Genomic DNA, 144,179 nt, shown 5'->3' with positions numbered 1-144,179 from the left:
TTTCAGTGACATACTAGCTATAAGAAAACACCACTTATCCCTTTTACAAATATATATATATATATATATATATATATATATATATATATATGTATATATATATGTATTTATGGAGAGCAAAATGATGTGAAGTAGTTACTAGCAGAACATTAATAAATGAGTTAAGTAAAGAAAGAGAAAAACTGCCGAAGCCGGTTTGGCTCAGTGGTAGAGCGTCGGTCTGCGGACTGAAGGGTCCCAGGTTCGATTCCGGTCAGGGGCATGTGCATTGGTTGCGGGCACATCCCCGGTAGGGGGTGTGCAGGAGGCAACTGGTCGATGTTTCTCTCTCATCCATGTTTCTAGCTCTCTATCTCTCTCCCTTCCTCTCTGTAAAAAATCAATAAAATATATTAAAAAAAAAAAAGAAAGAGAAAAACTCTTCATGTTTCATACTTGTTTCTATAAAGGACTTTTATGATTGTTTATTCATTGAATTTTAAGTTCTAACCAAGTATAGATGATTAAGTTCCTGAATAAAAATATAGCAAAGGCAAGGGATGGGAAAAGCAAACAGCAAAAATTTGTTTTAACTACGAAATAATTAGTTCCATACATAGATGTTTGGCTTCAACAAATCACTCCCTCCTTGTCATATACACATACACACAGATATGCATGTACAAAGACATACAACTATACATGAGGAACAAAGGGAAAAATTGTAAAACAGACTCTACTTTCTAAAGTAATGTAATATAATAGTTTATATGATTAAAATACCTTATCAATAAAAAGAGAGGGAGTCCACTTCAACCAACCATCTACAAAATGACATGGTGTTTGTCTCTATTTAATAAATACAGTCAATACCAAGATCTGTGTTCTCCATTACAGAACTAGACACACACCTAATCCAGAAGCTGAGGAAGCAGAAAGAGGACTGAGAGGAAGAGAAAGCAGTGGCAGGCCTGGTTGCTGCCTCTTACCAGCACCAACAATAGTAGTGAGCTGCATAGCACCTGCATGGACCTTCTGAATGCATAATCATTATGGAAGTTGCTGCTTTTCCAGCCTCAAATTTTGCACAAAAAAAAAACAAAAACAAAAACAAAAAAACACCACCTACAAAAAACTCTCTTGTGTCCCACCCCAATTGAAAATATATAGTGAAGGGAATTCTGATAAATGAAGTTGAGTCTAGGCACATTGACATATCATAAAGCCATCATAGTTCACCCCCTGGCATCATATCAATTCCCCCATATATTCCTTTAAATCATATTTTAAAATTCCAACTAAAGACAAGAGAAAAGTCCTGCCGCCAACTAACATGATACAACTATCCCATGTACAACTGAAAAAGGCATGTAAAGTCCTTTCCCCATCTTTGAGCGATGTTCATTCAGCTACTGAACATGGCAAGGTGAGGGCTAGTATTCTCCTAATCATTCCGTTTCAAGAGGTCTCCAGCTCAAGGGTTTCTTCTCCCAGAGTCTGGCAATGGCATATGATATCGCTACATCTCTGTTTGCTTCCTCAGAGTGCTGGGGCAACACACCTACAGGGGTATTGCTGCTGTGAATTTCCTGTAATAAAAACTCCTCTGGTGTGTGCTCTGAGGATCACTTCCCCTTGTTTGCTCAACATCTTCAGCACTTTCATTCAAAATCCCTAAAATTGTCTATTTCCTGATTGTTCATTAAAAAGATCTTAAAGAATTATTCTCCTAGTTGCAGTATCTATACTTCTAGTAACTCAAAGACTTTACATTCCAAGTTCCTGATATTTTCCTTCTGAAAATTGAATTTTTTAATCACCCTGTAATATTACTATTCATAGAACCCCTTTTTCATTTACTGTGTGTGTGTGTGTGTGTGTGTGTGTGTGTGTGGTGTCGAACCTCATAAAAAATTAGGCCACTATTGGGGCAAAGGTTTGGATTTCTCTCAGAGGCTATTTATTTGGAAAGTAGGATTTTTAAAATTTATTTATTTTTGCACATTGACCCCTTCTAGCCCACACCCACTTGCACCCACCCCAGGGCTTTACCATACTATTGTTTGTGTCCATGGGTTACACATATATGTATATAAGTTCTTTGGTAAATCTCCCCCACTCACCCTTGCCTTCCCAATTCAAAATAAATTTTGAAAGCACTCATACAACTCAATACAAAAAAAAAACAACAACAACCTAAATACAAGTGGGTAAAGAAAATGAGTAAACACTTCTCCAAAGAGATATACAGACAGTTAATGGACATATAAAAACGTCACTAATTATCAGAGAAATCCAAATTTACACCACAATGAGATATCACCTCACACTTGTTGGAATGTCTATCATCAATAAATCAACAAACAACAACAAGTGCTGGTGAGTACATGGAGAAAAGGAAACCCTTGTGCACTGTTAGTGGCAATGAAGATTGGTACAGCCACTGTGAAAAACAGTATGGAGTTTCCTCAAAATATTTAAAAAATGGAACTGCCTTATTATCCAGTGATTCCACTTCTGTGTATATATTCAATAAATCCCGAAACACTAATTTAAAGAATATATGCACCCCTATGTACAATAGCTAAGCTATGGAAGCAACCTAAGTGCCCATCAATAGACAAGTGGGCAAAGAAGAGATGGTACATATATACAGTGGAATATTACTTAGTTACCCTATTTCCCCGAAAATAAGACAGTGTCTTATATTAATTTTTGCTCCCAAAGATGCGCTAGGTCTTATTTTCAGGGGATGTCTTATTTTTCCATGAAGAAGAAAACGGTACACATTTATTGTTAAATGCAAATAAAGGAAATTTATTACCTGTATACTGTACGGTAGTATGGTAGTTGTCAACACAAACCAGAAAAACTGTGAATCCTACAGTATCAAGAATTTACTCATTTATTCAATGACAATCATGTCATCATCTTCTGGAACATCATCATAACAATCCAATTCCTGAATTTCCTGGTGAATTTCTTGTGACTCTATTTCTTTCAGAATCAGTGGACCAAATCTCTCATGTTTAGCAATAACACTGTCTTTAAATGAGTACTTATTGCCAAGATAGCCTGCTCGCAGTGCATTTGCAATGCAACTGTCAGTGATTTTCTCCCATGAATTCTTCACCCAAGTCACAACTTCTTGCAGTTTAGGTTTCACAAAGTTTCCATGCTGATTTCTCTCCATTCTATTTTCAATGTAGTCATTAATTTCCATGCACAAATTGTCTTTGAATGGCTTGTTTATTGCAATATCAAGAGTCTGGAGATAGGCTGTCATTCGTGTGGGAATCATTATCTGATCTATTTTTCTTTCATGAAGAAATGTCTTCATGTCTTTAGCATGGTGAGTGCTGGCTGCATCCCAGACTAGCAGACCTCTTTGGCTTCCTCACATAACAAGCAGCAGCATTAAATCGACCCACTTCCTTATAACTGCTTGTGTGGCCCAGGCTTTTTCAGTTTCAAGAATAAAAATGCCCAAAACACATTCAATCTTTTCCTTCTTGCCTTTAGAAATGATTAAAGGTGGGATTTTAGTGTCATCCAGACAAATTGCCAAAATACAGGAAACACGTGCACTTTCGTAAGCAGTGGAAAGAATGTACACTAAGGAGGCACTCCGCTGTTCAATTGTTGTTTGAGATGATTGGCCCATAAACACTGCAGTGTCATCCATAGCAATCATGTTGGAAAGATTGTATTTAGAGAAGTCAGCATCATCAATAAAGGACTTGAATGCAAGTGCTAGCTTAATAAGTTGAGTATCTTCCAACCTAAACAATGTTGTAGATCTTCTTAAAGACAGTTCATTTCGCTGAAGGAAATTATCCAGCCAGTGTTGTGATGCTTTGAAGTCTTCAGAGGCTATGTCAAACTGTGGTGCCATTGCAAGGGCAAATTCTTGAATCTGAGCCCTATTCACAACCAAAGCCTTTGCTCTCCTGTCAACAACCCATTCACAGATCAGGTCTTCCAGCTCGGAAAATAATGGTTGCAGACCTGATTCACACTTGTGCTTTTTAGCATTTCCCTTGTCCACTTGTTCAATGAGGTTACCATACTCTGCTCACCATTTTCGGACCAATCGGATACTCACATCTCTTTGCAGAAAGCAGTAAGATTTTGGCCCTAAGAGTCTTCCATGATTCCTTTCTTGTACTCTACGAAGTAGCTTTTTCTTTTTGCGCTCATTTCTAGGGGTAAAAAAAAGTAATTGGGGTATCAAGGTGGGGGGAGGGGGAACACTTAAAATGACACACAGGGGATCAGAGAGGGGAATCAAAATGGCACAGGAGAATCAGAGGGGGGATTACCATTTTAGCAACCCCTTTTGATCCTTCTGTGTCATTTTAAGTGATCCCCCTCCCCGTATCCCTGTGCCACTGAACACTTTCACCAGACATCCTCCCTACCTTTTTATCAGACATTTACCACCTAGGGCCTGCCTGGGGACTGTCACTGGGCTTGCTGGGGCCTGGATCTGGGCTGGAGCAGGGTCTGCCACTGACTGAGAACCTTCAGTCATTATGAGGGCGGCCGCGAGCATCAGGTACTGTCACCAGAGACAGACCAGCACTCACCACCTTTGCTGCATCCCATCTGCTCTAATCCCCTTGTTCTTCTACACACATCTGCAAAAGTCTCCTCCTCTCTCCCGCCTTGCACTCACCACTCACTCTCTGACCTCCGCTCTGCCTCTACCCAGCAGTGATGTCAAGACTCCACATAACATCACTGGTTGGTAGACACCAGGCGGGGCAGCCCTAGCGACAAGTTTATGGTAAATTAATTTTCATTCTGAGACAGAGCCTGGGGGGGGGCTTATTTTCGGGGGGCTGCCTTATATTTCACTCAGAAGGAAACCTGTAAGTAGGTCTTATTTTCGGAGGATGTTTTATTTTCAGGAAAACATGGTATTAAATGAACTGACAACAAAATAAGACCCAAAGCATGGAATCATGGAATAGACTGACATACCTTGATGTGGGAATGGGGGGATGAGAAAGATAAGCCAAATAATTTATATACTTACTAGAGGCCTGGTGCAACAATTCATGTACAGTAAGGTCCCTCAGCCTGGCATGCAGGGATTGGGCTGAAACTGGCTCTTCTACATCCCCCAATGGTTCCCAGATTGCAAGAGGACAGTTCTCCGGTGACACATCCCTCCTCTCTGGTTTTGGTTGCATCACCGGAGAACCACACCTGCCAGTCACTCCAGCTCAGCAGCTTCTGCATTGAGTGTCTGCCCCAGGTGGTCAGTGTGCATCATAGCTAGCAGTAGGATGATCAGATGGTCACTTAGGCTTTTATATATACAGTGGTGCCTCACACAACGAACTTAATTCGTTCCAGGAGCAAGTTTGTTATGCGAAAAGTTCGTTATGTGAAACGCGTTTTCCCATAACAATACATGTTAAAAAAAATAATTCGTTCTATAGCATAAAATATGCTAAGATGACATAAAAAAGATAAATTTTTTGTTATTATTTTTATTTAGATACATCTAAAAACATAATTTTTTTAAAAAAAAACACATTTTTTAAATTTTAAGACAGACTAAGTAGAGTCTACCAAATCTTGCACATCTTCATCCATTTTCTGCTTTTTGGCCGATGGTTTCATGAAAAACCTGTCCAAAGTCGTTTGTTTTTCTCTTTTCTCCAACATCTGCCGGAAATAACGGACAAGAGTATCGGAGTAAAGATCGTTGATCCTGTTTGCTTCAGCTGAATCCGGATAGTGGGCATTGGTAAACTCCTGAACTGCTTTCCATTTGACCAGGATGTTCTTGATGTCAGCAGTTGGGATTGGTTGATTGTTTGATTGTTGCTCCTCGTTATCAGATGACGCTTCCCTTTGAGCATTGTCCTGTTTCATTTCAACAGAAATCACCTTCCTGCTTTTTTTAGAAGCCATGATATAAAAAAATATTGAGTTTAACTTAAAAGGACGACTGCCGTGATACGTGCGTGATTTAATTCGTAATGAAGAACGATTGCCGCGATACGTGCTTAAGTTAAGCGCAGTGACTAACGACTGCCTGCAGTGCCTGCGCGGAAGGATGCAATACATCAGCAGTGATCGTGGAAGCTCGGGCGAAGCAGTCGTGGAAGCTCGGGCAAAGCGGTCGTGGAAGCTCGGGCGACTTCGTTGTGTGAAACGAAGTTCGTTGTATGAATCATGAAATGAAGTTCGTTGTGTGCAGCGTTCGCTGTGCGAGGCGTTCTTTATGCGAGGCACCACTGTATAGACTAGTGGCCCAATGCACAGATTCATGCACATTGAAAGGAAATAAGTTAGAAGAAATACTTTAATATGCTATTTGCCCTTTCTCTATAATGTGTCAACTGAATTCAGGATCAAAACATGTGCGATTGGCATCAGTGAGAGCTTTGTATGTAGCTCACATGTGCAAATCAGCCTAGCCTTTTATATACACTGAATGACCAGATTATTATGTGTTCAGAAATTATAATAATCTGGGCACTCAGTGTATATTTGCTATCTGGTTCAGCAAGACTTTGTGTTCTAATTCAATAATATTTGTTCTTCGGTCATTTACTTCCACATATATGTTAGTACTATAGTAGCTCCCCAATATCTATAGTAATAAAAGCATAATATGTTAATTAGACCAGACAGCCAAATGACCTTCCAGACAACCTTCTGGAGGAAGCTGGAGCTATGAAGGCCGAGTCCCTTGCACGAATTTTGTGCCTTGGGCCTCTAAGATTTATAGTATATAGAATAAACTTGCTTAATTAGATCTGCTTTCTGCTTTAGCTAAATTTTTTTCAGCCCAGTGAAACACCCCCACTTCTCTTTAAGGTAATTGTCAGCAACTCACCAGTAAATATCGATGTGAAGTAGATTATTATTGTAGATAATGCAAGGAGAACAAAGGGTAAAATATTGAACTGCAGCAGTGTTAGATTATATTCTGTGCAGCAGAAAACCTGAAGTCATTTTCAAGGTCCACCATTTCTTACTTCTTTTCAGTTGAGTCAAGTTTCTAAACTTTCTAAATCTTCGTTTTCCAGCTAATGAAAAGAAAATAGATTCCACCAAGTCTCCTATATACCTCCTCCAGGACTTCTGTGAGAATCAAATGAGATGAGGCATGGGAAAATCCTTCATAGACATTTGGTGAAAGTGTAACATGTTTTCACCTGGGTACAAAGCAAGTCATGTACCTAGAATGAAAAAACTCCAAGGAGGCTAGTTGCTAGGGAGAGGAAGCTGGGCATTGCTATGTGACATCATTACCTGGTGCCCATAGCCTCTATTTCTGGGTCACATTTTGTGCCATGGGGTCTCAGCAGCATTGGCTGAGATTTGGTGGGATATTGCTCCAGGGTGGTGCCAGGGCCTTTGTCCCACTTGGGACACCAGGTCTGTGGTACTGTTTCTTTGTAAATGGCAAGTGAACATCACGGCAGCTCCTGAATTGAGTGTCTGACCCCTGGTGGTCAGTGCATGTCATAGCAACCAGTCAGATGGTTGGAGGGACACTTAGCATATTAGCCTTTCATATAGAGAGACTAGAGGCCTAGTGTATGAAATTTATGCACAGAAGGGAGTGTCCCTCAGCCCAGTCTGCACTCTCTCCAATATGGGACCCCTTGGGGGATGTTGGACTGCTGGTTTAGGACATTTTTCCCTCACAATCAAGGACTGCTGGCTCCTAACCTCTCACATGCCTGCCTGCCTGATTGCCCCTAACTGCCCTCCCTTGCTGGCCCAGTTACCCCCAACTGCCCTCCCCTGCCAGCCCAGTCACCCCTGCAGCCCCAGTCTCTCCCAACCTCCTTCCCCACCAGCCTGGTCATTCCTAACTGCTCTCCCTTGCCAGCCATCTTATGGTGGCCATCTTGTGATGACATGGTGGCAGCCATCTTGTGATGATGTGAGGGTGCAAGGGCCACCTAGGCTTTTATGAATATAGATATGCATAGCCCATTGACACAGATCATAGGGTGGTGAAGACATGCAGGGAGTGGATAGGGGCTAGGAGAAAGAAGATAAAAGAGGGAAAACTGGCATCATCTACAATACTATCAACAATAAAATATATATTAAAAAATAATAAATTGTATATACTGACAAGCTGGAAAAAAAAGAGTGAAATCAATCAGACCATTTGCCAGAGCATGGGTGGACCTAGAGGGTATTATGCTAAGTGAAATAAGTCAGTATGAGAAAAACAAATATCACATGACTTTGCTTATATGTAGAATATAATGAACAATATAAATGAACCAATCAAATAGAAATAGATTCATAGATACAGACGACAAACTTATGGCTGCCAAAAGTGAGGGGGTTAGGGGATGGGCAAAGAAAGTAAAGGGACTGAGAAATACAGATTTGTAGTTACAAAATAGTCATGGGGATGTAAAGTACAGCATAGGAAATATTGTGATATTGTGATATCTACTATATTGTAGTAGATATAACACACATAACTACTATGTCAGGTGGGTATTTGAAATATCAGGGAGACAGTATGGGGAGTATGTGACTATCTAACCACAATGAAACTAATTCTATATAATAAAAAGCTAATATGCAAATCAACTGAAATGCAGAACAACTAGTCACTATGATGCACACTTAACACCAGGGAGCAGATACTCAATGCAGGAGCTGCCCCATGGTGGTCAATGCACTTCCATAGAGAGAATGCCACTCAGCCAGAAGCCAGGCTTATGACTGTTGAGTGCAGTGGCAGTGACAGGAGCCTCTTCTGCATCTGTGGCAACTCTAAGGATGTCCAATCACTGGCTTAAAACATCAGTCAGTCAGACATCCCCTGAGGGCTCCTGGACTGCGAGAGGGCACAGGCTAGGCTGAGGGAACCCACCCCCTTCGTCCAAGTGCATGAATTTCATGCACCAGGCCTCTAGTACAAAATCATAGAAAATGTAAACTGTACTTTTAAAAATATAAATGAATTAATAAATGCCTTGACCAGATGATTCAGTGGGTTGGAGCATTGTCCTGTACACTAAAAGTTACAGGTTTGATTCCTGGTCAGGGCACATACCATGGTTTCAGTTTGGATCCCCAGTCAGGACACATGTGGGAGGCAACTAATGGATGTTTCTCTTCCTCTCTCTCCCTTCGTCTATCTCTAAATAAAAATTTAAAAAATCAATACAAACATACCCTTGGGTGAGAATTATAAGTAAATAAATAAATAAATAAAACACAGAAAAACATATGTTTTGTATGAAAAATTTTAAACCAAGTAAGTTGCAGTGTTAAACTCTGGTGAGAGATTTACCCAGAGATCAAAACTCTTACTGGTCTATTTTAAAGTCCTATTTTCCTGTTGCTTATTGATTCTCATTTCCTTCTTTTTCACGTGCAAAGTACAAACTCCTCTACTAATCTTCACATCTTTAATTGCTCTCTTTCAACACTGGACTCAGGCTAAAATCTATTAATTTTATTTTCCTCTATGACTTGGTGAGAGAGTGCACAGCTGGAAGTAAAATGAGGAATTATCATTATGACAAAAAACATTATAATAGTTGAGCCAAGAGATGAGAAGAATTCTAAGTAAGAACACTTACTCACCTGATTTTCAAATAGTCATATTTATCCTCAAGTGATTTTGTTCAAGAAACTTCCTCTTTGCTTAGTTTTACCAATATTTTGTACATTTTAATGAAGAAGCCACTATAGAATAATAATATTCCCCTTTATTAATAATTACCATTGTTATATCATATTATTAAGTATTAAGTATTATAAAAATAAGAATTTTATAATATAAAAGCATTTTTATGTCATTAACAATAGTGTTGAATGCCAAAACCGGTTTGGCTCAGTGGATAGAGTGTCGGCCTGTGGATTGAAGGGTACCAGGTTTGATTCTTATCAAGGGCATGTACCTTGGTTGTGGGCACATCCCTGGTGGGGGATGTGCAGGAGGCAGCTGATCGGTGTTTCTCTCTCATCGATGTTTCTAACAATCCCTCTCCCTTCCTCTCTGTAAAAAATCAATTATATATATATATATATATATATATATATACACAATATTGTTGAAAAATATAGTGGTACTATGCTAATTTCATGTAAATTAGACAATGTAAGTGCTATTATGATATCTATTTTATATATGAGTACAATTTAAGTAAATCTTAAATTACTGTGTAATGTTAACACCTCAAAGTTTACAAAATGTTATCACATGATCTCCTTGGCAAAATCCAGAGCTATATACACCTATTTTGAAGGCAAAGTTGCTGAGACTCAGGAAAGTTCAATAATCTTTTCAAAGTCAAACAGCTGAGACATGATAAGTTTGGGAAAGGAGCACATCTGTATTCTTTCTTCTCTACTCTGCTTCTTATAAAATAGTTTAAAATTATCAATCATGAATTCATGGCAATAGTAAAACTTTTGCCCTGGACAATTTGGCTCAGTGGATAGAGCGTCGGCCTGCAGACCAAAGGGTCCTGGATTCTATTCTAGTCAAGGGCATGCACCTTGGTTGCAGGCTCCTCCCTGGCCAGGGCCCTGGTTGGGGCTCATGCAGGAGTGCAAAAGGCAACCAATTGATGTGTTTCTCTCACATCAGTGTTTCTCTCTGTCTTTCCCTCTCTTTTCTGCTCTCCCTAAAAATCAATAAAAAAATATTCTTAAGTTAGGATTAACAACAACAACAACAACAACAAATAGTAAAACTTGTTTTCTTGTTACATCACACTATTAACTTTAAAATGTCCAGAATTCATTTATTACATTTAGTTCTCGTGTGTGTGAGAGAGAGACATTTGTTCTCTAGTAATGCATGATGACCAGTTTGGGAATTAAAACTATATTAAAAGAACAGTTTCTTTCTGATGTATCACAATTTTTTATAAATTTAAGTCATTGTTTGTTGTGTGCTATTAATAGAGCCCTAGGTAGGGAATTAGGAAATTCAGGTTTTATCAGTAACAAGTGAATCTGGATGAATTATTTACCTTCTCTAGGCTTCAACTTCATATCTACACAATCAAAGAGCATTCTAAGCTCTTTATGGCTCTCTCCAGCTCTAGGAATACTGATAAGTCAGTATATCTTTGCAGGACACTTCATCTGCTTTATTGTGTCTGTAGCAAGTACAGAGAAAACTCTATAGTTTTTATTCGACAGGGAAGCTTTAAAAAGTATATGGATGAATTACAACATATCACATAGAGGGGAGATGGATGTTGCTAATAATTCATTGAGCTGTTTCTATGTTTCAGACAATGTACTAAATGTTTTTATATGCATACCTTCTTGTTACACAGCCCAAAAGCATCCTAAGAACTTAATCAGTTTGCCTGGCAGTGTTGATTTGGCATTGCTCAACTTGCTCCTTTTATGGCTAATGTTTCTTATACTCTAATTTCACTTTGGCATCCTACCTTAGCCCTGTTTTTTTCCATGATATCAATTAGTTTCATCTTGTATTTTCCCAAATATTGAACACATTAAATCAAAATATAGCCAAGGGTCAGAAGTCAGAGTCAGTAATTATAGTAACTTTGAAATATTATATATATTCCCACCTTGCTGAGAGTTTTTATTAAGAAAGTGTGCTGGATTTTGTCAAATGCTTTTTCTGCATCAATTGATATGACCGATTTTTATCTCTCAACTAGAGGCTCAGTGTACAAAATTTGCAGTCTGGGAGCCTATTGCAGTCCAGGAGCCCTCTGGGGATGTCCAACTGATGGCTTTGGTGGAGAGTGAGCCTAAGCTGACAGTTGGACATTATTAGTACTGCCACTGAGTCCTGCTCCCGATGGGAGCACACTGACCTCCAGGGAGAAGCTCCTGCATTAACTGTCTGCCCTCTGGTGGTCAGTGCACATCATAGTGACTGGTGGTTCCTCCGTAGGGCTGAAACTGGCTCTCCAAAATCCCCCAAGGGATCACAGATTGCGAGAGGGCACAGGCCAGCCTAGGGACTCCACCGGTGCATGATCTGGGCTGGAGAGGGATGAGGGAGGTTGACCAGCCAGGGAGGGCTCCAGGGTGTGTTCTGCCTGTCTCACTCAGTCCCAATCAGCCAGAATCCAGTAGCAAGCTAACCTACTGGTCAGAGTATGTGCCCCCTAGTGGTCAGTGCACATCATAGCTAGCAGTTAAGTGATCTTAGCATATTATTAGTATATTATACTTAGCATAATAGGCTTTTTATTATATATGATTTTTTATGTGATGTATCATGTATATTGATTTGCAGATATTGTGCCACCCTTGCATCTCCAGGATAAATCTTATTTGGTCATGGTGTATGATCTTTCTTATATACTGCTGGATCCAATTTGCTAAAATTTTGTTGAGGATTTTGGCATCTATGTTCATGAGGGATATTGGTCTGTAAATCTATTTCTTTGTGTTGTCTATATCTGGTTTTGATATTAGGATAATGCTGACTTCATAGAATTGAGCTTGGAAGTATTCCTTCCTCTTGAATTTTTTTGGAATAATTTGAGAAAGATAGATTTTAGTTCTTTGAATGTTTGGTAAAACTCCCCAGTGAAGCCATCTGGCCCTGGGATTTTGTTTGATGGAAACTTTTTGATATACTGCTTCAATTTCTTCCATAGTTATCATCCTATTAATATTTTTAGATTCTTCCTGATTGAGTTTTGGAAGGCTGTATTTTTCTTAGGAATATGTCCATTTTCTCCAAGTTGTCTGGTTTGTTAGAATAGAGTTATTCATAGTATTTTTTTAACAATACTTTGTATTTCTGTTGGGTTTGTTGTTATTTCATCTCTTTCATTTCTGATTTTGTTCATGTTTGTCCTCTCTCTTTGTCTCTTGGTGATCCTGGCTAGAGGTTCATTAATCTTATTTATCCTTTCAAAGAACCAGCTCTTGGTTTCATTGATCTTTTGTATTGTGGGTTATTTATTTATTTATTTATTTATTATTTTTGGTGTGTGTGTGTGGGGGGGGGTGTTGTCTCTATGTCATTTATTTCTGCTCTGATATTTATTATCTCCTTCCTTCTGCTCACTCTGGGCTTTTGTTGTTGTTGTTGTTGTTGCTCTCTTTCTAATTCTTTGAGTTGTAGAGTTAGATGATTTACTACCATTTTTTCTTGTTTATTGAGGTAGGCCTGTAGAGCTATAAACTTCCCTCTCAGGACTGCTTTCATTGTGTCCCATAGATTTTGGATTGTTGTGGTTTTATTGTCATTAGTTTCCAGGATGTTTTTAATTTCTTCTTTGATCTCTTTGGTAACTCAATCATTGTTTAATACTTCAATAGCATTCTAAGTGCTTCCAAGTGTTTGAATTTTTTGGATTGTTTTTATTGTCATTTATTTCTAACATTATGTCATTGTGGTCTAAGAAGATGCTTGATATTATTTCGATTTTGATGTTCTTGAATTTGGGGAGACTTTGCTTGTGACCCAATATGTGCTCTATTTTTGAAAATGTCCCATGTGCAGTTGAGAAGAACATATATCCCCTGGCTTTGGGGTGAAATGTTCTGAAGATGTGGGAATGCAGACTGGTGCAACCACTGTGAAGAACAATATGAATTTCCTCAAAAAACTAAAAACGAAACTCCCATTTGATCTAGTGATCTCACTTCTAGGAATATATCCCAAGAAACTAGAAACACCAATCAGAAAGGATATATACACTCCTATGTTCATAGCAGCACAATTCACCATAACTAAGATTTGGAAACAGCCTAAGTTCCCATCAACAGATGAGTGGATTAAAAAAAAAAAAAAAACTATGGTACATCTAGACAATGGAATACTACACTGTGATTAAAATAAAAAAAGAAGAAGGAATTCTTACCATTTGCAGCAGCATGGATGGAACTAGAGAGCATTATGCTAAGCGAAATAAGCCAGTCAGAGAAAGAGAAATATCACATGATCTAACTCATTTATAGAATATAATGAACAACATAAACTGATGAACAAAAACAGATCCAGAGACAGAGAAGCATCAATCAGACCATCAAACTCAGAGGGGAGGTAGGGGAGGTTGTGAGTAAGGAGGAGAGATCAACCAAAGGACTTGTATGCATGTATACAAGCCTAACCAACAAACAAAGACAACAGGGGGTTGAGGGCATGAGTGGAGGGTTGGGGGTCAATGGGGAGATAAGGATACATATGTAATAGTTAATCAATAAAAAATTATATATAATATATTATATATATTAATTATATAGTACATGTATATATCACATATTACACATTTAAATGATAGATTTATTCAAAATCATCAAAATTTCAATTCTTTAAGAACTTTAAGCCATTAAAATTTAACCTAAAAGAAAAATAGTTAACTTTAAAAACTGCAAAGACACTACAATGTCAAAGTAATGCTAAGATCCACTCATACTGCAATATGCATTAAAGCCTACTGAGTTCTAATTCTTTTCCCTGAGTCAAATATTACTCTAATGTGTTGATACAAATTATATTTAAACTTGTTCTCTTTATTTAAAACATTATGTTTTATGTTAGCAGGGGACAGTTGTAAAATTGTTAACTATACATTAGACTCATACTTATTTCAGAGGCTACTAAGCAATACAAACAGTATCTGGATGGCTGAGAATTCACTTCAAGCACAGCATATTCCATAAGAATTCACCTTTAAAGTCTGTTTCATACTACATACAAAACACTGAAGATATAAACAACAGACTTGTTTAATTATCAAATGAGTCTTATATAATAATAAATATTTGGTAGGAATGGATTTCCTCCATGAATAAACTACACTGGCTTTCTCAACAAAATATTATCTTTATTCTGCATCTACTATGTTCCAGATATTCTTCTAAACAATGAGAATATCATAGACAATATCATGTCATCTTTTTCCTTGGAAATAACATAACAAGACAAAGTTTTCTTATATTATTTTATATATCAACAAATAAAATCTTCACCATTTATATCTACTCAAGAGTAATACAATATATCTAAAGTCAATTGAATATATTAACTCTTCTTTTTGTCTTTTTGTGTTTTTTTTCATCATATATGTGTGAAGCCTTTGGATGGTTGTCCTTAAATATTTCATGCTTGTACATTCAGAGGTAACATATACAAATGGTCCTAGAAAAGATAGGTTTTCTAAATATCATGTTCAAATTAAACTATAACTGTTCTTTTAAAAAATAATTCATTTGTTTTTTTTTTTGTGGCTGGAATTTCATAAAATCAAAATGCCTAAGACAAATGGGTTAATAAATATAGGTGTTTCCTCAGTGTAAATTAAGAATTCATACCACGCCTAGAGTCATCAACAGCAACAAGGCCTATAAAGCTAAACTAAGATTATAACCTGTTCTGAGCTCAATATAGCAGGAATTCTGGAAAAGTTGTACATATTTTCTTCTTCAAAGCTTAAGTGCTAGAAAGTAAAAGTAGAACCCATGACTAATTGAAATGTTGAAATTCCTGGTTCTTCCAGGGACTCAATCTTGTTACCAAACTCATAAACATGAGGTACTCTCTTGCAGAGACCAGAACAAAGGAAAGTCAATAAAATGCAGGGAATGGCTTAGTAGGCCTTTAAAAGGGGCTTCTTAAATGCACTTATTAATGGGGGAGACATAAGAAATCCTTAAGTATTAGAGACTTAGAAAACCATGAGTAATATGACTAGTCATTGACTTGCAAATAAGGCATATGGGCTCCAATTTGTGATCCCAGATTAATTCATATGTTGCATATTTCATTCACTTTCATGCATATCACCTAATAGGCAATAACATTAGTCAGTCTTTAATATCTGTTTTTATATTTGGATCAGTGTTTTCAATTTTAGCCACACTTTTCTACTTAAACCTAAAATAAATGTGACAACAATTCAGAAAATTTGAATAGACATTATTGTACTTAAAGAAAAACTTGCAATTTCAATTTAATAGCAATTCAAGATCCAGATATTAGTCAAAGTCCCAATAAGAAATAGCATTCACCCAGAAGGATCAGTGAAGACTTTCACAAGCCTTATAGAAGTGTGGGTAGAGATAAGAAAACAAATAAGGTATAGTAAGATGCTTGTAGACAAGTAATAATTGAAAGTCATTACCACCTCTTGGAGTCAACTTCCCAATGAATAGAGCATTTTGGTCATGTTCTATTTTTAGACTTGGATGCTGTATTAGTCTGCTAGGGCTGCCATAACAAAATTCCAAAGTCTTGGGAACTTAACACACATGTATGTTCTCACAGTTTTGGAAACTGTAAGTCCAAGATCAAGGCACCACAATGTTTGATTGAGGCCTCTCTTCCTGGCTTTTGGATGACTGCCTTCTCACGGCATCCTCACATGGCCTTTCCTCTGTGTCCTTGTGCAGTGGGAGAGAGCTCTCTAGTATCTCATTCCTCTTCATAAGAACACCAGTCCTGTCGGATTAAGGCCCTACCCTCTGACCTCTCTTAACCTTTATTACCTCCTTAGGCCTACTTTCAGAGTTACACTGGAATTAGGGCTTCAATATGTGAACTTCAGGAGGACACAATTCAATCTAAAACAGATGGTATTTACATGGATGTTTGCTTTGTATTTACTTGCTGTAATGTATTTCCTATATGTGTGTAATAATTTTCAGTGAAAATGTTTTTGAAGTTATTCCTGAGTTTCTTTTACTTGGATATTTTGAATTTTACAATTAGAAGTCTTTTTGGTAATTAGACAGGTAATTCCTTTCCAGGAAACTTTATTCTTAAAGTAATTTCCGTTGGTACCTAATCTCCAATTATAACGCTCACTGAATATAAAAAATCCAAATCATTTTGTTTCTACAATCTCTGTAGAAAAGATACCTTAGGTGCACCTATATTTATGAAAACAGTTTGTCCCCAGAACACATGTACAAAACCTCCTGTCTTTGAAAGGAAATACGACACAGAGAATATAAGTACATGATTTGATCTCAGAGAAGTATTATAGTATGAAAACATCATTAAATAATTAAAATAATATTGTGCCAAAAATATATAAAATTGATTCAAAGTGACTTTGGACTCAAGAACATCTCAGGGTAAGGGTGAAGGATAGTGATGTGAGAGCTATCTATCTACTCAGGGTTCCAGACAGAGAAGTAGAAGGAAAGCAAGTCTAGCATGGGAGGAAAATGCCCACTGAAAGGAAAAGTAATTTAAAATAGAGCCCTAATTGGATATGCAAAATTATTTCTTCAAAGAATGATCTAGTCTTAATATAGCATACTTGATTTCTATTCCTTGAAATTTTGAAAAGTTCCATTACACTTTGACATAATTTTTAAATATAATTTTATTCATTTGAAAGAGAAAGGGAGGAGAGCTAGAAACATCAATAATGAAAGAGAATCATTGATCGGCTGCCTCCTACATGCCCCCTTCTGGGGATCCAGAATGCAACCCTGCATGTGCCCTTGACCAGAATTAAACCTAGGACCCTTCAGTCTGCAAGCTGATGCTCTATCCACTGAGCCAAACCAGTTAGGGCAGCATAAATTTTCTTTTATATGCAAGAATATTGTAGATGTCACTTATCATGGGTAATGAGAAATATTTAAGTAATATTTTAGCAGATTTGAGTAATTCCACTTTTGCCAATTAAAAAAAAATCTACTTTAAAGGCAATGTGTTCTGAAGCTATATTAAGACCTTCTTCCTTTGTTGAACTCCTTTCATACCATAGTTTTCTCATGACCTAAAATGTTTCCACAAGGTTCTTTTTTTTTTTTAATTACTTTCCCTGGAGCCCCTGCCCTTCCTATTTAGCACATATAAAGGTCTATAGAGTTGAAGGTTTTAGCAATTTTTGCCTTAGCAGAAGTGATAAAGGAGTATGGGGAGAGCCAGAATGTGAGAGGAGCCAAAGAAAGTTACTTATTTATCAGTGGCTCCAGACTGCTTTAGATCCATGGAGGCCCAAGAGAAATTTTTTATTTTTATTTTTATTTTTTTATTTTGGTTTTTAAACACCACTGCTTATGTTCCATCACCATTTCTCAATTATTTTGCAAGCAAATAAAAAAAGATGGAGCCTTTGATATGGTTAATATTTCAGCATGGATTAAATCAACTACTTGCATTATTTCTTAACTATCTACAAACATCCCCAAATTTTTGGCAAAAATTTTAAACCTTGAGAATAATCTATAGACAGTGGCTGGAAAGGAATGAGGGACAACCATACAAAGCCAACTGTCCTACAAATGACACCATCAGAGCAGGTCCCTGTGCATATATAGGAATCACCTACACTTATACAGTAGGTCCTCTGGTTACATCGGAGATCCGTTCCTAAGTGCAATGTAACACAATTTCACCATAAGTTGGAACCCACCTATATAAGCACCTACGTCACTCACATGGAGCACATATACAGCAGTAATGAAGTGAAATAGTAAAAAAAAATTAAAAGTAAGATAATTCCTGACCTTTACTTGTGGTAAATAAATAATAATAAAAAAAAAACATAAAGTACATATGTACATCAAAATGACGGAAATATTTTTTTTTAAATAAGTAAATGGAAGATGGCAACATAACCATGAAACAATGTTGTCAAATTCTGATGTAACCCAAGGACTGCCTGTATAGCTAAGAGTTGTAATTCAATTTTGCTAAATGGTCTTAATAACTAGAGGCCAAAAATAAACTTTAATTATACAAGTAATTAATATGTGCTTACCTCAGACTTCCAGAATAAAAGACTACAGGGAAGTGATTCCTTCTTAACATAAGCTCTTAAATCAAATGTTCTTTAAATATAAGTAAATAGATTATATTACGACTAAATTCTTTTGTATGTTGAAAATTAGAATGAGACAGGAAGCAGAATACAAGGGAAATGGAATTGGACCAAGAATTAGTATTTGGTTTCTAATCTTCTATCTGCCAGTTACATGTCTCTGAATACATTTAACTCTTGTTCCTCAGGTTTTTCACCTGCAAAATGTAGATAGTAACTTAGACTTATCTATTTTTAAAATCAAACAGAATTCCTTGTAGTCATCTTAGAAGCTATTTTAAAAGCACCATTCAGTATATGGACCACAGGAGAGGATATGATGGCTTAGTCCAAACTTCAACAAAAGGGCAGAAAAACCAAAGGTTATCTGTTCATCTGTGCACAGAATCCCATGCCCTCCTGTATTCCACAGGATCTTGATCTGACAATGATTTCTTTTCTGCAAAATCTATAATCTCCATTTTAAAAAAAATAATCCAAGTCTTTATTCCAAGAAGTGGTTAGGTCAGAATATGATGGGATTCATCTTTAGGTAAACTCAAGGATGTTAGGTCTACAGTGGGAATATTTAAAATATATGAATATATTTCTTATTTTAAATCACACAAATAACATGTTCCTTAGTAAAAAATTGGAAATATCATATAAACAAAATTTAAAAAAATTAAAGCCTATTTTTTTAGAGATAGTAGTATAGCTTTAATATTTTCATTTTTATTTTTATTTTTTAAATTTCTTTATTAATTAAGGTGTTACATATGTGTCCTTATTCCTCCATTACCCACCCCCCCATCTTCCCTACTCATGACATCACCTCCCTGTTGTCTGTATCCATTGGTTAGACTTATATGCATGCATACAAGTTCTTTGGTTGACCTCTCCCCCTTACCCCCACCCTCTCCTACCTTCCTTTTGAGGTTTGACTGTCTGTCTGATTGATGTTTCTATGTCTCTGGACCTGCTTTTGTTCATCAGTTTATGTTGTTTATTATATTCCATAAATTAGTGAGATCATGTGCTAAATCCTAAAACATTCAGAATCAAACAAAAAAATCTCTCCAGGCATTGTCTTTGCTTAAGGCAGCTCCTTCATTCTGTCTTTTCCTTCTCTGCCAAACTTGTTTAAAAGTCTCTACACTTATTCTCTCTACTAATTATTCCTCAACCTATTACAGTGGTGTTTTGCTCCCAGCTCTATTGAAACCACTTTTGCTGAGACTCAACCACCTTCTATTGAAAGAATCTGTAATATTTTTAGAGTTCATCTCTCTTTCCATGCTAGACATGGAAAAGAGAGATCCCTGCCATGTTTGGCCCTCACTGCATCAGGCCCCCACAAAATATAATCATAACTTTTCTAACATTTAAGATGTGCTTAAGGGGAGATCCAGGAAATAATGAAGCAGTTAATATCAATACTAGGAAAGAATAAGAATAAATAATAATAGAATTGTTCAGGAAGTATTTATGTAAGAACAATTTAATGAGTAACTAGCAGCATGAGTTCATGTAGAAATATCATGGAATACAAACCAGGCAGAAAGTGTGAATACGAGCAGAATCAGCCAAAAGAACCAAAATTTGTCTATTTCAAATTATGCCAACAGACAGGTGAAAGTAGTGTTTTAAATTAAGTTAATCCTATAAGAATAAATATGAAAGTAACTTTTGGTTAATATAAAGACAGAAATTAATTTTAAAAACTTGCTATCCAGAAGATATCTTCAATCCAACCACAGCTCCTCCACAGATCTCCAAGTGGTGTATATTAATGACAATGGTATTACTTCAACTTACTCCATCTCCTAAGAAGCAATTGCACAAACCTTTCTAATAAGTGACTTTTTAAAGCAGCCGAAGCTGAACTGTTCCATGGGCTGTCTTTGCAAAAGCCTCCAGAATGAAAACTAGTATAGATGAAATCCTGACAAGCTCAGAGCAATGCAGAGGCTACAGGTAATTGCTTCAAATTTTACTTTTTTAAAGATAATTTCTTTATGTGCAGTGTCAAGTTAAACATTCTAAATGGACTAGAGGAAGTTTTATTCATTAGGAGTGGTCTCTAGCCTAATGGAGCTGAAATCAGCTATAACATCTCCCCTCTGTCAAAGACGTGTCTTTCACTGCTTAGGAAGGACACTCCTGTGCGGACTAGGAATCATGCAGCTCAGTTAGCAGGTGGGTGTGTGCTCTGGGCCAGTAGAAGCATTCTCAAGGTGGCCTGGTGCCAGATAAGCATCAGCCAAGTGGGTAGCCTGATATCATGACCTCTGTAAAAAGTCAAGGACAGCAAGCATGATTGTGTGGATGAACTATCTCAGAATAAAGAAGAAGCCACCCACACAAACTGAACCAAAATAAGAAATATGGTGGGAAATATTTGTATTATATTCTGAATACAATGGGAATTTAACTAAAATCAGGACAGCCTAATCTCATGTTTCCTCAGCCAGTTAAATCCAAACAAAACTTTGTAAATGCCACTCAGTTTTCTAGAATGTTTAATCTGAAAGTCTACTGAGTTCTTTATATATGTCCAAATACATACTATTTTCCATCTAGCTAAGTATCCATCTTTATCTTTCCAGATATGTAATTTCTCAGCATTCTTATATAAAACTTCTATATTTTAAAGTTAAATATCATACTTAAGAAATTGATAGTTTTTATGTATATCAGTTCCTCTGTGCAGAGCATGATGTATTACTAATTATTCAATGATTCTATATAATATGAGCCTACGTGGCATCATGCCTTCGTGCAACACCCTCACACGATGCTGTCACAAGATGGCCCCCATAGATGGCTGCTTGCACAGCAGAGGTGGGGCCTTGTGGCCGCTCTATGTGGTGAGGCCTAGGGATCCCACAGCTCTGTGCAGCATGGAGAAGAGGATCCCAGTGGAGGAGGTGGGTCACAGCAGGGGAGGGCAGTTGTGGTCGATCAGGCTGGCAGGAGAGGACTGTTGGGGGCAATTGGGCCATCAGGGGAGCAGTTAGGCGTCAATCAGGTCAGTAGTGGAGCGGTTAGGGGGCTATCAGGTTAGCAGGCAGGAGAGTGGTTAGGAGCCAGCGGTCCCAGATTGTGAGAGGGATGTTTGACTGCTGGTTTAGGGATGTCCTAAATTGGCAGTAAGACATTATCCAAGGGTCCCAGATTGGAGAGGGTGCAGTCTGAGTTGAGGGACACCTCCCTCTGTGCACGAATTTATTAATAAAATATTCAGATTTAAAACACACTTTACAACTCTCCTGTTAGAAATTTTATTTAAGCAGTTTTTTTTTTTCATCCTTTCCTATCATCATCAACATTTTTTTTTTTTAACTCCTCACCCAAGGATATATTTCATTGATTTTTAAAGAGAGGAAGAGAGAGACAGACATCAATTCATTGCCTCCCATACACGATTCACGGATTGGGAATCACACCCAATTTTTGTGTACTAGACAACACTCCCACCAACTAAGCCACTCAGACAGGGCTATCAGAATTTTTATTGATGAATATAGTAACCTTGCCTTTTTTTAAGAAAGAGAAATGAATTCAATATTAAGTTGATCCATCTTCAATTTACTACATCTGACTTCATCTCGAAATTAAGAATGGCTTTATACGTACTAATATTTTTTCTGTTTCCTCATAAATATTTAAATAATTTTAAAATATCTAGTGCGTAGTTAAAGCAAAATATAACTTAGAATAATATATTTAACTCTTAGATTTTTCTTGACCTATACAAATTTTACCACATCCACCAACTTATTGGATAATGTCCTTATGCTCAGAACTAAGTAAATATTCCTTCTCCATCTTTATAAATGAAGGTGATAAGTCAGAATCTTGTCTGGTTTATGGTCTATGAAGTTCATAACTTTGTGTGTGTGTTTTTTAAGTGCTTACATTTGTAAAAGGTAAAAAATCAGAAAGGTAAAGCATTTTTTTACACTTTGCATGCAATTGAAATAGATAACCTGAGACGTAAACTATCATTATAATACACAGCACTGTAAAACTTCGTTATAGTTAATGCGGCTACCAATATGCCTCCCGTCAAGAATGTTCAATGATACTGTTTTATTGTTATAGTCATCTCTTTCTCTCTATAAAACTACTTAAAGCAGAATATCAATTTTAGTAAAGTATATCGAGTAAGATTCCTTAGGATTTCTTAGAAATTTTATTTTTTTGATAACATTATATTTAGAATTATTGGGATAAATTTAAAAAGCTAACATTTCTTGAGCACTAATACAGACCAGGCACTGTTTGCTTTACAAGTATTACTAATAATTCACTGAATCCTCATTCACACTGAATTAGGTACTATTAGTTCCCATATTTTGCTGATGAGTAAACTAAAGTATAGGAAGTTAAACAACTTTTCCAAGTTCACACAACTATTAAACAGGGAATTGGAAAATCCTTATTTTAAGGGAAGATCCAGATGTCAACTAGCTTGGCCAAGCTCCACTGATGCCTCTTGAGAGAATGGAAAATAGACTCCAGGTCTGTGACCTCCACTTAACATATCCTCCCATAAAATCATGTTACATTTTATTTTTAAAAACAGTACAAGCATAGGCGTACTCACAGGGCAGAAGTCACTGGGCCTTCAAGTTTAGTGTCAGCAAAAACTGTCCAAAAAGGTGTTCCTGATAGCCTTGCTCTCCAAAAAGTTCCTGTGTTAAGTTCCCTGAATTCTTATACATTCTGCTAATTTTTATAGTGATCTAAGTATTATATAAAATTTTGATAACATAGACAAGCATAAAAATAAAACATAATTTTAAAATACCCATAATTATTATATTTAGAAATAACTATTGAATGCATTTTAGTGAATATACATCCAATTTTTTCTGCATATGCATTTTATATTTGTGTTTATGTTCTAGATATATATTTTTAAGATTTTTAAAGTGATTTTTAGAGACAGAAGAAGGAAGAGGGAGAAAGAGAAAAACATTACTGTGAGAGGGAAACATCAATTGCTGCCTCCCACAGGGCCCCCCCCCCCCATCAGGGATCAAACTGGCAACCCTTCAGTGCATTGAAGATAAACAACCAACTGAGCCACACCAGCCAAGTCTAGATATTTTGAATAACAGTATACACAGTTTCATATGCTGATTTTTGCTAATTTATATATCATGGTCATTATCCACATGAAATATCCTTCTAAAGTATTCTCAATGGATAAGTCCTATTCTAGATGTAATATTATTGTTGTTGTTGTTGTTGAAGAAGAACATTAAGGTTTTTCCAATGATGTGATATTATGCATAATATTCTTATATATAAATCTTTGCATATATTCATTATTATTATTTAAAACTAGAAGCCCAGTGCACAAAATGCATTCACAGGGGAGTGTGCCTCAGCCCAGCCTGTACCCTCTCTCATCTGGGACATCCCTTTCACAATCCAGGACTTCTGGCTCCCAACTGCTTGCTTGCCTGCCTTCCTGATTGCCCCTAACCACTTCTGCCTGCCAGCTGATCACCCCTTAATTACTCCCCTGCCAGCCTGATTGATGCCTAACTGCTCCTCTGCCAGCCTGTTTGTCCCTAACTGCCCTCCCCTGAAGGCCTGGGTCCCTCCCAACTACCCTTCCCTGCAGGCCTGGTCGCCCCCAACTTCCCTACTCTGCCAGCCTGGTCACACCTAACTGCCCTCCCCTGCAGGCTTGATCACCCCCAACTGCCTTCCCTTCCAACTGCCCTCCCCTGCTGTCCATCTTGTGTCCACATGGGGGCAGAATCTTTGACCACATGGGGGCAGCCATCTTGTGTTTTGGAGTGATGGTCAATCTACATATTACTCTTTTATTAGATAGGATAGAGGCCTGGTGCATGGGGGGAGGCCAGTGATTTGCCCTGAAGAATGTACCAGATCAGGGTGGGGGTTCCCTTAGGGTAGGGGTGTCGAACTCAATCAGAGAAGGGGCCAAAATCTAAAATCCAGCCTAAATCGCGGGCCGAATGGTTTACTGAACAGTCATAAACTGTCATTGTGATGGAAACGCAGCGGAGTGCAGTGATGACAGCGCGGTGCAGGCCACATTGCAAGGCCTGGCGAGATGGATTTGGCCCTCGGGCCTTGTGTTTGACACATGTGCCTTAGGGCATGAGGTGGCCTGAGTGAGGGGCCTGTGGTGGTTTGCAGGCCCCTGGCAACCCAAGCAGATGCCTGGTATCTGGGGTTTATTTATCTTCTACAATTGAAACTATAATCTAGAGAGGAGCCAAGTCTTCTGTTTGCTCCGTGGCAGCAGCCATTTCTGTTGGAATTTATGTATCTCCTATAATTGAAACTTTGTAGCCTTAAGTGGTGGTCTAGGCCTGCCAGGGTGTGTGGAAAGCTTGGCTTCTTCCATCGCCAGGGGCAATCCTATCCTCCTGCTCTTTCCAGCTCCTTGGCTGCTACCATTTCTGTTTGGATTTATGTATCTTCCATCACTGAAACTTTGTAGCCTTGAGTGGAGGCCTAGGCTGACAAGGGCAGGTGGAAAGCTTGGCTTCCTTCATTGTCAGGGAAACCCAAACCTCCCTCCTGCTCTCTGTGGCCATAGCCATCTTGGTTGGGTTTATTTGCATATTTGCTCTTGATTGGCTTATGGGTGTGGTTTGTGGGTGTAGCAGAGTGGTGGTTAATTTGCATATTACTCTTTTATTAGATAGGATAAATTCCTGGTTGATGAGGATATGCAACAATCTTACATTATTATTTGTTTTTTTACTTATGAGAATACTGTCTTTCCTACATCCATCCAAAAACTGAATTCTGGTGTTATTTTTTGTCTTTAATCTTTGATAATCTTATCAGTGAAAAACTGCAGCTTATTTTTTTTAAGTTGCATTGTTATTACTGAGCCAGGTAAACATATATTAGGCACTGCACTTCTTTTGCATGCCCTGTTGATTTTTACTCCAGTCTAATATTCAGAGCTGGGTCTTTCATAGGTGGTCTGGAATCTGGCACAAGCTGAGCCTGAGCCACCACAGAAGTGAGATACCACTGCTTTCACTCGTCTAGGAATGCAATGCCCACTACCCTTTAGTTCGGTGTTCCCACTTCCAACTTCATGGTGACAGTTACCTCCGGTCCTGCCTTATATGACACATACAGAGAGGAAAGAGAGAAAGAAGACTTCATTTACATCAAAATTTCAAATTTTAAATAGTAGGAACAAATTAAATAATCAAAATTATGTCAATGAGTTTATCTCTTTTTTTAAAGCATCAAAAAACTAATACATCCCTGATCAGCATGCAAAATTGCCTGCTTCTCAGTAAAAATTATTGCCATTTATTAAAGTACCTACTATGTGCCAGGCACAGCATTAGAAGCTTTTATATAGACTCTTTCACTTAATCTTTACAAAAGTTTAGGGCACATTATTATCTCACATATGAAAATATCTGTAACAGAGGGGGAAACTTGTGTATGTTCAGGGGGTGAACAAAGAGTAGCAAAGCTGGGCTTCACCTTAAGTGTTAAGTGTTTAAAGCTACACCATCACTCTTCACAATAATAACGACGCCATTAATTTTTTGGGATCTTTTTCTTTCATCTGCTTGTTTCTGATGACATAATATCCCTGGAAGCATACCCCACCCTTTCAGCCAAAATAGCTGATTTTCTAAAAAACTTCCAGTTCTCAAAATTAAGATAATTTCAAAAACTAAGTTGGAATTTATTACACGCATGACTATGATTAATTATTTATAGCACTAAGTAGATTTAAAAATATAAGGTTCTCCTGAATCTTCAACAATAATAAAGGAGCATTTTTTTAATTTCACCCACAGATCCTGGAATTTGGTTGTCACCCACTTTTGACTTTTCCTCAAAGGCTATCTCTCCCCCAATTGTTATTGCCAGGGGGACAATTATGCAAAGTCCTTAAATAAATAAACCTGATCAGCTGCCTGTCATAACCAGCTTAATACACCCCTCCCTCCACCACACACACACACACACACACACACACACACACACACACTTATTTCTGTAAGTCCTCTCTATTCTGTCTTGACATTGTTTCTAGTCCTTATGTAGAGCAGGTCCTTGTTGCTTCTAGTCTGGACCACTGTTACCTTTGCTTCTAGCATTGTTATACATCATGCTCCTCTTCAAAAGACTCAGTCATTCCTTAACTGCTTAATTCAACTCAGTGTCCCCTACTAATTTCTGAACTCCACATTCATGCTAGCCTCATCTTTATAGTTCCTTCATTGAGAATGCTAAGCTCTTATGCCAGAGAAACTGAAATCTTGGCTCTGTCTCTTACAAATCATATAACCTTGAAGAACTTGTTTAACTTCTATACCTCAGGCTTCTCATCTGCAAATCAGTTTAATAATATACCTACTTATATATGGGCTTTCTGTGATGATTAATTAAGTTCATAAAGATAAAGAATTTAATGGGTATCGATGTACAATAAGTATCCAATAAAGTATAGCTATTATTATTATTTATATTTTCTACAGAGTTCCAGCATTCCTCTTTTCCACACAAATAATGTTTTGCCAAAATACTTTTATATGTGCTGTTCCCTTGGTTCCCAGTTCTAACATCCTATCTTTCAATACCTATCTTAATATTTCTGCTAAAATATATTGCTCATATGGGCTCAAAGTCAGTCTTACATCTTCTTGCATTAGTGGGAATTCTTACTGTGTGCCAGGCATCCTGTGGTGAACTCAGGCAAGGCCCTACCCTAGAGGCACAATCAGGCAGGGAGGGAAGATGCTACCTCCCTGTTGGGTTAGGATGTGCAGGGCTCCTTGTCTGCCTTGCATCCCTTCCAGGACTAACCAGCAGACCCTGAGCGACAGATAAAAATGGATTACTCTGACACACATTTTTGTGAAAGAGAGGCTAAGGGGCTGCTTGATAGGAGGCACCAAAACAATCCCAATTACCTGCCACCTTAGGCTTTTATTATAACATCAGCTTGAACTAAAATTAACCTCTAGATACAATCAGCAAAGTAAGTATCCTTGAGAAAGCACATGCTTCTACAAGGCCAGGTCTAAAAGACTAAACAGAGAGATTCCAGCAAAACACCCAGGGGCTCAGACTTGTTTGGAAAAGTCAAGGGAGGGGTTGCCACCTTTGGCAAGGAGAATCTTCCTTACAGACTTTCCAAACAAGTGCCATGCTTCTTCCCACATCGTCACTAAGTCCTCTGCAGAAACCCATGCTTACTACATAGCTGGTTACATTGTATGAAAGTTGGTATTTTTAATTTTGTAAAAATTTTTTAAAAATGTAACATCATATGGGAACTCTATACTTAATCTTTTCCAAAGTGTCTGTATCACTCACATTTCTACCAAAAATGTCAGAGGGCCTTAGTTTCTCCACATGCTTGCCAATACTTCTATTATCTGATTTTGTTATAGCTCTCCTAGTAGGCATGAGGTGATATCTTGTTACAGTTTTGATTTTCATTTCCCTGATTACTAATGATGATGTACATTTTTCATGTGTTATTGGCCATTTTGGCAATCTACTTTGGCCAACTTCTTTATATGTTCTGAATACAAGTCCTTATCAAATATATGATTTGAAAATATGTTCTTTAATTCTGTGGGTTGCCTTTCAACTTTGTTAATATTGACCTTTGAAGCACAGAAATTTTTACCAATTCTTATTTACCAATTTTCCTTGCATAACCCAGGGTTACAAAGATTCATTCCCATATTTTCTATTATTTTATAATTTTACTTATTACATTTAGTTCTAAGATCCCTTTTTTTAGGAGAAAATATCTATGAGCCGTTTTTAGTTCATTTTTGTTTGTGGTATTGTAAGAGGCCCACCTTCATTCTTTTGCATGTGACTATCCAGTCCATATTATTTGCTGAGAAGACTATTCATTCCCATTGAATTGTCTTGGTTCACTTGTCAAAAATCAATTGACCATAAGGTGCTGGTTTAATTTCTGGACTTAATTCTATTCTGTTGATCTATTTATCTATCTTTATGCCAGTAACAAACTGTCTTGGTTATTATAGCTTTGGAGTAAATTTTGAAATCGAGAATTGTGAGTTCTCTTATTTTGTTCTTTTCCAGGATTGTTTTTGATATTTGGAAATCTTTGCACTTCCATATGAATTTTATGAATTTTAATTTCTTCAAAAACTCCTTGATGGGATTATGATAAGAATTGTGTTTAATCTATACATCATTTGTAGATTATTATTGTTTTAATGATACTATCTTCCAATCTATGAACATAGACTATCATTCCATTCATTTAGGTCTAATTTAATATCTTTCAACAATATTTCCTGGTTTTTAGAATAAAAGAATCATACCCTTTTTGTTAAATGTATTGCTAAGTATTTTATTCTTTTGACCTATGGTATATGTAGGTTTTTCTTCACCTCATTTTTGGATTGTTCATTGCTGGTGTAGTACAGAAATAGAACTGATTTTGTATACTGATCTCATATCTTAAAGCATTGCTGAACTTCTTGGTTAGTTATAATAGCTTTTAAATTGATTCCTTAAGGTTTTCTAAAAACAATATCATGTCATTTGCAAATACTTGTACTTCCTCTCTAATCTAGATGCCTTTTATTTCTTTTACTCTTTTTTTTTTCTTGCCCAATTGCCCTGACTGGAACCTCTAGTACAATGTTGAGTAGAAGTGTGAAGGGCTGACATGGTTACCTTGCTGATCTTAGATGCAGAAACTTTGTCTTTCACTATGGTGATGTTAGTAAGTTTTTCATAGATAGACTTCACAGACTGAGGGAGTTCCTTTCTATACCTAGTTTGTTAAGTGTTTATCATGACAAGGTGTTAGATTTCATCAAATATTTGTTCTGATTTATTAAGGTTATATTGTAGTTTTTTTCTTGGTTCTGTTGAAACGATGTATTATATCAATTGACTTTTTTGTAAAATAATTTTGCATTTCTATGATAAATCTCACTTGGTCACAGTTTTTTTATGTTACTGGATTGATTTGCTGTCATTTTATCTATATCCATAAGAAATATTTGCCTGTAAGTTTTTTTCCTGATATCTGGTTTGGGTATCAGGGTAACACTGGACTGATAGCATGAGTTGGAAATGATATTTCCTCTTTTGTTTTTGTAAAGAGTTTACAAAAAATTATATTAATTCTTCTATAAATATTTTGTTATATTTTGTTATAAAAAATATAACTTTTTATACTTTTATATTTTAAAAAATGAAATTATGATAGCATGTCCAATAAGAGGAAAAAAATTTCACCCTTTAGCTGCAATTTATCTATGAGGTGATCTGTGATCCACAACAATAAAATCCAAGTTTGAGTTACAGGAAAGAGGAATTCCCTACTTCAGCCTTAAAAGTTTTCCAGGTACAAAAAAAAAAAAAAAAAAAAAAAAAAAAAAAAAGTAGAAGAACATTATTCTCGGCGTGAATGGCTGCTCCTGGACCCCCAGCTCCCTTCCATTTCTCAATCTCTCCCCAAATGGGTTCCAGGACAGGTGGGCACAGATCTAAAAGGTGGCACTGGGAATGGCTGCAGCATCATCCCGCTTCCGTTAGCAGCTGGAGAGGAAAAGGGCTGGCCGAGAGGGTCTCATGGGGCGGGGCGGAGGAGGAGGGAATGCAAAACAGAGCCTCGCCCCAGGAACCCAAGCCACAGCAACGCCCCACCCTATAAATTCTGAGCTGCCACTTCCCTAAGGATTCCAGCTCCTGTCAGCCCCGGGCCCAGCTTTCGAGACTGGCGCGCGGCTAGCCGTTCTCCGGGCGCTGCTGAGGGTGCGGAGCGGCCCCGGACCCGGGAGTAGGGCTCCCAGCGGAGCGGAGGCGGCGCGCGAATAACCGCACCAGCGCGACCAGCTCGCCACCCGATGTGCGCACAGAGGCCCGGGCGCTGGTGAGTGGGTGCGGACTGCGGCCGGGTTTGGGGGCATTGGGGCGGAGGTGGCGAGTTTCTTGTCAGGTGTTCCAAATAAGGGCTGACCCGGGAGGGGAGGCTCCTCAGGACCACGCAGAGCGAGTACAGTTGGGGTCCGCGCCCGTCCCGGAGCCGGCGCCCTTCCCCAAATCAGGTGAGGGGCGCGTCTGGGTTCGGAGGATACAATTTGAGTTTGTTTGCTGCGTACCCCCCAAACGTCATTCCGATTTGACCAAACTATTTCGAGTACAAGGGAGAAATCTGTAAAAAAGGGATGAAACCAAGTAAACTCTCTTCAAAAGGCTTTAGCTAACTCCCGTCTCTTAACCTTGACCTGGATGGAAGTGGTCTGACTCCCCCTGGGGCGTCCATTTATTTTAAAGCTGTGCTACTTCTAGGGCGAAATTGCAAGGATCTCCACACTCCCCTCCGCTTCCCAGGAGATGCCCTTGCCCTGCTCATCTACCTTCAGCCTCCCAGCAAACCCTATCTACCGTCCTTGACACAGGACGCCGCCCACCCTGTGGTAAACTCTCCCACCTTCAAGTTTCCTAAGGTGTCCTTTGATTCATCAAATTGGGGATGGAAGAAGCCCACGTGTCTCCACACCTTAATCCCCATGGCGTAGGCCAGTGCACAGTCCTGAGTAGGGCTTTTAGAAGCAGCTCTTGCTTGCTCCTTTCCTCCACTCTGCCTGCCTGTTCAGTGCCCCACTCCCAGTATCTTAACGGTCCAGCTGATCTCTCCACAGGGCCAGCCTGCTGAAGTGTTCAGAAGACCTCAGCAAATCTTTCCCAAACTGTCTCCTGCTACCCCTTTGTCTTTGGGCAGCTTTAAAGACCTGGCTATTGAATCCATCTGGGTCATCTTTACCAAATCTCGGTTTGCTATGAGTCATATACATCAAAGCCTACTACCGCTCTCAGAAGCATTCTTTCTGGGTGAAAGTCTGGGTGCTCTCTTTCCTCTGGGATCACTTTCAGGACTTAGCTACATTTATTTCTAGTGTCATTCCAGAAGGAGAAAGGAACAATGAGGGAGGCAAGTAATCTGGCACCTTGCTGTTTCATGTTTATAATTTTGCAGAACAACTTGCACCTCCTCCTGAAGGTGCCTCATCCCCAACATGTCTCTCTTGGTGGTTATTACCTGAGGGGTCTGGGCCCAAGGCATTTGCTCCCCTTAGCATAAGCTGTAGCCCCTTGTAATCTTCTCTAAAAAAGAACTGACAGGTCTCCGTAGTGTTTCCCTAGCTCTGAAGGCCCTGACCTGGATGGGTAATCCCTCCTCAGGTGCTCTGGATGCCACTCGCCTTTCTGGCAAACAGTACAGGGCAAGGGAGCCTGGAGCAGGGAAGAGACTCCCACTTAACTAGCTGGGTGCTACTGCACAGCTCTGAACCTCAAGTCTCTCTCTTAAGTTTCCCTCCACAAATAAAAGTCTTTGATTCCATTTGTTTCTTATTTATTATTTGAAAATAAGTATAAAATAATTACCCTTTTAGCCCAAGTTTGGGCTTTTAAAAACTGTCAAAGTAACTTCCCTGATAAATGACCTGCTCTGGAAAAATCAGTAGGTCTTTCTTTGCTGGCTCTGTGTCCATGACACAACTTACGACTAGCAGTTCCTATAATCTGACCTGAGACCCTGGAGTGGCCCCAAGTCACTAGGTCTCAACATTTGCTAAAGGCAAGTGATTATTAGAGTTAAGTTTTTGTCTATTCTGTCTCTCCTTTCTTGTCTTACATCACTGGTCTTTGTGCCCATCATGAGGCCTTGATTTCTGGTTCAACTCTTCTTTGTCCTTGAAACGAATCAGCTACTCCATCATCCAACACAGATGAAAACTGGTTTTCTTCCATTGATTCCACTGGTGCCAAATAAGATTCAACTTCTTTATGAGTTAGAAAGTGTCTTTCAGTCATTGTTGCTTTGGCCAGGCTCCCAATCCTGAGAGCTCTGAATTTAAATATTTTCTGTCACTTTTGAGCCTGGTTTAGTGTTCAAAAAACAACAGAACTGTGGATTGCTGTTTTCTTATTGTGGCTGTTTTTCTAGTTTGAGGTAAGAATTGTATGAGTGTACATGATTTAGGGGTTTTACTCCTGCATATACTGTTATTATTACTCGGGCTAATTATTTGCCCCATGTTCATGGGAAAATAATAAAAGAATATATATTCTGCCTCTTACCAAAAGGCCAAGTAAAATACCACTTGAAACACATAGTATAAATGCATGATGCATGTCTCCTACAGTTTTGTCTGTGTTGTCACAGTGTTCATTTCAAGCGGCTGCCTGAGAGTTGCTCTATTTTGCTTTCGAATTTGCTACAGGGACCAAGATCAAGTCCCATTACACTTATGTGTTTGGGCTGTGCAGTGCAAGCTCCTGGCCTTTCTTCCTAAGCTCATTTGTGTACCTAGTCCTTTTTCTATCCCTCATGACTTTGAATGCCAGAGTCTCCCATGTAGGTCAGCAAATTAAGAATTTTATTTAAATTTGAAGTAAATCTAAGAGTTGAGAGGATTAAAAATCTGTCTTGAAGACACACTGTGGCAATAAACAAATCAGAGCCAGAGTAACATTTGACAAAGTATTCAGGCCAGGTTAAGAATTCTTTCTCCCTTGTTCACTCTACAAATCAATTTTTAAACCCATCGCATTGGAAAATGCTCATTCTTCTTCAGAATAAGCTTTTCTTTCAAATCGCCAAAAGTCATAAAGTTACATGATTCGTGTTTCTTCTTACTAGGTGCTTATTCAAAGTCTAATAAAACTTCCATAAGAAAAAGTAAATTTTATTTTATTTTCAGTCTAAATTTAGTTATTACTTTATATTTTCTATTTTATTCATGATATGAATTTATTCTACCAAGAGTCAACTCTTCAATGGCTTAATCTATAAAGCCAACTTAAATCAAGGAGTATTTAAAAGGATTTAAGGGCCGGAACCGGTTTGGCTCAGTGGGAGAGCATCAGTCTGCGGACTGAAAGGTCCCAGGTTCGATTCCGGTCAGGGGCATGTAAGTTGGCTGCGGGCACATCCCTGCTAGGGGGTGTGCAAGAGGCAGCTGGTCGATGTTTCTCTCTCATCTACATTTCTAGCTCTCTATCTCTCTCCCTTCCTCTCTGTAAAAAATCAATAAAAAAATATTAAAAAAATAAAATAAAATAAAAGGATTTAAGGTAATATTGAACTAATATGGCAAGTAAGTGCCATCATCCTACTAAAGCTCTAAAATACGTTTCAATCACACACACACACACACAAAAAAATATGAAGAGCTATAAATTTGCCTGATGTGTTATTAGTTAGTGATTACTTTAATGGCAAAGTTGACAATTGGAAATAGAAAACAGTATATATTTAGAATAGTCACGGAAATGACAAGTGAATCTTGGTCTTAGGTAGGTCTGTGTAATATTAAAGTTTTGCTCTTTGACTTTTATTTTCTTCATAGTAGATATCCATAGGGGAAAAATTTCCTTGTGTATGAAAACCAAATTGTCTTTCAAAATATTTCACTAACAGAGAATTCATTATATACTATAAACACTGTAGAACTGTTTATTTTACATTATTCTTATAGCTCAATTTAGAAGCTTCGTTTTTTTTTTTCTTTTGTTTGTTTGGTTTCTAAAATAGGTGCATCATATAAGTACAACCAATGGACATAAAGCTCTGGGGAGGGAGGGGATGGGTGGGAGGGAGGGAGGGGGGAAAATAAAATAAAATTAAAATTAAAAAAAGAAAAAGAAACAGTCTTGTGGAAGCAAAAGAAATAAAAAAATAAAAATAAATAAAAATAAAATAAAATAGGTGCATCATCTAAATGTCTTAAGCAGAAATAAGTGTCTAGAATCAGCCAGTTCTTGTTAGAAGTTCCTCCCTGTACCCAAGAACACTTTAAATTGTATTGCTAGTCTCATGTTTAATTTTCTAACATTTACAAGTTTGGAAAATGGGTAAGAAATGCATATGCTTTGTTCTTCATAATCTCATTTTGCCTTCATATTTCAGGTCCCAATTCTAGATGTTTAAAAAATTTAAAATCACAGAATTAATAATCCTTTAGTTTGTGTCAATTCTCATGTGATTTCTTGTTCATATTATACATATAAACATTGCTTTTGTTCCTTCACCAGATGATGTGAAAATCTTATTTAGATTAGTGTATTTAGTACTTTGAATGGTTAACTTCAGAGTAAGAGTATTAGAGAATTACATATATGGTATACACTCTTAAAGGCAGTTTATGATTGCTAATTTGCTTTTTTAGCTTTCTTTAGATATTCCCCATGCTATATTAATCAAAGTCCTCTTTTCTGCCTTGGAAAATGAAGAATTTCACCTATGAAATAGATCAATTATAGTATCAACAATAGAAGACACTTACAGAGAGAATACTGTGAATCTAGTGATATTAACCCCCCAAAGACACATCAAAGTAAAAAAATTATCTTTGTCCTAGAAAAATGTTGTTCAAGCTAAGTACATATTTAGATATGGGTTTCTTTAATCATCTCAGTACTGCTGGGGTAGGAAGCCGTTTAAAAACAACTCTTCTCCTGTCCACCTATCAGACCAGGTGGAATGCTTCATGTGGTCACATTGCTTGATTCCGTCACTTCCAAGATAACCACAACAGCCTTCCCTTCCCCGCGGGATTATGACTCCTTTGACAGTATGGGCCACATGTTATATGTGGGCCAAATATCCTTGTATTTTATTACTAAGTGCTCCACAGTTACTTGCTTACTCTTCGTGGTTTCTTTATTTTCTGCTAAAGCTACAGAAGATGTTAAATACTTTTTTAGATCCCTGTATTTTAGAAGAAAAATGTTAGAAACCATTTTTCTAATTTAATTTAAGTACATCATCCTGCTATAATACAATGACTTAAAATTGATGATGTAGTCTTACTAATTGGGGAATTAAGTATTAATCCCATTCTTTAGTCTTAAGATGTAATGGCAAGGAGCAAGTAGAGGATAGAATAAGAAAAAGAGAAATGAAGAATAAAACATTGACATGGTTCTAAAGATGTTAGGGATCAAGTAAAGCAAGTATATTACAATCACTTTGGGAGCGTTTTAAATTGAATACATGTTGTCTGCATGTTCCTTTCTGCCACTTCCCCTTCTTTCTCTTTGAGAAGCACTGTGTTACAGTTTAGAGAGCAACCATCCACAATTATCTCAGATGTCAAGGTCCACAGACCAGCATCATGGATATCACTAAGAGCTTGTTAAAGATACAGAATCTCAGACCCGACCTGGACTCATTGAATAGAAATATGCATTTTAACAAGATCCCCAAGTAATTCAAATGCACATTAAAGTTAGAGAAGCACAACAACAACCTGTGACTTGTTCAACTAGAGGTTATTTTCTTGTGTTTTTTTTTAAATAAACATTTTAAAGAAAGTCATTTGCACGTGTAATGTGCCAAATACAGTGTTCAGTCTTTAATTTAATTTAATCTTCACAACATCTTTATGAAATATCCACTGCTTTATCTTCACTCTGTACATCAGCATTCTGAGTAATAAGAAGATAAGTAGTTCACCCAAGTGCAGTAAGTTGGAGATTGAATATTTAAACACAGGGATTCAGATTGCTGTGCTCTTAGGTTCCACCCTCACTGTATATTCTACACTCAGCTGCCTCCTTTTTAAGCCAACTAATTATTTGAGAATTTACTTAAACTTTTTATATGAATCTGTTTCCATCATGGGGGAAAAGAAGATCTATTTTATTTTAGTTGTAATATTTGCCTATCATCTTACATTTAAGTACAATAATGAAGTCTATAAATTTCTTCTTTAGTTGGGAAATAAATAGTAAAACTATGGCAACCCATTTTGAAACTTAAGGTTTGATATCTCTATTTTTCCTCATAACTTAAGTTTACTGTTTTTTACCTTTTGTTGTTTTGATTATATGAAAAAAAGTTCTCTCTTGATTTGAACATGATATTCCTTATATACATAAACTGTTCATTCTAATTCAAATTATATATAATTCTTTCAACTTTCAATATAAACACTTATATACAAGCAATTGTTTACAAAACTGTAGTTGAATATATTGTAGTTACTAACCAGTCAGTCTGCAAGCTAGTGCTAACTTATTTTAACCCAGTGACTCCACAAATGCTTCCGCCTCTGAACCCTTTCTCCCAGGCATGTCAATTCTCTGACAGCTGTCAGTGCGTCTGGCCCGATGGCTGTTGTTTTGATAGAGGATCATTGATGTTGCTCGAAAGACTGAGGTGAGTCTGGGTTCCTTATGATCATAGTTGAGAGGAAGGATATGTCATCAGGATTGAGAAGATACAATTTTCTCAGTCATGAAAGGACATATTCTCAGGAGACAGAATTTTACTAGCTGCTTGGATCTGGAACTTTAGATGTACAGGCAGCACCAATGGTAAATCATCTAACTTGTAAGTTACTGGTTAAATCAAAATCCAGGGGAAGTAGTGTCCAAGGGACAGCTTGCACATAGCAGTCAGTTTTTTCTTAGAGCTGACATGAGATCCTCTCATGACCCCTTTTGAGTCCTGCTCATCTCACTAAGCCCAAATATTTGTGACTGTGGCTGAATATATTGTACTATACACTAGTTTGTGTGTGTTTTTTTAATAAATAAATGGAAAAAGTATCATCATTTCTTCCAGTAAACTTCATACATTTACAATTTTATCATTACATATACTTTCTTCACATTTTGACCCAAATTATTCTAGTTATCCAATTCAATTGCATTGTACCAACTTCTGAATATATGTGGTTTGCCCCTAGAACAAAATATTCCATCACCCAACTTTAATAATCTAATTCTTTCCAATCAAATTACATCACTTCACATAAAAGATGTTATATTATGATGTCTCTCAGCCCTTAACTGTCACACAATTAATTACTGCCACCTTATCAGGAATGAAAAAGAACCTGATATGATTGCTATGTAATGATTTCATGAATGTGTCCTGGCCTCTGATCTATTATGTCAGTGGTAGGCAAACTGCAGCTCTCAAGCTACATGCAGCTTTTGGCCCCTTGAGTTTTTATCAAAGGCCAGCTTAGGAGTACCCTAATTAAGTTAATAACAATGTACTTACCTATATAGTTAAAAATGTAGCTCTCAAAAGAAATTTTAATTGTTGATATTTGGCTCTGTTGACTAATGAGTTTGCCGATCACTGTACTAAGTTAACAGAAGATATTTTTGAGAGAAACACAAGTCTATTTATATTTTTTAAATTCCCATTATGTTAAGCCATATAATGGAACATTATGCTGTATAGCCATAATGTATTTATATAAATATATGTATTTAATATATAATATATATTAAAATATTTAATAGCAAAGAAAGGTAATCATAAGTGAATAAAACATAAATACTGAGTGTGATACAGATTGTATATGTATTTGGTAGATTCTAGTCAAGGTTCCATTAAGATCTTACTTAGGTCTTTGGTGTTCTAATAAAAAAAATTAGGTATATTGGCACTGATTTGTGAATAAAATCACTTATAAGTTTTTCAAATGCCTATGTATTTGTAGAACAGAAAACAAAGACTAGAAAATATATATAACAAATATTAAAAGTTCTTGAAGGTTATTAAGATTAAGGCTACTAAGATCAAAGGTGACTTTTTTCTTTCCATTTTTTTTATGGGCTTTCAAAATTTCCAATAATGGACCTCTATTACTTTTATATTTCTTACTTTCTGTTTGTCTTAGAATTTCTGTTACTTTTCTTCTAACCCACTCTAGATTTTAAATCTTAAGACAACCACTACGAATTCTCTGAAGAATAACACTGACAAATCTGACCCATCTCTAATTTTTCCCCCTAAGATACACTAGAACTTCCCAAGATTCCACAGAATTCATGGTATTTTATAAGAGAAGTTATCTTATGTGAAATTTCTTTTGCTATAAAAAAAAACCCACAAAGAAATAGGGATAAAAATAGATCCTTCTAAATGCCAAAATTCTTCTGTACAACGCTTTAGTAATGTTGATATGTATTGTTTTAAAAAAGTAACCCAATCATAATCTTTCTTATTAACTTTTCAGCTTAAAAAAATTCTTATATAAAAAAAATCAAAATCCATAATGAAAAGCATTGATAAATGCTTTTTTGGCTACATAAAAATATTTTAATGGCTATGTGGTAAATAAATAAATAAATAAATAAATAAATAAATAAATAAAAATACCATAAACAAAATAAAAAGATAAACAGAAACTTGGGAAAGCAATTTGCCACACACTACATGTAAAATTCCATTTTTTAAAAATATATCATGAGCTCTTTAAAATAAGAAACATTGAACAACCAATTTGAAAAATGAGCAAAAGCCATGACTGGCAAACTTGTAAAAGAATAACTATATAAACCAAGAAAGCAAAAAGAATCACAGCCTTTTTTGTAACTAAGGAAATGCAAATCAAAGAAGATGCATACTTTTTACTTATCCAATAGAGAAAAAGAATTTAAGATTTGATAAAAGACAGATTGTTGGTTTCATAAATTAGTATAATTTTTGTGGAAGACATTTTGTAAATATCTTTGTAAAACTTAGAGTATACAAACAATTTGCTTCAATAATTATGTTTGAAACTTATTTTACTGATATATTCAAATAAATATAACAATGCATATGTATAAATATCATTATTGAGGCAATTTTCTTAAGCAGCTTAAAAGGGAAACTGAAAAGAAAAAAAAATCAAACAAACCTTAAGTCCATTAATAGTGGACTGGTTAAATAAGTTATTATGTATCAGTGGAATAAATATAATATAGCACAGTACTCAAAATGAAGGAAGCAGACCTGGCTTGTTTGCTTAATGGTTAGAGCATCAGTCTAAGGCACATGTGTCAAACACAAGGCCCGCGGGCCAAATCCGTCCCGCCAGGCCTTGCAATGTGGCCCGCACTGCGCTGTCATCATTGCACTCCGCTGCGTTTCCATCACAATGACAGTTTATGACTGTTCAGTAAACCATTCGGCCCGCGATTTAGGCTGGATTTTAGATTTTGGCCCCTTCTCTGATTGAGTTCGACACCCCTAGTCTAAGGACTGAAAGGTCACAGGTTTGATTCCCTATCAAGTACATGTACCTCAGTTTCAGGTTCCATCCCTGTCCCTGTTCAGGGTGAGTGTGGGAGGCAACCATTCAATGTACCTTTCTCACATCTCTCACTCTCTCCCACCCCTTTTCCCTCACTTCCACTCTCTCTCTAAAGATCAATGGGGGGAAAATCCTCAGGTGAGGAATACAAATTAAAAACACACATGAATGAGGCAGGTTTATATATAATACACTGATGTTGAAAATTCTGCTAGGCATATTATTAAGTTAAAAATAATAAAGCAAAGAGTAGAATAGTAAAATGTTAATAGGATGTGTAATTTTTTTTAAATGTGGATATAAACATGTATATACATGTAAATATATTTTCTAAAAGTCCTAAAAGGATACATAAGAAACTATTAGTAGGAAGTATCCCTGTGGGATGTGGATCCAGAGAGACAATTGGAGAGGGCTAGGAGACATATTCTTTTAAAGTATACTCCTCTGTAACTTGACATTTATCTCACAAGTTTATATTCTATGAACTATAAAAACAAAGATCTTTTAAAATATGTTTAAAATGATGGTTCAATAACACTGTATAAGCTTTGTATTAAAAATAAGTATTTATCAAAGTTTAACTAGACTCAAATAAAATTCAAATATATTATATTTATTTTTAAATAGCTATATTTTTGTGGAATTATGATAATTCATTTCTTATTTTTATTTAAATCTATTTTCTTACATTTCAATAATGCATGTGCATTCTTTGTATAAAACATTGAACCAATTTAAGTCCCACCATCCAGTGATAACCACATTTATATTTGGTGGAATATTTCTTATACAATAGTTAGTAGTTATGTCTACAGAAATGATTTAGAATAAAACTACAATATTTTACATGAAAATATTCTACTTCTTATTCTCTAATATGTGTCTACTAGGGCTGGGGAGGATGTGGAGCAGAAGCAGAGGATGAGATCCCACAACAGGGTAGCCATTCAGTGCAGCCTGATTCTGTATAAGATGATGTCCTCAGTGGGGACCAGATGACTTCATTCCCTCCAAAAACACTCATAAAATGTAGTATTAATGTTTACTCTGTAAATTAAAAAATAAAATCTGACCATATTTAGTGAATCTCACTAATTTTTTTTCCAGATCTGGTACCTCATAAATTGGTTTAAAATGGCTGGACCTTTATCTGAGTAAGTCACTGAAGCCACCCCAGAAACTGCATCAAGGTAAATACCTAATATCTGTAGCACTGTATCTGTCAGGAGCTTTCTGTAATGCATCAACAGTAGAGGTAACACAGAAAGCCACACAAATCCCTGTCCAGTGATAGAAACAGAAGAAGCAGAAAAGAAGGAAATTCCAGCTGTACCCTTCCAGTAGACAGCTTAAGAACACATATATACTCAGAGGAGTTTAAATGCAGCTGGTGTCAAAGTTACCAGGATATCCAGGTATAAATTGGTGTTAAACCATGTGAAAGATCTGCAGTCCCTTGTGACAGAGACTGCCCTCCCAGTGTGTGATGGCTCTCCATGTGGCACAACTCCGTGCTTTGGAAGAACCAGAGGAATGCTGTGCCCTCTCATTGCCACAAGATGGGAGAATTGTCCTTTGAGATGCCCCAGCATTGACTTCCAGAAGCACATCAACTTTAAAATTTGATCTGCTCACCTTCTGAAAAGCCACATGCATCAGTCTCATTCTTACAAAGGCCCCCTTACTCCATTAAGAAACAGGGAAAATTGCACTGTGAGGTTGGAGATAGAAGTTCCCTTTAATGCCCATGCTGGCTAAGGCCCTGGTATGCAGAAATCCCTGGAGTAACGGGGCATCACACTCAGAACCTTTGTTGGCTCAACTCCTGTCAAATGAGTTTCATACAAATAAAACTCCTAAGTTTACCCAGCTTGCAAGATTTTTTTTCCCCCCTGATAAAAACTGAGCTCAAAGAGCAAGACCTCAGCTTCCCAAATAACAGGAGCAATGCTCCCTAATCCCTCTAGGAGGAATGAAAAGAATAGCTTCCTCCTTCTGATTATATGTGATTGCACCTTATCAAAGTAGAAGGTAGCTAGGATAGGTGATGGGAAGGTTGACAAACTTCCTGGGACTTTATTATTTGCTGGATTGGCAAGTAGGAAATGCTTGCTGGAGGGCACTCCATGGTGGTGTTAGGAAACTATTTAGGACTGCTTTAATCTTGGGAGATAAAAATAGCAACATTCCACAGAGTTCTGTTGCTGAAATCTTTAGGGCTGTGTGTGTGTGTGTGTGTGTGTGTGTGTGTGTGTGTGTTTAAACCTAGGAAGCTACACTGCATATTTTCAGCAAAAATCCAGCTCTGGAGAAAGTGTTTAAAATATATGTCCTAGTTAAGAAGACACTAAGACAAGAAGCTTTATTTTACCTCCTAAGAATACTTAATAGAAGGAGCTCTTGGTCCCTAACAGCCCATCTGCCTTCCTGTGAAAGAAGCAGGACAGTGATGCCTGGAAAGGAGGCTGGGACCAGCCACTCTTTTGCTTGTTGGAAGCCCTCAGTTTCTAACATTCACAATTACATTTTGCTTACAAATAGCAAAACATTGAAGAAAACATTGTAAAATGTAAAGCTTTTTTCAAAATTTTAAATTTGAGATGAACAGTCAAAACATGCTTAATTCTCAGTTATTTTTTATTTGTTAAAAAATTGATGCTGCCCCATATGGGTGGCTCAGTGGTTGAGCATCCACCTATGAGCCAGGAAGTCATGGTTCAATTCATGGTCAGGGCACATGCCTAGGTGGTAGCTTGGTCCCCAATAGGGGGCATGGGGAAAGTAGGCAATCAATGGTTCTCTCTCACCATTGATGTTTCTATTTCTATTTCCCTCTCCCTTTTTCTCTGAAATCAATAAAAACATTTTTTTTAAATGATGCTAGCCAAAACTGGTTTGGCTCAGTGGACAGAGTGCCAGCTTGCGGACTGAAGGATCCCAGGTTCAATTCTGGTCAAGGGCAAGTACCTTGGTTGCAGGCACATCCCCAGTGAGGGGTGTGCAAGAGGCAGCTGATCAATGTTTCTCTCTCATCAATGTTTCTCTCTATCCGGGTCTCTTCCTCTCTGTAAAGGGTCAATAAAATATATTAAAAAAAAAAAAAAAAAAAAAAAAAAAAAAAAAAGATGCTGTACCAATTCTGCCACTAACTAGCAATTTTACCTTTGGTTTCCTGTGAGTTCATCTCCAAAGCCCCCATCCCAGCCCATGGGCATTATATTGAAATACAATTTTATAGAACCAAAAGAATTTCGGTTTAAATCTACTTATGAAAATGGGGGAAACCTGATTGGGATAGTTAAAAGAATAAAGACCATATTTAGTGGCTTAACACCTATAGACCTGCACTGATCAATATGATTGCTACTTGCCACATATGGCTATTTTAATTTAAGTATAAATTATTTATAATTAAATGAAATTAAAACTTCAGTTCTGCAGTTGTATTAGCTACATTTCAAGTGCTCAGAAGGTGCATGTAGTCAGTGACTGCAGCAAACTTCTATTGGCAAAAAGATTGTATGCTTTCTTAAACTTATTTGAAATTTAAAATCATTTTTAAATTCCAATTTTCTGAGTAGTTGGTTATCTGGTATATGGTTTTCACAGGCACCCTTTTCTTTTTCCTGTTTAGTTGCTTATTAAAATACAGGAAATGAAGTCTTTCATGAAATGACACATAAAGATTTTTCAATATCAAATTTTCTTACAACCTAGTCAGTAACAATAGAACCGATGTGTATATGTACTAAGGCAGCGTGTTCAAAACACTGTCACCTGTACAAAATCTGCTCAGCTTTGAACACCCTCCAAGAGTCCAAACTTCCTATACATTTGGCAAATGGAGCAACATTTTGAAAATATAGCCTAGATCAGCTCTAAAAATAGCTGATAAATTTCACAATTGCTATACAAAAATTATTTTTGAGAAGTACTTAAAGTTGTGTTTTTGGTTTTTTGTTTGTTTTAAAGTCAGGCTTTTAAAAAAAAAAAAAAAGAAAAAGAAAAAAAAGGTCACCCTCTAGTAATAAAAAACTGTCCCATATGCTTGAACTTATTTTGAAAATATACAGCAATACGGCCCTAGCTGGGTAGCTCAAGTGATGAGAGCATCATCCCAATACACTAAGGCAGTGGGTTAGATTCCCAGTCAAAGCACATACAAGAAACAATAAATAAGTGCATAAATAAGTGGAACAACAAAGCAATATTTTTCCCTAGCTGGTTTGGCTCAGTGGATAGAGTGTCGGCCGGCAGACTGAAGGGTCCCAGGTTTGATTCCAGTCAAGGGCACATGCCCAGGTTGTGGGCTCAGTCCGAAGTAGGAGCATGCAGAAGGCAGCCAATCAATTATTATCTCATCACTGATGTTTCTCTATCTCTCCCTTCCTCTCTGAAATCAATAAAAGTATATATATTTAAACAAAAAACATACTGCAATACCATTTAAGAGAAAACATATGTAAATGTCTCAATTTACAGAACAAAAATTTCATCATGTGAACAAAATTCTTTCCAAGAAATCTCTGAAACAAACCATTCAGAGCAGAGCCATTCCTTGGGCAATGTTTTCTCCTAAGCATGACTGCTATCAGTCTAATGATACCTAAACCATGTTAATATCATCTTGGAATTAACATACCTAGAATATCTAAGTACTGAGAGGACGACACTGAAGCCACAAAGGCAGAGGCTTGCCCAGAGCCATGCAGGCCATTCCAGGACTTCCAGCTCCTAGGCCATGCTCTTTCCATTTCATCCTTTTGTGCTTCCAGGATATGATTCCAAACTGACAGCATCCAAGGAGCTTCAAAAAAATACTGCTGTCTGTGTTCTACTCCAGATTCCTGATTTATTCATTCAGGAATGTAGCCTGGGCTCTGACACTTGGAAAATATTCCCAGGTGATTCTAATATATGGACATGATTGGGACTTGTCAAATGGAACATATCACATGGGAAATTTTCAGCTCTGTAGGTTCCTGCCTTTTTTAAAAAAAAACAATAATTATAGTCATATTAGTGAATATAATTTTTGGCTAATAACCTATCTGTACAGCCTCTAGTTTACTGTTTCTAATTCACCATGGACTTTTAAAAATGCTAACTAAAACCTATTAAAACTGGATACAAGATAAAAATAAATCTCTGCTCAGTGAAAATCAGGTTCCTTCATCTGAATTTACTTTGGTATAGTCTTAGTATCTTGTAAGCCTTTCAAATGCAGCCAATTATGGAAACAGTTTGGCAATTTCTTACAAACTTAAATAAATGCTTATTAACCAACTTCCTCTACTTTCTGGTATTTACCTAGGAAACATAAAAATATATGTTCACACAAAGACCTAAACATGAATATTTATAACAGCTTCTTTCATAATTACTGAAAACTGGAAACAATCCAAATGTGTACCCACAGGGAAATGAAAAAAGACACTGTGCTCCATGCACATGATAAAATGCCACTCATAAAAAAATAAAAAATAAAATAAAATGCCACTCGGCAGTGAAAAGAGCAAACTAAGGCTATACCCAGTAACAGAAGCACACAGAATATGCTAAATGCTGTGTGATTCCATTTATATGACAGTCTGAGAAAGGCAATACTATTAGGACAGAAACCAATCAATAACTGCCAAGGACTGAGATTGGGAGGAGGGGATAAGGAGTGTAAGGGATTTTGGAAGATGATGAAAATATTCTGTATATTGACTGTAATGGTTATTACACTGCTGATTACCATTTATCAAAACTCATCAAACTACTTTAAAAGGGTGAATTTTACTAGTGTGTGGGTATACACACAGACACACACACACACATATCGTCTACACTAATAAAAGAGTAACATGCTAATTGCCATACTTTTGCAACGCCCACCAGTCAATCAGGAGTATGCAAATTAACCCACAATCTTTGTTGGTTAATTTGCATACACAGGCGCTGAGCAGCAATGGGTGTGCCACACCACCCCAGCCACTTCGGGTGGGAAGGCAGAAAGGTGGCTCCAACCAGAGCAAAGGCAGTGCTGGCAGCCAGGGGAAGGAAGGCCCATTCTTGCATAAATCTTCATGCATCAGTCCTCTAGTTTATAATAAAAGGTTAATATGCAAATTAGCTGAATGGTGGAACCACTGGTCGCTATGATGCGCATTGACCACCAGGGGGCAGAAACTCACACAGGAGCTGCCCCCTGGTGGTCAGTGTGTTCCCCCTGTGGAGCTCAGGCAGAAGCTGGGCTCATGGCTGGAGAGTGCAGTGGCAGTGGCAGGAGCCTCTCCTGTCTCCTTTGCAGTGCTAATGATATCTGATGTTGTAAATCAGACATCCCCTGAGGCTCCTGGACTGCAAGAGGGTGCAGGTCAGGCTGAGGGATACCCAACTCTCTTCCCCCAGTGCATGATAATTCATATATATATATATATATATATATATATATATATATATATATTTAAGTAAATCTGACTTTAGAAAAGTATATAAAATATTTTTAACATTTTAAAGTCAGAGGTTACTGGTTTCTTAAAAATTGTAAAAAGAGGTACACAGTTATATTGAGTTAATATATGACTGTTGGCTTTTTTTTACCTTTATCTCTGACCTTTCTGAGAAAGAAACACTAAAAAAGATTTAGGGTCATTTTCAAAGACCAATATTTCTTTCTTACTATTTATATTCTGTAAGATTTTTTTTTTTTATAATTACAGGAAGGTCTCCATTGTAGAGGCTAAAGTTGATTTATGTTTTTAAGGCAATTGGAAAGCGAAGCAAAATAAATCTTAGTCAACTTATTCTTTTTTTTATGAAAATGTACAAGATATTAGAAGTCTCCATTTTTATTTCCAAATTATGTATATCACAATACTGGTAGTTTGTTCAATTTATTTTAATTGATATAATCACCCCATTATAGTATAGTCTTAAGTTCTCAGTCACCATTTTCCACTAATAGGATCCTATTATTAAAATGTCAAACTCAATTACTTTCCAATCACTTATACCTACTAGTTTAATTACAACTGGCTTCTGGAATAATAGTTGTGTGTCTCACAAAGCAAAAAGTTAAAAACAAATTTGTCTTTGAGTCATTGAAGCATCAAAGATTTGAAATAGCTATACAACCAGCTGTGACAAAGGTATATAAATATTCAACCGATGTTCTATTTGCACACTTAAAAGTACCCTTTATCAATAAAATCATAAATAATAGAATTTCAAACCCAATTTGTAAATATCAAATATGAGTCCTAGAGTCTTACCAATGAAAAATAAAATAAAATAAACATTAGCAATTTGTGAAATGTTTTCAATAAACAAAATTATATCCTTTTGTAGAGTGTACCCCAAATAGCTTATTATTCTACAGAAATATTGTTCCTAGGTTTCAATAATATGCTTAGCACATAACTAACTATGTAGGAGACTAATTTAATTTATATTACTGTTACTATTTTCAACAATTAAAAGAGCTCAGAGAATTAGCCTCTAAATCCAAAGGGTCTGTTTTGTTGCAGAATGAGCTTTTGATTAGTACCAAAAGTGTTGTCATATTCTCCCTTTAACTAGCTGGTAATTCTCATAAAGACATTTAAGAAGATTGAACATATAAGAATAATTTTTTAAATTCCAGAAAGGTCTAGGATATTTTAGAAATCCTATATAATAAAGAGGTAATATGCAAATTACCATCACTCCAACACTCAAGATGGCCACCCCAATGTGGTAAAAAATGCCCCCCCCCCAATGTGGACACTAGAAGGCCACCACCAGTTGACTGTAAGAGGAGGGCAGGTGTGGGTGATCAGGCCAGCAGGGGAGGACAGTTGGGGAGTACCCAGACCTGCAAGAGAGGGAAGTTGGGGGAGACCCAAGCCTGCACAGGAGGGCAGTTGGGGGCAACGAGGCTGGCAGGGGAGGGCAGTTGGGGGTGACCAGGCCTGCAAGGGAAGGCAATTGTGGGGGGGGAAGGGACCAGGCTTTCAGGGAAGGGCAATTAGTGGCCATTGGGCCAGCAGGGGAGTGGTTAGGGGCTGATCAGGCTGGCAATCAGGCAAGCAGGCAGGCGAATGGTTGAGAGCCAGCAGTTCTGGATTGTGAAGGGGGTCCAAAATTGGAGAGGGTGCAGGCTGGGCTGTGGGACATACCGCCCCCCCCCCCCCACCGCATGCACAAATTTCATGCACCAGGGCTCTAGTGTAATAATAATATAATGCATACCTGGCAGAAGGTAACCAGTTAACTGAAACTAGGTCTTCGGCACCTTTAAACAAATGATTAACTCACCCAGGGGCCCTATGCCAGACAACAGGAATAACATCATACCACAAGTCCAACATTCTGTCAGGAGCAGTCTCTCTCCTCCTCTCATCCAGGCAAAGCCAAAATATCTTTTGCACACAGCAGGGGCCTCAGTAGAAAGCCAACAGCTGCTGTAGATAAAACCAGGCAGTAGGTCAAGGCTATCTCTTGACCTAGAGCCTGAGTCTTGGCTCCTTAGGAGTGCTCCCAGGTCAAAGGAGAAGAATGTGGGTGTTTTGCTGCCTCCTGCTCCCTCCAGTGGGGTCAGTGTATAGAGCAGAAGAAAAAAACAACAACAACTGAGTGTGTTCTTCAACAATGCAATGCAAGAAGCCCAACCTGCTTTGACAGTGTTAAAACAATGCGAATTAGTCACTAATGATAACACTAATAGAATAGCCGTATTTTATTCAATTAAACCATTAATGAATGCTTGTCTTCATTTTACACAGCCCATGTTTATCTATTTACAATAGTATACAGCAGGACATTAGAAATGGCCTTGTGGGAAGTTTTAGCCCACAATGCATCAGCTTGGTTTGGGGCAACTGAAGTAGTAGTAGGCTCTTCTTACATTTCTGCTAGGATTTCAAATTAATTAGATGGATAAATTAGACAGACAAAACATACCATCTGAGTTAAAGAAGGAGAAATGGAGTATGTACCCATTAAGTAAAAGAAAAGTTAGACTATGAATAAAACAATAAATTTAAAAAAATGGTCTAGCTTGCTTAAATAGGACAAATTTAATAGACTTAATTTGACATCTTAAAATGAAGAGATCTATGTAATCAATTTTGTGCTTTTTATCTTCTTAGGAGGGTATTTTTATATCTTTAACTTTTATATTTAATCACTTTTTATTTTTTAGTTTTTTTAATTTTTAAGTCATCATCTACCATTACATATTGGCTGATTTTATATATATAATTAAATATCCCAAGAGGATGTAATTCTGCAATCCTTCTTAGCAATTCATCATACCAATTAAGAACCCTTAAGCTAAGTAAAATAATTCATTTCACAGGAAACTTTTATTCAATATCTATTGTATAATTAGTTTTAGTTAACTGTATTAATGAAATGTCACAAATCAATTAGGTTTGAAATAATCAGATGCTGGGAATCCAAGAGAGGCATGTCTCTCACAATTTAGTTGGAAGTCAAATGTAATTAGATTTGATCAGGTGAATGTTTCTGTCCTGATATGGAGTCAGGCACATCCCCAAGCCAAATATATACTAGTAGTTGAAAATGGGTAGAAAAAAACATTATGACCTACAAAATGTCTTCATGGTTCTATTGACCACAAACTGACAGCTGAAATGGGCATTGGAAACTACAGGTAGACAGGTTTTTTTTTTTCAGACAGGCCTGTGGTTTAAATTCCATTTTTTATCTGAAAGCCTTAAAGTGAAATTGTATATGAACATACTACTTGTTACAGATCCCATCATTCCCTAATGCCTTATATTGGGTGCTTCACACATTTATTTAACTGCCCAGATCCTGATGACATTTCAGTTTGCAACCTTCCTGAACTAGAAGTTTGTTATTAAAAGGATGTGGGGTAATCCTAAAGTTTATTTTCTCTTACTCTGAAATAGGAATATCAAAGAAATGTCATGAGAATATGAATCCTGAAAGAATTACATTAAATACAAGTAATTCCTATTTAGGCTACAGTTTGCAACAGATTCTGCTGTGATACATTTAGTAAGTATTTTTGTTATACACCTACATGCCAATCATTGTGCTCAGCACTGAGGATGAAGTGTGAGCAAAGCAGACAAAAAACTTAGCCTCAGAACTTAGTCCCAGTGCATGTTGACAGAGAAACAATCAAGTCAAATATGATATGTAATACAGCAGATTGGATGATTTGGAAAATGGGAATAGAATTAGGAAGCAGTGAGAGGGGAAGGGGCAGTTTTAAAGGGGTGTTTTGAGAAAGCCTCCTTAACAAGGTAGAGGGAACTCTATGGAATCTGGGGGTAGATTGTTCTGGGCAGAGGGTAGAGCAAATGCAAAAGCCCTGAGGCAGTACTGTGCCAGAATATTCAAGAACAGCCAATATCCTAGAAACTATACAAAAGAAACCTGTGGGTTTTTTTTTAATATGTTTTTATTAATTTCAGAGAGGTAGGGAGAAAGAGATAGAAACATCAATGATGACAGAATAATTGATCATGGCTGCCTCCTGCAGGCCCCCAACTAGGGATCGAACCACAACCCAGGCATGTTTCCTGACTGGGAATCAAACCATGAACTCTTGGTTCATAGGTCGTCGATGCTCAGCCACTGAGCACCACTGGCCAGACTGAAAACCTGCATTTGATGTCAGTTCCTCCTGGATACCCAATTGATTTCATTAGTGCCTTTGGTATACTTCAAAGGACTGCCTGACCCTAACCAGTAAACCCATGTCTCTGGGCCTTAAAATAAAACTCTTCAACAACAGAGAGTTAGGGTTGCAGGACATTGCCATTAGATTGCTTTTAATAATAATCCTTATTCTTAGACAAATACACCAATGAACTTAAGTCCTAGTCATACCATTGGATGTAAAATGACTTCATATACCAGTTATTCCATTTAAATTGTTTTATCTTCATGTCTAACATAAATAATTCTAAACAAGAAGATACAGTTGGGATTGTATATGTGGCATTCATCCACATGTAACTAGGAATAAAATTATTTAATGAAAAGTCTGAAATTCAACCAACTGTAAATATGCAGGGTGCTCTGAATGAGAAGGAACAACCCCAACATTGCGCTGTTTTTAGTGTTGGTGTTTTCTTATTATCCCCATGCTTTTTTTTTTCTCTCCTGTTTTGCTATTCTTCAAGATTTCCTAATGAGGATTAGGAAACAGGTGTATTTAACAATTTGTATTTCCAGGTAGAAAACAAGAAAATAAAGACTAATAGTTTCTCTGCTGATAATTTTCTAAGCTCTTCTACTAGTTACTAATTCTAGCAGATAGGGACAATGAAAAAACAACAATCTGTGATTCCAGGCTTTCCCCATGTGCACCACTTTTTTAAACTGCTTTACAGGCTCCCAAAAATGAGAAGTGATCATGAATGAATGAGAAGAAAAATGTAGCTTTCTTTATTCTAGAAAATCAATACTTAATGGTTGGTAAACAATGAAAATATTTTGTACATTTTTGGCACATGTGTAGAGTTTTAGGGTATGTACATATGAAAATGCTGGTTTGATTTCCAAAGAGGTGGTGATACAAGAAGGCTCCTGGAAACTAGGCTATGCCACATTGACAGAAAGATGTGGTTTTGAGGCTTTAACTGCCAGTGTGTGACTGGCTTTTAACTGAAACATGGACCCAAAAGAGCTTTTGGGGCAATTTCAGGTCCTAGTGCTTATTAGTGATAGGAACAGTTAGTTATTTATAACTAGAGGCCTGGTACATAAAATTTGTGCACAGGGAATGTGTGTATTGCTCAGCCCAGCCTACATTCTTTCCAATCTGGGACCCCTTGATTGGGCATGAATGGGCAGTTGGACATCCTTATCACAATCCAGGACTGCTGGCTCTCAACTACTCACCTGCCTGACAGCCTGATCACCCCCTAACCACTTCCCTGCCAGCCTGATCAATGCCTAACTGCTCCCTTGTTTACCCAATTTCCCCTAACTGCCCTCCCCTGCCAACCTTGTCACCCCTAAATGTCCTCCCCTGCAGGCCTTGTCACCCTCAACTGCTCTCCCCTGCTGGCCTGTTAACCCCTATCTGCCCTCCCTTGCCAGCCTGGTCGCCCCTAACTGCCCTTCCATGCAGGCCTGGTCCCTCCCAACTGCCCTCCCCTACAGGCCTGGTCCCCCACAACTGCCCTCCCCTGCAGGCCTGGGACCCCCAAAACTATCCTCTCCTTTAGGCCTGGTTGCCCCCAACTTCCCTCCTTTGCAGGCCTGGTTCCTCCCAACTGCCCTCCCCTGCTGGCCATCTTGTAGTGGCCATCCTGTGTCCACATGGATCTTTGACTACATGGGGGTGGCCATCTTGTGTGTTGGAGTGATGGTCAATCTGCATATTACTCTTTTATTAGATAGGACTAGACAAGAATTTATTTTTCAGTACCCCTCATATCACTGACGTTCAATAAAATCAACCTTGCAAGGAGCTAGGATGTTTTGAGAATATACAATAAGTAACTTCAAGGGAGAGGTTTTACTTCTCTCACACAAAAACATGAGAGTTGGTTTGAATTGATGGGAACCTCTGTCCAGGCAAGTGTTTCTGACTTCAGGATGCACCTCTTTTGTAACTCAAGGGTGTCCTTGTGAATTGCTGCACCAAGGCCAAACTGCCAAGTCTAGTCCTCCTCCCGGTAAAGCCTTTTTACTTGCAAGTCAGTATCTAGTTTTTGTTTTCTTTGGTGCTCATTGCAAAATACAGCAATTCTAATTCTAAATCCAAATAGTATTGGGAAGACAAGTTAGTTAAAATAATGGCTGAAGTTGAGTCAGTATTCTGTCCCTAGGAAAAAAAAGCTAGTCACAGCTTACTTCTCCCACAGAAATATCTCCTGAAAAGAGAGACTATACAGGGAAAGTGATTACTCAGAGTAATGAAAGGGTTGAAAATAGCATTTTGAGCATGATCATGTTGTTTTCATTTCCTGAAGTTGAACAAATTCTTAACTTTAGTTTTTTTAATGGCACTGAAAATTTTTTAAAATGCCAGTTGACTCTTATTTCAATGCAATATTTTGTCTTGTTAATCGGGTAGAATCACAAGTTTAAGTCATCATCTAGATCAGTGTTTCCCAAACTTCTCTCATGAATGATGAGAATCACCTGGTGGAGTTGTTAAAATACAGATTCCTGAATCCCAACTAAGAAGTGCTAAATTGGAATTTTTGGGAATATATAGGTAAAATTGTATACTTAACTTAGTGCTAAAACAATTTTACCTATATGTTCCAAAAAATTCTGGTTTAGCACTTCTTAGTTGGGATTCAGGAATCTGTATTTTAACTTAGAGGCAACTATGATTATTGTCATTGTATTATATTGCTATCTGGTAAGTTTAGACAAAACAGATCAGAGAAAACCATAGTTAAAATCTATTCAATAGACATTTACTTAATACAACAACAATCCCTACAGGCTGGGTTCTTTCATTGGTTTCATTTTTTCACAGACACTGAGCCTAAGGGGCCACATTGCTAACCACTACTAGAACCAAACTAGAATTGGAGACTGACTCCATGGTCCTAGTTGTGATCATTTCTCTCTAAGATGTAACCCATCAAATTCTCCAGAACCTGAGATTTTCCTGTTGCTATTTTAAATTAAGTACTATACTCTCAGTACTATTTTTTAGCATATGCATACATATACAAGTGAATACTGTTAATATTTAAGTAAAGGTTTATATTGATATTAAATACTAGAATAAGCTACACTTATTTTAAACAATGGAAGAGTCAGGAGCTCTGAAAGGCACATTCAGGTTTGGATAAAACATGTTTTTCAGTCACATTTCAGTGAGAAAATTGTTAATTTATATGCCACCAGCCACACACAGAAATGCAACCTAACTACTCTAAATAATGCAGTCAGTAGTACACATTATTGCCCTGAGAACTAGTTTCCTTCTGCTGTAGAATTGATCAATTTGATTATGTAGACAAGTAGGGTAAGACATTACTAAAATTATCTTGAGTCCTAGATTTGAGATCTATATAAAACACAAGGTAATTTGTCTGTGAATACATCAAAAACACTTTTTAAAAGGATTGGAATGGGTTATTTTCTCCTCTGTAAAATATTAGCCTTTGAAATGAATCCAGCTGATCTGCTAAGTAACACTTGCAAATTGTTGTGTTTTAATAAAGTGACAGACAGAAGCCATACTAGGCTTGCTTCTGATTCTGGAAATGACACAGGCCAGGAGCATTATGCAATCATGCCTTTTAAAAGGAAGGAGCCTATTAGCTCAAACCTTGCCTGGCAACAAATGTAGCCACTTACTCCAAATGCAGGCATAATTAGAATCTATGAAAATCTAACATTAGAATCCCAAACCCCTGGTGCAATACCCAGTAAATTACAGCTTTTATGTCTGTAATATTTTCAACCACTGGATTTTAAATGTGAATTTATTAGTGTGCAATGAGCTAGGAGTCCTGCGTGATAAACTATGGAAAGAAAAGTTACATCATTATCAGGTGTTCTGTAAATGGGGCACCACTTTTAGATTTCTGGAGGGCTCAGAGTTGCACCACTGCTCACTGCTGGCACAGGGCTAACCTAAATGGGCTACTCTGAGTTTCAGAGCATGAAGTTGTGCTCAGCTGTCCAGCAATAGCAGTGAAGAGTTGGCCCCTTCAGAATGGAAGTATCCCTATTAGTTTTTTCTCCTTTGTCTCCTAGTGTTTTAATGTTTATTCCATGGTGTTGTCTCTTTAAAAGATTTTAAATCTTGAAACAGAGAAATAGGTATTAACATTGAGAGCATAAACTTCCAGCCAGCTGGTATGATGTCTTTAAGTAGGTAATACAGACCTCTAGTGGAGGAATAAGAGCAAGTGCCAGCATTTTAAAGAAGAAAAATCAGTTGTTAGTTAGAATTATTCACATTGCAAAACTCACATATACCAACAAAAAAGGTAAGAATATGCTTCAAGGGAAGGTGGAGTACTTCCCGTCATTTTTAGTTCTCCTAAAATAAGCAAGAATCTTCCCACCAACATCCCAGCAAGAAATTTGCATCTGTATTGAGTCTTCTAAAAGATTAACATCCAATGCATTTATTATATAAATGGAGCTGACAGATATTTGTTATGTGAAATAGGTTTAGTTTTCCTCTTTTCACAGTTTTGCCTCCCTGGGACCCTTGCTCTGAATTTTGAGGGCTATCCATGGAAATGCAGGAGACCTTCACATAGCCTCAGCTTGGCTGTGCTGTTCCAGGTCTCTCTCCCCGGGCAGCCATACTTCACTGGGGCAAGTTCAGCAACTGGGGTAGCTTTCCAGTCTATAGGAGGGACAAACTCTTGGATCCATGCACAAGCTTAAGTGATTACTAACTGTCCTCTGGACTAGTGCTTCTCAAACTTAAATGGTACACAAATCACCTTGTTGAAATGCAGGTTATTCAGTAGTAGGACCTGAGAGTGCTTTGCTAGGAAGCTCCCTTGTGCTGCAATGTTATCCTCTAGGACCACACAGAGAGTAACAAGGAGACTCTAGCATCTGCTTATTAATTATGCTTTTTGTTTTTACTGATCTCTTCATCATTTTTGTTTTTACTTTAATGGCATCTCTTAAATTTTAATTTTTGAATTTATAAAAATTTCCTTTCACTTGACTATGTACAAATATCTTTGGGAACCTGTTAATCAAACTATGTCAAGTTGCTCATATGTTGTAAACATCTATTTAGTGTCATCTGTTTAGGTTGGTGTGTTCCTGGTGGTTGTGAGCCCCGCTCTAAGACTTGAGTCATTAGGTACTTATAACCACAATTAAATGTCTGGTTAGCCATATTGGAGAGAGGGTAAGACCTGTTTTTGTGCATGTTGAAAACTTATGAAGGGCCTAAAGCAACATCCACATTGTAAAATGGGGCAGAATAAAAAGCACAAACTGAAACCATAAGAGTCAACCGATCAAAGTCTGGGAAAATATAAATTTTCAGACAAAATCTATTATAATTCCATCATTTAAATTACTTCCTATCATAATATGTTGTCAGCCTTAATTTTGAAGCATGTAATTTTATGCCAGAGAGTAGCCTTTAAAATTTATTGCAAACATTCAACATCTAGTTTCAAGTAAAAAATAATATATTAGCAAGCTGTAGCATGAAGAGAGCACATAATTATCATCATTACCTTGCATGAACGGTAATTCACAGGTCTGACTCAGACACAACTTAGATGAAATAATTAATTATGTACAGTACTGAACATTATGAAAGTAATTAATCTAGCTGCCTCATACTGGTTTGGCCTAAATAAACATGCAATAAAAAAGCATACAATTTTATTATTTTTTCAGACTAGTTACTACTTTAGTAAGTTGGATTTTAACATGACAGAAGAAATATATTTTTCCTTTAAAAAAATCAATTCTCAAAAGTCAATATACTGATTATAAGCTAATGAGTTCCATCCTATCTAATAAAAGAGTAATATGTAAATTGACCACCTCTCCAACACACAAGATGGCTGCTCCCATGTGGTCAAAGATGGCTGCCTTTATATGGGCACAATATGGCTGCCACAGATGTCCAGCAGGGGAAGGCAGTTGGGAGGGACCAGACCTGCAAGAGAAGGCAGTTGGGGGCAATCAAGCCTGCAGGGGAGGGCAGTTAGGGGTGACCAGGCCTGCAGGGGAGGGCAGTTAGGGACAAACAGGCTGGCAGGAGAGCAGTTAGGCATCAATCATGATGGCTGGGGAATTGTTAGGGGGTGATAAAGCTGCAGGCAGAAGCAGTTAGGGGCAATTAGGAAGGAAGGCAGGTGAGCATTTGGGAGCCAGCAGTCCTGGATTGTGAGAGGGATGTCCGACTGCCCTTCTAGGCTTGATCCTACCAGGATCAGGCCTAAACAGGCAGTCAGACATCCCTCAAGGGGTCCCAGATTAGAGAGGATGCAGGCTTGGCTGAGGGACACACACACTCCGTGCATGAATTTCATGCATCAGGCCTCTAGTATATTTATAATGGTTGGCAGATGTTCTCAATTAGTATTTATGTAGTCTGCTTCACAAGAGTTCAGTGAAAATGATCTTACTATTTTAAGTAAGATGTAAATAAGAAAATTTAATTTTTTTAACTGCAAATCACATAGATTCTGTTGATGGTACCACAATTGTGTTGTGGCATAACTTTGGCAAAATGTTTCAGTTGAACATGGTTTGTGCCCCATGGGTTCTGTGAGGAGACAAGTTGCCTTTTGACCTTTAGCAGCAGGCTCACAAAGTAAAGGGCAGGGTCATTAGTTAGGATAAGAGCATCAACTAAGACAAGTATTCCTGTTTGAGCAGGAGAAAAGGGTCAGGTGATTCCTCCTAGGGAGAGAAATGCATCCCATGCAGGTGTTGTTTTAAAGTCCACTCTCAGTGTAGGAATACTCCTTTGCCTAACCTTATAGACTCTGACATTCTCTCCCTGTATGATCCTATTGATTAAGTAGTGTATTATTGTCCCATTTTATAAATAGGCAAAGAAGAAGAAAAGACTGAGCAATTCTTCCAAAATCAAATAGCACAAAAGATGTAGGGTCAAAAGCCAAAACCAGAGGCTTCTGCTTCAAGTGAGCCAGGATGGAGTAACAGGGGTTACCTTCTCACTTAAAATAACGAGAGAGAGAGAGAGAGAGAGAGAGAGAGAGAGAGAGAGAGAGAGAGAGAGAGGGGAAATTTGAAACAATGGTTTTCAAGACAGTGGGTATCAGACAACAAAGGGCAGTGATCTCTGAGGGATGGGAAACAAAGGAAGTTGAGCCCTGTGATTGCCCCAGCTCACTGCCCAGGGTTTCCAGTGTAGCACAAGGAAGGATAATCCAGGAGGAGCTCCAATATCTGCCTGGGTTGAGAAGATAGAGTTGGAAGTTCAGAGAGGCAAGGTTGTAGGGGTGTCGAACTCAATCAGAGAAGGGGCCAAAATCTAAAATCCAGCCTAAATCGCGGGCCGAATGGTTTACTGAACAGTCATAAACTGTCATTGTGATGGAAACGCAGCGGAGTGCAGTGATGACAGCACGGTGCGGGCCACATTGCAAGGCCTGGCGGGACGGATTTGGCCCGAGGGCCTTGTGTTTGACACATGTGGGTTAGAGAGTCCACAGGGCAGAGTACCAGAGACTAGAGAGGAAGAACCCAGAGATCTGCAAAGGGGCCTTTTGTTTCAATGCTTGTGTGTGAGTAATCATCCCAAAGGATTGGAAGGAACAATCCCTAGAGATCATCCAGAGCCAGCAAATAGTTCCTGTTCCCACAGGCTGGAGTGAAAAAATCTCATAATTCATGGGACATAAGATAGCATACTCAGAAGAGTTTGGTCTCAGGAATGGGAAAATATCAGCCCTAGACTAAATTCTACTCTGGTTTCACCTAACAAAGCCTAAAAGCCAGGTATAAAGGGATTAAACTATTTGCAATTAATTGCTTCCCAGAGCAAAGCTGGACAATTTTTATAGGAATACAAAAACATCCAGTACCAAACAAGGCAAAATTCAGAGTGTTTAGCATCCATTCAAAAATCACCAGGCATGTACCCTAGCTATATAGCTCAATTGGTTAGAACATCATCCCAATATGCCAAGGTTGCAGGTTCAATCCCTGGTCAGAGCACATATAAGAATCCACCAATGAATGTATAAATAAGTGGAATAACAAATATCTTTCTCTGATCTTCCCTCCCTCTCTCCCTTTTCCCATATCTCTCTAAACATCAATTTTTTAAAAAATTTACCAGGCATGCAAAAAGCCAGACACATGCAATCCATAAAGAGAAGAAAAAAAATCAATCAATGGAAGAAGACCCAGTAATGACACAGATGATAGAATTAGTACACAAGGACATTAATGGTAATTATAAATGAATTCCATATGTTCAAGAAACTAGAGGAAAGAAAGTTTAAACATGTTAAGTAGAATCATGGAAGACATAGAAAACACTGAAATTGAATGTATAGAGATGAAATCTACAATGTCTGAGATGAAAGCTCCAATTAGGACTTCAGATGCCAAGACTATGTTCCTTCCACTGCCTTCACAATATTCATTCTTTTCTGGATCTTAGCAGCCAAATACGTAATACCTCCTTAATACTAAAGTCCTAAGTGAATGCTCACCTTAAGAGAGCAGGAGGATGTTACCAGCTAAAGACAACTAAGTTTCCCAGGCAATCATGTGGGCCCTTTCCACATCACTTTGATCCATTCTCACAGCCTGTCTCTGGTTCATGAAGCAGGTTCCATCACCTTCCTGACATGGAAAGGAGCTGCTAGAAGTTCTCAACATGGCACTGTCTGAGTTACAAGAATGTGGATGTTACCAAATCCTATATATACTGTCTTTTCTTATACTTAAATACCTATGATGAACTTTAATTTATAGTCACAGTAAAAGATTAATAATAAAACTAATAATAAAGTAGAACAATTATAGCAGTTATGTGAATGTGGTGTCTCTCAAAATATATTTTCTTATTCTCACTCTTCTTGTGGTGATATGAAATCACAAAATGCCTACATGATGAAATGAGGTGAGGTGAATGACACAGGCACTGATTTAGTGTTAGACTGCTGTTGATCTTCTACATCAGAAGAAGAATCAAGCTATGACAATGGTTGAAGAAATTTAATATGTAAGGTCAATGGTTGAAGAAATTTAATATTTTTGGACCACAGTTGACATGGGTAACTAAAACCACAGAAAGTGAAACCACAGAAGAAACTTCTGTGATTTGAAAAGGCATACAATTTTATCTGTTTACAAAAAATTAAAATGGAAATTAGTACTTTTGCCCTTCCCCATCCAACGTACTGTGTATAAAATAATGAATTGTGTTCTTCCAGCCAACAAAGCAATTAACCAAAATGTACGTGTTTTTTGTTTGTTTGTTTGTTTGTTTTTTACAGAATTCAAAATATAGTCATGAGAATTAAACTACTTTTTCAGCAAAGATGAAAAGTCAACTTACTTGTACAGGAAGTTCTATTAGAGTTTGTCTACCAAGACATGTACATGCTAGCCAAGTGTTATGGTTCATTGGAAACATCCTATATCCACCCAGAATTAATCCAGTGAAAGTCCCTCAGCCAATGTATTCTCCTGATCAATAGCAGATATGTTCTTTTTATCTGTTTCTGCTTTGTGTTCCTAGATCTTCAGTGAACAGATTTGGAGAATATATTAGTAAAAACACAAAGGTAACTTTGCGACACAAATGTGTAGGTAATGTGCTTAGAGCATCACAATTCACTTTAGATAGTGAAGCTTTAAAAAATAAATATATTTTATCAATTACTAAGCAGCTTTTAAAATTTAACCTCATCACCAATTATATGATCAGGACATTGGGTCAGTGTGGCTCTGGGAAATAGCATCAGTCCCTTTCACTTTAGAAAATCTTTAGGGACTAAATTATTTTTTTTAAATGCATGTTAAAACAATATGCAAAAATACCCAAATATCTCAGATTCTGTGCTATATTCACCCATGTGGAGACATCACTTTAGTGAAACACAGAAAAAGGTCTAAAAGATATAGTGGTATCTTTAACAATATAGAAAATGAAAAGAAAAAAAATCAGTTGCTGGCAGAAACAATGAAATGAAAGGTGACATCCAGATTGCCATTCAGAAAGGTGACATCCAGGCTGCCATCCAGGCACTCCATCCGTTTCCTGCATGCCCAAGTGGGGCAGCCCAGCTCTATGGGAACAGGGGTGGATAATAACCTCACACCTCAGCTTTCCCATTACCTCCATCTCCTTGATGAATTGTGGAAATGGAAGAAGAAGATGTCTAATCAAGATAGACTTAAGGTATTTAGTGCAGTTTAAAAACATTGCAACACAGGTCTGCAGCATCTTACAGGAACTTATTGTTTGCTTCTTAGATATAAAAATAGGTGATTGGCCTACATCCTATGTTGCAAATTGGCAGCCTTGGACCAGATTAGATTTTAGTTCAACACAGTGTTGCTTTTGTTCCCCATCTGTATGAGTTGAAAACACTTCAAAATAATGTATTTCACATAAAATTTAAAATTTCAAGTTTATTTTTAAGAAATTGGCCTGTATCTTTTCTAATCAGAATTGCCATAATTGGCTGTAGCTGACAAGTGACTCATTCCCAGCCCCACTTCCTCTGAGGAAGGGGAAGGGTCCTGCATTTGCCACTATGCCTGAGTCACCCACCTGTTACTCCTAGCCCCTCTGATTGTGTGAATATGTGAACACTGGAGCATGTCATTTCTAGGGAACATTCCAGCAATAAAGTGTTATGCATCTCTAACATACATTGTTTCAACCAAAGCAAAATACTATTTATATAATAAAAACCTAAGCGAGCATTAACAGCCGAATGATCAAAATGACCAGTCGCTATGATGTGCAGTGACCACAAAGGGGCAGACACTCGATGCAGGAGCTTCCCCCTGGTGGTCAGTGCATTCCACAGTGGAGTGCAGCTGAGCCAGAAACCAGGCTCATGGCTAGCAAGTGCAGATGCAGTGGCAGGACCCTCTTCTGACTCTGCCACAGCGCTAAGGAGCAGAGAGCTGAGCAGTAAGAAGCAGGGAGCAGGTAGGCAGTAAGGAACATGGGGTCCCAGACTGTGAGAGAGCACAGGCCAGGCTGAGGGACCCCCAACCCAATGCAGGAATTTTGTGCACCAGGCCTCTAGCAGAGAATAATAGTTCAACTACATTATAGGTTAAAATAGACCTTGCTGGGATAACCTGGCAACCAAAACAGCTTTTGCAGTATAGCAACTGTGTGTATGTACAGGGACAAAGGGCATACATACCTGTATTTTCTGAATAAAAGCAATAAATTTGACCCATGTATTTCCTTCTATAGCAGAAATATATGTGACTTCTTGATCTACATTAAGCTAAAGCTGTTCCCCCAAGTAATTTGAAAGTCCATAGTTGCAGAATGACTTTTTATGTAAAGAGAACATTATAATTTGATGGTGTAACACAAAGAAACTGTGTAATTTATCTGGAAACTAACTTTAATCCAATCATTGACATGTATACTATGCCTTGTGAAATAGACTGATTTATAAACATATATTCTCTGAATTGGGACCTCTTCATCTCATAATATTCAAAATTATTAGCATATTATTATATTCTCACTAAGTCTAATGAACTTCACAAACCTGTTTGCTCTATTCTGAGCACAATAATATTTAGCCTAATTTGTTTTTCTATTATTTTATATATTAATAAAGTGATACCAAAAATGTTATTATCAGAAACAATACATATTGTATAATTATTACAAAGTGAATCTCATGAAATCATATTAAAGAACAACAATTACCACATATTAACTCAGATAATTCAAGGAAGAGGGTTATGTGAATACTAGAGAGCAGTTGGCAAAGAATTTTTTTCTCTGAATTTTTGGCATTTAATTATTGAGATATCAAAGGCCTATGGTATAATATATTTTCCTCCCCCAACTTTATCTTCAAATCATCTATGCTTTAGATGTTCATACACACTTCTTAAAAGTTCCAAGGATCCTTTTTACATTGTTTTATGAAATTAATAACACATTATAACACTATACTGAAGGGCTTTTATAATTCCACTTTGTTTCTTGGTCATGCATAATAATGTGGCAATAACACATATATAAAGTAAAATTATGGGATAATTAACTTAGTATTTGTCAGGGGACATATGAATATATATTAAGAATATATATAATGACAACAATAATAAACAAAAATAATACTAGGTATTAGATTTATTGAGTGTTTAATATATGGCAATCTTTTTCCTCCTTGTTTTATTTAACCCTCATGTTAACAGTATATAGTAAGTTTTCAGTCCACTTTAAAGATGAGGAGACTAATGCTCAAAGATGGTGAATAAATTAGACAGTTATAAGATTACTCAGAAATGGGTCTAGGACCTAAACTGATCTTTGTGATTTCAAAGCTTATAGATCATTTTCTGTAATGCCTGCCTGCCAATGGGCTTTGCTAACATCTATACTAATAAAAGGATAATGTGCTAATCAGACCAGACATCATTCTGGTCAAAGCCATGGTGGTGGGGGCCTAGGCAGAGATGGTTAGGGGCAATCAGGCCAGCAGGGGAGGGAAGTTAGGGCCCAATCAGACTGACAGGGAAGGGCAGTTAGGAGGTGATCAGGCCTGCAGGGGAGCAGATAGGGTATTATCAGGCCAGCAGGGGAGCAATTAAGGGGCAACCTGGCTGGCAGGCATAGGAGGTTAGGGGCATCAGGCCAGCAGGCAGAGGTGATTAGGGGCAGTCAGGAAGGCAGGCAGGTGAGTGTTAGGAGCCAGCAATCCTGGATTGCAAGAGGGATGTCCAACTGCCATAGGGATTGGGCCTAAACTGCAGTCAGATATCCTCGGGGGAAGTCTGCATTGGAGTGGGTGCAGGCGGTCTGAGGGACCACGCACCTCCATGCATAAATGTCATGTACCGGGTCTCTAGTTGATTAATGTTTCCTTTAAGATTGTAAGTGCTGAATATATACTTCTTGATACATAAATTATCTTTCCACTTCAGCTATGTATTAAACTTGTTTTTATTATATTTAGTCTATATTGAATGGATATAACATACTATCTTTTAAGGAAATCAGTTTAAACATATAATCTTGCAACATTCTTCCAAGGGTAAGGTAGAAAGTGTAGAGTTTCATTCCTATTTATCAGATCAGAGTTTAGGGAAGGTTTGATGATTTGTCTAAGACCCCAATTTCTAGAGAGACAAAGAAAAAATCCCACCCCAAGTTCTAGACTAGTGTTTGTTCTAAGTCATTTGTCCCCTTGATATACCCTGTGATCAACTGACTTCTACTCTTGACTTAGTAAGTTATGTTGCTTTCTTATTCATTGTTTCTGGTTTTGTATATTAAGATTTGACATCAGTCTTGGGCAGTGTGGTTCAGTTGTTTGAGCATCATCCTATATACTGAAAGGTCACTGGTTTGATTCCTGATTGGGGGTTTGGGGTTTGATCTCCAGTAGAGACATTTGTAGGAGGCAACCCCATCAATGTTTCTCTCTCTCCCCCTTCCTTTTCTCTCTCTCTCTCTCTCTCTCTCTCTCTCTTTCTCTCTCTCTCAAAAAAAAAAAATCTAAGGGAAAAAATTTGACATTCTTTCACCCACTTTAAAAATTTATGATATATTTCACTCTTAATTCTAAGTGCTTCTATCTGACTTTTTTCTTTATTTCTGTTTTATCCCAATTATCCAGGAAAGGCTACCTGTATCGTTTGAAAGTTCTGATGTCCTCAATGAAAAGACCTTCTAAAATGACCTTGTTTGTCTCCAGTGGAGTTGCATATCATAACTTCAATGCCTCACTAAAATGTTACCCACTTGGCATCAGTATACAGAAAAGGCTGCACTCTGTGATATTAAGTACAGTGGTATTTTCCTAGTAAGAGAAGAGAGTTCCTAATGGAAAAAGAGGGAAGGATAATTTCCTCAGATTTAGTTAGTATTTCAAACACAATAATTTTCTTCTAGAACCACTCTTTAAGAAAGTTGTAGGGGAAATACTACAGGAACCAATAAACAACTCAAATGTTGGCCATAGAATCTATTAATTGCTCCTCTAGAAGCCCTTTTCCACAAATGTTTTTCTTTGGCTACAAAAACAACTATTCAATGTCTTTATAGAGCAGTAAAGCAGCTGGGTAGAGGAGGCAAGGAACAGACTCAAATCAAATAATTGAAACTCTCGTTGCCAAACTTGCAGAAATTATCATTTGTAACTACTCATGTTTAACCTCTTTGTCTCTCACTTTTCTCTACTTAGCTTAATTCTAACAAGAGCCTTGATGACAGGCTACATTTAATGTTTTGTCCCACAGAGAAAAAGAGTCTAAGATGAATGAATGCAAAATTGAATTTACATTCAAATATTGCAGTCAGTTTAGAATCTAATTACAGACTGACTCCTTCTGGCTCTCAGTCAGATTCCCAATTGGCAGTATCCTTGGCATTGATGCCACCAGAGGGCAGGGTTTGACTTCAGACTGGGTGGCTTTCTCCCTCCAGAAGCAGCCTTGGGACCATTATAAGCCATCAAATTTCTTGAAGACCTTGTAAGCTCCAATCTCCTTTCCAGTGTACTTGTGAAGAATAACAGAGCTCTGGGAAATGGCCAAAGAGGGTAATTTCTAGAATAATCTGACACAAGAGATAGCTTGCAATTTCAGGCCTAATCTGGCGATCGGACATCCCCCGAGGGGTCCTGGAGTGGAGTGGGTACACTTCTAAGTATTCAACATGACCTTGGGTATTTGAAGGTTACCTAACAGGAATTTATCATTTGAGGGATCTATAGTTTCCCTGGGAAAATATGATTATGGTATATGAAACAAATGTCATTAATAAAATATATAGTTAAATTATTCCATAAAAGATAAGAACTACAGATTATTAAAAGTTGGAAAAAAAAGAAAAGAAAAAAAAAAGTAGGAACTAGACCTAGGTTTCTTAACAGCAGCACTGCTGCCATCTTAGGCCAGATAATCCCTAGTTGCTGGGTCCTGTCCTGTGCTTTCTAGGGTGATTTGCAATATCCCAGCTGTCTGCCCACCAGATGCCAGTAACACTCCCCTACCTCTGCCTATTGTGAGAACCAGAAATGTTTCCAAACATTGCCAAATATTCCTGGAGAGTAAATTTACCTCCAATTGAGAAGCGTTGAACTACAATATAAAGAAATAACCTTACAGCCGAAACCGGTTTGGCTCAGTGGATAGAGCGTCGGTCTGCAGACTGAAAGGTCCTGGGTTCGATTCCGGTCAAAGGCATGTACATTGGTTGCGGGCACATCCCCAGTAGGGGGTGTGCAAGAGGCAGCTGGTCGATGTTTTTCTCTCATCAATGTTTCTAGCTCTCTATCCCTCTCCCTTCCTCTCTGTAAAAAATCAATAAAATATATTTTAAAAAAAAAGAAAGAAAGAAAATAAAAGAAATAACCTTACAAAACACAAACTGAGCCCTAGCTGGTTTATTCAGTGGGCAGAGCATCAGTTTGCATACTGAAGGGTCCCAGGTTCAGTTGCAGTCTAGGGCACATGTCCAAGTTACAAGCTTGATCCCCAGTAGGAGGTATTCAGGAGGCTGCTGATCAATGATGATCTTTCATCGTTGATGTTTCTATCACTCCCTTCCTCTCTCTTCCTCTCTGAAATAAATAAAAACATATAAAGAAAGAAAGAAAGAAAGAAAGAAAGAAAGAAAGAAAGAAAGAAAGAAAGAAAGAAAGAAAGAAGGAAGGAAGGAAGGAAGGAAGGAAGGAAGAAAGAAAGAAAGAAAGAAAGAAAGAAAGAAAGAAAGAAAGAAAGAAAGAAAGAAAGAAACTGAACCTGAAAACTTTAGAATGTGAAAACGTAAGGACCTGCTCTCTAAACCTGTTTCCTCATCTGAAGAATGGAAATAATGGGGCCTTCTGTCATAGGCCTCGTATTAGTTTGCTTGGGCTGCCATAACAAAATACCAGAGACTAGAACTGGGTGGCTTAAACAACAGACATTAACTTTTTTTTTTTTTTACAGTTTTGTAGGGTGGAAGTTCTAGATCAGGTGCTGGCAGGGTTGGTTTCTGTGAAATCTCTTACCCTCACTTTGCAGATAGATCGTTCCCTTCTCCCTGTGCTCCTATGGCTTTTCCTCATACTGCAAGCACATTCCTGGGGTTTTCCACCAATCATTAAATTTGGGTTCCAACTGCATGACCTCATTTAGCCTTAATTACCTCTTTAAAGGCCCCATTGACAAATATAGTCACCTTGGGGATTAAGGGTTCAACCTGTGAGTTCTGAGGAGACACAGTCTGTCCATAACATAGATCTTATAGAGATAGAAGTAATTATAATAGTTGGCACATAGTGAGCATTCAATCAATCATAAATGTTACTAATGTTAACATAAAGCCACTATTTTAAGTCCTCCTTGTAAGTCAGGTACCACAAAAGAACAGAAGAATATAAAACAATTACACATTAAATAAGTGTATTTGAACACTTGTCACTTTGTGCTGAAGTTAAGTAGTTAAAAATTTTTAAGTTGGTATTTTCCACATTGACATTGATCATCATTTCAAGGTGCCTTTTCCTTTGAGTCAAAGGGCAGTAGCTCCTGAAATACCCTCTCCTCCCCAAACCCCCATGAGTTGTTAATGATCCAGAAATAAACTTTTAAGTGCTTTGGGAGATTTCTGTCTGTAAAGAAATCCAATGAAAATATTTCTCCAAGAGGAACTTGACAGTAACAATTCACATTCACCCTCTTAATTTTATTTATAAGCTTCACCTAAGAATAAAATTAATTGACAAGAAATAAATAGTTTCAAACAGCCATGGTTTCCAGCTGGAACTGAGTAACTGGAGATTTTGAAATTGCAAAAGAACATGAGCCTTCTTCAGCCAAAAATATTTGTTCATAAAAACTAGAGGATGCTAGATATTTCTATTACTACAGCTTGTCATTTGAAACTTCTGCTGCCTCACGTGAACTTGTGCTGTCCTATTTCCTACTATAGGTTCCCTTCCTAACTGTGTTGCTTTCCTTTTTGGAGGCATGTAGCTGAGGACAAAGTCAGCTCAGCTAGCTGGAGCAACATAAGGAGAGTTTTATATCTCGTGGGGAGACGGAAGCGCTACCAGGGTTGTTACAGCAAGTTCAGGAAGAGTAGAGTTGACATCGACAGTTGCTGATGGAACAGTGTTGTTTTTTTGTGGGTAATACAAGTAGAAATTGCTTGCTGAAAGTGAAGGTGTGGAAAGGAGAAATTGCCTTAGCAAAGTTAAAAACAAGAGGAGATGGTGGCCTTGGTGCGGCACAGAATGTTCAAAAATATTCTCCTTGCCATTACAGAGTTGCTGCTGCATGAGTAATATGTCATTTCATTAAGTAGTCCTTGCATAAAGACTCTATTTCCACTTTCCAAATGAAGGGGTACATTTTATTTTACATTTAGGGCAGAAACAATGACATTATCTCATATACCTCTCTTGGAAAGGGTACATTTTTCCCTCCTGCTCAAACTGTACACAAATAATGGGAATATATTTTAATTTCAAATTTGATGTGTGACATCTGGTAACTCATTTATTGCTAATGAAATTTTCACAGGAAACAGCAGTTACCAGTATTTCATCGTATTTTTTCAGTTGGCAAAGTGTTGTTTACCTTTTACTCTACCTGGCATCCATGCCTCTTATCACAGACTGTTTAATTAGAAAACACAAGAAAAAGGAGCACTAAATAATAGGAGATAGAATGGTCTAGACTTTTTGTTACAATCGGTGGTGCAATATCATTGTAATTTAATTGTTTTAGAATTATATAGGCATTCAAGAGAATGATTAGAGCTGGCAAAATGGTCCAGTCCAAGTTGCTTATGAGCAGTTCCTGCCAGCCCCCTTCTCTGAGCTGTTCCACCTCTTTCTGGTACTTTTTAGCTGTTCCACTTCCAGCAGCACATGCAGTTTCCCAGTCCTTCTTTCCTAAATTTGTGTGTAGCTGGAAAATTGGTCATTTACACCAAAGTATAAATTTAATAACATTAACAAAAGTCTCAAAAGTTATGGGATCTCATAGCATCTTCACATACATGACCTCATTAGATGTTCCCAACAATGTTGTAAGCCAGATTGGGCGTATATTTTTTACTTCATAATATTTATGAAATCCATTATAATTATCATCATTTCCGGATGAAGAAAATAAGTCACAGGTTAAGCAAAAAGCTGAAGACTTCATAGCTGATAAGAGGTGAATCATGTACACCTTGTTTTATTGCACTTCACAGATGTTGCCTTTTTTTTTTTTTTTTACAAACTGAAGACATGACACTTCACCAGCAAAAGGATGACTTCCTTTGGTGTGATTCATGTTTTATTACAATATTATGGTATTAAACCCTCAATATCTCAGAGGGTGTTTGTACCTGGTCCAGATCTTTCAGTACCCATGCTCTTCAATTACTTTAACTCTGGCTCTTACCTGAGTCAGTAGGTTCTCCCAACTTCCCAGGTGTATCTCACCTGTAATGGATATATGGAGGTGGGTATTGCCCACCTCACTCTAGTTAAAAAAAAAGTCCAGACCTCTTTGAGTAAGCACCAGGGATATTTTACTAGATAACATCCTATTAGATTCCCCTTAATCGCACCAGTCCTGGCTATTTGAAAGAAATACACAGTTTAATAAACTTCACAGTTAAATAAGCTTCTCAAGCTTAGAAGTTTGTCATACTTCAGGTTTTGAAGACTCAAAAGTATCAAATGAAGATATTTCGGTTAAGGGCACTTTTGTTGTTTGTTGGGTTTGCTTTTGCCCATCACTCATGATTATCAATATGTTAGCCAAAGCTGCAAATTAAGATGCCAATAGAGCAGTGATTTTAAAACATTAGCATGCATCAGAATCATCTGGATTTAAACCCAGGTTGCTGGGCCCCACCCACAGGGTCTATAGTGGATCTGGGGTGGGGCCTGAGACTTGTGTTCCTAAGGAATTCCCAGGTGATGGTAATGCTCCTGTTACTAGATGGCTGGTATGGACATGCAGCTGGGTATGTGACCTAATGATGCATATCCAATGAAATGTCCCTAAGTGGTAGTTGGGCATTTGAAGTGAGGCTACTTTCAACTGAGATATGCTGGAAACACAGGTCATACTCTGCATTTTGAAGATTTAGTATAAAAAATGAAAAATATCAATAATTTTTATATTGATTACATTTTGAAATATAGTGTTAAATAAAATATCTTATTCTAATTAATTTCACCTGTTTCTTTTAAACTATTAATGTAGCTACAATGGAAATTTAAATTACATGTGCCTCACATTAGATTTTTTCTAAAAAGCACTTACCTAAAGCACCGGGAAACATAGAGTGGTGGGGAGTAGTGATCTATGTAGGATTAAAATTCCAAAACTCAAAATGCATTTTGGGCCAAAGAAAATATATCTGGCCCAGCCAGTGTGACTTACTGAATGAGTGTCAACCTATGAACCAGGAGGTCACAGTTTGTTTCTTGGTCAGGGCACATGCCTGGGTGTGCCAATCAGTGATTCTCTCTCATCATGGGTGTTTCTATCTTTCTTTCCCTCTCTTTTTCTCTCTGAAACCAATAAAAATATATACATTTTTGTTTTAAATATATCTGTTCGCCAGATTTAGCCTGAGGGCCCCACTTTGTACACAAACAGTTGCTGTCATAAATATCGAATGTAGAAGCTATATAATATCTACAGTTTTACCTTCCTTTTGACATTAAACAAGTGCCTCATTATTATTCTGAAATAAAAGCAGTAAATTATAAACATGGAAATATGCCTACTGTTCATATATACAGAGAACATATTGGTAGTCACTAGAGGGGAGGCAGGGGACAGGGGTAACAGGCAAAATGGATGAATCAAAAGATACAAAAGGGATAAAAAGGTGCAAAGGAGAATCAAAAGATACAAACTTCCAGTTATAAAATAAATAAGTGCTGGCTGATGTATAGCATGGTGACTATCTTATCTAATAAAAGAGTAATATGCAAAGTAAGCATCACACTGCTACACCCACAACCCACACCCACCAGCTAATCAGGATCGAGTATGCAAATTAGCCTAACCAAGATGGCTGTGGCCTTGGAGAGCAGGAGGTAGGCTTGGGTTTCCCTAGCGATGGGAGAAGCCAAGCTTTCCACACACCCAGGCCTTCACTTAACATTACAAAGTTTCAATTACAGAAGATAAATAAATCCCAGCAAAAATGGCATCAGGCACAGAGCTGGAGAGACCAAGAGGCTTGACTTGCTCCCGGAGATGGAGAAGCCAAGCTTTCCTCACACCCTGGCCTGCTTTGGCCTCTGCTTAAGGCTAAAAGTTTCAATTATAGAAGATAAATAAATCCCAACAGAAATGGCTGCCACCACAAAGCGAGCAGAAGGCTTGGCTCCACTACAAATTACAAAGTTTCAATTGTAGAAGATTAAAAAATCCCAGATACCAGGGCCTCTGCTTGGTTTGCCAGGGGGTATGGCTGGACTGAAAACCACTACAGGCCCTCGCCCAGGCCACCCCACCTTTCAAGGGAACCCCCACCCTGAGCCAGGACACCCTTCAGGGCAAACCCATGTACCAGGCCTCTATCCTATCTAATAAAAGAATAATATGCAGATTGACCAGCATTCCAACACAGAAGATGATTGCCCCCATGTGGTCAAAGATCTTGCTCCCATGTGGACACAAGATGGCCACCACAATATGGCCAGCAGGTGAGGGCAGTTGGGAGGGACAGGCCTGCAGAGGAGAGAAGTTCAGAGCAAACAGGCTGGCAGGGGAACATTTAGACATCAATCAGGATGGCAGGGGAGTAGTTAGGGGGTGATCAGGCTGGCAGGCAAAAACACTTACAGGCAATCAGGAAGGCAGGCAAATGAGCAGTTGGGAGCCAGCAGTCCTGGATTGTGAGAGGGCAGTCAGACACCCTTCTCCCCCTACACGAATTTCATGTACCAGGCCTCTAGTCCTATATAATAATCCTATATCATAAGGAGGTAATTGTAAGGTTTGAGGTGCAGGAAACTGACTACCAAGTCATATTAAAGTAAAGTTTATTCCCCAGTAATGAGCGGGACTCATTATGGAGTTAGAGAAATTAGAATTGAAGAAGTGGAAAGAGGAGAAAGAACCCAGCCCGGCTGCCTCCATAGATGAACATGGAGAGAGAAACACGTGGGAGGTCAGGGAGGAGGGAAGGGTCTTTTTGAGGGGAGGAACAGGAAAGGGTTGGACCCAGGGCAGAACAGGAAGGGGTGGGCTCCAGGGCACTTTGGCATACACTGATTGGTGGTTCAATGTCTTGGGGAGGTCTCTGTGGCAGATGCCAGTAATGTCATAACTCTGCCCACCAGTTGGGGGGAGGGAGGATCTGATTGACCCTCATACCCTAGCACAAAATGGCAGCACCCATGTGGTCAAAGATGGTCATCACAAGATGTCCAACAGGGGAGGGCAGTTAGATGTGACAAGGCCTGCAGGGGAGAGCAGTTAAAGGTGACCAGGCCTATAGGGAAGGACAGTTGGGGGTGATCAGGCCAGCAGGAGAGGGCAGTTGAGGGGACCAGGCCAGCAGGGAAGGGCAGTTGGGGGTGATGAGGTATGCAGGGGAGGAAAGTTAGGGGCAATTGGGGCAGGCAGGCAGGTAGGCAGGCGCGTGGTTGGGAGCCAGCCATCCCAGATTGTGAGAGTGATATCTGACTGCCAGAACAGGCGGAGAGAGAATCCACTGGACTAGTATCATAGTGCATATGGTGATAGGGGGAGAGGGGAAAGTGTCCCTCAGCCTAGCCTGCACCCTCTCCAATCTGGGGCCCTTGAGGTATGTCTGACTGTCCGTTTAGGCCTGATTCTGGTGGGATCAGGCCTAAATGGGCAGTCGGATATCCCTCTCACAATCCAGGACTGCTGGCTCCCAACTGCTCTCTTGCCTTCCTTCGTGAATGCCCCTAACTGCTTCTGCCTGCCAGCCTGATCATCCCCTAACTACTCCCCTGCCAACCTGATTGATGCCTAACTGCTCCCCTGCCAACTTGTTTGCCCCTAACTGCCCTACCTGAAGGCCTGGTTCTTCCAACTACCCTCCCCTGCATGCCTGGTCCCTCTCAACTGCCCTCCCCTGCTGGCCATCTTGTGATGGCCATCTTGTGTCCACTTGGGGGCAGGATATTTGACTGCATGGGGGCAGCCATCTTATGTGTTGGAGTGCTGGTCAATTTGCATATTACTCTTTTATTAGATAGGATAGAGGTCTGGTGCATGGGTGGGGACTGGCTGGTTTGCCCTGAAGGGTGCCTCAGATCAGGGTGGGATTTCCTTGGGGCATGGAGTGGTTTGCAGGACACCATGCCCCCAGTGATCCAAGCAGAGGCCCTTGTATCTGGGGTTTATTTACCTTCTACAATTGAAACTTTGTAGCCTGGAGTGGAGCCAATCCTTCTGCTCGCTTTGTGGTGGAGCCATTTCTGTTGGGATTTATTTATCTTCTATAATTGACACTTTTTAGCCTTAAGCAGAGGCCAAAGCAGGCCAGGGTGTGAGGAAAGGTTGGCTTCTCCATCTCTGGGGGCAAGACAAGCCTCTTGGTCTCCCAGATCCATGCTTGACTCCATTTTTGTTGGGATTTATTTATCTTCTATCATTGAAACTTTGTAGCATTGAGTGGAGGCCTGAGCCAGAAGGGCAGGTGGAAAACTTGGCTTCCTCCATTGCCAGGGAAACCCACACCTACTTCCTGCTCTCCATGGCCACAGCCATCTTGGTTTGGTTAATTTGCATACTTGCTCCTGATTGACTGCTGAGTGTAGCTTGTGTGTGTGGTTTGTGGGTGTAGCAGAGGTAAGGTCAAGTTGCATATTATCCTTTTATTAGATAAAATTGTAGTGTATGCTTTTCATTTTGATGTACACTCATGAGCTAATCTGCCTTTACTCTATCACTGATTATTGCCTATGAATAACACAGGAAATGCCTAAGAGGCTCACAGTCTTTGCCCATAAATAGAGTGAAGTCAGCAAGTCTAGATAGAATCCAAACCTATAACCTTGACCTCATTAACCAAGGGTCACAAGTAACTATCCAAATGCTGTGCCAGGAAAACATTCATTTGAGTAAACAGTTAAATTTTTAATGAGGGTGGGGGACAGCACCACCACTATATTATAATTAGCTTATGTGAAGTTCATTAAAAAGTAAAATTATTTTCCTTTCATTTTTAATAAAAACATTTCTTATATTTAATTATGGACTATATCAAATAATTGTGGCATTAATAATATTTATATAGATAATAGACAGATAATTATCTAATTTAATGATTTATCAGGTCATTTCTACTTGGTAAGCCATTATTGCCTTTGTCTTCAAAAGATGTATGCCTATTCAAAAGAAAGATTATGAAATCTCACTGCTAAGAGATTTCTTCAAGCATGTACGAGCTCCTTGAGGATGCACAAGTCTAGAGAAGCTAAGGGACTGATCAAGGTCACCTAGCTAGAGAGTGGGAAAGCCAAAATCAGAACTGGTCTCCTTACATACTGTGCAGGATAATTAGTGGACTATCATTCAAGACCTACTGCAATCAGGACATTGGACAATTTGGGGAAACATATAAAATATATTGAATACTTAATTCTTCTTCATTTAAAATTATTATGTGATTTGTGTAATATTAAAAACCTTAATCTGAAATAAATTGTTATGTGGTCTATAATCTCTAACATAAAACTCACAATTCATGTAACTGTTATAATATCATTGAAATTTTTCTAAAGTCATAAATTAGTGAGTGCTTCCTTTTCTGCCTAATTGCTTTCCTTGTACCCCTTAAAACTGAAATTGAAATTAGATAAGCCATTGTTTCAAAGAAGCAAACTAGAGTGGCTTCAAAGGTGGATCAAGCAGCTGTTGTTGACTAAGAGAGTCCATAAGTGCCACCTTTTTAATTTGTTAAAAAAGAAAGGCCTCCACAGATAAAACAAATAGAATTTGTCCCTTAAGAAACCACAAATAAAAAAGCAATTGTATAGGGCCTCCTAACATACACATTTTCAAAATGTTTAAGGAGATCAGGATAGAAATAGACCTCATAAAATAAGAACAGAAGGTTTAAAAATAAGACCAAGTATATTTGATTGTGGGGGGAGTAAAAACCCTAAAATTTTAATGTTAACTTTTATGATTCAATGAGTTCACAAATAGATAGTGGCTAGCAATTGTTGCCTGTAAAATGCCTCATTCATTACTTGGAGATTGGGAGGAGGGAGGACTGAGAACACAGGAGGAGAAGCAGTTGCTTTCTAAAGTCTGAATTATAAAACAATAGCAATAAAGAGAATGAATTAAATGAGATGGCTTATTGAGATTTCCAGCACTATAAGCAAATGACTTCAAACATTCCCCTATTCTTTTTGAATTTAAGACAGATACTTTGATAGAAGATTATTTCAAAATGTAATTACTTGGTCTTTTAGTTTTCTCTATATTATCATAGAAAATTATGGGTATTTTTTTTCCTTTAGATTGCAGACTCATTAAAAAAAAAAAAAAGAGCTTGTAATGAACAATTTAATTAGATTGGTTTTGGCTTGCCAGAAGCTGAAGAAGATATTAATATTCTAGTCAAAAGTCTTGAGGAAATATTCTTAGAATTTTTTTAAAATCTCCTTCCTTACGCTTGTTTTTAAGAGTTGGAGAAGCTGTCAAGAAATTTCAGGTAACTCCTCCAAAAGCAAACAGTGGGTGGTGTGGCCACCATGAGCCAACCTTGTGTTTGCAGCAGACTGAAAGTTCTCACCTGACTCATGGCAAATTTATTCAGCTGCTCATGATTATTTTTTACTCATACTTTGAAAGAACAGCTTTGTATTTTTAGCCTTTAAATGGCAAGAGAAAGAGTTTATAAATAACAACCCCCTTTTTAAAAAATCACTCATGCTTTCTTGACCCAGAGCTGAGTCAGCATTTGTTTTGCATTAAAAAAATAACAGCAATAATTCCAATAAAACGCATTTATTAAACACAATTCAAAAGATATACCCAGTGATTTCACATTACCTCATTTAATCCCTGCAACGAACATGTGCAATGGGATCACTGTTCCTACAGATGAGGAAAATGATGCTCCTGTTTAGAGATATGGGGTGACATTTGTAAGTGACAGGAAGATTCCATTACAAGTATTTTGCCTCCAAATCTATCTTCTTTTCTACTAGAGAAAGTGGGTGAAAGCTATGGTGAGACTCAAAAGAGGGAGGAGGACCCTCCTGTGTTCTTATCAGCACCCTATCTGCCCATCCCAGACTGGAAGAAGAAATAGGATGAACAAAGTTTAGCAGTTTTCTAGGACTCACAAATTTGTTTTCTAGTAGAACACATCTCTTTCTCCATTAGCTCACCAACACCCAGCATCGTTTCAGCTTCAAAGAGAAAAGAAGCCACTTTTCCCCACCATTTAGCATCAACCTAAGATGGCTGCCAATCACAACTTCCATTTTAACTTCTTTCCCGAGTGCCCTCAGGTAGGGAAGCCAATCAGTGGGAGAAATGAGTGAAGGGGGCCAAAAGTTAAAAGAAGGAAGGAAAAAAGAAATAGGCAATCATTACAAATGATTATGCTAAAAATACACCACAGCAACAAACAAACAGTGCAGACCAGAGAATTCTTTTTCTTGTTTCCTAGGACCTATATCACTTTCCCATCCAGTGAACATCACACCCCAAACCCTTGCCCAGAAGATTGTGCAATATCTTTAAATTGAAAGAGCTGTTTACCATAGATGATAAACAGGCATCTGTAAGAAGAGAAAAGTTCAACTGATGGCACACTCTCTACTCCACCTTGGCTGGCCAGCTGGTTGCCTTCAAGTTCTAACCACTCTGTTTGCCATACATCCTCTGAAGTCCAAGTGCCATCTTCTGTGGGAAGCATCCCTGACCACTTCCCTACCCCACCCCCACCACCACTAGGTTGGGTCAATAGTAAATACAGAGCATTCAATAAGCCTCTTATATGGTTAAATATTCAATACATTGGAGATAATTTAGTGTTTAAGGCTCCTATGCATCCAGCTAGACTCAAGTGATGGAGAAGTGTGACTATTCACCTAGCACATAATAGGTTTTCAGTGTATATAAGATGATGAATAAATAACTGCCCACTGAAGGCACTATTTGCATTTCCTGCTTCTCTGTCTATCATCCTGCCATTTCCCTCTGCTGTTTCCATCATTCAAAATTCATCTCCTCTTTCCTCCACCCCCAAGTATAAGGCAACTTGTTTCCTTACTAGGTAGTTATTTATATAAACATTTATGTAAACTTTTCTTCTGATTAATATATTCAATGCTATGTCCAGAGTTTCTCAAGTGATAAGCTCATTAAAATTATAAATCCTCACTAAAATTACTAGGGATGCTCCCCTAGCTGTTCAGAATAACTTTCACATATTAAATATTAGCCTATCTGGATTGATGGGAATTGAAGGAATGGCTGACCTCAGACTGGGAAGGAATTATTGTCCAAAACTATGTTTATAAATTGGTCCTCTCAAACACAAATTTTTCCCAGAGAAATTCTTTTATAAGTGATGGTTACAGTTCCAGCCTCTTCAATAAAATTCCACTCACTCTAGACACAGGACTAATGAACTCAACCTGAGTTGTGTGCCCTCAAAGTAGGGCCAAGAGAGGAAAGAAGAAAGAGGAGAGCACCCAAGTTCAGGGCACCCAAAGGATCCTAATGCATCAAGTTTAATTTTTCCTATCTTTTGTGCCCAAGCTGAAACAAATATTTACCTCTTCCCTGATTTTCAGTTATGAAGTTCACCCAATCTGCTTTTAATCTTTGATATTCTTTAGCCTTGACATTTCCAATGTTTTCCTAGGAAAAATCCAACTAATTTCAACTAGATGTTAGGAGAGCAAATAAGTAAATTAATCCACTTAAGGTAAAAATGATTGCCAGCACATGTACCTTTAATATAGCATTTAATTTTCAATAGAGAATATTTGTTTAATAAAATGAATTTATATTTCTAAGTTGGCATAATTTTAATAATTATAGTAAAATGAACTGAAAATCAGCAAAGTGTAAGAAAATCTCCTGGGTAAGGAGGAAATGAGTCCTACCTCCCTGAGAAACTGGCCCTAATTTCTTTGAAATTATTTTTTCTTTTCATCTTTTATTTGTAAACTATGTATTTCAAAAAGTTCTAAAGGCTTTTTGTTATTGTTGTTGTGTGTGTGTTTTGGTTTGGTTTTTGTTTATGTTTCTCATTCAAATGAAGCCCAGTTCGTCTTTGAATATTTTCTATGAGATTGTTGGAAAGCAGAATGTAAATTGACTTCATTAGCCCCATAGAAATTAGTCTTAGTGCTCTATAGTATTAGCTTTTAGGTTATATGCTATTCATTCACTCACTTGTGCACTCACTTTCTCTTCATCAGACATTCAGCACATGCCTCCTTGGAATATGCCTGGGCCTAAACTGGTAGGCCTTGACAAACCAGTGGAAAATACATTATTAACAGACCATTATCATATAGTGTCAAAACCTGCATCCAAAATACCAAAGCCACTCAAAATGGAACAGCCAATTGCCCAGAAAAGTTAGGAAGGCTCCCCTGAAGAGGTGACTATTTGCCTGTTTGTGAACGCTAAGCTTTTATGAATGAAAAGGGCAATGGGGGACTTAGATTACATAAGGCTAAATGAAAAGGAGAAGTTAATGAGGTCATGGAACCAGAAACTTGGATGGGGAGAATAACTGCATCTATGGGAGAGTAGCCACTTAAGAATTGCTTTCTTCCCAATGTTATCTCTTAAAATCTTCTCTCATCTTTTCTACAACACTTTACACACAAATGGATACTGCCTTATTGTTCAGCTCTCCTGGATGGTACACAGACCTATCCTGGGCAGACTAGTAATGTCTTATTCCTGTCCCTCATATTGGCCACTACACTTTGCTATAAGAGAAATATGTAGCCATGCTCACCCAGGGACCTGCTCTTGGTGCAGCAATAGGATCTTGACCCAATACCACTGCTCTGCCTGGCCAACTTTACCTGTGCCCAATGCTGACCTTCTCCACAAAGATGCCTGTGCCACCTCCTGTGATGTTACCCTCACAACATTGTCAGCCTCCCTCTCAAGGGTTTTCTGATGGATTCTTATGTAGGGCTGAGTAGGTTGATTTTCTAAATCACATGAATGAATAGCTTTATTGTTGATTACATAAAATATTTAAGCAAATATTTGCAGAAGTCTTTATAGAGTCCTTTTCTGAGCATCTTATTCCTCCCAGAATCCTAAAGAACTGCTACTATCTCAAGCCCCCACAAAAGACATGTTGATAATCCTGATTTCATCTATTCATTTGTGATCCTTGTTATACAGATGGTTAATGTTTAAGTTAATTCCAGAAATGGATAGAAAGGTTAGGAGATTCAGAACATGTGCAAGACTGAGTTGCAAGTTAAAGAATGTGGTTACTGACTGTAGTGGCCTGAAAAATAATGGAAAGAATACTATTCCCTCTCTCTTCTCCCCTCTTACATCAATTTCCATAATCACCAATACCTCATAAACCTAGAGATAGCTCTTCTGACCACTTAAGGGTGGGGGAGAGGGTGGCTGATCATTTTTATACCTAGGTAAAGATTGTGAGATTAAATAATTTGTTTAAAAAATAAGTACAGAAGTGTCACACTTTTGAGATTAAAGACAAATTAAATTAATTGACCTTGTTTACCTCAAGAAAAACTCAAGTCTGTCATGACTAATTTAATTCAGTAATATTTTCTGAGATTCAGATTGTTTTTAAATCAATTTTAATTTATTTACTTCTAGAAAAAAATGCACACAAACGATCTAGAGATCATTTTATTCACATAGAACCCTACTTCTACTTGTCTGGAGGATATTATCACTTTCCAGGAAATTAATATGCTCTCAAAATTAACTTGAATGTACAATGTAAACTTTATTCACAGTTTTTCTCTAGGAAATAGGTGTGACAAGCCAGTTCAGCCAGGTTTGGTGAACATGAGAGGGAGCGATGAATGATTTAGAAAAGAGAGACAAGAGAATGAAAGCTGGGTCTGTGTATGATGCTGTCCTCTCTGATGGAGAGCTAGTGACAGCACCATGGCCTGTAAGCCATCTCTTTATTTTATAGTCAGATTCCACAAGGAAAAGTAAGGGCACAGTTACAATGTTCTCATGGGTTTCAAATCTACTCAATTATATGCACCTGAACTCTATCATACCCACATCACTCAGGTACATGGGCCCAAATGTTCGGACCATAGTTTCAAGCTTACAACTATAGCTTTTGGCTATAATTGTGCAGGGAGGGCTCTGCCCTCCAAGCTGAGAAGACTGTGCCCTTTCATTAGTCCAAGGCTTGAACCTGTCCAAACACTGTAGCCACTCTCCACAATATGATCTAGTTTTTTTCTCCTAAAATCAAAGTTGAGTTACTGTACTTATGACTGAGAACTAAAAATACTCATTTATTACCGAAAGTTAATTCATTTTTACCTTTCCATTTTTATTTTTTTCCAGGTACACTGGCATTAGTATCTGATATTAATTAACCCAGAAGGTCAAAATGATCTTCAATTCTTCCACTGAAGATGGTATTAAAAGAATACAAGATGACTGTCCCAAAGCTGGACGACACAATTACATATTTGTCATGATCCCTACTTTATACAGCATCATCTTTGTGGTAGGAATATTTGGAAACAGCTTGGTGGTAATTGTCATTTACTTTTACATGAAAGTGAAGACTGTGGCCAGTGTTTTTCTTTTGAATTTAGCGCTAGCTGACTTATGCTTTTTACTGACTTTGCCACTGTGGGCTGTCTACACTGCTATGGAATACCGTTGGCCCTTTGGCAATTACCTATGTAAGATCGCTTCAGCCAGTATCAGTTTCAACCTCTATGCCAGTGTGTTTTTACTCACATGTCTAAGCATTGATCGCTACCTGGCTATTGTTCATCCAATGAAGTCCCGCCTTAGGCGCACAATGCTTGTGGCCAAAGTCACCTGCATCACTATTTGGCTGCTGGCTGCCTTGACCAGTTTGCCAACTATAATCCACCGAAATGCATATTTCATTGAAAACACCAATATCACAGTGTGTGCTTTCCATTACGAATTCAAAAACTCAACCCTCCCCATAGGGCTAGGCCTAACCAAGAATCTACTGGGTTTCTTATTTCCTTTTTTGATCATTCTTACAAGTTATACTCTTATTTGGAAGGCCCTAAAGAAGGCGTATGAAATTCAGAAGAACAAACCAAGAAATGATGATATTTTTAAGATAATTATGGCAATTGTGCTTTCCTTTTTCTTCTCGTGGGTTCCCCATCAAATATTCACTTTCTTGGATGTTCTGATTCAACTGGGCATCATACATGACTGTAAAATCATAGATATTGTTGACACTGCCATGCCCATCACTATTTGCATAGCTTATTTTAACAATTGCCTTAATCCTCTCTTCTATGGCTTTCTTGGCGAAAAATTTAAAAAATATTTTCTCCAGCTTCTGAAATACATGCCCCCAAAGGCCAAGTCCCACTCAAGTCTTTCCACAAAAATGAGCATGCTTTCCTACCGCCCCTCAGATAATGGAAACTCCTCCACCAAAAAGCCTGCCCCGTGTATTGAGGTTGAGTAAGACACTTGAAACCTGTCTGTGATGTAATCTTGTGGAAAAAGAAGCAAGAGAAGCATTTCTCTACAGCACTTCTCTACCAAATAAGCATCAGCTACTTTTCAGAAACTTGAGAAGAAAGCGAATTATGTGGACTGAACTGATTTTCTAAAGCTCTGAACAAAAATTTTCCTTTGCAACAAAATTAAGCAAAGCCACATTTGTCACATTTTGCATAAGATAGATGATGGCTGTTCAAAGGCCAATGTCAGAAACTGGATAACTGCATTGATTTGGAAACATTTTACTGGTGGAAATGCCATCTCCCCAGCCTGCTCTTGTTCTCCTATTTTTCATTTCCATGTAAAAGTGTTTAGAATATGTTAAACCTTTAGAAGAGCAGCAGGAGATCAGGGCTCAAACTTGCTCTCCCTAGTGTCCAAAAGGCAGTAAAACTTTTGTGTTTAGCCATTAGTAACTGTGGTTCACTTGCACCTGCTACCACACATCACATTACTACAAAGACTTGCTAAGCAGTGGTTGTAGTTTCAAAACTTGCAAAATTCAACCATTGTCTTACTGATTCATACTGCCAAAACATGCCAGCCAAATGGCTTATTTGTATAATGCTGTTACTAAAGTCATCTATAAAAGTAAAACTACTTATAAAGATGTTAACTCTTGCCCCAGGTCATAGTGTCTTTCTAGTCACTACTTTCGTTTCATATGTGAGAAGTATATACATTTTATTTTTAGTAAAAAGATTATATATCATAAAATATGCCTTACTGTTTTTAAAAAGTATATATTCTACCTATATATGTATATGTACATCTATATCTCTAAATTGTTGTTACTTTATTAAAATCTGGTAAACTTATATTTACATTAAAATAAAATAATTTTATTGTAATAAATTTCATCTTCATTTCTTAAAAGATTTCACCTTCATTTTTTAAAAGAGATGTTGATTTATTTTTAAAACAAGAGAACCATGAATAAGAACAAACATGTTTCAACTTAAATTTTGATACAGCTGATGGTTTAGTCCTGTTGGTTATAGATGTTATATCCTGTCATTGAAATGATAAGGAATACATTTCATTCTACTGAACAGCATGGAATAAATACCTGATTTTGAATTTTCCCAAGTTTTTTATGTAACAAAGAAACTCATTCCTTATAACACTACACTAATACATTATTTGACACATTTTTAATGTTAGGATTTTTCTAATTAGATACATGATCACTGTAAGAAATGTATATAATATAGACAAGCATACAAATAAGTCATTTATAGATATTTCACTCAAAATTACCATTTTTAATCCTTTGGTGCATTTTCTTTTACTTTTTTTTATTCATTATATACTCATCCTATCTAATAAAGAGGGAATATGCTAATTGATCATCATACCCTCACAAAGATGGTGGCACTCACAGCCACAAGATGGTGGCACCCAGTCCCCTCTGATTGCTCATTTCCACCAGAAGGTAGGCATGTGACACTGCCTGGCCTGCCCCCAGGTGGGTCAGGCTGCTCCATGCAACTGCTTCCGGAGTCCCCCAGTCCTCTCAGCGCCCCCCCCCCCCCCAGCCACCCAGGGCCAGCCCAAGGTGCAGGCAAGCCTTGGATGTCGGCTGCCCAGCTACTCAGGGCCACCCAAGACTCAGGTAATCAGGGTCAGCCAAGGCTTGTGCTGTTTCTAGTGGCAGCAGCAGAGGTGTGATGGGGGCATTGCCTTCCCCTGATCTCTGGGTCACCTCTCACCCCTGAGGGCTCCTGGACTGAGAGAGGGCAGACCGGGCTGAGGAAATCACCCTCCAATACATAAATTTTCATGCACCAGGCCTCTAGTACATATATAAATCATGATATTGGAGTCATAATGTGTATAGTATTTTATATACAGCTTTGCACTAAGTATCCTAACATAGTAGATTGTCATTACATTAAATATCTTTCTAGGAGCAAGAAAATGACAGAAGAATAGACAGACATGTTCCAAGTCTTATCCTGGAGGAGAAAGAAAGAATAGCTGAGGTTAGCCCAGGGAGTGTATGTTAGCAAGCTAAGGGCCAGCTAAACTCCAGGAGAAGATCTGGGACTGCTAGACAGGGTTCCCCTGACCTGATAGCCCCCTCTGGAGCTGGGTCCCCTTCTGGAGCTAAGGGCTCAGATGGAGAAATTGCGCCATCTTGAAAGGGAGAGTGAATCTTATCAGAAGCCTAAAATCCACATCTGCAGCAACCACCAAACAGCTGGGAGCCCCAGAATACCTGTCCCCAATTGGCACAAACATGCAGATTCAAAGGAGCTCTTCACTCTACCACAGAAAGGTCAGATTTCACCAGGGATAAAGTTCAGCCTCTGGTGGAAGAGAGAAACTCGTGCACTGTGGGAGCTGGAAGACCAGGGAAGTCTGTGCCTAGAAAAGTCCATGGCTATTGGGGCTAGCATGATCCATGAATGTGAAAGGGGATCCTCAGAACTGCTAACAGGGATCTCTAAAAAGTAACCCATTTTGATCAGATGCGGAGGCACAGCCTAAGAATTTCAGAGATGAGCTGGCTGCTAAGACTTTTGCTTTTTCCTCTACATTTCTTTGCTTCTGATTACTAAGCAAGGATCACCCAGTTGGGGACACCGTGGGAGACTAAAGGGTGAAGTTGTTTTTCTGGAACCTGGGGATCAGAGCTGTGAGTGACCATCAGAGAGCCAGCTCTGAGACAGCCCACCTACATAAATTGGTATTGAGTGCCACAAGGAAAGAAGGCTAGAGAGGCCATAGAGACCCGGAATTCAATCCAGAAACACTGCCACCCAGGGGCTGAATCACAAATTGACTCTTGTGTAATCAAAAATAAAGGAATACAAGAAATTAAGACACCACCTGCTTAAAAATCAGGACTGGCTTATAATACTGAGGAGCAGTGGAATGCAGGGAACTGCAATACTGTCCAGACTGGAAACAGGCATGCCAAACAGAACAATAGAGGAAGTGAATGACCTTCACTACTGCACATTTTATTTTTTTATTTTGTATTTTAATTTTTGTTTTCATTTTTTGCATCTTTTACTTAAGAAACTATTTTTTTCTTTTTTCCTCACTTAATTTTACCTTTTTAATTATTACATTTTTATTTTCAATCAGCACTATACTACTATTTTACCATCTTTTTTAAAAGGGTCATTTTATTTTCACATTATTTTACTTTGGGATTGGTGTTCTACATTCTACTTTCATCTTGCCTTTAGCATCATTTTACCCTATCTCAACTCTACATTTATGCCATCACTCTCTTCCTAACCTTTCCCCATTTGGTGTCTTATTTCTCTTATCCCTTTCCTGCTTTAGATTTTCCCTATTCTTTCTGTTTACCCCTGCTAAAATTTAACCCTACTTATACATTGAATTTGCAATCCCCTGTTCCAAGTCAATACACACCTTTCTCTTCTGTCTTAACTATACAAAATATTGTTTTTATCTCTGTCCTTTTGTTGTTGTTTGCTTGAATGTTGATTATATCAATTTTTATGCTTTTTTGTGAGATTATTTTACTTATTCATTTTTTGATTGTTTACTTTGTTTTTGTTTATTCTTTAATTCTGGCTTGATATTTGTTGGTGTTGTAGTTTTTATTAATATCTAGGTTTTTGTTGCTGGCATTTGCTGTGATTAGTGGTTGTTCTATTGCAGTTTTCTCCCCAAATATATAATTTGTTCCCCTTTTCTCTCTTAGTATCATTATTGCCTTTCTTACTTTTTCTTTTCCTTTTTTCAATTTCATTTTGACACTTCTTCCCCCCCACTTCTTTCTTTTTACTATTCTTCTTTCTCTCCTATCTCCTAATTGGCCTTTCTCTGGTGGTCACGTTTGTTGGAGGTTATTACTATCATGAATACATTTCTGTGCAGTGCCTTGTGTGTTGTACATGGTTGTGTTGTATTTTGTGCCTTTAAATTAACACAGACGAGAGAGAACTACATAACTAGATATCTGGAGAAGAGAGACCATGGGAAGACAAAGAAACAGCCCGCATATGAAAAAAAGCAGGCATCACCAGAAAAGGAAGCAAAAGAATTAGAGGCAATAAACTTATCAGAGAAAGAATTCGGAGAAATGGTCATAAAAGAATGACTGAAAAGAATGAAAGACAAATTTGACAATATGAGTAAGAACCAAGAGGAAATTAAAAATTATATTGCTGCTGTAAAGAACTCAATAGAAAGCACCAAGAGTAGACTAGAAGAAGCAGAGGACTGCATCAGTGAGCTAGAAGACAATATGAGAAAAAATATCCACGTAGAGTAGCTTCTGGGAAAAAAATTAAAAAGCAGGAGAGCCTAAGGGAACTTTGGGACAACATGAAACAAAACAACATCCACATAATATGGGTTCCAGATGGAGAGTAAACTGAGCAAGAAATAGAAAACTTGTTTGAAGAAATGACACAAAACTTCCCTGATAAAAAGAAGAAAAAACACATACAAATCCAAGAAGCTCACAGAGTCCCTAGCAAAATGAACCACAAAAGACCAACACCAAAGGACATTGTAATTAAATTGGCAAACACCAACCACAAACTAAGAATCTTAAAAGCTGCCAGAGAGAGACAGAAATTTACATACAAAGAAACTCCCATCAGACTAGCAACTGATTTCTCAATACAAACTCATGAGGCAAGAAGGGAATGGAATGAAATATACAAAGTCATGCAATGGAAGGGTCGGAATCCAAGAATATTATACTCAGAAAGGATATCAATCAAAATTGAAGGTGAAATCAGGAGCTTTTTATATAAAAAAGGACTAAGGGAATTTATCACCACCAAAACAGCAATTCAAGAAATGCTAAAGGGTCTGCTGTAAAAAAAAGAAATAGGAAGCAAAGAAGGAACACGGGGGTAAAAAATTAAAATGGTAACAAATAAGTAGCTATCAATAATAACTTTAAATGTAAATGGATTAAATGTCCTAATCAAAAGACATAGGGTAATGAATTGGATAAGAAAAAAGACCCATGTATCTGCTGTCTACAAGAAAAACACCTCAGAAAAAAAAGACACACACGCAGACTGAGGGTGAAGGCAAATGGAAATTAAAAAAAGGCTTGGGTAGCAATACTTACATCTGACAAATTATATATCAAAGTGAAGGACATAACCAGAGATCAGGAAGGCCACTTCATGATACTAAAGGGAGTAATCAAACAAGAGGAAATAACTCTGGTAAACATATATGCACCCAATACAGGAGCACCCAAATACATGAAAAAACCTCCTGGAGGATATCAAGGGAGAGATTAACAGCAACACAATCATAGTAGGAGATTTTAATACGCCACTATCACCATTGGACAAATCCTCTAAACAAAAAATCAGCAAAGAAACATCAATCCTAAATGACTCACTTGACCAAATGGAATAAATTGACATCCTCAGAATATTTCACCCCAAAGCCACAGAATATACATTCTTCTCAAGTGCACATGGGTCATTTTCAAAGATAGACCATATCTTGGGACATAGGCAAAGTCTCTTCAAATTCAAGAAGATAGAAATCATATCAAGGTTCTTCTCAGATTACAGTGCCATAAAATTTGAAATCAACTACAATAAAAACAATCCAAAGAAATCAAACACATGGAGACTAAACAGCATGACATTAAACAATGACTGGGTTACCAGTGAGATTAAGGAAGAAATAAAAAAACATCATGGCAAAAATGACAATGAAAACACAACAATCCAAAATCTATGGGACACAACTAAAGCAGTCTTGAGAGGGAAGTTTATAGCTCTACAAGCCTACTGCAAAAAATAAGAAACAATTTCTTACTTTTTGAGTTAACCCTCTAACTCAAAAAGTTAAGAAAAAGAACAACAAAAAAATCCTAGTGTGAGCAGAAGGAAGGAAATAATAAAGATCAGAGCAGAGATAAATGACATAGAGACCAAAGAAACAATTTTAAAAAATCAATAAAACCAAGAGCTGGTTCTTTGAAATGATAAACAAGATTGGTGAACATCTAGCCAGGCTCACCAAGAAGCAGAGAGAGAGAGGATCCAAATAAGCAAAATCAAAAATGAAAGAGTTGAAATAACATCAGACCACACAAAAATACAAAGGATTGTTAAAAAATATAATGAACAACTCTATTCCTAAAAGCTGGACAACCTGGAGGAAATGGACATATTCCTAGAAAAATATAAACTTTCAAAACTCAATCAGGAAGAATCTAATCAGCTCAATAGGACATTAATGATGAAATTGAAGCAGTGATCAAAAGATTTGGGCAAACAAAAGCCCAGGGCCAGATGGCTTCAAAGGAGAGTATTACCAAACATTCAATGAATAACTAAAATCTGTCTTCCTCAGACTATTCCAAAAAAATTCAAGAGGAAAGAACTCTTCCAAGCTCCTATAAAACCAGCATCACCCTAATACCAAAACCAGATAAAGACAACAAAATGAAAAAGAATTACAGGCCAATATCCCTCATTAACATAGATGCCAAAGTCTTCAACAAAATTTTAGCAAATTGGAGGCAGCAATAAATATGATGCATCACATAAACAAATTGAGAGGTAAAAATCAAATAGTCATATCAATCTATGCAGAAAAAGCATTTGACAAAATTGAACACTTTCTTGATAAAAACTCTCAACAAGGTGGGAATAGAAAGATCATACTTTAACATAATTAAAGCTGTATATGATAAACCCACAGCAAACATCATACTCAATGGGCAAAAACTAAAACTATTTCCCCTAAGAACAGGAACAAGACAGGGATGCCCACTTCCACCACTCCTGTTTGACATAATACTGGAAGCATTAACCATTGCAATTAGACAAGAAAAAGAAATAAAAGGCATTCAAATTGGAAAAGAAGAAGTAAAGCTGTCTTTATTTGCAGATGACATGATATTGTATATATAAAAAAAGACTCCATCAAAAAACTAATAGACTTAATAAATGAATTTGGCAATGTAGCAGGATACAAAATTAACTCCAAGAAATCTATGGCCTTTCTTATTGAACTTACAGAAAGAGAGACTAAAAAAGCAAGTTATTTACCATCACACAAAAAAATTAAAAGATACCTAGGAATAAATTTAAATAAGGAGGTAAAAGACCTATGCACGGAAAACTATAGGACAGTGAAAAAAAAGATAGAAGAGGACGTAAACAGATGGAAGAACATACCATGTTCATGGATTGGTAGAATCAACTTAATTAAAATCTCCATAATACCCAAAGTAATCTATAGGTTCAATGCACTCCCCATTAAAATATCAAGGGCATATTTTACAGACCTAGAAAGAACTCTCCAAAAATTCATCTGGAATTAAAAAAAAAAAAAAAAAAAAAAAAAAAAAAAAAAAAAAAAAGACCCCAAATAGCCACAGCAATCCTGAGAAAGAAGAATGAAGTAGGAGGGATCTCAATACCAGATTTCAAGCTGTATTACAAAGCCAATGTTTTCAAAACAGCCTGGAACTGGCATAAGAAGTGACATATAGATTAATGGAATAGAATAGATAATTCAGATATCTACCCAAACCACTATTCTCAATTAATATTTGACAAAGGAGGCATGAACATACAATGGAGCCAAGTCAGTCTCTTCAATAAACGCTGTTGGGAAAATTGGACAGATACATGCGAAAAATGAAACTAGATAACCAACTTACACCATACACAAAAATAAACTCAAAATGGATACTGGGCTTAAACATAAGACATAAGACGGGAAACCATAAAAATATTAGAGGCATCCACAGGCAGCAAAATCTCAGACATATGCAGAAAGAACTTGTTCACTAATACTGCCCCTAGGGCAATGGAAGCTAAAGAGAAAATAAACAAATGGGACTACATCAAAATAAAAAGCTCTTTTACAGCAAAAGAAACCATCAACAAAACAACAAGAAAGCCCACTGTATGGGAGAACATACTTGCAAATGTTATCACTGATAAAGGTTTAATCTCCAACATCTACAGACAGCTTATACTATTTAATAAAAGGAAGATAAATGATCCAATATAAAAATGGTCAATGATCCTAAATAGAATCTTTTTGAAAGAAGACAGAAGGAAGGCCAAGAGGCACGTGAAAACATGCTCAAATTCACTAATTATCCCAGAGATGCTAATCAAAAGGACAATGAGGTATCATCTTATACCTGTTAAAATGCCCAACATCAACAAATCAACAATCGACAATGTTGGTGAGGATGCAGATGAACAAGGAACTGTCCTGCACTGCTGGTGGGAATACAGACTGATGTAGCCACTGTGAAGAACAGTATGGAGTTTCCTCAAAAAATTTAAAATGGAACTCCCATTTGACCCAGTAATCCCACTTCTAGGAATATATCCCAAGAAACTAGAAACACCAGTCAGAAAGGATATATACACCCCTATGTTCATAGCAGCTCAAGCTACAATAGCTAGAATTTGGAAACAGTCATGGTGCCCATCAGCAGATGACTGGAATAGAAACTATGCTGCATCTACACAATGGAATACTATGCTGCCATAAAAAGAAGAAATTCTTTTTTTAATATATATTTTATTGATTTTTTACAGAAAGGAAAGGAGATAGATACAGAGTAGAGAGTTAGAAACATCAAAGAGAGAGAATCATCAATCAGCTGCCTCTTGCACGCCCCCAACTGGGGATGTGCCTGCAACCAAGGTACATGCCCTTGACCGGAATTGAACCCAGGACCTTTCAGTCTACAGGCCGACGCTCTATCCACTGAGCCAAACAGGTTTTGGCAAAAAAGAAGAAATTCTTACCATTTACAGCAACCTGGATGGAATTGGAGAACATTATGCTAAGTAAAATAAGCCAGTTAATGAAAGAAAAATATCACACAATATTACTCATTTGTGAATAATAAAGAACATTATAATCTGATAAACAAAAGATAGATACAAAGACAGTAAAGCATCAAACAGATTGTCAAATTACAGTGGGAAGGTTAGGGAGAGGAGGGGGAGATAAGAGATCAACAGAAGGATTTGTATGCATGCATATATGCATAACGAATGGACGAAAAAATCTGGGTGTGAGCATGTATGGGAGTGGATTGGGAGAGGGCAATGTAAGTTATGTATACATATAATACCTTAATTTTAAAAATGAAAAAAATGTTTGAGAAAAAAATAAATTAAAAAAATATTTTTCTAAAACATTTAAAAAATTGTATATCATTATAAAATACTGACATATCCTAATATAGTTAGCTAATCTCCAAATTAGATCACCTATCTTGTTTTCTGTTTTTCTGTTTTTAGTATCATAAATTGCACTGTGATGAACATTCAAGTATATGAATCTGATAAATTACATATGATATTCTCCTAGAAGAGGTACAACTATATATACAGATATAAACATTTTTAATATTCTTAATACATATTGCCAAATACTTTCCAGGGAACTTTAACAGTTACAATACCAGCAACCAAGCATGAACATATATAACCTCAGACTTGGTAGCATAAAATATTGACTAGATTTCAGCAGAAAGGGAAACTTTACTGCAAAGACCCAAGTGCCACAAGTAGGGAGGGAACTTCCCTGAAAAAAGCGATGTGGCATTTCCTCTGTCCATGGGCAGTGCCTCATTCTTCTCCCTGGAGGTCTTTGCTGCTCCTGCAGATCACACAGACAAAGCTGAATAGACAGTGGTCAAAGGATGGGATGGTATAAAAAGTGACTAATAGCATGTGGGTGACTGGGCCATTCAGAGAGTCCTTAGTGGGCTGGGCAGAATCTCCACAAAGCAGCCCATCACATACATTCACATTCCCAAGGATAGAGTTATTTTCTGAATGATTATAATTACACATGCCTCATATTATTTTCCTTTTATATATATTTTAAATTTCACTAGCATAATACCAGCCCCTCACTCCAAAGGTCCTTTATAATTTTCACAAATGATTGCCTCTAAAACATAAATTCCAGTTCATCCCAAACTTATTGTTTTAAAATCTCTCCAAGTCAGCTTAATGACAGTTCTTTTATTGTCCAAGTATCTTAATCCAAGTGATTATAACTATTATAAACCATTAGGTAAGTTGTAGTTGATAGGATTTCTGGTAAATAATTGTATTTAGATACCCTCTATCTAATGTATTTATTAACTGGGGTGAATGACATTTCAAGTTTTGTTTTCTTTTTTATTTTATCAAACTTGGGGACCAGTGCATGAATTCATGTACCTTGAAAGAAACTGAGACAGAGGCTGCAGTGGGCACAAGAGCAGATCTCAGCCCATCTTCTGCACCCCCACCCAGACCTTCCCACAATTGTCCTCCAGTACCCAGTGCTGATGACTCTGGCCCTGCTTGCACCACTGTTGGCAAGGAGCAATTGAGGCCAGTGCCAGCAGTGGGTGCAAGTGGCCCTCAGGAGCAGCAGTAGGTGGAAAAGACCTCAGGGGCAATTGGGGCTGGCAGCCACAATTGATGGTGCTGAGTGATCAGGATGGGTGCTGAGTGATCAGGATGGGTGCCAGATGCCAGCAGCAGGTGCGACTGATAGTGGGTGCAACTGGTGCTGTCGTCAACAGCGGGTGCAAGAGGCAGCTGCCAGCCCCAATTCCCCTTCAGCAGCAGGGGGAGGTGGAGAAGTCCTGAGGGGATATCAGGGCCAGTAACAGGTGCAAATGGCAGCCGTTGCAAGCAGCAGCTTCAGCAGCAGCAGCAGTGTGAGTGGGCCAGTGCCAACAACAGGTGTGAGTGCCTGGAGGGAACATGGCATGCAGGAGCAAAGAATTTTTAGTAACCAGTAGAGGCTTGTTCCAATGACAGTGACCAGAACCCTGCCTTTGTCTGGCGCCCCTGCTCACTGCTCTACCATCCCACCACAGCCAATGCCCTGCCATGCTCTGCTGCCTGCTGACAACACCCACTATGTTTTGCTTTTACCCCCTGGTGGTCATCGCACATCATATGACCAGTTGTTCAGTTGTTTGGTTGTTCCACTGTTTGGTATATTTGCATATTACTCTTTTATTATATAGATGCCATTGTGATTTTCACCATTCCACTTTATGAAATAGATATTCATAACTCCAATAACTGATCTTGCCTTTTTGAGATTAATATTAAAATTAAGACTACTTACCAAAATTATAAGATGGGATGTTATTATTTACTAGAGGCCTGGTGCACAAAATTCATGCATGGGGGAGGGAGTCCCCTCAGCCCAGCCTGAACCCTCTCCAATCCAGGACCCCTTGGGGGATTCCCGATCACCTCTAACGACCTTTGCCTACCAGCCTGATCACCCCTAACTGCCCCCCCACCAGGCTGATAGCCTCCAATTGCCCCCCCCCCCCCGCTGGCCAGGTTGCCCCTCACTGCCCTTCTCTGCAGGCCTGGTTGCCACTCACTGCCCCCCTCACTGCCTCCACTGCCAGCCTGGTCAGTGGAGGGTGTCATGACCAATTTTCATGTTACCCTTTTTTAAATTTTTTTTATTAAATTATTATCTTTGTACATATACCATTACCTCTCCCCCCAAAACATGCCCCCCCTCTCCAGAGTTTTGTGTCCATTGGTTGTACTTATATGCATGTATATAAGTCCTTCGGTTGATCTCTTATTTCCTCCAGATCTCCCTAACCTCCACGCTGTAATTTGACAGTCTGCTTGTTGCTTTACCGTCTCTATATCTATCTTTTGGTTCTTCAGTTTATATTGTTCTTTATTATCCATAAATAAATGAGGTCATATGGTGTTTCTCTTTCATTGACTGGCATATTTCACTCAGCATGATGTTCTCCAATTCCATCCAGGTTGCTGCAAATGATGAGAATTCCTTCTTTTTTATGGCAGCATAATATTCCATTGTGTAGATGTATCATAGTTTTTGGATCCAATCATCTCCTGATGGGCACCTAGGCTGTTTACAAATCCTAGCTATTGTAAATTGTGCTGCTATGAACATAGGGATGCATATATCCTTTCTGATTGGTGTTTCTAGCTTCTTGGGATATATTCCTAGGAGTGGAATTGCTGGGTCAAATGGGAGCTCAATTTTCAGTTTTTTGAGGAAGCTCCACACTGTTCTCCACAGTGGTTGCACCAGTCTACATTTCCACTAGCAGTGCACAAGGGTTCTCTTTTCTCCACAACCTCACCAATACTTGTCCTTTGTTGATTTGTTGATGTTGGCCATTCTGACAGGTGTGAGATGGTACCGCATTGTTGTTTTGATGTGAATCTCTTGGATAATTAGTGACTGTGAGCATGTTTTCATGTGCCTCTTGGCCTTCCTTCTGTCTTCTTTTCAAAATATTCTATTTAGGTCCATTGCCCATTTTTTAATTGGGTCATTTATCTTCCTTTTATTAAGTTGTATAAGCTGTCTGTAGATGTTGGAGATTAAACCTTTATCAGTGATAACATTTGCAAGTATGTTCTCCCATACAGTGGGCTTTCTTGTTGTTTTGTTGATGGTTTCTTTTGCTGTAAAAGAGCTTTTGATTTTGATGTAGTCTCATTTGTTTATTTTCTTTTTAGCTTCCATTGCCCTAGGGGTAGTATCAGTGAAGAAGTTCTTTTGGCATATGTCTGAATTTTGCTGCCTGTGGATACTTCTAGTATTTTTATGGTTTCTCCTCCTGCTTTTTAGTTTTTTTTTTTCCTAGAAGCTTCTCTAATTGGGTATTTTTTTCCATCTTGTCTTATAGCTCACTGATGTGGTCCTCTGCTTCTTCTAGTCTGCTCTTGATGCTTTCTATTGAGTTCTTCATAGTAGCAATGTCATTTTTCATTTCTTCTTGGTTCATCTTCATTTCCTCTTGGTTCTTCTTCATTTCCTCTTGGTTCTTACTCATATTGTCAAATTTGTCTTCCATTCTTTTTAGCCATCTTATGATCAATACTCTGAATTCTTGCTCTGGTAGGTTGCTTGCCTCTAATTCCTTTACTTCCTTTTCTGGTAATGCCTGCTTTTCTTTTATTTGTGGGCTGTTTCTTTGTCTCCCCATGGTCTCTCTTTTCAGGATGTCTGGTTATGTAGATCTCTCTCTCTCCTGCATTGATTTAAAGGCACAAAATACAACACAACCAGCTACAACACACAAGGCACACACACACACACACACACACACACACACACACACACACATATATATATATATATATATATATATATATATATATATATATATATATATATATTTAAAGGAGTGTCAAAATGAAATTGGGAATCAGGGAGAAGAAAAAAAAGAGAAAGAGAGAGAGAGAGAGAGAGAGAGAGAGAGAGAGAGAGAGAGAGAGGGAGAGAGAGAGAGAGAGAATAAGAGATAAAAGGGGAATAAACTATATATATTGGGAGAGAATTTGAATTGAACAACCACTAACCCCAACAAATGCTGGCAGCAGTACCTGGAGAATAATACAATCTACAACACCCCCTAATTTCCATCAAAGGAAGGGAAAACAGAAGGAAAAAAAAAAACAATCAAATAAGAAAATACCAAGCAACAGCAACAACAAAAGAATAAGCAAAATACTCTCACTAAAAAGCATAAAAATACAATATAATCAACATTACCCCAAACAGCATCAAAAGGACAGTGAGGAAAACATTTTTTATTTTTTTTGCTAGTTAATACAGCTCAGAGAGGGGTGTGCATGCACAGGGGATAAGAAATTAGATATATAAGTAGGGTAGAAATTTTAGCAGGGGGGATACAGAAAGAGTAAGGAAAATCTAAAGCAGAAAAGGGTTAAGATAAACAGGATAGCAAAAGGAGGAAGGTTAGGAAGAGAGTGATGATGTATAGGTCGTGTTGAGATAGGGTTAAACAATGTTAAAGGAGAAATGAAAATAAAATGAAGAACACTAATTCCAATGTAAAATAAAGAGAAAATAAAATGGCACTTAAAAATTTAAAATAGCAGTAGTAATAATGCTTATTGAACCTAAAAATGTAATAATTAAAAAGTTAAAATCAAGTGAAGAAAAAAGGAAAAAAAAAATGTTTCTTAAGTAAAAGATGCAAAACATGAAAATAAAATTAAAAATTAAAAAAAAATTAAAAATTTAGCAAAAATTGTGCAGTTGTGAAGGCAATTCACTTCTTCTGTTATTCTGTTTGGCACGCCTGTTTCTCAGTCCAGACAGTATTGCAGTTCCCTGCGTTCTGCTGCACCTCAGTGGTGATTCCTTTTTTTCTTAGTTTTTGATCAAATAAATCTAGTAAGAAAACACAGTCAGTTTGTTCTTCAGACCCTAGATGGCAGTGTTTCTGGATTGATGTCATCGTCTTTTTGCCTGCTCTACCCTTCTTTTTCTATGGCACTCAATACCATTTTTGTTGTGTGTGTTTTTTTGTTTGTTTGTTTGTTTGTTTTGCCTCGGAGCTGAATCCTGTATCATTTCTCCCTGCTCTGCTTCTCAGCTTCCAGAAAAGCAGTTTCCTCCTGCTGTCTCTTAGGGCCAGCCAATCTGGGTGGTCTCGCCTTTGTAATCAGAAGCAAAGTGTTGCAGGGGAACCAGCCTAGCTGCGCGATGGGCTAGTCTGCGCGCACTTACAAACAGACTGCTTTCCAACTCCTATGTTTTCCCTCCATGTTGGATCAGAATGGGTTGCTCCCTAGAGAACCCCACTATTAGCAACCTTGGGAACCCCATCCACTCTCTCGAATCACACCAGACCCATCAGCAGGGGGCTTTTGGGGACACAGATTTCCGTGGTCCCAGCATGCGCTTTTGCCTCTGCCGCCACAGCTGCCACAGCTTCTGCAGCTGCTGCAACTGCTGCAGCTGCTGCTTTCACTGTTGGGACACAGACACCCCACGTTATCCCTGGCAAAATCCAACCTTTCTGTGGAATCCGCGTGTTCGCACTGGTCAAGTCCCCCACAGTTCGCATGTTACCCTTTTATTAGTATAGATTCTTCATTAAAATACTTAGGTGGACTCCTTATTTGTTGGCATACTTTTAAAATTTGTGCAGAAATCACTATCCTACCTAATAAAAGAGTAATATGCAAATTAGATACCACTGCGCTCCACCAGCCACTCCCACTAGCCAATCAGAGTGAGTATGCAAATAAATCCAACCAACATGGCTACAGCCACAGAGAGCAGGAGGCTTGGGTTTTTCTGGCAAAGGAGGAAGCCAAGCTTCTGCCTGCCCTTGCCAGCCTAAGCCTCCACTCAAGGCTATAAAGTTTCAATTATAGAAGGTAAACAAATACAAACAGAAACGGCTGCCACCACTGAGCAAGCAGGAGGCTTGGCTCTGCTCTAGGTTACAAAGTTTCAATTGTAGAAAGTAAATATATCCCAGATACCAGGGCCTCTGTTTGGGTCACCAGGGCGTGTGGCTGGCTTGCAAACTAGCACAGGCCCCTCCATCAGGCAGCCCCATGCCCCAAGGGAACCCCCACCCTGATCCAGGACACCCTTCAGGGCAAACCAACTGGCCCCCACCCATGCACCAGGCCTCTATCCTATCTAATAAAAGAGTAATATGCAGATTGACCATCACTCCAACACACAATATGGCTGCACCCATGTGGTCAAAGATCCTACCCCTATGTGGACAGAAGATGGCCAGCAGGAGTGGGCAGTTGGGAGAGACCAGGCTTGCAAGGGAGGGCAGTTGTGAGTGATCAACCCTGCAGGGGAGGGCAGTTAGGGGTGACCAGGCTGGCAGGAGAGCAGTTAGACATAAATCAGGCTGGCATGGGAGAGGTTAGGGGGTGATCAGGATGGCAGGCAGAAGCAGTTAGGAGAAATATGGAAGGAAGGCAGGTGAGCAGTTGGGAGCCAGCAGTCCTAGATTGTAGAGGGATGTCCCAGATTGGAAAGGGTGCAGGCTGTGCTGAAGGACACCTCCCCACCACCACCACCCTCATGCATGAATTTTATGCACCAGGCCTCTAGTTTATCATAAGGATCTAGGTGCCCTATAGAACTCAAGAGCAATGCATATATTAAAATTTACATTCCAATTCTTGTTTTCTCCATGAAAGATTCACCTTTCAGACAATAATTCATTTATTCATATGTTCTACTTAATTTTTATTGCTTGCCTACTCTGTACTAGTTGACTGCAATTGTATAACATCTAGCTTATGTTACGAAGCGAGTCCCCAAGAGATGGACCACCAGAGCCAATTTGATTAAGCATGCTAGAATTTATTACAGATTCGAATCTGGACTCAAACCATGGCTGACACAGCAGCCGGTAAACACCCAGGTAAGAGCCCTGATGGAGGGGCAGTCCCTCCAGAGCGCTCACACAAAAACACAGACAAACACACACCTACCGCGGCCAGTCAGGCTCTCCGGAATGGGGGTCCCTCATGGTCCTGGCTGGGGATTCCAGTCATGATCCCCAAGGACCACCAGGGAGCCGAGTCCGATGCAATAAACAAAAGAGCCATCTCCATGCTAGCATGGGCTATCCCACTCATGCCGGAAGCATGGCGGAAGAGAGCAAATTTCGCCCAAACCAGGGGTTTTACTCAGGTCGGTGATGTCACTGCCTCGGCTAACCCTGATTGGCCCCTCAGGACTAAATTCTAAAGACTGGGGACAGTCTTCAGGGTTGGTTCCCAGTCACACCCTGCTTGACATTGGAATGTGGCCCTATCTTGCCCATAATACAAAAGCAGAACTAAAGGTTATCTATAGTTTCTACCCCTAAAGCTATTGAGTCAGTGGGAGTCAATCTCCTGTAACTACCCTCGAAGTCAGCAAGGTTAAAATTCAAACAGCAGTTTTTACCCAAGTTTGATTTCCACCATATTTCAGCTTAGAACACATATGCTAAAGATTTCAGTCACTGCTGTGGACAGTATAAAAGAGATCTGAGTGAAAAGGAACCTGATTGCCAAGCCATGGAAAAGCTCACAAAGGTTTGATACCATAGATTCTCAATTTTGTAACTGAATACTGGGGCAATTTTTTTTCCAACAGTAGGTACCAACCAGGGAACCAAAAAGGAGAAAATAGACTCAGGTCCTCAAAGTGGTGAGTGAAGAAAACAAGTCCCAGAAAATATTGGATGCTGGCACAAATTGTGAGATCCCTGAGGGTAGAGAAGAAAATAAATCAGGAGCAGGTGAGCAAGTGAGGTTGTGGAGTGGACAGTGCGGTGTTTCTCTTTTTTCAACATCCCGCATGGAAAGGAAGAAAAACAGGTTCCTGAGGGGAGGAGCTGGGGATTAAGAAATCAGAGAAAGAAAGAGACAAGAGGCAGAAATAGATTCAAACTGGGTGCCGGGTGGCTTTCTGTCCTCTGATAGACAGTCACACTCACCACAGACAACACAGCACATTTATTGATTTCCAAAAGAGATTATAAGATCAAAAGAAGTTTCCGGTGTGCCCAGATCCTATTCATCAAAATTTGGGTAAGCTCCTTATTTTTTGGTACAAGATTTAGCATATCAAGGCCTGGGTGAATCAAGGTCCTATTTGTTCCTCATTCCAAGCACATGGATAAAGGTGAGAAATCAGTACTGATAACAGGATTCTGCCAGGGCCCTGGGGCTCAGCAGATAATAATTAAAAGAATGTCCATGTGCCTTCCCAGACAGCTCTCTAGGGACAGTAGCCACACACTGCCTCCATGGCCAAGGTGAAAACCTCATAAGAGATGTTTAGGGTCCTGGGGCTAAGTTGGAGTCACTGGACCCAGACCAATCAGAAGAAGAGGGAACATAAATATTAGCCATTAAAAAAAAACAAATTATATAAATAGTAGACAGAATGACATATAGTTGGGGCAAGACTCAACTTGATGATATTTATATATATTCAGTTGCACCTTGGAAGATAAGAGGTCCTCTGCAGCACCATACTGGAGGCTTTGAGGAGATTGCAAAATAAATTTACTGCTGTGCTGTATACCTGAAGCTAATACAAAATAGTTTGAATGCAAACTATAATCTTATATTTTAAAAAAAGGCTAATATGCAAATTGCCCCCTCTACCCGAAGTTCAACCAGGAATTTGACCAGGGGGCAGGGCTGGCCGGCCAACTGCCCACATCCCCTCCGCCCAGTCTGTTCCATTCCTAATAGCTCCCCTCACCCCAATTCAGAGGCAGGGCCTGCCTGCCAACCATCTGTGGCCCCTACCACAGGCCATTTCCAACCTCAATCAGCCCCAATTGGGGTAGACTGGCCAGATCCCACCAATGCACAAATTTTTGCACCAGTCCTCTAGTCAAAAAATAAAATAAAGTAATACCAAAAAATAATAAATTTAAAAGAAATAAGGAAATGGAAGAGGTAAAATATTATAACAAATAATCAGTCAGATTTTCCAAATTTTAAATTCCAATTGAATCAGTTAAAATACAACATCTGTAACTACACCCACTCTTGTCTAATATATTTGTGAGTGGATATTTATGGAACTATTTGTGCAGTGCCCCTTATCATATGAATTTCCTACTCTACCCAAGGACAGGACCACCATTTTTCTACATATTTGAATCTCCAGACCATAGTTCATTGGTACAGACTCAAAGTAAGCCAATCATAGTTTTTCCCTAAAAATTTTTCAAACAGATATTAGTGAGAGTGAAGTTAACACTAAAGGCAAGAAAACTCCATCAATGTTTGAGAGCATTTTACTTGTGGCTGATGCCCAGCTGAATCCCTGACTCCCTGCCCACCTTATACTTTGAAACCAGCATCCATGTCTCTAATCAAAGGATAGAAAATAATGCTTAATAGCTGAGATCTGTATATATTCTTTCCTGCTTGTCCTATAAGAATTTCCCTTCTGGTGTGTCCAGCAATTTCCCATTGGCTGTCCAGCAAGATTGATACCAGTCTAGGTCTCAAAATATCTTAGTCTCTATGTTAATAAGAAGTCGTGTGGACTATCCCTCTTTCATGTGTATTACTATGAGAGGGTGAACACCAGGACATTCAATAGTGTGTGTATTAAAGGAGAAGAGTTATGATGACATACAAGGACCTGTAGTTGGGTGGACAAAGAGTAGAAACCTCAAAACTTAGTATTGTAAACTGAGATTTTTCCCCTAAGGTGGCACACTGGTAAAACAATCTTCAATTGCCCAAAAATTATAATAAATATGATTTTTACCCTAAAAGATTAAGTACAAATAACTTAAATATATGGCTTGTAACTGCTTAAACCCTCTCCTCTCTCCATGATCTGGATGTTGTCTATATTTCATAGAGCATGAGAACACAGCATCCTACCCAGCCCAAATGCAGTGGAAACAGCCTTTGTTCAACAAGTCCACCTGTTATCATTATAATTAGCTAGCTATTAATAAGAATAATAGGAAAAGAGCAAAGGGGAGGGCAGACATTATAAGCATGATTATCTGGGGCAGCTTCACCAGGAAACTATAGCTTCACATTTCCCAGGCTACTGCTGGTCCATTCCCTGAGGATCTGAGGAAATGGATCAAACAAAGGGGTAGATGGGAACATGTGCAGTGAAGATGGGGTGAAGAAGAGAATGTTCTCACCTGTCAGTCTAGCTGGGGGAAAATATCATTGTCTGGAAAGGTGGAACCCTTGCAAGCGCAGAAAAACTTAGAATGGCAAATCCCCAGACAAAGAGTCCCCTCTCTCGGCACCGTGTTTGTCCTTACCCTCTCTTTCCCCATGACCTGTGCTTGCCTGTCTTGTGGCCTTCATCCAGCAGTAGGGAATATCTGTCCCCGGGCCATAGAAGGTCTTTAAAAAAAATCATTTGGTCTATCCCTGCCAAGCCATTATGGATGAGTTAATTAAAAGTGTGACCAAATATAGCAGGCTAGTATTTAAGTTTATAATTTTGTATGGTCCAAGAATTATATTATAAATATCCAAATGGCCCTTGGTAGAAAAAAGGTTCCCCAACTTGAAGCCCACGTGCAATGGACTGCAGCTGGGAAATCAAGCAGTGGACTTTAATATGGAACAGAAAATCTGAGAAGTGGCCTTAGTTCTGGACCTGCTGAAGATAAGATTGGACTTCTTCCATGGCAAGATGGATAGAGATGGGAACTTGGAGGGGACACTCCTTAATTTTGCATCATCAATAAAGCTTTCCACAAAACTCTATCCTCCTGTGGGAGCCTTAAGAAATTTCTTTCCAGAAAAAAAAAGATGGTGGCTGGTAGGATGGAGGTGAGGGAGAGGAAGTGAGTAAGGAGATGAAAGGAGAGTGTGTGGATGTGTGTGGTGTGTGTGTGAGTGAGGGAGGGACAGGTAAATCCAGCAAGAGCAGCAGGGGCTGGCAGACCAAGCTCTCTTAGACATGGAGAGACTACCACTGCTGTGGGTACCCCTTAGACCACATGTGTCAAACACAAGGCCCGCGGGCCAAATCCGTCCCGCCAGGCCTTGCAATGTGGCCCGCACCGCACTGTCATCACTGCACTCCACTGTATTTCCATCACAATGACAGTTTATGACTGTTCAGTAAACCATTCGGCCCGCGATTTAGGCTGGATTTTAGATTTTGGCCCCTTCTCTGATTGAGTTCGACACCCCTACCTTAGACTGTGGGACTCAGGCACAAAGCCTACGCCATCTTGAAGGGGAGAGTGTTCTCTATAGGAACTCATCAGCACCACCACCCAGACAGGCCTTGGACACTGTCCACAACTCTTAAGCCACTCCAACCAAAATACTGCTGCCCCACCCCAGGCCTGTGGACCCTGGGACCTCCACCTCCAAAGGTGCACCAATGCAATACCAGTAAGTGAAACATCCGCATACCTCCAGACACCACATTCGCACTTTCCCAGTGCTCAGACATCTAAGGCACATACTTCATAAGCAGCACTTGGGAGCCACTGGGAGCCCCTGCTGGGTGTGATTCTGTACAGACAAAGGTGCGTTGCCCTGCAGTAGAAATTCTGAATTCCCTCTTCTGGAATAACTGTCCACAGACAACTCAGCTGCACAAGTTCAGTTGCAGGGCCCCTCAGAGTGCATCAGAGCTCTGTGCTGGCAAACATACTGCCACATTCATACATTTCCAACAAGTAGGCACCCTGAGCTCATCTAGCCATAGGGCACTCTTGGGAGCCACTGTGAGCTCCCGCTGGGTGCTATCTTGGATAAACAGGGATGCACAACCCCTGGCAGTATAAATTCTGAATTCACTGATCCTGGATACCTGCCTACAGATGTCTCAATTGTGAGGCTTCAGTACCAGGGCCCTTCAGAGTGTTTCAGTGTACCACACTAGCAAACGCACTGTGGGTGCCACTGTGAACTGCCACTGGGAGTGTGTGCCTATCCACCACAAGTGCAGCAGCAAAAACTGAGTCTTCCACCCCATAGCTTCAGAACTCTAGACACTATAGTTGCACGTTTTTCCAGCGTGCAGGCTTCTCAAGCCCACCTCTCCATAGGCAGGTCTTTGGCACCACTGTGAGCCCCCTTGGGCACACACATATATGAACAGGAATTCACTGCTGGGCTGTAGAAATGCTGAATTCCCTCTTCTGAGATATCTTCCCAAAGACACCACAATCCTGTGGCTTCAGTGCCAGGGCCCTTCAGAGTGCATCAGTACACCCTGCTGGAAACACACCATGGATGTCCCTGTTAGCTGCCACTGGAAGGGCCTGTATCCAACCATGGAAGCAGCAGTAAATCTGAGACTGCCCACCCCACAACTACAGAACTCTGGACACCACAGTCATACCTTTCCAGAGTGCAGGCCTCCTGAGCCCCATCACCACAACAGTAAGTTCCTGGGTGCCACTGTGAGTCCCCACAGGGCAAGTGTGACTTCAACCAAGAGCGCAAGAAATAAAAAATTGGGACAACCCCCTCCATCACTGCTGACTTCTAGACCCCGCAGTTGCACCTTTCCAGCTCACAGGCCTACATCAAGAGAACCCAAATAGCTCAAGTAGCTACTAAGCCCAGGAGACCTGAGAGATTACACCAGTAGCACCATCCCCAAAAAACCTGGGTAGCAAAGCAATCTGATTTACAATTAAAATGTTAAGCAAAACATGGGAAGACAAAAAAACAATCCCAAAGGAAAGAAAAAGAGGACTCACCACAAAGGGAGTTCAATGAAACTGAGGCTAGCAACATATCAGAGAAATAATTCAGAGTAATGTTTATAAGGATGCTCAAAAGGCTGGATAACAATTACACACAACTCAATGACAAATGCACACAACTCAATGAGAATTATGAGGAGCTGAATGATAATGTCACCAATAAGAGAAGGAACTAAGAGATGATGAACTATATAGCTACAATAAAGAACACAATGGACTGCTTAAAGAGAAGACTAGAAGGGGCTGAGGACTGCATCAGTGAATTAAAGACAAGGTAAGAAAAAAAAACACACACACAAACACAGCAGTAACTGGAAAGAAGATTGAAAAAGCAAGAAGAGAGCCTAAGGGAGCTTTGGGATCACACACACACACACAAAACATTTGCATAATAGGGAAATCAGAAGAAGAGAAGCAAGGAATAGAAAACCTGTTTGAAGAAATAATGACAGAAAATTCCCTAATATTGGCAAAAAAAAAAAAAAAAATATATATATACACACACACACACACACACACACACACACACACACACACATATATATATATATATATATATATATATATATATATATATATGTATGTATATATATATATATATATATATATATACACACAAGCCCAAGAAGTACATAGAGTCCCAAACAGAATGAATCCCAAAAGACCAACACCAAGACAACTCACAATTGCAATGGCAAACACCAACAACAAAGTAAGAATCTTAAACGCTGCCAGAAAGAGACAGAAAGTTACAGACAAAGGATCTCCTATTAGAATATCAACTGATTTCTCAACAGAAACACATCAGGCCAGAGGGAATGGAATGAAATATACAAAGTAATGCAAAGCAAGGGATTGAATCCAGGAATACCCAGCAAGGCTATCATTCAGAATTGAAGGTGGAATCAGGATTTTCACAGACAAAAAAAAAAGAGAGAGAATTTGTTACTACCAAGCCAGAAATGCAAGAAATGCTAAAGGGACTGCTGTAAAAATAAGGAACAGAAAGGCAAGAAGAAACACAAACATTAAGAATAAGAATGATAACAAACAAGTACTTATCAATAATATTAAATGTAGAAAGAAAGGGAGGGCTGCTCGGTTAGACACCTAACCCCAGCAGCACACAACAATTTCAATGGAATACAACTAAAATGTAGAGTGGACATCGCCCAGAGCTACAGGTAGTCGACTGACTGAAAATTCTACAACAAGAAGGAAAGAGAAAACCAGAAGGAAAATCAGAGGAGCTGAAAAAAGCCTAAGGTACGGAGACATGCTGTGCACTCGCACTCACGCGCGCACAGATAGGTTGCAGCCGGAGAGGAGGAGAGGACTGGGTGCTGCCTGGCGTTCTCTAGCAGGAAGGAAATAAAACCCCCAGCCTGGGCTGAACCCCCTAACCAGCAGCGCTGAGCCCCAGTTATAGGCCAGACCCTGGGGACCCAGGCTCCGGGGGGGGAGACGGGGCTGTGAGGCAGAATCCCAGGGGAGCAGTGAAAAGCAGGGCCCCCAGAGTCGCGCGCACATTGCGCGCATAGGACTGAATGTTGACTCTGATGCTGGATTACCCTAGCGGGAAGAAACAAAGCCTCCGGCGGCGCTGAGCCTAAGTCCAGACTGCTCTGAACCCCAGTCCTTGACTAGACCCTGGGGACCCAGGCTCGGGCAGGGGGAGACGGGGCTGTGAGGCGGAATCCCAGGGGAGTGGCAAAAAGCGGAGCCCCCAGAGTCGCGCACACTGCACGCAGAGGACAGTCTGTTGACTCTGATCCTGGACTCCCCTAGGGGGAAGGAGAAAAAAAGCTCCAGACTGGAGGAATGCGACAAGGAGCAGGAGCCCCTGCCGGACACCAGCCAGCCGGGTGCCGGCAGGGAGCCGGGCGATGGGGCCCCCAAGGGGGGGGGGGGTGCCCCTGAGCCATTGACCTCTGAGCGCGGGCAACGGAGCCAAGGCCGGGGGCTGCTTCCTGGGCGGCGCCGACCCCGACAACAGGCTGGAGCAGCGCGGGAGCCCGCGGAGAACAAAGGGGTGCCACAGGCCAACCTGGTGAGCTCCCAGGACAGGAGGAAGAAACCAAAGTTCTCAATGTGAAGAAATCAAGTGAGAGCAAAAGATAGTAAAATTACTTAAGAAAGAATACAAAGAAGATCTTGAAAAATCAAAGACTAAGTCAGAACTCAACTCACCAGCCAACATTGCAACATAAATGCATTTAAAAAAAAAAAAAAAGGACAGAATGTTGGAAGAGCGGCGGCCAGGCCTAGAGTGCCCAGGCACAAGGCAGTGGCAGCCGGGCCCGGAGCAGCAACGGCCAAGCTTCAGAGCGGCAGCAGCCAGAACCAGAGCAACAACAGCCAGCACTGGAGCAGCCAGACCTGGGGCAGTGGCAGCCAGGCCTGAGGCGGAGGCAGCCAAGCCCAGGGTGGCCAGTCCAGGAACACCCAGACCCAGAGTGGCCAGGCCCGGAGAAGCCGGGCCCAGAGCAGCCGGGTTGGGAGCAGCCAAGCCCAGAACAGCAGTAGCCAAGCCCGGAGCATCCAGGCTGAGAGCAGCCAGACTCGGAGCGGCCGGGCCCGGAGCAGTGGCTGCCAGGCTGGGAGCGGCCAGGCCCGGAGCAGCCGGGTCTGGTGCGGCCAGGCCCGGAGCAGCGGCTGCCAGGCTGGGAGCGGCCAGGTCCGGAGCAGCCAGGTTGGGTGCGGCCAGGCCCGGAGCAGCAGCTGCCAGGCTGGAAGCAGCCAGGCCCAGAGAAGCCGGGTCTTGTGCGGCCAGGCCCAAAGCAGCGGTTGCCAGGCTGGGAGCGGCCAGGCCCGTAGCAGCGGCTGCCAGGCTGGGAGCAGCCAGGCCTGGAGCAGCGGCTGCCAGGCTGGGAGCAGCCAGGCCTGGAGCAGCGGCTGCCAGGCTGGGAGCAGCCAGGCCTGGAGCAGCAGGGTCGGGTGCGGCCAGGCCCGGAGCAGCAGCTACCAGGCTGGAAGCAGCCAGGCCTGGAGCAGCCGGGTCTTGTGCGGCCAGGCCCAAAGCAGCAGTTGCCAGGCTGGGAGCGGCCAGGCCCAGAGCAGCGGCTGCCAGGCTGGGAGCGGCCAGGCCCGGAGCAGCCGGGTCTGGTTTGGCCAGGCCCGGACCAGTGGCTGCCAGGCTGGGAGCAGCCAGGCCCAGAGCAGCCGGGTCTGGTGCGGCCAGGCCGGAGCAGCAGCTGCCAGGCTGGGAGCAGCCAGGCCCGGAGCAGCCGGGTCAGGTGCGGCCAGGCCTGGAGCAGTGGCTGCCAGGCTGGGTGTGGCCAGTCCCGGAGCAGCGGCTGCCAGGCTGGTCGCGGCCAGGCCCGGAGCAGCCGGATCTTGTGCGGCCAGGCCGGGAGCAGCAGCTGCCAGGCTGGAAGCGGCCAGACCTGAAGCGGCCGGGCCCGAAGCAGCCGTGCCCTGAGCAGCCGGGTCGGGTGCAGCCTGGCCCAGAGCAGCAGCAGCCAGGTCCAGAGCTACTAGGTCAGGAGCCGCAGTGACCGGACCCAGAGCAGCTGGTTGTGGAATGAATCAGAGCAACAGAGCCCAGGCCCGAAACAGCTCACTCCTCACCTGCCCCTGCCCCACTGCTGCCTCTCAGACATGGCTGGAAACTTTTGTGGGAACTTGTGGGTCTGCTGAATCAAGTGATGAAGGCTTAGATCTGGATGTGTTGAGTTAGTATAGGGCTGGATGTGTTGAGTTAGTATAGGGCTGGGGTGTTGATCTTTGAGTGCCTTGGGTGGGGCCTGGATGGGGCTGGTTGACCTATTTGGAAATGTCTTTTGTGTGAAATGTATCATTGGACATGTGGTGGTATTATTGATATGAGAAGGTGCTGGGTAACTGATTTACTATCTGAAAAGGGATTTGCTGTTGGGGAAAGGGAGGGAGGAAGAGACTGAACATGGGCTGCACCTATGGATGAGGACAATGGGGGCTGGGGAGGGGGCAGAGGGTGGGGTGGGAGCCTGGTGGAGGGGGGAAGAAATGAGGAACCTTTGTAACAATGTGAACAGTAAGGATTGATTTAAATAATAATAACAATAATAATATTAAATGTAAATGGATTAAATGGTCTAATAAAAAAGATATAGGGTAGATGAATGGATAATAAAACATGACCCATATATTTGCTATCTGTAAGAGACCCACCTCAGAACAAAGGATTAACACAGACTTAGAGTTAAAGGATGTAAAAAAAATTTCAGGCAAATGGAAATGAGAAAAAACTGGGGTTGCAATTTTTATATCTGACAAAACAGACTTCAAAGAAAAGGCAATAACAAGAGATAAGAAAGGCCACTATATAATACTAAAAGGAACAATTCAACAAGAAGATATAACTCTGGTAAACATATATGCACCCTACACAGGAGCACCCAAATACATAAAACAACTTCTGGGAGGTATCAAGGGAGAGATCGATAACCATAGAGTTATAGTGGGGGCTTTAATACCCACTGACGCCACTGGATAAATCTTCTAAACAAAAAATCAGCAAATAAACAGCAATCCGAAGTGACTCACTAGATCTGATGAACTTAATTGACATCTTCAGAATATTTCACCCTAAAGCTACAGAATATACATTCTTCTCCAGTGCACAAAGGACATCATCAAAGATATATTACATATTAGGAGACAGGCAAAGTCTCTTCAAATCCAAGAGAATATAAATAATAATAAGCATCTTCTCAATCACAATGGCATAAAACTAGAAATCAACTACAATAAAAACAATGAAAAAAAATAAACACTTAGAAGCTAAATAGCATGCTATTAAACAATGATTGGGTTACCAAAAAGATCACAGAAGAAATAAAAAGCATCCTGAAACCAAATGACAATGAAAACACAACAATCCCAAAACTATGGGACACAATGAAAGCAGTCCTGAGAGAGAAGTTCATAGATCTACAGGCTAACCTCAAAAATAAATAAATAAATAAATAAATAACCTGGTAATAAATTATCTAACCTTGCAACTTAAAGATTTAGAAAGACAGCAACAAGAAAAGCCCAAAGAGAAGGAAATAATAAAGATCAGAGCAGAAATAAATGACATAGGAACAACAACAACAAAAAAATGAATAGAAAAGATCAATGAAACTAAGAGCTGGTTCTTTGAAATGATAAACAAGATTGATGAAGCTCTAGCCAGGCTCATCAAAAAACAAAAAGAGAGGACCCAAATAAACAAAATCAGAAATGAAAGTGGTGAAGTAACAACTGGCCCTACAGATATTCAAAGGATTGTAAAAAAAAAAATACTATGAACAACTCTATTCCAAAAAACTGGACAATCTCAATGAAATGGACACATTCCTAGAAAAATACAAGCTTCCAAAACTCAATCAGAAAAAAAAAAATTTTAAAAAACACAAAAAATGGAATAGCCAATAACTGCTGATGAAGCTGAAATAGCAATCAAAAAGCTTTCAGTAAACAAAAGTAGTGGATAAGATGGCTTCACAGGAGAGTTTTATTTAAGATTCAAAGAAGTGCAAAAACCAATCCTTCTCAGACTATTCCAAAAATTCAAGAGGTAGGAACACTTCCAAGCTCTTTCTATGAATCAAACATTACCCTAATACCAAACCAGATAAAGACACCAAAAAGAAAGAGAATTACAAGCCAATATCTCTCATGAACATAGATTCTAAAATCCTCAACAAAATCCTAGTAAACTGGATCCAGCAGTACATTAGAAAAACCATACACCATTATTTATTCCAGAGATGCAAGGCTGGTACAATATCAGCAAATCAATAAAAGTGATACATCACATAAACACATTGAGAGATAAAAATCACATAATCATATTGATTGATACAGAAAAGGCATTTGACAAAGTCCAACATCCTTTTCTGATAAAAACGCTCAGCAAAATAAGAATAGAAGGATCAGCTGAAACCACTTTGGCTCAGTGGATAGAGCATCCGCCTGTGAACTGAAAGGTCCTGGGTTTGATTCCAGTCAAGGGCATGTACCCTGTTTCCTCAAAAATAAGACAGTGTCTTATATTAATTTTTTCTCCCAAAGTTGTGATAGTCTTATTTTCAGGGGATGTCTTATCTTTCCATGCACTAGGTCTTATTTTCAGAGGATGTCTTATTTTCTGGGAAACACGGTACCTTGGTTGCAGGCACATCCCCAGTATGGGGTGTGCAAGAGGCAGCTGATTTATGATTCTCCCTCATGGATGTTTCTAACTATCTATCCCTCTCTCTTCCTTTCTGTAAAAAATCAATAAATTAAAAAAAAATTAGAAGGATCATACCTCAACATAATAAAAGCCTTATATGACAAATCTACAGCCAAACAACATATTCAATGGGTAAAAAGTAAGATAATTCCCTTCAAGAACAGGAAGACAGGGATACCAGCTTTTACCACTCCTATTTAACATAGTACTGGAAGTGCTAGCCATAGTGATCGGACAAGAAGAAATAAAAGGCATCCAAATTGGAAAAGAAGATGTAAAATTGTCATTATTTACAGATGATATGAATCTGTATATAGAAAACCTAAAGACTCCATCAAAAATTATTAGACTTAATAAATGAATTTGGCAATGTAGCAGGATACAAAATTAACACCAAGAAATCTATGACATTTTTATACACCAATAGTGAACTTACCAAAAGAGAAATTAAAAAAAACAATCCCATTTATCATTGCACACAAAAAAATTAACATACTTAGGAATAATCTTAACTAAGGAGGTAAAAGACCTCTACTCAAAATACTACAGGACTTCGAAAAAAGAGATAAAGCAAGACATAAACAGATGAAAGAACATATTGTGTTCATGGATTGGTAGAATCAACATCATTAAAATGTCCATGCTACCCAAAAGAAATCTATAGATTCAATGCACTCTCCATTAAAATACCAATGGTATATTTCACAGATCTACAAGAACTCTCCAAAAATTCATCTGAAATAAAAAACAAAAAACAAAAAAAACACGAATAGTTGCAACAATCCTAAGAAAGAACAAAGTAGGAGGGATCTCAATACCAGATTTCAAGCTGTATTACAAAGCCACTATTCTGCTGTAGCCGGTTTGGCTCAGTGGAAGAGCGTCGGCCTGGGGACGGAAGGGTCCCGGGTTCGATTCCAGTCAAGGGCATGTACATTGGTTGTGGGCACATCCCCAGTGGGGGGTGTGCAGGAGGCAGCTGGTCGATGTTTCTCTTTCATCGACGTTTCTAACTCTCTATCCCTCTCAATTCCTCTCTGTGTAAAATCAATAAAATATTTAAAACAAAAACAAAACAAAACAAAACAAAACAAAACAAAAAAAAACCCAAAGCCACTATTCTCAAAACAGTCGGCTACTGGCACAAGAACAGACATATAAACCAATGGAATAGAATAGAGAACCGACAAGTCGACCCAAATCACTATGCTCAATTAATATTTGATAAAGGAGGCAAGAACATACAGTGGAGTCAAGACAGTCTTTTCAATAAATGGTTTTGGGAAATTTGGTCTGACACATGCAAAAAAATGAAACCAGACCACCAACTTACACCATACACAAAAATAAACTTAAAATGGATAAAGGACTTAAACGTGAGATGGGAAACTGTAAAAATAATAGAGGAATCCACAGGCAGCAAAATCTCAGATATATGCTGAAGAAATAACACAGCTCCTGGGGCAATGGAAACTAAAGGGGGGGGGGGGGGGGGGGAATGGGACTACATCAAAATAAAGGCTTCTGCACAGAAAAAGAAAGAAAGAAAGAAAGAAAGAAAGAAAGAAAGAAAGAAAGAAAGAAAGAAAGAAAGAAAGAAAGAAAGAAAGAAAGAAAGAAAGAAAGAAAATCAACAAAACAAGAAAACCCACTGCATGGGAGAATATATTTGCCAACGATATCTCCAATAAGGGTTTAATCTCCAACATCTACATGGAACTCATATTGTACAACTTAAAAAGAAGACAAACAACCTAATAAAAAAATGGGCAAAAGACCTAAATAGATACTTTTCAAAAGAAGACAGAAGGAAGGCCAGGAGACATATGAAAACATGTACAAAGTCACTAATCTTCTGAGAGATGCAAATCAAAACGACAATGAAGTACCATCTTACACCTGTCAGAATGGCTATCATCAACAAATCAACAAATGACAAATGCTGGCAAGGATGCGGAGAAAAAAGAACACTCGTGCGCTGCTAGTGGGAAGGCAGACTGGTGCAGCCACTGTGGATAACATTATGGAGTTTCCTCAAAAATCTAAAAATGGAACTCCATTTGACCCAATAATCCCACTTCTAGGAATATATCCCAAGAAACCACAAACATCAATCAGAAAGCATATATGCACCTCTATGTTCATAGCAACACAATTTACAATAGCTAAGTGCCCATCAGCAGATGAGTGGATTAGAAAATTTTGGCACATCTACATAATGGAATACAATGCTGCAGTAAAAAGAAAGGAACTCCTACCATTTGCAACAGCATTTGATGGACTTGGAAAGCATTATGCTAAGTGAAATAAGCCAGTCAGAGAAAAATAAATATCACATGATCTCACTCATTTGTGGATTACAATGCACAACATAAACCGATGAACAAAATCAAATCTAGAGACAGAAAAGCATTGATCAGAAGCTCAAAATCAAACCTCAGAGGAAAGGTAGGTGAGGGTGGAGGTAAGGGGGACAGATCAACCAAAGGACTTCTATGCATGCATATAAGTATAAGTGATGGATGCAGACAACAGAGGATGAGGGTGAGGGTGAGGGCAGGACTGGGGGGTGAGGGACAATAGGGGAATAAAGACACATTTGTAATACCTTAATCAAAAAAATACATAATAAAAATGTTATTTAAAAAAAGAAATTTCTTTCCTCACAGCACCCTGAGGACTCCAATTCCATCAATAACATACCCACCTTACTTGAAAAATGAGGTAACAAAATTTCAAAACATGAATTTTGATAATCAGAAAGAGCCAAAATTAGATTGTTCTTTTGATTATCAAAATTCATGTTTAACTTAGAGTGCAAGAATTTAGTTTAATATTTAATTTTAAATCATTCATATACAAAGACGTTTCATATAATAACCCTTTAAGAGTTTAAATATCCTGAGATTTGCCCTTCAAACCACATGATCTGAAAATATTTATCTTTGTTCAGAAGAGTTGTAAATTTGATCAATAAGTGATGCTAATTTTGAAACTATTAAAAGCCTTTTTACTTCAAATACAAAATGATGATGAGTCATATATGCCTTTGGGTCTATTTATTGATTCTTTCCATGTCTTTTAAAGCATCTATTGAAAAACTGAACAAGATAAAATATAAAAATCCTCACTGAACCTCCCAACAAGTTAGAATATATCTCATGGAACTTTTTTCCCAAGTACGATGAAGTTTTGTTATGCCATATTGGCAAAATAATAATTTTCACAAAATAAGCTTCAATTTTCCAAAATGGCAGTTCAAAGCAGGATGAATGTTGTTAATGAATGGGGAGAAGCCCTCATACAGTTCACCACAGAAAAGAGAGCGTCATATGTCCGGACTCCTGAACAGTTGTGTTATCAATCTGCCAGCAAATGTGATAGAAGCACCCCAGGTGTGGATTCATGTTGACTAGTGTGTTCTCCTAGATATCACTGTAACAGACAAGTTTCTAAGTAGTACTGACTGGACATAAAGCAAAGAATATTAGCCAGAGGATATGAGGGCAATTCCCTAAAGCTGCACCTCAATAGCAATCATTGGAGACATGCGGCAACACACACACACACACACACAGAAAATAATCTGATGCCCTTACAAATAAGTAACTGCCATTCTCATCTATTCACATAGCAAGTGGGCAGTAGAGGAAACAAAAACAAAGAAAACATGTCACTGATAAGAGCACCTTTGTGGCTGTTCCTTGAGTCCCCCTATCTGTTCCATTGTCTTCCAGAAATAGCCCGTTATTTCCATTTGGGTGCCCACTCTTTTTCATATTTGGTGCACAGTCTGGAAAGGCCTCTACCCCTGTGGGCAACACATCCAACAAAGGATGTGAGAAGACCCAAGCAAACTGGCCCATTGCATTCATCTGTCTGCAATGGGATGAGCACATAACCTAAATGGGCACAATTAAAATGCATTTTCTGATTTTTCCAAGAACTATTAGAAAAAATGTTTATACTTTCTCATTATATAGAACCTATGTGGATATGAAAAGCAGTTGCAGCCAATTGGTTACTCCAAAAGGAGAAGCAAGGATTTCCTAGTGTTTTCACAGGGAGCCGCCTCTTGCACCCCCCCCAATAGGGATGTGCCCGCAACCAAAGTACATGCCCTTGCCCGGAATCGAACCCAGGACCTTTCAGTCCACAGGCCGACGCTCTATCCACTGAGCCAAACCAGTCCCGGCTGAATTTTATATTTATTTTAATTTGATTTTGGATGAGCTTACATTGGGTCTGGAAAAAAAAACAAACAAAAAAAAAACAGGTTATGACTGAAAATGTCACAGTAATTAGTTCAACACTCTGGTTCTTTCTGCAACCTGGAATGCAGATAGTGTTTATTAAATGAGAGAAGGAAGAAAATTCCTAAATTAATTTTCATGTCAAATTTTACCTTCACACAACCTAATGGAATTATGTTCTTTTTGAAAAAAATAATGGAGAAACTACATTACATTCTGCAACAGATTTCCTTTTAAGGTATACAATTAAGATTGGACAATAAATTTAGAATATACCTGGAATAATGAAAACAAAAATAGGATTTATTTCAACTGTGCCCAAGTCCAGAAGGAGACAGATGATAAACTTCAGCCATGAGTCCTGAGGAGCATTTTTGCTAATTACTAGGAAAGGGATACTGTTTACTAATAAGACAGTGAAAGTTAAGATAAGTGAGACAGAAAATGTTCACTATGACACATTTGCTTCTGACTGCAGAACAGGCAGAAAATAGGGGTTCCACGTGAAACTTTAAAAATAAGATGCTTCAGCCATGGTCTGAGAGAATGACCACAGTGTGGGAAAAGCTCCAGCAGCCAGGATGATACCTATTCTGAAAGGAAAGTTGGGCACAGAGGTACATTAGTGATTGTCAACTGGGGGCAATTCCATCCCCACCCCAGGGGTATTTGGCAATGTCTGGAGCCATTTTTGGTTGTTACACCTTGGATAAGGAGAACTTTACTGGTACTCAGTGGGTAGAGGTGAGGGATGCTATTAAACATCATACAATGGCCAGGCGACTCCATGCAAAAGAGAATTACCTGGTCCAGCATGCAATTAGTGCCAAGGTTGAGGATCCCTGCAGTTATAAAGGAAAGGGAGGGCATTCAAGAAGTATGAATTAAGGCCATGCATGGTGGTAAATAAAGTGCTTCTCTCTTGATTTTTATGACCCATAAGTATCCCCCTCTATTTTCTATGTTCCCACTCACCTCCTCAGATTGCACTGCATGTGAACTTCATCCAAATTACCTATTCCATGGAAAATCATATGAAAAAGAGCAGTGTCATTTCCAGGGCCAATTAGGCAAATTTATTAAGCTTGTGCAAAATGTTGTATATTTAAATTCACTCATAAATGTTGGGAAGGAGGGAGAACAGCTGGTAACATGACACAAAGCTGAATGATTGCATCCTTACTGCCATGGGAAATGAGATGAAGGTGTAGGTACCACTGAGCAGCTAATTCTGAGAATACACTGAGTGCAGAAATGGAACACGTGGGCATGGCAGTGCTGCTGGCAACTCCATCAGCACACTCTAGTATCTCTAGCGTATTTGATGTGATCCTAATGAAAATTTTTATTGAATGAAATTGGAGATGTATTTTATTTTTACTCTAAATATTTCCATAGAGGATTTGAGCAGCTCCTAATAAAAAGCATAATAAACAGGGTAATATAATAGAAATAGAAAATAAGGTCAGCAGAAAGGAAGAAGCAAAGGCACTGTCAGTGCAGGCTAAGGGTTATTGCAGCTGGGATGAAAAGCTGAACTTCACAACATCTCCATTTCTTTTTGTCAAAGCAACAGCGGACCAGGCACCCAAATGGAGCCATTTTCTTGACACTCAATTCCTCAGGGAATTTCTCACAGAGGATTGTGAGTAGAGATGTAGAGGCACAAGATGGATCATTTTTAAGCAATATTTTTCATGCAGGTCTAATTCTTATATGGTTGTTTTAGCAATGTTCTTCTATAAACAAAGAACATAACACCACCAATTCAATGAAGATGGTTTTGCGAGGGTCTCTAGGACTTTGCTATGAGAATCAACCAATGGTGTACTTGATAGGAATAGTGATGTATTTGAGAAATGAGTGAAGACCTCTGGGTCCACTGAAATCTAAATGAAGTCAACTCAAACTCTCTGAGACAATCCAAGACCTCCAGAATTTTCTGCAGAATTCACATTCCCATGGTTTAATTCTAGCCATCCTTCTGCTTTCCCAAGTTCAGTTTAGAGATTATCTCACCATTCCATACAGGTTGTAGGGTATCCCATCCCATGTGACACAGGTGTGAAACAGCTCCAAGCCACACACACACACACACACACACACACACACACACACACACGCAAAAAAAAAAAAAAAAAAAAAAAAAAAAAACATGCATAGGCATTAAGGGATATCCTTGATTCAAAAGTTCTCCATACCTATGTAAATTTCTCTCTAGACTCCTTTCAGTCTCCATTTTCACCCATCACACATACCATCCCCTTCTCTGCACCCTTTCTCTTTTTTCACAACATTCCTTGTGGAAGTAAACCCAGTTTCTCTTATAAAGCAGCCTAGCCATTTATCTCATTAGCTTTCTTGCTGCTGAATATCAACCAACCTGGGGCAGGGACACATCTTTTCCTCATGCAGTTGTTAGGATATTTCCCTGGAGAAATTTCAGTATACAGACTGCTCAGATAAAGACTTATTCACCTACCTTGGCTGGGGTAGCTCAATTGGTTGAGCATTGTCTTGTACACAAAAAGTCTCAGGTTCAATTTCCAGTCAGGGCATACCTAAGTTGCAGGTTTGATCCCTGGTTGGAATACATGTGGGAGGCAGCTAATAGATGTTTCTCTCTCTCCCTCTCCCTTCCTCTCTCTCTAAAATCAATTTAAAAATCATACTCATATTTTTTAAAAGTATTCATTTTATTACTGACAGTCCAGTAATTCACTAGTCATAATGGTGGGAAGCAGAAAAATTTCACTTGGAATCTAGGAGCTAATAATTTGATTTATGTTCAGGAGTTATGCCCATCAATATTCATGTTTATATGTCAATCTGCTCTGTCACTTCCTGCTCTTACTACTTGCCTGCTGCCCTCTGCTTTGTGTGTGAAGGGCCTCCATGATCTCTGAGAATATCCAATCATGAAAATACTCTCATGGTTTACCTGATGGATTTTCAAGTGGAAGCACCTATTAACCTTTGTTCTTCTTTATTCATTTGGCATATTATTGGGCTTAGTTTTTAATAAGTTCACATATACTACAGTTATCTGAAAATTTATTTTATTTTTAAATATAAATCTTTATGTAGTTAATACCTAGAAGTAAACATTCTAAATAATAATTTTCTCTATGTAACACATGCAAGCACAAAAATTATTTGAGATTCCAAAATGGTGGTGGAGTAAGTAGAACTTACACTGACACTCTCTTGGGACCAAATTTGAAATACAACTAAAATACAGAAGAACCATCCTGAAAAATCAACTGAAGATTGGAGAGAACCCTGATAACCAATGACAAAAAAAATGGAGAACACATAAAAGACTGGTACGAACATAAGAGATACAAAAGGACTGGCTGAGTTCCCATAAACAGCAGCTGAGGTACTAGAGGGATATATCAGTTGTAGGGGGTTCCCACTGAGAAGTCTGGTGTCTTAAACCCCAAACTGGACCCCTGAACCCAGAGCACCAGAACTGAGAAAGTTGCCCATATAACAGCTGGCTGTGAAAAGCCTCAGGGTTGTGTTTGCCAGCAAGAGGCTGAGGGAAATGCAGGCACCTTCTTAAAGGGGAAACACCCAAAATTTTGTGTGAAGCCACTCACGTTGGGGTTTGGCAGAGGGAATACAGAGTAGACTGGAGCTGTGTGAGCAGAAGCCAGGACTGGGGACACTAGGGTTGGAGCTCAGAGGGCAGCCACCCCAGTTTACAGTGCTGAGTCATTCCCTCATACTGCAAAGGACAGCTTTCTCCTACAAAACTTTGCTATCCAGGCAAGGCAGTTGCCCTACTCTGTTGGAAGACCTCTCCCCTTCCCTGTGATTGATAGCCCAAGGCTAATCAAAACAAAGTGTCAATGGGACTGTGAGAAAAGGTTGGTCTCTAGAGGCTTTGAGACTATGCCTGATCTAATCAAAGGCCCAAGCCTAGAAAAAGCAGACCTTAGTGCACATCTTTGTCCTTCCAAAGGCACCCAGCCCTAGCAAAGGGAGCCACAAGCTGTGGATTTTTTGATAGCTCCAAACAGGGTGCTTAGGGCCAATCACAAATATCATCTGACATTATCCTGCACTAGAGATTGGGAGTCATGGAATATCTACCGAATACAGACACAAACTCAAACAGGCAGCCAAAATGTGGAGAAAAATAAAAAGCCACAAATGAAAGAACAAGAGAATTACCCAGAAGAAGAGCTAAATGAAATGGAGGTAAGAAATTTATCAAACATAGAGTCCAGAATAACAATGGCAAAAATGCTCAACAGCATGAGAAAAGATATAAAAACTATGAAAAATGACATATTATTAATAAAGAATACATTGGAAGGAATACACAGCAGATTTAGCAGATTGGGGGAAGCCAAGGATTGAATTAGTGAATTAGAACACAGTGTAGAAAAAAAATCACTCAATCAGAAAATCAAAAAGGAAAAAAACAATTAAAAATATAGGGGGACAGTTTAAGGGAGCTATGGGGACATAACAGCTTCATTAAGCTGTTATGACATAACAATATTCTCATAATAGATATTCCAGAGGAGGAGAGAATAGAGCAAGGGATAGAGAATCTGTTTGAAAAAATAATAGCAGAAAGTTTCCCTAACTTGGTGAAGGAAAATAAAACACACAAATTTAGAGTCCCAAGCAAGAACCAAAACAGGCCAACACCCAGACGCATAATAATTAAAATGCCCCCAAAATTAAAGATGATAGAATCTTAAAGGCAGCAAGAGAAAAGCAATTTGTTACATACAAAGGAGCTTCCAGGAGGCTTTTAGCTGATTTTACATCAGAAACTTTATAGGCCAGAAGGGAATAACATGAAGTATTCAAGGTAATAGAAGACAAAGATATGAAACCAAGATTACTATATCCAGCAAGGCTATCATTCAAAATAGATGGTGAAATGGAGAGCTTTCCATAAAAAAAAAAAAAATAAAAAAAAAAGCTAATGGGGTTTATCATCACCAAACCAGAACTGTAAGAAATGCTAAAGGAATTACTGTAATAAGAAGAAATAGAGAGAGAAACATAGGCATAGGCATAAAGAATTAAATAGAAATAAATAAGTACCTATCTATAATTATCTTAGATATTAATGGATTAAAAACTCCAATCTAAATACTTAAGGTAGCTGAACGGATACAAAAAGAAGAACCAATTATCGCCATCTACAAGAAATTCATCTTAGAACAAAAGACTCACACAGAATGAAAATGAAGGGATGGAAAAATTTCCCATGCAAATGGAATGAGAAAAAAAAGTGGCTTAGCAATATATGACAAAATAGACTTCAAAATGAAGCCCATCACAAGAGACCAAAAAGGTCACAACATAATACTAAGTAGATAAATCCAATAAGAGGATATAACACTGGTAAATATATATACGCCCATACTGCTCAAACTATTCCCAAAAAATTCAAGAGGAAGGAACACTTCCAAGCTTTTATTTTGAACCTAGCATTATACTAATTCCAAACTAAGTCAAAATATTATAAAGAAAGAGAAAAGTATAGACCAATATCCCTGAAAAACATAGATGCTACATCTTCAACAAAATATCAGCAAATCAGATCCATCAATATATTAAAAAGATTATACACCATGACCAAGTGGGATTTATTCCAGAGATGCAAATCTGGAATAATATTTGCAAATCAATAAACATGATACATAACATAAACAAATAGAAAGACAAAAAACACATGATTTTATCAATAGATGCAGAAAAGATATTAAACAAAATTCACACCCATTTTTATAAAAACTCAGTAACTGGGAACAGAGGAATAATACATGACAAACCTACAATGATTATCATACTCATTGGGCAAAAATTAAAACCATTTCCTCTAAGAAACAGGAATAAGACAGAGATGTCTGCTCCCACTACTCTTATTCAACATAGTATTGGAACTCCTAGCCACACTGATCAGACAAGAAGAAGAAATAAAAGGCATCTAAATTGGAAAGTAGAAAGTAAAATCCTCATTATTTTGCAGATGACATGATATTGTACATATAAAACCCTAAAGACTCCACCAGAAAACTACTAGATTTTATAAATGAATTTGGCAATGTAGTAGGATATCAAAATTAATACCCAGAAATCTATGGAATTTTTATACACCAATAATTAATTCTCAGAGAAACTAACAATACCATTTACCATTACAACAAAAAAATTAAGATACTTAAGGATAAACTTAACCCAGGAGGTAGAAGACTTGTACTTGAAAAATGATAGGACATTGAAAAAAAGATATAAATAAGTGGAAGATATAAATAAGTGGAAAATTATACCGTGTTCATGGATTTAAAGAATTAGCAACATTAAAATATCCATACTACCCAAAGAAATCTACAGATTCAATATAATCCCTAATAAAATGTCAACAGCTTATTTCACAGATTTAGAACAAATACTCCAAAAATTTATATGAAACTAAAAAAAGATCCCGTATAGCTGCAGCAATTTTGAGAAAGAAGAACAAAGTTGGAAGAACCATAATACCAGATATCAAGTTATACTAAAAATCACTATACTCAAAACAGCCTAGTATTGGCACAAGAACAGTCATATAATCAATGTAACTGAACAGAGAACCCAGAAATACATCTAAGCCAATATGCTCACTTAATAGAGACAAGACCATACAATGGAGTCAAGATAGTCTCTTTAATAAATAGTGTTGGAAAAATTGGACAGATACATGCAAAAAAAAAAAAATGAAACTGGACCACCAATATACACCATACACAAGAATAAACTCAAAATGTATCCAAGACTTAAATGTAAGTTGTAGAAGGTTTCATAGGCAGCAAAATCTCAGATATCTTTCATAGCATATGTTTACAGATACATCTCCTAGAGCATAGGAAACTAAGAAGAAAATAAAACAATAGGACTACATAAAAATAAAAAGTTTTTGCACAACAAAAGAAACCATCAACAAAATGAAGTGGGAGCCCACTGTATGGGAGAACATATTTGCCAATGATATATCTGATAAGGGGTTAATCTCCAAAATATATAGGGAACTCATACAACTTAACAAAAGGAAGACAAACAATTCAATTTTAGAATGGGCAAAGGACCTAAATAGACACTTTTCTAAAGAAGACATACAGATGGCAAAGAGATATATGAAAAAATGCTCAAAGTCACTGATCATTCGAGAGATGCAAATTTAAACAACAATAAGGTATCACCTCACACCTGTCAAAATGGGCTACCATCAACAAATCAGCAAATGACAAGTGCTGGTGAGAATAGGGAGTACACTGACTAGCAAAGCCATTATGGAAAACAATATGGAATTTCCTCAAAAAAAAAAAAAATATGGAACTGCCATTTGACCCAGTGTTCCCACTTTTAGGAATATGTCCTAAGAGACCTGAAATGCCAATCAGGGAGAATGTATGCACCCCTATGTTTATAGCAGCACAATTTACAAAGCTAAGATCTAGAAACAGCTCAAGTGCCCATCAGTAGATGAGTGAACAAAAAAAGCTGTGGTACATTTATACCATAGAATACTATGCAGCAATAAAAAAAAGTCAGAGCTCTTACCCTTGAGACAGCATGAGGGACTTGGAGAGCATTATGTTAAGCACAATAAGCCAGTCAAAGAAAGACAAATCTCATATGATCTCACTCACATGTGGAACTTTTGAACAAAATAAACTAATGAACAAAATAGTTCAAAGACATAGAAGCATGGCCTATTTTATTTTTTTACTAGAGGCCAGTGCACAAATTCGTGCACCTTGAAAGGAACTGTGCACTGCACGGTTGCAGTAGACACAGTGGCTATTTGCATATTAGCTTTTTATTATATAAGTTTTTATAGATTTAAATATATTTTTATTGATTTCAGAGAGGAAGGGAGAGACAGAGAGAGATAGAAACAACAATGATGAGAATCATTGATTGGCTGCCTCCTGCACATCCCTTACAGGGGATCAAGCCCAACCCAGGCATGTGCCCTTGACTGGAATTGAACCAAAGCCACTTCAGTCCACAGGCTGACGCTCTATCCACTGAGCCAGACCAGCAAAGGCCCAATGGCTTTAGATGTGTTGGATACTAGAGCAGTGCTTCTCAAACTTAAAGGTGTGGATCTAGCCTGTGTTTGAACTCAAATCTCCCAGTCTTAGGTATGTAAGCCACATGCTTTTACCTAGGAAGTACTTCCTAAAAATGATAGTTGTGCTGAAATGAACCTTGGGGAGCTTCTGCTTGAAACTTGAGTTTTGTTATTTTTGACATGGTGTCTATTTATGAAATATCATTTAAAGCTGCTTGAGAATAATAATAATAGGAACTCAAAACACCAAAAGCATTCTAACCAGAAAGTGCTTCCAAACCATAAACAGAGGTTGCTACAGCTGCTCCCACACTGACACTGAGGTTTCTCTAATACCATACTGAGCAAATCAATCGTCTCTGAAAAGTCTGTGGCTTTGGCCTGGCCATTTGATTTAATACTGCTCTCAGAAACAAGTTACAGTGTCTTGTCGGTTAAACAACAATGCTCAGACTTCGTGTAATTCACAAGACCTGGTCTGTACATCAGTGCAGAGTCCCAGGCAGACTATCTATTTAAAGAGGGAGAGAGGGCCTTTGTATCTGTTTCAGGTTTTAGCTTCTCTCAAATGTATAGGAATACATAGCAAGCAACTAGCAATACCACACTTGCCTGGTCATTAAATATCCTGCAGTGTACTTCTTAATTAACACCAGTGTCACAAATGTGATGGCTTAAGTGCTCAAAACCTGGCTTGCTTAATGGCAAATAGAGAACTACATGATCATTAAATCCATTTGGAACTACTTCTCCCCCATCCTGTTTCCCCCTCTCCCCCACCCCCTGCCTGGGTGAATACAATTAAGATATTCTTATTGTTTTCATCCAGTGTACTTTTAAAAAATACTGCTTCTTTTTTATCGTCACAACTTGCATTTCACTTCTGTCATCAGATTTAGCCCTATGTTATAAAATTGTATCATGGTTTTGTGGTTGGTAGTGGTGGTGCTTTTTCAGCTAGAATTTGTAGCAATGCTGAGGATTAAGGAATAATTTGAGTGAATGACACATAAAGTGTTGCCTAGTAACACAGGCAGATCTGCACAAACCCATAAACTGCAAAATTTCATAGCAGTGTAAAAACTTTTACTGGCACTGAAGCATATTTTTCCCTGATTGTAGCAGACTTCATGCAACAATTAGAACCATATGACAAAAGCTGGTAATGATTAAGCTTCAAAAGCTGCTGTTCTTTCCTGACAGTTTCAAAGATTTTTTTGTGTTTGTTGTTTGTTTGTTTGTTTGTTTGTTTCAAGAAAGGAAGCGTTGAATCCTTTATGGTCTAGCCCACATGTGTCAAACACAAGGCCCGAGGGCCAAATCCGTCCCGCCAGGCCTTGCAATGTGGCCCGCACCGCGCTGTTATCACTGCACTCCACTGCGTTTCCATCACAATGACAGTTTATGACTGTTCAGTAAACCATTTGGCCCGCGATTTAGGCTGGATTTTAGATTTTGGCTCCTTCTCTGATTGAGTTCGACACCCCTAGTCTAGCCTCACTTATGAGGCAGAATTGAGTCTGGTGATTAGGCAGCACCAGAACTTTAACAATTCCCAATAAAGAATGGAAGAGTTATGCAATAATTTACAAGTCTAATTAACTCATGTCAGCCAAAACCAGTTCAGAGTGTACCCACACACACTTTAGAGGGCAGCCTTCTTGCTATGTAATGTAAAGGTAGAAACATGTATCCCTGTAATTGAAAAAACTTGCCTATCATCATCACTAAGAGAAGAACTTCATGAAAACGGAAGCTGGAAACCAGAAAGGATTTCATTTATTATAACAAATATCCTAAAAAGCTATTTCAAATATCTTTAATGTTCATATTTATTGAAGTAAAAATTACAAAATATAGTTGTTAAGGAAAATTATTTTCAAAATAAATTGAAGGTTTTTGTTAAGTAATATCTCAGAGGCAGCCAAAGAAAATATGAATTTGTGGAAATAATAATTAATCATACCCTGATACACATACACACACACACACACGATGAGTGTTTCACTGCCTGGATACTGTTGATTTATTTTTCTCTGACAAACAGTTTCTATGAACAGATTCACCAATGTCAAGGGATTCATACTATATCTTGAGGAAATTAAGGAATAAATGCTTTGATTCTGTCATAAACTCTACATTCTTCTATCTCTTGCTTGAATAAAGATGCTTATAAAATTTAATAGAGAATGCAGGCACCAAATAATTCATTGTGAAATACATGGGAAGACGTGTATGCTCAGGCTTAGCCTTTCCATCATTTTTGAGGCTGAACTTCCAGATAAGTCCTAATTTGCTTTCACTAGAGCCAGAAAATTTCAGACTTCTGGTTTGGTTTCTCAGACTCCCCAAGCCTGACATAGGTATAGGAAGATACTTGCAAAGATCCAGATACCACCATAGGAAATGGTACAGGATGGCACTGAAAGAAAGGTAGATATTCAAAAATAAAATAAACCAGGTAAGGGACTCCATCTACTCCAAGATGTGAGATCTGAGAAAGCCCATCCACACACCACAGAAGTAACACTTGGAGTGCATGGAAATGGTCCAAAAGTACAATAAGCCCACAACTTACTGGCAGGACCTTGAGCAAGTTGCTTAACCTCCTTAAATCCTACTTTCCTCGTCCATAAAATTAAGGGATTGAATTAGACAGGCTCTAAAATTCCTACCAGCTCCAAGATCCTATAACTAAATGCTCCTATAGATCTATAGGAAAGTCCTCATGATTTCCTACTCTGTCACTTTACTACAAGCAACTATAAGGAAACCAGTAGTCAGAACTGATAAATAAAAATTGGGCATAAGCCACAATTGTTGAGGTGTGATATACTTTCCAAACATACAACTTTATGTTACAAAGTGAGATCTGTGTAATTACTTAGTGTATTCAGTGTGTACTAGACACTCAGCAAAAATCACTCCCCACTGCAGCCCCTCCTATACACACAATTCACCAAACAAGTTTTCCTGTTGGCCCTCCTTTATGGAGTGAGCTTTTGTGATTCCATGTCAATTATGAAGACTTAACACAATAAATCTGAAAAACTTAGAATTGGCAGTACATTGCATAGATTATGTATATACTGAGTGATAATTTAGTTACTAATTTCTGATAAAATTTTAAGGCTGATCCTCTTAGATATTTTGAAAATAAGTTGAATTTCATCAAATAAATTCTAATGATAAATAAAATGTATTTTCTAAACTGTGTTAGAATGCAATAGGAACTAAATTCTTGATTTTCTGGCCCAAAATTGATGGTGAAGAATTCTGTGAATCTGTTCTTATTTAAAAATAAGTAAATAAATGAAAAAATAAAATAAAATAAAATGAAATAAACATATTCTATCCCTCCACCTCATAGCTTAAAACCAAGGTCTACATAGCCAAAATTGAGTGTGTTCAGGTTCTTAACTAAGGGAAAGTTCCAAATTGATTTTTATCTTATCTACAATGTTATTACATTTCCAAATGAGTGGGGTAGTTATCCTTTATATTGTATTTAAAATACTTTACCTTAGCTCTTCCTAGTGTCTGTTTAAGGTCTTCCCATCCTACATAAAAAAAGAACAATAAGCAAATTAACCATCACTCTGCTACACCCACAAACCACACCCATTAGCCATGCCCAGCAACCAATCAGAGTGAATATGCAAATAAATCAAACAAGATGGCTACCAGGAGGGAGGCTTGGGTTTCCCTGGCAATGTAGGAAGCCAAGCTTTCCACACACCCCAGGCCTCCAACACACAATACACCTGCCCCCATGTGGACAAAGATCCTGCCCCCATATGGACACAAAATGGCTACTACAAATGGCCATCAGGGGAGGGCAATTGGGAGGGACCAGAACTGCAAGGAAGGGCAGTTGGAGGTGATCAACCCTGCAGGAGAGGGCAGTTAGGGTGACCAAGCTGGCAGAGGAGGGAAGTTGGGGGGAAACAGGCTGACAGGGGAGCAGTTAGGTATCAATCAGGCTAGCATGGGAGTGGTTAGGGTGATCAGGCTGGCAGGCAGAAGCAGTTAGGAGCAATCATGAAGGCAGGCAGGTGAGCAGTTGGGAGCCAGCAGTACTGGATTGTGAGAGGGATGTCTGACCGCTCATTTAGACCTGATCCCGGTGGGATCAGGCCTAAACAGGCAGTCAGACATCCCTCAAGGGGTCCCAGATTGGAAATGGTGCAAGCTGGGATGAGGGACACCCCCCAGCCCTCGTGCATGAATTTTGTGAAACGGGCCTCTTGTCCTATGTAATAAAAGGCTAATATGCAAATCGACCAAATGGCAGAACTGTTCACTATGATGCACACTTACCATTAGGGGACAAACGCTCAATGCAGGAGCTCAACCCTGGTGGTCAGTATACTCCCACAGGGGGAGCACCACTCAGCCAGAAGCCAGGCTCACAACTGGTGAGTGCAGCAGCGGTGACAGGAGCCTCTCCCCACCTCTGTGGCACTGCTAAGTATGTCCAACTGACAGCTTAGGCCCGTTCCATCAGTAAGACATCCCCCGAGGGCTCCTGGGCCCTAGTTTATATGAATGATGTTGGACACACCGATTAACTGATGCAAGAGATCTGAAGGCTTGAAGAGGACCAGCTGTCATAGATGTATACTTCAAAGCATAAAACTGGTGAAATAACTCTCTAAACAAGGTGTAACAGACAATATCATTATAACCCATTTTCTAATATTTTAATAGGAGAATCATTAAAGGTAAATAGTGATGGGGGAGATAAAACATGAGTTTTGTGGGTTGTTGTTTTTTTCATTTTATTTAAAATAGTAGCTTTCTAAAATCTCATCTCATCAAAGACTAAAAAGTAGATTTCAAGTTGGAGCCACTGAAAGTAAAATAGGTCAAAATACACTGCATCTATTTTCAATTATTGAGACAAGCAGTCCTCAAGCAGCCAGAGTTCACTGAAATTTTCTGAGACCTGGAGACCAATATGAAAATATCTTATAATAAAATGTATTCCAAATAGGTTTAAATGCAAAATGAGAACCCTACTTTTTATTACTCATTAAATGAAATGTTCAATCGTTTTCCCTTTTAAGGTCAAGTATGCAATATTTTGGAAAACAAACCATAAAACCATGATTAGAGAGAACAGGGAAAGTCATTATTTTCTCCAGACATAAAGAAGGCAGCATCATTCTATCAATCTAATGTATCTCTGTAATGGCAGTGGCAGCATGTGGCAGAGCTTAAATTGCAAAGACCATATTTAAGAAAAAGTTTGGATTAAAAGAGCAATGTGATGAGCTGGAAAATATCCACATGGATTGGATTATTTTTATAAATTCCATTTCCTTCCCAGAGACCCACTTAACATTATATATTGTCATATTATCTACCCACATGAAAATAATACATTCATCAGGCCCCAAATCATAAAACAAATCCAAATGTACATAGTTCATGATAATGGAAATATAATCCATATTGTGCTATATGGAGAAGGCAATGAAAATATCTCTGAAATATTAATACTTCTAAAAAAAAACGTTGAACCTGAAATGATAAATGTACATAGCATTTCTCAGTTTACTTTTCTTTCTTGGAAAGACTTATAACTCAAAAACTGAAGATGGTAGCCTGCACTTTCTCAATGTTACTGTCAGGACAGACTTCATATGAAAGCTTATCACAAAGCAAATATTTTAGAGTGTGTGGCTTTTGCAAAACACTTCACTGTGGAGATAGTTACAATGGAATGTCAGTCACCAGCTGCTAACTATCTGTCATATTTAGGACATTTATATTCAGCTAAGGTAGCTGGATCAACTAAAGGTGAATATATTCAGCTAAGGCAGCTGGATCAACTAACCCAATTTGAAAAACGTATTTAGGAAAGTAAAGGAAATGACCTGTAATGTTGTAAATGCACCACATTGGACCTGAGATTCTTGCCAGCCAGCTTTATCAAGTAATGTTATGTGGGAGGGAATAAATTTCTAAGCCACCACTCAGGCTGAAGATTTCATGTTTTAGGACATAGTGATGGCTTCCATTTCCAATCTGCCTTCCTTTAAATGATATATGCCATTTTTTTTGCAATCCCTGGTTCTCCATAAAATAAAGGGGGTAAGGGATTAGGTAAATCCTATCAACTACTTGACTGTCTTCAATGTTTGGTGAGCAAATCATTCTGACTGAGGGATAGTGTAATACAACTTAAGAGATTCTGCAAAATTCATAGAATGTATGTGTTTGTTTGGTTGGTTTGGAGCTTTTTTTGTTTACTTTTTGTTTTTGGTGTTCTTTTTGTTTTGTTTTTTCTTTTCTTTTTGATAGAGAATGGCGATGTTGCAATCTTGTCTCATGTGCTAACATGAATTAGGAGAGTTCCCTCTGTGATGGCCAGTTTTTGTTTTTTTTCTCATCCCAGTGGTTTGTTAATGTGATGAGTGAGATAAACAATCCACACAAAAAAAGAAGACTGAACCTGGCTGGTGTGACTCAGTGGTTGAGCATGGACCCATGAAACAGGAGGTCTTGGTTTGATTCCTGATCAGGGCACATGCCTGAGTTGCAGGTTCATTCCCCAGTAAGGGGCATGCAGGAGGCAGCTGATCAATGATTCTCTCTCATCATTGATGTTTCTATCTCTGACTCTCTCCCTTTCTCTCTGAAATTAATAAAACTATATCTTTTAAAAAAAGAAAGAAAACTGACCTCAGTAATAGGCTTTGAAAATGTCAGGCCCTACTTATTACTGGAAACCCAGCAGAAACCTACACATAACCAAGAATAACTGAAAGGAGTCCAAAGGCACAGATTCTAAAAAATATTAAAAATTTTTCTTCAGGCTTCAGTGTCTATTTTTTCTGCACATTTCATAGATAAGACCCAGGATTTGGCTAGGCACTGCTAGTTAAAAATGTTGAGCTCATCTGTCTTGGCTCATGCTTCATATTTCCCTAAAACTCTCAAACAAGCAACATCTGGACTCAGTGAGCCCCATGCCTCTCACTAAGTGGCCCTGGGCTTGGCACTAGCAGCGGCTGGCCTTGATTCACAGCTTGGCCTTGCCTGGGGATTCCAAGCCCAGCAAAAAAGTAGTCATCTTCAGACCACTTTATAGCTTATACAGTATGGCTCCAGGAAGAACACAGGCAGTGACTGACCCTGGCCTGCACCTCCAGGGAGGCCCCAGAGCCAGCACATCCAGATGACAGATTCAGATACATCAAAGCACCACCAACCACCTCCACAAGTGCCACACTCAAGGGTTGGACTCAATAGGCACCAGATCCCTGCTAAAATAAATCCTCTTCTGAGCAATAGGCCCATGAATAGCTGATTCTCCACAATCGTCAGAGGTTTATTGTCAGTACTTATAGGCAATTGATTGGAATGGGGATAAATCCCTCCCATTGACATGCAATAGCAATCAAGACTGAACTACAACAGAGGAGTATACGGCCCACATGAGGAGGGGGTCACACCTCAAGTACCCAGCTTGGATGATAGGGCATTAGTTTTTCGGAAAGTGACTCAAATATCAATAATACCTAATATTTGCTAAGTAATGACAATGAGTCAGCCACTGCCATACATTAAATTACATGATTCTTATAACAATCCAGTGTAACAGCTGCTGTTGGTATCATCAGAACACAAATGTGGAAACTGAGACCCAAAAAGCAAAGCAACCTGCCTAACATCAAATGGATGGTGTGTGTCAGGGCTTGGATTCAAATCCAGATAGCCAAGCTTTATTCGGGTGCTCTTCAGAGTTGCATGAGATGAATCTACCAAATAAACATGATTCTCAACATTCATCTCAAAAAATTCTTCCCAAGGAGGCTTGGCCAAGAATTATAAACTTTATTAAAGAAGCAAAATGATTTGCCCAAGATCACACAGCAGTACAACCAGTACTTAAACCAGGGCTTTGTCAATATGAATGACACCTACTATTTATGGATAGACTACCAGGTGCCAGGCACTGAATTAGGTTATCTCAGAACAACCCAGCCAAGTAAGTTATTTTATTTTTTATATAGATAAAAAAGTTGGAATCAATAGTTATGGAAATCACATGAGCTAGGTGGCCAGAAAACTGGGAATTCAGAATTTAAACTCATGTCTTTTTATCTCTAAACTACATGATTTTTCTAAACACCCCAAATTATTCCCCTGAGCCTCATTCTATTGTGCTCTCCATTATTCTATAATTCCTTGCCTTTATCCAAAATGAAATAATTTGTTTCACAAGATTTTATTTTACAACTAAAGTTTGCACAGTTGGTTTTAAGATGAAACAAAGACATTCCAAAGAACAAAGGTCATCTCTAAGGTTTCCCCTTTACCAAATTTTATCTAGCATTATTATTATTATAAATTATTATATTTTTTCCTCAGAGAAAAATGCTCCTCAAAATTTGGAATTTGTAAAAAGCTTGTGAAGAGCCAAAACCTTAAATTACTAGTAGGTTTTTTCTAGCTTGAAAAGAGAATTTGGAATATCTGGTAACTTTTTATACTCTCACTATAAAGTAATAGAATGTTCCTGATCCAAAGACCTCCAAGAGCGGTTTGTCTTCTCATAAAAAGTATTTGAAGGAACATACAACAAAAATACATATGAACTGAATCTTTTAAAAATAAGTAGGTAAATAAGAGCCATATAGAGGAAGCAAAGAGAGCATTTCATTAGGAAACTAAAGAGAAATTGTATTGAACTTGGATATCAACTTTATTTGTGTTTGTTGAAACTATTATTTGTACATAACATAATTCATATCTTATACTAATAATAGAAGAATATGCAAATTGTCTGGGATGCCATCACAGTAACAGTAATGAACAGCAGGCTGTGTGAGGCAACCAGGCCAGCAAGGGGGGAAGTTGGGGGTGACCAGGTCAGTGGGGGAGGGCAACCAGGCTGTCAGGGGAGCAGTTGAGGGGAAACCAGGCTGGCAAGGGGATAGTTGGGGGCAACCAGGCCAGCAGAGGGAGGGAAGTTAAGGGTGACCAGCTGTCAAGGGAGCAGTTGGGGGACACCAGGATGGCTGGGGGGACAGTTTGAGAGCAACCAGGCCAGCAGGGAGGGCAGTTGTGGATGACCAGGCTGGCAGGGGAGCAGTTGGGGGGGACCAAGCCAGCAGAGGGGCAGTTGAGGACAACCAGGCCGGGGGGAAGGGGAGATAGGGGCAGTTGGAGATGGCCATTACAGCAGGGGTGGAGTAAGCGGTGACCAGGCCAGCAGGAGCAGCAGTTAGGGGCAAACAGGCCAGCAGAGGGGGAGAAGTTGGGAGCAACCAGGCTGGTAGGGGAGCAGTTGGGGGAACCAGGCTGACAGGGGGGACATTAGGGGACAACTAGGCCAGCAGGAGAGGCTGTCAGGATGGCCACATCAACAGGGGTGAGGAAGGGGTCACCAGGCCAGCAGGGGGAGCAGTTGGGGGCAACCAGGCCAGCAGGGGGCGGGGGGGCAGTTGGGGGCTACCACACTGGCAGGGGAGTAGTTCAGGGGGACCAGGCTGGTGGGGGACAGTTGGGGGTGACCAGGCCAGTGGGGGTACAGTAAGGGACCACCAGGCTGGTAGGGGGGCCAGTTGGGGGTGACCAGGCCAGCAGGGGGAGCAGTTAGGGGCAATCAGGCAGGCAGGCAGGTGAGCAGTTAGGAGCCAGCGGTCCCAGATTGTGAGACAGATGTCCAGAATCAGGCCTAAACTGGCAGTCAGACATTCCCCGAGGGGTCCCAGATTGGAACTGGTGCAGGCTGGACTGAGGGGACTTCACCTCCCCCATACACAAATTTTTGCACTGGGCCTATAGTTATTTAATAATCTGAACAGCTCATATATATAAGAAAAGCTGTGGTAGTGTCTAGCACATAGTTGCTCAATACTTTTATTTCCTCCTGCCTTTTATAAAAAGGCTTTTTCTCTTTATTTCAAATAAATTCTGGAAGGTAGCATAACTTGATGAAATAATATGGTTTTGGAATTATTTTATCTTGAAAATAGTTTTTAAAGACAGTCTTTGTTACTAAATAAATAAATAAATAAATAAATAAATAAAATTCAAAAAATAGATTATTCATAACAAATTTCTCAACAACTAGGTTTAAAAAGAGAGAGAGTAAATAAATAAGAAAAGAAATGGAGAAGATTTATATGTAATCATATAAAACCAGCATCATATGTACATGTTTATAAAAATGTAAATTTTTTCAAGATCTCAAGATTCAGCTGACAATGTTTCCTGTAACCACTCAAGGCAACTCATCCACAGGCACCCAGTGTTTCCAGTAAAGCCATGCCCACTCACTTATAACCATTTATGAGTATACTGATATGTAGATGGTGACCATCCTTAAGAGCTATCTGCATTTGAGAGTTTGATTGCTAATCAAATAATTTTTATAGATTTAAAATGTTAGTGTATATTCTCCAAAATTTTAATAAGTGTGAAAATGAAAACCTTGACATCCCGTAGATGAAATAGAGATGAAATGAAATAATTCATGGCTTCCCAATCCACATACCACTGCTAAGGGTACAAGTATGCAAACAAGAGCCAGGCTGGAGGCATGCAGGAACCCTGGGCTGCATGCAGCAGTGGCCACCGGGGTCTTGGCACACCTCAGAGGCCAGCAGCCAGCCCCCATCCCCCATTCTGGGCACCAGGCTGGGGGCATGGACCCAGACTGTCTTTTTGTGCGGGAGCATTTGCAAGCAGCTGGGGGCGGGGCGGGAACATCCCCGTGTCGCTATAGTGATGCGGGGATGATCCCACCGCCGCCAGTCCACTTGGCACCTGCACACATAGGCTTCGAATGGCGAGGGGGTGTTCTGGGACCCCTGCCACTCAGGACCTAAGGGCTGGCCTACAGACTAGGAGCAGCATGGGTCCAGAGGATGTTTCCAGGATCCAGGCCGTTCAGTGCCTGCACATTCAAATTAATCGCCATATTTGTTTGTGTTAATTTGCATATTCGCTCTGATTGTGGGTGTGGTGAAGGTATGGTCAATTTGCATGTTTCTCTTTTATTAGATAGGATTTCAGCAGTCCATTATTTTTAAACGTTTAAGTCATTTGTAATATATCATTACTAGAAACACTAGAAACTTCCCTGATCAAAACATTAAAATGTGCACTAATGTATAACAAATGAAAAACTTAAATCTGAACATGTAGCCCAATGTAAAACATGATAAAGAAATTACTAGGTTCTAGAAACAAAGAGAAAACTATAAGTCTTAAGGAAACATAAAAGATGAAACTACTCACCACCAGGGGTATAAGAATCAGATATAGGCCATAGGATCTTTAACTCATAATTTAACAGAAGTAAAGAGATAAGTGAGGAGAAGACACACCCATGAGAGTCAGAACTGAACTTTACTGGAAACCAGGAGCCATGAGGGGCTGTGAATCCTATCCTATGGGTTTTGCTTGCCAGCCTTGGAAGCTAAAGGAAGCTGGATGTGTACATGGTGATAAGGTTGAAAAAGAACTACCATCAAACCAGTACCTGCCATGGTCTGAGGGGTTGTACTCCCAGGCTGTAGGTATCTCAGCATGGGAACCTAATAGAATAGTTTGTCTACACTCAAATTCTTGGAAGAGGCAAATACAAAATTATTGTACAGGAAAGACTCCACAGGGACAGTTCTACAACCAGGACACTGGGATTTGTGAAGTAAACAACCCTAACTGAAGAATTGCTCACAGTAAAAATATTATAAGCCCTACACAGAAATGAGCCACCTGAAGCAGAGTGAAAAGATGCAACTAATGGGATAATTTGAATCCGAAGAACTGAAGGTAATGGAGTAGTCACAAACAGAACTTTGTGAATAAATATGAAAGTAAGTTTCAAATGATTTAATAATAAATAAAAAATAGAAACTCTGTCTCAAGAACAGATTAGTTATAAATGTGTTGAAATATAGTAGCAATCATACTTGGGTAAAAACTGTTTGAATTTTAACCCTACTATTCTGACTTCAACCTTCACTTACTTGCTTTGTTCATCGCGCAATGGGCTTAGGGAGGATGAGTTCAAGTTCTGGGCAAGGTTACAGGCAGAACTTTCTTTTTCATTAAAGAGCCAGCCCTATGTACACTTAGTGGTTATCTTGATGCTGGCCTCAAAAACAATGCTATTCTGTCCAATTAAGAAAAGTGCACCTGGCACGGTATTGAGATTGTGGGCATGTCTGGTCTCTGGCCTGCAAGGTCAGACAGCTAAGTTTATCTTCATCATTCTTCAAACTGGCTAAAGCAAACTAGAAAGCAACATTTTATCTAGGAAGAACAGCAGAAAATTCCAAACAACAGTTTGTTGTAGAATGGGGGTTTTCTTTCTCAGAACCTTTAAAAAGAACTACCTGCCCCTAAAGCCTCGCAGTCATTTGGAGTCCTCCTGCGTGCAGTGCTCTTGCAGCTGCCCTGGCCAGATATTTCAATAAAATCTTTGCCTGCTTTTTTAAATAAATTATCAGCCTCCAGTGGTCTTATTTTGAACCCAGGGTTCGACCCCACAACATGTGTTTTTTAAATTCTAAAAATAAAAATATTTAATCAACGAAAATTTTTTAAAAAACATAAATATTTCAGTTCAAAAGTCATTAAGTGGAATTCAGCAAGATAGGTATCTGTGCAAGGTCAGTGAGTTAGGTCACAATTACAATCAGAAATGGGCTTCATACAGGTAAAATAATAAATATATTGGGGATAATGGGAGTCAGTTTCCTCATTGTTAGAGAAGAGTGGAAAATGTTAAAAGAAAAAATAAGATGGCTTGAAATTGGAGGTATTGGTGGAGCACATGGGTGTGAATATAAGCAGTTAGTTACCAATAAAATATACTAATAGAGAAATATAAACATATTTATATTTTTTTATGCATTGTGTACACATTCACAGGAGAAAGAGAGAATGTGTGAGTGAGACCTGAGAATTATAGCAATGGTTACACTTAACACTCAGATCTTAGATTCTAAATAACCACTTTCCACTAAAAAAGGAACCATGGCTCTGTAAAGGGAAAGTATAAGGTGAGCCTGGAACATCTGGAAAAATATCAAAGACAAAGGCACCAGTATAAAGGACTCCTAGCCAACTTTTTTACAATTTGAGCATCAAAATAAGTAATTTTTGCAACAGATTATAATCCATTGAATAGGATGTGAGGACAATTTGGCTAGCTAGAAATGTGGCCCTTCCTCATTCACTGATCCATGTGCATCCCTCCCAAGCTGTGAGCTCCATGGAAGAGGACAACCTTCCCTGATAGAGGAGAGGACTGGTCTTCAGTCAAGGGTAGTCAAGTAGCTGGGCTCCCTACTATTATAGAACCTCCAAACAAGCTCAAAAGGTCCATTTGTAGGAGAATGTAGGATATTCACGATTCCAAGACTCTAGACACATCCAAATGAAGTGCTGCAAGTGGCAGTCTTTCTTTCTTAAAAAAAAAAAAAAAAAAAAAAAAAAAAAAAAAAAATTTACTAAAAAAAAAATTTTTAATTGAATTGCGCAGCACCAGCACAGCCAAAGGTTCCGTGAGCCTAAGGAAGGGCCAGCAAAGGATGAAGAAAAGGCAAACAGAGAATAAGCTGGGTCTAGGTGGAGCTTCTGTGCCTGGCTGAGGCCACAGAACAGATTCAGATGGCAAACTGAGCCTTTATTTTATAGTCTGAAGTAAACAAGGTAGTGGTCACCATAGTTACAATGTTCTTGTGAGTTTCACTGTGTTTTGGCAGCACTTGCTGCACCTATCACAGCCCATTAGCTACCCAGGAGAGATATAGGGAGTAGTCACAAGATCAAGCTTAATTATGGTAAGAGGGCTGTACCTTCTAAGTTGGGACTTGTTTGTGGCTTTGCCAGGAGGTCAGTCCAATGCTTAACCCTATAACCACTCCCTACGTTGAATAATGTAGGAATTCATGAGTCTACACTGATATCAATAATGAATGAATATCCAAATGTGAAGAAAGTTTTTCCTTATAGTAGAACACCAATTAATAAAAGGATATAGATTAAAAAATTATGAAATCATAATTTCACAACCATCAGAATAATAATTAATGTTAATGTTACTTGGTGAAAGTTTAAAGAGGGATCGGTGTTTGTATAGCTTCAAAGTGCCTCACAAAATCTTTATTAATTACAAAGGGATGAGGAATTCCTCTCCTTTAGTGGAGAATATTGACAGATAACACTTTAATCATGGTTAGGATTAACAGTTATAGAACAAATCAAAACCATGCACCACCTGATATAACACAATGAGAAAAATATGTTATCATTCTGTGATATTTCTACCAAAATTCATAACCTGAATCTAACCATGAGGAAACATAAGAGGTATAGAAACTGAGGATCATTACAAAATAATGACTGTAGCTTTCAAACTTTCAACATGAAAGTCCAGAAAGATTAAGGACCTATTCCAGAGCAAAGGAGGCTAGAGACCTGACAACTATGTGCGTGGTGGGATTCTGTGCTGGACCCTTTTACTACAAAGGGCATCAATGAGGCCACTGTCTAAACTTCACAGGAATATGATCAGATGGTAGTAACGTATCACTGTTAATTTCCTAATTTTTGAGGCTTGTTTGTGGTTGTATATGAGAATTTTCTTGTTTGTAAGAGTTTCACACTTCAGTAATTGGGAATATTGCATAGGGCATTAGGTCAGCCACTTACTCTTAAATATTTCAGGAAGAAAATGTCTTTATTGTATTCTTATAATTTTTCACATTAAATATTTTATATTAAAATTAAAATGTCAAAAAATAGAGTAGACATAGCTAACAGTGAGTTAATTGTTTAAAATCTAGAAATGAAATTATTTTAAAACAAGGGGACTAAACATTGGTCAAAAACAAACAAAAAATAAGTGAGGACCTTGGCACCGTGGTCCAGTTGTTGGAGTGTTATCCTCTATACCCAAAGGTTGAAGGTCCAATTCCTGGTTAGGGCACTTACCGAGATTGTGGGTTCATTCCCAGCAGAGGTGCATGTGAGAGGCGACTGATCAATACTTATCTCTCTTTCTCTCTCTCTTTCCTTTTTTCTCTTTCATCCCTCCCTCTCTTTCTTCTCTCTAAAATCAAATTTAAAGATCTTTTGTATTTTTGTGGTCTCTATGTCATTTATTTCCATTCTAGTCTATAATATTTCCTTCCTTCTACTTATTCTGTGTTTTTTTTTTTTATTGTTCTCTTTCTACTTCTTTAAGTTGTGGTGTTAGATAACTTATTACCAGTTTTTATTGTGTGTTTTGTTTTTGTTTTTGTTTTTTTAGGTAGGCCTGTAGTGCTATGAGCTTCCCTACAGGGCTGTTTTCACTGTGTCTCATAGATTTGGGATTGTTGTATGTTTTCATTTGTTTTCAAGATTTTTTTTTTATTTGATCTCTTTAGTAATCCATTCATTGTAGAATACTATGTAGCTTCCATGGATAAACAAGATTGATGAAACTTTAGCCAGGCTCACCAGAAAACAAAAAGAAGAGGACCCAAATAAACAAAATCAGAAATTAAAGAGGTAAAGTAACAACTGACCCCACAGGAATATAAAGAATTATAAAATACTATGAACAATTTTACTTCAATAAACAGGACAACCTGTATGTAATGGATATATTCCTAAAAAAATACAATCTTCCAAAACTCAATCATAAAGAAACAGAAAATATAATAGGCCAATAACTATTAATGAAATTGAAGCAGTAATAAAAATAAACAAACAAACACCTCCAAGGAAACAAAGCCCTGGCCCAGACAGATTCAGAGAGGAGTTTTATCAAATACTCAAAGAAGAACTAACATCTCTACTCCTCAAAATATTTCAAAAACTTCAAGAGGAAGGAACACTTCCAAACTCTTTCGATGAAGCCAGTATCATCCTAATTCCAAAACCAGATAAAGACATGACCAAGAAAGAGAACTACAGGCCAATATCTCTGATGACTATGGACAATAAAATCTTCAACAAAATTTTAGCAAACCATATCCAGCATTGCATTAAAAAACCATGCATCATCACCAAGTGGGGTTTATTCCAGGGATGCAAGGCTGGTACAATATTCATAAATCAATAAATGTGATATGGCACATAAACAGATTGCAAAACAAAAATCACATGATCATATCAACAAATTCAGAAAAAAAGCATTTGACAAAATACAACACCCCTTTTTTTATTTAAAAAAAAAAATCCCAGCAAAGTGGAAATAGAGAGAACATACCTCAACATAATATATGACATACTGAGAGCCAACATCATACTAAATGGGAAAAAAACTAAAACCATTTCCCCTAAGAACACTAACAAGACGGGATGCCCTCTTTTACCACTTTTGTTCAACATAGTTCTGGAAGTCCTGACCTTAGTGATCAGACAAGAAGAATTAAAAAGCATCTAAATAGGAAAGCAGGAAGTAAAACTCTCATTATTTGCAGATAACATGATACTGTACACACCAAAGACTTTATAACAAACTACTAAATTTAATAAATGAATTCATAAACATAGCAGGATAAAAAATTAACACCTAAAAATCCATAGCACTTATATACATCAATAGTGAACTCTAAGAAAGAGAAACTTAAAAAACAATCTAATTTAAAATTGCAACAAAATATTTAGGATACTTAGGAATAAACATAAACAAGGAGGTAAAAGACTTGAACTTGGAAAACTAAAGGACATTGAAAATTGAAAAAATAGATAGAAGAAGATATAAAGAAGTGGAAGAATATATCATGTTCGTGGATTGGTTGAATCAACATAATTAAAATGTTCACACTACAAAAAGCAATCTATTGATTCAATGCAATTTCTATTAAAATACCAACAGCTTATGTCACAGACCTAGAACAAACTTCAAAAATTTATATGGAACCAAAAGAGGCCCCAAATAGCTGTAGCAATCTTGTGAAAGAACAAAGTTGGAGGAATCACAATACCAGATATCAAGTTATAATACAAAGTCACTGTACTCAAAACAGTCTGGTACTGGCACAAGAACAAACAAATAAATCAATGGGGGTGAAAACAGAGAACCCAGAAATCTAGCCAAGCCATTATGCTCAATTAATATTTGACAAATGAGGCAAGAGCATACATACATCAGAGCAGAGATGGTCTCTTGAATAAGTGGTATTGAGAAAATTGGACAGGTACATGCAAAAAAATGAAACTAGACCACCAATATACACCATACACAGTATAAACTCAGAATGGGTAAAATACTTAAATGTAAGAAGTAGAACCATAAAAGTCCTAGAAGAAACCACAGGCAGCAAAATCTCAGACATCTCTCATAGCAATATGTTTGCAAATACATCTCCTAGGACAATGGAAACTAAGGAAAAAATAAACAAATGGAAATACCTCAAAATAAAAGGTTTCTGCACTGCAAAAGAAGCAATCATCAAAATAATAAGAGAGCCCACTACATGGGAGAACATATTTGCCAATGATGTATCTGATAAGGGGTCAATCACCAAAATATATAGGCAACTCATACAACTTAACAAAAGGAAGACAAACAATCCAATTAAAAATGGGCAAAGGACCTAAATAGATAATTCCCTAGAATGGACATACAGAAGGCCAAGAGACATATGAAAAAATATTCAAAGTCACAAATCATCCAAGAAATTAAAATCAAAATGACAGTGAGATATCACCTCACTCTTGTCATATGACTAACATCAACAAATCAACCAACAACAAGTGTTGGTGAGGAAAGAAAATGGAACCCTAGTACACTGCTGGTGAGAATGCAGACTGGTGCAGCCACTGTGGTAAATAGTATGGAGTTTCTTCAAAAAATTAAAAGTGGAACTCCCATTTGACCCAGTCATCCCCTTCTAAGAATATATATCCTAAGAAACCGGAAAAAACTCATAAGAAAGAATATATGCATCCCTATGTTCATAGCAGCACAATTTACAATAGTTAAGACAGAAATAGTGTAAGTGCCCATCAGCGATAACTGGATTAAAAAAAAAAAAAAAAAGCTATGGTACATTTATACGATGAAATACTATGCGTCAATAAAAAAGAAAGGACTCTTACTTACCACTTACATCAGCATAGATGGACCTGGAGAGTATTTTGCTGAGCAAAATAATCTGGTCAAATATGACTTGATCCCTCGCATATGTGGAATCTAATGAACCAAGTAAAATGATTATCAAAAAAACAGACTCAGAGTCATAAAAAGATGAACAGACTTGAAACTCATAGGGAAAGCAGGGGAGGGTGGGGCAAAGAGAACCAGTGCACTTTTTCCCCCATTTTTTTATTAAGGTATTATATGTGTATATATCTTACCATTGCCACTCTCACCCCACTCCCATTCATGCCCTCACCCTCAGTGTTTTCTGTCCATTGGTTATGCTTATGCAATCATATAAGTCCTTCAGTTGACCTCTTATCTCTCACTCCTCTCCCTAATCTTCCCAATGTCATTTGACAGTCTGTATGATGCTTAACTTCCTCTGTATCTATCTTTTTGTTCATTAGATTATAATATTCTTCATTATCCACAAATGAGTGAGATCATGTGGTATTTTCTTTCATTGACTGGCTTATTTCACTTAGCATAATGTTCTCCAATTCCATCCAGGTTACTGCAAATGGTAAGAATTCCTTCTTTTTTATGGAAGCATGGTATTCCATTGTGTAGATGTACCATGGTTTTCTGATCCAGTCATCTGCTGAGAGGCATCTAGGCTATTTCCATATCTTAGCTACTGTAAATTGTGCTGCTATGAACACAGGGGTGCATATATTCTTTTTGATTGGTGTTTCTCGCTTTTTAGGATATATTCCTAGGAGTGGGATTACTGGGTCAAATGGGAGTTCCATTTTCAGTTTTTGAGTTCTCCACAGTGGCTGCACCTGTCTGCATTCCCACCTGCAGTGCATGAGGCTCCCTCTTCTCCACATCCTCTCCAACACTTGTCCTTTGTTGATTTGTTGATGATAGCCATTCTGAAAGATGTGAGATGGTACCGCATTGTCCTTTTGATTTGCATCTCTGGAATAACTAGTGACTTTGAGCATGTTTTCATGTGTCTCTTGGCCTTCCTTCCATCTTCTTCCAAAAAGATTCTATTTAGTTCCATTGCCCCCCCTTTTTTTTATTGGATCATTTATCTTCCTTTTATTAAGTTGTATAAGCTACCTATAGATGTTGGAGATTAAACCTTTATCAGTGATAACATTTGCAAATATTTTCTCCCATACATATTTGGGCTTTCTTGTTGTTTTGTTGATTGTTTCTTTTGCTGTGAAAAAGCTTTTTATTTTGATGTAGTCTCATTTTTTAAAATTTTCTCTTTAGCTTCCTTTGCCCTAGTATCAGTGAAGAAGTTCTTTTGGCATATGTCTGAGATTTTGTTGCCTGTGGATTTCTCTAGTATTTTTATGTTTTCCTGTCTTATGTTTAAGTCCTGTATTCATTTTGAGTTTATTTTTGTATATGGTGTAAGTTGTTGATCTAGTTTCTTTCTTTCTTTTTTCCTTTCTTTCTTTCTTTCTTTTTTTCTTTTTTTTTTCTTTTTTTCTGTATCTGTCCAATGTTCCCAAAACCATTTATGGAAGAGACTGTCTTGACTCCATTGTATGTTCATGCCTACTTTGTCAAATATTAATTGAACACCGTGGTTTGGGTAGATATCTGGATTCTCTATTCTATTCCATTGATCTATATATCTGTACTTGTTCCAGTACCAGGCTGTTTTGAGAACAGTGGCTTTGTAATACAGCTTGAAATTTGGTATTGAGATCCCTCCTACTGTATTCTTCTTTTTCAGGATTGCTGTGACTATTTGGGGTCTTTTTTTATTCCAGATGAATTTTTGGAGAGTTCTTTCTAGGTCTGTGAAATATATCATTGGTATTTTAATGGGGAGTACATTGAATCTATAAATAGCTCTGGGTAGTGTGGACATTTTAATTATGTTGATTCTACCAATCCATGAACATGATATGTTCTTCCATCTGTTTACATCTTCTTCTACCTCTTTTTCCAATGTCCTATAGTTTTCTGAGTATAGGTCTTTAACCTCCTTAGTTAAGTTTATTCCTAGGTATCTTAATTTTTTTTATTGCAATGGTAAATGGGATTGCTTTTTTAGTCTCTCTTTTTGTTAAGTTCACTATTGGTGTATAGGAATGCCATAGATTTCTTGGCGTTAATTTTGTATCCTGCTACATTGTCAAATTCATTTATTAAGTCTATTAGTTTTTTTTATGAAGACTTTTGTTTTTCTTATGTACACTATAATGTCATCTGCAAATAAGGGCAGCTTTACTTCTTCTCTTCCAATTTAGATGCCTTTATTTCTTCTTCTTATCTAATTGCAATGGCTAATACTTCCAGTACTATGTCAAACAAGAGTGGTGAGAGTGGGCATCCCTGTCTTGTTCCTATTCTTAGAAAAAATGGTTTTAGTTTTTGCCCATTGAGTATGATGTTAGCTGTGGGTTTATCATATATAGTTTTTATTATGTTGAGATACAATCCTTCTATTCCCACCTTGTTGAGAGTTTTTATCAAAAAAGGGTGTAAGATTTTCTCAAATGCTTTTTCTGCATGAATTGATATAACTATGTGATTTTTATCTCTCAATTTGTTTATGTGATGTATCACATTTATTGATTTGCAGACATTGTACAATCCTTGCATTCCTGCAATAAATTCTAGTTGGTCATGGTGGATGATCTTTCTCATGTACTCCTGGATTTGATTTACTAGAATTTTGTTGAGGATTTTGTCATCTAGGTTAATGAGGGACATTTGCCTGTAATGCTCTTTCATTGTGTTGTCTTTATCTGGTTTTGATATGTATTAGGGTGATGCTGGCTTCATAAAAGGAGCTTGGAAGTGCTCCTTCTTCTTAATTTTCTTTTTTGTAATAGGCTGAGGATGATAGGTTTTAGTTCTTCCTTGCATGTTTGGTAAAACTCCCCTGTGAAGCCATGTGGCCCCGGGCTTTTGTTTGCTGGAAGCTTTTTGATGACTGCTTCAATTTCTTCCACAGTTATTGGCCTATTGAGATTTTTAGTTTCTTCCTGATTGAGCTTTGGAAGGTTATATTTTTCTAGGAATATCTTCATTTCTTTCAATTTGTCCAGTTTGTTTGAATAGAGTTGTTTATTATATTTTTTAACAGTCCTTTGTATTTCAACGGGGTCTGTTGTTATTTTACCTCTTTCATTTCTGATTTTGTTTATTTGGGTCCTCTCTCTTTGCTTCTTGGTAAGCCTTGGTAGAGGTTCATAAATCTTCTTTATCCGCTCAAAGAACCAGCTCTTGGTTTTGTTGATCTTTTGTATTGTTTCTATGGTCTCTATGTCGTTTATCTCTACTCTAGTCTTTATTATTTCCTTCTGCTCACACTGGACTTTTCCTGTTGCTCTCTTTCTAACTCTTTGAGTTGTATGCTTAGGTAATTTATTACCATTGTTTCTTGCTTTTTGCAGTAGGCTTGTAGAGCTATGAACTTCCCTCTCAAGACTGTTTTTGCTATGTCCCATAGATTTTGGATTGTTGTGTTTTTATTGTCATTTGTTGCCATGATGTTTTTTATTTCTTTCTTGATCTCTCTGGTAACCCAGTCATTGTTTAATGTCATGCTGTTTAGTCTCCATGTGTTTGACTTCTTTGGATTGTTTTTATTGTGGTTGATTTCCAGTTTTATGGCACTGTGATCTGAGAAGAACTTTGATATGATTTCTATCTTCTTGAATTTGAAGAGATTTTGCCTATGTCCCAAGATATTGTCATCTTTGAAAATAACTTATGTGCACTTGAGAAGAATGTATATTCTGTGGCTTTGGGGTGAAATATTCTGAAGATGTCAATTAATTCCATCTGGTCAAGTGAGTCATTTAGGATTGATGTTTCTTTCCTGATTTTTTGTTTAGAGGATTTGTCCAATGGTGTTAGTGGCATATCAAAATCTCCTACTATGATTGTATTGCTGTTAATCTCTCCCTTGATATCCTCCAGGAGGTTTTTTCATGTATTTGGGTGCTCCTGTATTGGGTGCATATATGTTTACCAGAGTTATTTCCTCTTGTTTGATTATTCCCTTTAGTATCATGAAGTGGCCTTCCTGATCTCTGGTTATGTCCTTCACTTTGAGATCTAATTTTTCAGATATAAATATTTCTACCAGAGCATTTTTTTCATTTCCATTCTCTTGGAAAGCTTTTTCCATCCCTTCATCCTAAGTGTGAGTATGCCTTTTTTTCTGAGGTGGATTTCCTGTAGACAGCAGATATATGGCTATTATTTTCTTATCCAATCCATTACTCTATGTCTTTTGATTGGGGCATTTAAACTATTTACATATAAAGTTATTATCGACAGCTACTTATTTGTTGCCATTTTTATTTTTTACCCGTGTGTTCCTTCTTTGCTTCCTATTTCTTTTCTTTTCTTTTCTTTTCTTTTCTTTTTTTTTTTTTCTCTTCTTTTTTTTACAGCTGAGCCCTTATCATTT

At 38.5% G+C, this 144,179-nt stretch overlaps 1 protein-coding gene across 1 annotated transcript; it reads left to right on the top strand.

The window, feature by feature from the left end:
• The first annotated feature begins 30,466 nt into the window (after nt 1–30,466).
• On the top strand, nt 30,467–82,194 carry AGTR1 (angiotensin II receptor type 1). The gene is made up of 3 exons (XM_045584108.1): nt 30,467–30,621; nt 40,910–40,992; nt 79,955–82,194. The coding sequence occupies exon 3, from the start codon at nt 80,001–80,003 to the stop codon at nt 81,078–81,080; it is 1,080 nt and encodes a 359-aa protein (XP_045440064.1). The 5' UTR covers nt 30,467–30,621; nt 40,910–40,992; nt 79,955–80,000; the 3' UTR covers nt 81,081–82,194.
• Nucleotides 82,195–144,179: the final 61,985 nt, after the last annotated feature.

Source organism: Pipistrellus kuhlii, unplaced genomic scaffold, assembly GCF_014108245.1.
Source record: "Pipistrellus kuhlii isolate mPipKuh1 unplaced genomic scaffold, mPipKuh1.p scaffold_m20_p_2, whole genome shotgun sequence".
In the NCBI taxonomy this organism is placed as follows: Eukaryota; Metazoa; Chordata; class Mammalia; order Chiroptera; family Vespertilionidae; genus Pipistrellus; species Pipistrellus kuhlii.
This window is presented reverse-complemented; position numbering and strand designations above follow the sequence as displayed.

Coding starts and splice junctions, on each gene's coding strand:
- AGTR1 (XM_045584108.1), top strand. CDS start 80,001: ATGATCTTCAATTCTTCCACTGAAGATGGTATTAAAAGAATACAAGAT.